Raw genomic sequence first — 144,179 nt, 5'->3', positions numbered from 1 at the left:
AACCCATAACCCCAGTCGAATCATAAGAAAAATCTCAGACAAATCGTAACCGAGGGCATTCTACAAAATACCTGGCTAGTACTCCTCACAACTGTCCAAAAACCAAGGAAAGTCTGATACATTTTCACAGCCAAGAGGAACCTACAGAGCCGTGATGACTATGTGGTATTCCAGATGGGCTCCTGGGGCAGGAAAGAGACATTTAGGTAAAAATTAAGGAAATCTGGCCGGGCACAGTGGCTCACGCCTATAATCCCAGCACTTTGGGAGGCCAAGGTTCCCTGAGGTCAGGAGTTTGAGACCAGCCTTGCCAACATAGCAAAACCCTGTCTCTAGGAAAATACAAAAATTAGCCAGACATGTTGGTAAGCGCCTGTAATCCCAGCTATGTGGGTGGCTGAGGCAGGAGAATCACTTGATCCCAGGAAGTGGAGGCTGCAGTGGGCCGAGATTGAGTCACTGTGCTCTAACCTGGGTGACAGAGCAAGACTCTGTCTCAAACAAACAAAAACAAAACAGCAACAAAAAAACTAAGGAAATCTGAGTAAAGTATGGGATTTAGTTAATAACATTATAATTAATAATACTGGTTCATGAATTGTGACAAACATACCTTGCTAATGTCATATGTTAACTACAAGAATCTGGGTGTGGAGTATATGGAAACGACACCAGCTTCACAACTTTTCTGTAAATCTCAAACTATTCTAAAGTTAAAAGGTTGGTTTTTTTTTTTTTTTTTAAGTACATTTCATTTTAGGAAAAGAAAAAAGGAATGGCATTTAACACTCAGCTTGGAAAAGCCTTGAGCAGAAGCAGTAAAATGAGGCTCATCTCCCCAGCTATTTCCCTCCAGGCGCATTTCTGGCATTCCCCTCGTTGGAAAAGAGAGTGAGAAAGTGGGGCTTGAGGCCAGGGTGTGTGAGTGGGAACAGCACAGGGAAAACGAAGCTCTCTGAGTTTCATTTCATCATCTGCAAAATGGAAACAATGAGGGTATCTAGGATTCAATGTGGTCACGTAAGTACACCACATAGCACACTTCCTGGCACATGAGTGACAGCTTGTAGCTAACATTCCCCTCTCCCAGAAGGCCAGGAGATTGGGCAGGTTCAGGACCTCGGCAGCAATAATGAAGTTGCCATGTTGTGGTCCTGCTCAGGGCATGTGGATGCCACGGGGCCAGTAGAGCCAGGAGAGCTTCAAGGGAGAGCTCTTAAAGTTTGGTCACCCCTATGGAGCAGGCTTCCAGTCCTCTCTGCCACCTCCTCATTGTGGGACAGTCCCACTGCCTTGCCTCTCTAGAGCATGATTTTCTTCTCTGTAGAAGTGAGACATTTGGACTATGGAGGAGGTGGTAAGGGGAGGGCAGGGTTTGGGGACAGACAGAGCTGAACTCCAATCCCCGCTCTTCCACCAGCAGTGGGACCCTGAACAAGCCTGTTTCCTCCTTAGTGAAAAGAGGATGTTAATACCAAGTTCGCAGAGTTTCTCAGGAGAATTCAAGCAGACGGTGTTGCAGTGCCTTGCCCAGAGTAGGTCCTCAAAAACTGTCAGTAACCTTCCCTCTTAAGGATTTCCTAGCTCTCGAGTCCTCAAATACTGAACAGTAAGTTTCCTACCCACCAGACTGGCCAAAAGTTACACATTTTGGCAACACTAAATGTCTGGTAAGCAGGCAGGGCCACAGGAACTGTTCCACAACACTAGTGAGAGTTTATGTTGGTATTGATCACTGTGGAGTCCAGTTTGGCAACATATAGTAAGGCTGGATATTTGCAGATCCCTTGACCTAGGAATTCCACTCCTAGATACACCGTCTAGACACATTATAGCAAGAAGACAAGCAAACTGGTAGGAAAGTGTTAATTGAAGTAACAGCACAAACTTGCAACATCCTAAATGCCCACAGCATAAAAATGAATACATAACTGGTGGTGTATTAACCTGGTGGAAGACTCTAGACTTCAGACTTGAACTGACTGAACTGCAGCTCTCTGTATGAAAACAGGCAAATCCCCAAAGCATAACGTTGAACAACAAAAAGGGTAAGTTGGCCAGGCATGGTGGCTCACACCTGTAATCCCAGCACTTTGGGAGGCCAAGGTGGGCAGATCACCTGAGATTGAGTTTGAGACCAGCCTGGCCAACATGGTGAAACCCTGTCTCTACTAAAAATACAAAAACAAATTATGTATGGCATGGTGGCAGGTGCCTGTAATCCCAGCTACCTGGGAGGCTGAGGCAGGAGAATCGCTTCAACCTGGGAGGCGGAGGTTGCAGTGAGCTGAGACCAGGCCACTGCACTCCAGCCTGGGCAACAAGAATGAAACTCCATCCCAAAAAAAAAAAAGAAAGGGTTAGTTGCAGAAGGCTGTCTGTATAAGGACATAATCATTTGTAATTTATATGTATACATATTATATATTATTGTATAATAACAGCTTTATATTATACATTAGGCATGAACTTTAAGAATACATACAGTAATATAACTATTTATGGAGAGAATATTTGTAGTAATAAAATAAAAACATGCCTGGAAATAATAGCCAAGTTCAGAGGGAGGGAAGAAAGAGAAAGAATTGGGGAGGGATACACAGGGGACTTCGATTGTGTCTATAACAGTTTCTACTTTTAGAAAATAAAATCTGAAGAAAATATGGCAAAGTGCTAAAATGTCCTAAACCTAGGTATCAGGTACATGGTGCTCACTACATTACTGGCTGAGCTTTTCTGCTTGCTAAAGTCATGCACCAATTTTCAAGGTCTCTAATATTTGATGAATTTCATTCCGGGACCCTTGGGCGCAATATTTTAAACCACCCTTTAATTAACGAACTTGGCTTGCTTGGCTGTAAACACTTTCCACCTACTCTCAAATCCTGCCCTGCGCATCTGTAGGAAACACTCTTGGGGCTCTCACCCCACTTCCCTGAAATCTTGGAGAGTCCCCTCGGTCCTCGCCCCACTTTTCTGGAATGTTGGAGAGTCCACTGTGGTTCCATTGAGTGTCTGTTTTCGTTTGTTTTAGGAGTCATCTGACACCCAGCCCACCCCAGGAACATTTTGCATACTTCTCCCTCACCCCTGGAGAGGTTTTGAGTGGTGTCACTGGACCAGAGAAAACATTGTTTTTCTCACCAGGTGACTCTTCTCAGTCACAGGTACCAGGAAGCCTGAGGACACTTGCCAGAATCAAAGGCTTTCCAGAAAGGTCATTGTTACCAGGCCACGCCCAAAAGGGGAGACACTGTGTCCATCAGCTGGGGGTCTGCTGGGGCCCCTGCCTCATCTGCACCCTCAGGAGGTTTCTGGGGGCTGCTGCCTGCCTTTTTCAATAGCAAAAACCAACTCCAGCATTTTAAGAACTGTACAAGTGGGGGCAGAGAGCAATCATCCCTCCAAGTTATTTCTCCAAATCCACACTAAAAAAGCACTTAAGGAAATATCTAATAGCTTGATCTTTGGTCCTGATCAGAAAAAACAAAATCATCTTTCATTTTTCTATATCAGAGGTCCCCCCCGCCAATGCCCACACGCATGCAGTTCTCCTCTGCCTCCTCCAACTCTTTCTAAACATGAAATGAGAACTCATTATCTCCATGTGGAATTCTGGGAAGAATCAATGGAAAGGTAGGATGGCAGGCAGGTGGCTGAGTCTGTCTTGGTCTTGCCACCTCTCAACACTGGACTCCACTCACCATTCCAGAGGGCACCTTTGCAAGGGTGTTCCCCCTCCTAGATTTCCACACTGAACACCAACAGGGGCTACTCTAAGTGCTGGCCCCATGGCAGCAAGTCAGGCAAAGAACTCTTTGCCCTGACAGTGCTTACCCTCTAGTGAGGAGAGAGATGATTTAATAAGCAAACAAATAATCACATCATATAATTGCAGGGAGAGACGCGTGCTAGGCAGAAAAGCAAAGTGGGAGAATGAGAGAAAGAGGGCTTGGGCAAGGAGGCTAATACCTCGTCTGTAGGATGAGGAGGCCTCTCTAATGAGGCAGTTTTGAGCACAGGGGACATCTCAGCACAGGGAGGTTAGGCATGTCTTAAGAAGAGGGACCTAAGAGGAGGCTATGGGAGGTGCAGGTGGCAATTCAGCCAGCGGCAGACTATGTCACACACTGTGCTGTGAGAGCGAGGCCATGGCTGCCATTTACAGAAGAAGAAACAGATGGTCTAGGTGGTTATCGGGTTCACCAAGACCACACTGCCAGTTTGTGCTAGCTGAGCCGGGTCATCTGACTCTGAGAGCTATGCTTTGAGTTACTCCCTGCCATCTCTCGCTCCAGGACACATGCAGGTCCATGTCCCTTACGCACAACCCAGCGCTGGCCGTGGGCTGGAATCCAGGATACTCACATTTCAGAAGGTTCATAGAGTGCAGGCACAGCGTCATCTTCGACACTCCTGGGAGATCTGGGATACAGAGCACACCACAATTAAACATATTCATATTTATGCGGCAAACATAACGATCTTTACACTCAGTATGCTAAATAAATAATAGCTCAGGACAGGTGGGCTTTTGCCACCAAATGCAGGGCACATGCCAAATTAGTTACTAAAACAAAATAACAACTTTTGGTTTCCAGAGCCTCCTGGATTTCCACTAGAAGCACTGGGGACACCATTTTAAATTCTGAAAATGACGGCTCTGTGAAGACAGAAGATGGCAGAGCCAACTGGAAACCAGATCACGCACATTTATATCTTGGCACGGCCCAGACTATGGGAAAAGCCACCAAGGGGATGGAACGCTGAGATGCAAACTTCCTCCTTGGCAAAGGAGACAACAGCAGCTCCAGAGCTGTTGGCAACACGCAATCAAAAGATGACATGGAAGTCCAAGTCCAACAGCCAAGTTAGAAGGGCAACTAGTTAGAAAGGTGGAAGCCCAGCTCTCAAATGAAGCTACCACATTTCATTTCAGCTCTTTGTCTTGTACTCTTGCTAGACCTGGGTTGGGTTTGAAAACATGGCCGGAGGCAGAGAAGTTATAGGTGGGAGAGATAGAAAAGCATCTTAATTTAAACTAAAAAAAAAAAAAAAATCACCTTGGCCAGGCATGGTGGTTTACGCCTGTAATCCCAACACTTTGGGAGGCCGAGGTGGGCAAATCACTTGAGGTCAGGAATTCGAGACCAGCCTGGCCAAGAAGGTGAAACCCCGTCTCTACTAAAAATACAAACATTAGCCGGGCATGGTGGCGCGTGCCTGTAATCCCAGGTACTCGGGAGGCTGAGGCAGGAGAATCGCTTGAACCTGGGAGGTGGAGTTTGCAGTGAACCGAGATTGCACCATTGCACTCCAGCCTGGGTGACAGAGTGAGTCTCCAAAAAAAAAAAAAAAACCACCTCAGCATCCGAGTAGTGTTGCGCTGCCCCTCCTTGGAGTCTGAGTTAATTTGCATTTTTCAGAAGTGCTGCATTTCTCCAACGCTTCTGAGAAACGCAAACCAATTCGGAGACTCCTGCCTGGGCTCCCCTTCTTCACTCTGCCTTACCCCTTTCTCCTGTGCCTCTTGGAAGAGCCAGAAACTGAGGGCAATTCTGGCCCGATGGTGGCACTGCAGATGGGGAGTGGGACATGAAATCTAGGAAATATTTCAAAAGTATAATCCAGACTGGATACAGTGGATAAGCAAGAGAAAGGAGAAAGTGAGCCTTAAGCTTAAAACCTGGGCATCTGAACTGCAGTCTATCTTAACCAAATGCCAGAAAATTAACACATCAGCATTAACCCTCTTCAGCTGACCCCCTGGAACCTCGTGCCGATGGTCACTTCCACCTGTTACACACTGCGATGTTCAGGGCCTGGGCCTGCTGTGCCTGTGTTTCAATTCTGTCTCACTGATGGAACTGTGTGGGGTTTCTTGGTGGTGTTGTGTTTTTTCTCTTTAACATTTTTTTTAAAATTTGGGTCACATCTATTATATAAACTTGCCGTTTTAGGCATTTTTAAGTATGCTATTCAGTGGCATTAATTACATTCACAATGTTGTACACGTCATGTTCCTTATTTAACTTCAGAAAGCCTAGTCCTCTCATCTGTTATGTGAGGGTAACAATAGCACCCACTTTTGAGAGAAACTGCAGGATTATCCGGGATAATCCAAGTGAAATGGCACAGTGCCGGCGTATAATTGACCCTCAACAAATATTAGCTATTTTGTTGTTTTTGTTTTTGTTTGAGACGGAGTCTCACTCTGTCACCCAGGCTGGAGTGCAGTGGCACAATCTCGGCTCACTGCAACCTCCGTTTCCCGGGTACAAGCAAGTCTCATGCCTCAGCCTCCTGAGTAGCTGGAATTACAGGCATGCACCACCACGCCTGGCTAGTTTTTGTATTTTTGGTAGAGATTGGGTTTCACCATGTTGGTCAGGCTGGTCTCGAACTCCTGACCTCAAGTGATCCACCCGCCTCGGCCTCCCAAAGTGCTGGGATTACAGGCGTGAGCCACCACACCCAGCCAATATTTGCTGTTTTATGCTTTATTCCACTTCCTCCTCTGTGTGCTCCCAGTTACACTGGCCATCTTGGTGCCCTCATCACCTCCTGCTGATGAACACCTCCCCCGCCCCCTCCACAGTGACCCCAGGCTCACCCTCCTAATGGGTAAATCAGATCCAGTCTAGTTTCTGGCTCACAATCCCTCCCGCCTACTCATCATCCTCAGTGGACGTAGCCCTCTCACTTGAACGTACACCCACATCACCTGAAGGGTAGAATCACCTGGAGAGCATGCTTACCACACACGGCTTGCTGAGCAGGGCCCTACGCCTCTGGTCTCTGATTCAACAGGTGTGGGTGAGCCTGAGATTTTGCATTCCTAACCCCTTCTCAGGTAAGGCTGATGCCGCTGTCCAGTGACCCCACTTTGAGAGCCACTGAGCTGGAGAATGAGGTATGCAGAACCTGATTCCGTACCTCATTACTCCGTGGCCACCACCCCTCCCCATCGGGAGGCAGCTCCTGCTGGGTTATTGCAATAGGCTCCTCACCAGCTTCCCTTGTTCAGCGCTTTCTTCCCTACAGTCGATTCTTAACACAGCTGTGAGTGATTCTTTTACCACAGAACTAGGATCCTGTTCTTCCTCTCCTTAAAATGCTCCAGTGGTGGGCCAGACATGGTGGCTCATGCCTGTAATCCCAGCTCTTTGGGAGGCTGAGGTGGGAGGCTGGCTTGAGCCCAGGAGTTCAAGACCAGCCTGGGCAACAAAGCAAGACTCCATCTGTACAAAAAATAAAATAAATATAATTAGCCTGGTGTGGTGGCGTACACCAGCTACTCAGGAGGCTGAGATGGGAGAATCACTTGTGTCCAGGAGGTAGAGGCTGCAGTGAGCCATGATTGTGCCACTGCACTCCAGCCTGGGAGGCAGAGCAAGACCCTGTCTCAAACACAAAAATCCTCCAGCGATGTCTCATCTCATTTAGGATAAAACCTGCTGGCCTTACCATTTCCTCTGAGGTTTATTGATCTGGCCCCTGCACCTCTGCGCACCTTAGGGCCTTTGCTATTGCTGTCCTCTGGCTCCCCCATCCCACCACCACCCCACCCCCCACAATCCCAGATATTCACCCAGCCTCTTCTCTTACCTCACTCAGATCTCTTCTCAAATGCCCTAACCTAGATAGCAACTTCTTCCCTCTTCCTTCCTTTCTCTCTAGCTCCTTAAGCTGCCTCACCTTTTTTTGTAAGCTGTGCTGTATGTGAAATTACCTTGCTCATGTATTTGTGTACTTGATTATTGTCTATCCTTCCCTCGCCATTAGAATGTAAGACCATAAGGGCAAGGCTTGGATGTTGATCAGCGCCCACAATGATGATGGCATATCGGAGGCACACAGTCAGTGTTTGTTGAATGAATAAATGACACCCTAACTTCCTAATATGGCACATCATCTCTCCATGATCTCTGCCCACCTCTCTAGCCAGACTTCTTGTTCCTCTCCAGAGAACACCCCAACCACACTCAACCTGACTTACAAGTTGGAGGAGGTGACCCAATCATTGACACCTCCAAGCTTTTGCACACGCTGTGCTTTTGTCTGAAATGCCCTTTCCTACTTTGTCAGTCTAGGGAATGACTTACCCATATTTTCAGTTGAACTTGAGCGCCACCTCCTGATGAAGCCTGCCCAGGTTCCCACAGGCAGAGCTAAGCCTAACCCCTACACCTCTCATCTCATCTAGGTGCTTGTCCATCTGTGTCCTCTCCATCCACTCAAGGGCAAGGGCAAGGTCTTCATCTTGCATCTGCGGGAGCTGGCCCAGAGCCTGGTTCATGGTACATGCCCCAGGAATATTGGCTGAATAAAAGAAACAATGAGCAGAAATCAGCCAAACCCCCTGAGTTTTATTTCTCTTAATATTACCCTTAAAGTGACAGAAATGATAATGCTAATTATCTTTAAAGCAATGCCTGAATATATGAAAGAAAAGTGAAATTTTCTTTTTCTTTCTTTTTTATTTTTATTTTTTGAGGCAAAGTCTCACTGACTCTGTCACCCAGGCTGGAGTGCAGTGGCATGATCTTGGTTCACTGCAACCTCCGCCTCCTGGATTCAAGTGATTCTCCTGCCCCAACCTCTGAGTAGCTGGGATTACAGGCACCTGCCACCACGCCCAGCTAATTTTTATATTTTTAATAGAATTGGGGTTTCATCATGTTGGCCGGGCTGATCTTGAACTCCTGACCCCAGGTGATCCTCCCAATGTGCTGGGATTACAGGCGTGAGCCACTGTGCCCGGCCTGAAAAGTGAAATTTTCTAAACTTTCCAGGATGCTCTTGAGGCTCCTGACCCCCAAGTACTCCCTCATAGCTTGTGGGGGGCCAGGAAGTCCAGGGAGTGGAGCAGGCACCAGGACCCCACCAGCTTCCTAGCAGAGCTCCACCTGAGTGTCAGGCAGAGGTGGGAGTGAACCCCACGGGATGGGAGGTTTCAGGCTGACCCAGCTGACTCTAGGATTGAGCTTTTTCCTCTAGGAGAAACACGCAACATCCTCTGCCGTGCCCTCCTCCAGGAATTGAGAAAATGTGTGGGGACACTGCTTTCTTATCACCGCGGAGTTGTCTAAGTTGAATTTTCCCAGAGAAGTTAGCAGCATTAGTATCAGTAAAATGAATGTGCTGAATGTTCAACTTTTTCTTTTTTTCTGTCGGTTTTTGGTCTTATCGGAAACTCCAAAAATAAACATTCTTTCTCAGGCTTGACCCTCACATGGCCTTGGTGTTCCCCTTCTGAAGAAATCAAACGCAACAATGGAAGGGCTTTGCACAGCCCTGGCCACATGGCTCCCCTCCAAGGCAGGCCTGTCCTCTGATGGACGTAGGCGGCCAGCCAACTTGTGATTTAAAAGTTGGCACTTCATGTAATTGCACTAAAGAGAAAAGAGATCCTGGTGGGTAGACACAGGCTCTGGATTGTTAGAAAATTACGTTTCTCATTATAAATTGTGATTTTAAAGGCAATTGTTTCACTCCTAAAAGAGGGCAAAGAGATAACAAGACTAATGGACAGATGGGCAAAGACTAGGATGATGATGGTAGTGGTGGTTATGTTGAGGAAGAAGATAATTTTTTAAAATCAAGAGAAGTAGTGTCAAGCTTAGTGCTTTTTTCAGACCTACAGATGTGAAATCAAAGTGGCAGGCACCATGGGGATCTTTGCTAAAGATAATAGAGGCCCATCTGATGCCCAACCTAAGGTATGGCTCCCTCTAGTGGTCAGAGGAATTTCTGCATTGGCTCCTTCACTTGTAACAGACGCTCAGGCTCCAGCTTTTGATGCAAGCCAGCCAGGAGTTGAGACTTGGTCACTGGGTTTCCAGGGTGTAATTTTTCCCACTTTCACCTCCTTCCCTATCTTCCATGGCCTCTGGCTCCCAGCCCTACAATTTTCCAAGATCTCCTTCTATAGGTCCCAAACTAACATAAATAATAATATTGATTTGTCCAGTAACCTAAGGTTTACAGTTTGCTTTTGCATCAATTATCTGAATCCTATCCTTGTAAGGTAGATGTACCCATTTTATAGGCAAGCAGATTAAGTCTCAAAAAGGTAAAGTGACTTGCTCAAAATCACACAACTAGTTAAATTTAGCACTGGGAGTTAAACTGGTATAGTCTGAGCCCAAATCATGAGCTTTTCCATTTACATTGCAGCAGGCTTCAAAAGGGGGAAATTATGTGGTTGATCTGAAATACAGAGAAGTAGAAAAATGCTATGAATTTCATCATTTTCATAAACATCACACGGGGAGAAAATGTACTTAAATGAGACTTGCCTCTAATCAAATATGTGAACTTGGCCCTCAGGGGCTGACTCATATAGGTTCAATAGTACTATAATCTACAACTTGATTGCAAGGTTAAGGTCTACTAAAACTGGTGGTGGGAGTTAGGAACTCAAACGGCCTAGGAAAAGCAATAACCTTTCTGTGAGCCAGGCTGGGACACACTCCCTAACATATTCCTTACTTGTTCCAGCATACCTGAGCAATAGAGAGCCTCCCTGCAGGCATCTTGTCATACAAAGGGATTTTTCAGCTATGGACATCCCAGAATAACATCACAGTGACTCCAGAATCATTGCTTGCAGGTACCAAAAGTTTTCAGTAAAATGGTGAATCCCAAAGTTCTCCCTGGTTTACCTTTGCCTATCTCTAGCCTTCATCCTCTTCCTACTTCCCCAGGCAAGACCCTTAAATAGGCTCTTCACAAAAAAGGATTTACAAATGGCCAATAAACGTATGAAAACATGCTCAACTTCATAAGTCATACGCAAATGCAAGTAAAACCACAATGTCAACCCACTGCACACCAAAGAGAATGGCTAACATGAAACAGACAGGTAATACCAAGTCTTGGCAAATAGACAGTGCAACTAAAACACTCAGACACTGCTGGTGGGAGTGTAAATGGCGCAATCATTTTGAAAAAAACTGTTGTCATACACCTTATGACCCACTCCTAGGTATATACTCAACAGAAACACTTACACATATGAACCAAAATAAAGGTAGAAGAATGTCATAGCAGTTTATTCCTAATAACCTAATAATGAAAACAACCCAATACCCATCAACAGAATAGATAAGTAAATTGTGGCATATTCAGACAATGGAATATGATAAGGGAATTAGAATAAACAGATTGTTGTTACACACAACACAGATGGATCTTACAAAGATAATGTTGAGAAAGTAAACACATAAACACAAAAATACATGTACAGTGCGGATAAGTCTACTTATAGGAAGTTCAAAGCCAGATGAAAGTAAGATATGGTCAGCATAGCAGTTATCTTTTGAGTGGGGGGCATAAAGTGGGCTTCTGGGATCCTGATAATATTCTGTTTCTTGACCTGAGCATTGATCACCTGGGTGTTTTCACTTTATGATCATTTATCAAACTATATTGTGACAATTTGCTTCCTTTTCTTAATGTATGTAATCCTTCGATAAAAAGATTTTAAAACTCTATGATTTTAATAGAAATACAGGATGAGTATTTTTAAAATCATGGTGGATTGGAAATGTATGGACAATCTGGCATATTTTCAGGTTGGCTGAGTAGCCTGGCTGATGACTAGAGTCATTGGTAGCTGGAAACAGCTATGGTACTGCAAATAGGAGTTGAAATAGGAGTCAAAACACAGTGCAGATGGCAAATAGCAGGAACAGCATGTGGCTGGCTGTTGTTGGTCCAGACCATGCCTGCACCTGCAGATATCAATCACTGTTATGAGCCTCATCCAACATAAAGGAAGACTTTCATAGACCCAAAGAAGTCTCTGCCAACGCAGGTGCCTGCTGCCCATATTTATTCATTTGGTATCCATCTAGCAACCTATCCAATGCACTGTTTCTCAAACTGGGGCCTGAGGATGTTCCAAATGTTCACTGATGGAAGATTCTTGGGGGCCTATGAACTGTTTCCTGTAAAGGAGGCCATAAATAACTTAAGTTTGACAGTATGGAGATTCCTCAAAGAACTAAAAATAGAACAACCCAGCAATGCCACCACTGAGTATCTACCTAAAGGAAAAGAAATCATTATACCAAAAGATACCTGCACTTGTATGTTTATGCACTATTCACAATAGCAAAATCATGGAACCAACCTACATGTCCATCAGTGATTGACTGGATAAAGAAAATGTGACATATATATATACACACACACACACACACACACACACACACACACAGAATACTACACAGCCATAAAAAATGAAATCATGGCTGGGCGTGGTGGCTCATGCCTGTAATCCCAGCACTTTGGGAGGCCAAGGCAGGCGGATCACGAGGTCAGGAGATCAAGACCATCCTGGCTAACACGGTGAAACCCCGTCTCTACTAAAAATACAAAAAATTAGCCGGTGCGGTGGTGGGCACCTGTAGTCCCAGCTACTCAGGAGGCTGAGGGAGGAGAATGGCATGAACCCGGGAGGCAGAGTTTGCAGTGAGCCGAGATTGCACCACTGCACTCCAGCTTGGGCGATAGAGCCAGACTCCGTCTCAAAAAAAAAAAAAAATGAAATCATGTCCTTTGCAGCAACTTGGCTGGGGCTGAAGGCCATTATTCTAAGTGAAATAACTCAGAAACAGAAAATCAAATACCACACATTCTCACTTATAAGTGGGACCTAAACAATAGGTATGCATGGACACAAGGGTGGAAATAATAGACGCTGGGGTCTTCAAAAGAGAGGAGTGGAAGGGAGTGAGGTTTGAAAAGTTCAAGGGTACAATGTTCGCTATTTGATTGATGGGTACACTAGGAGTCCAATCCCCACCATCACACAATATACCCAGGTAACAATCCTTCACAGTTTCCTCCCGAAGCTAAAATAAAATAACTTTTATTTGAAAAAGAAGTTTAACAGTAAAAACATTATAATAATAACTTCAGATTGAGAAACCTTGAGCAAGAGGGCAAAACTTTGCTCTAAAAACAAGAGGTACAGAGATATCTAAGAGTCCCCTGAAAATCACATCACAATATACTGGGTTTTTGCTTGTTTGTTTTGTTTTATGGGTTTATTTGGTTTTTTTTTGGTTTTGTTTTGTTTTGTTTTGAGATGGAGTCTCACTCTGTCGCCCAGGCTGGAGTGCAGTGGTGCTATCCTGGCTCACTGCAACCTCCATCTCCTGGGTTCAAGTGATTCTCCAGCCTCTGCCTCCTGAGTAGCTGGGACTACAGGCACCTGCTACCACACCTGGCTAATTTTTGTATTTTTAGTAGAGACAAGGTTTCACCATTTTGGCCAGGCTGGTCTCAAACTCCTGACCTCAAGTGATCCTCCCACCTCGGCCTCCCAAAGTGCTGGGATTACAGGCGTGAGCCACCACTCCCAGCCTTCAATATACTGTTAAGTAGAAGAGCAACTTACAAAATAATATGTACTATATAATCTCAATGTTGCTAAAATATTTATAAGTACATGACAAAAACTGGACAGATACACAGCCAAATGTGTTCTCTCGAACTAATGGGATTGTGAGTGATTTTGTTCTTTGCTTTTCTGTATTTTTCACATTTTCTACCACAAATATTTATCACTTTGAAAATTAGGAAAAAATTAAATGTTAATTATGAAAGGAAGAAGACCCAGTTCTAGCTTGGAGGTGTATAAATATCACACAGCTCCTGGCTAAATGTACTTATGCCCTCACAGAAGTAATAAAAAAAGACTTAGCCATGTGCCTTCATTTCATCTCTATCACAGCTTTCCTATCTTGATCTGATCTTAGCTGCTCAGTTTTGGGGAGAGGGAAGGTAAGGGCCACTAATTCTGTACAGCACTCAGAGGAGTGCTACCTACAGGAAAGCCCTGTGCACAGAATAACCATGTCATTGCCATAGAAGCAACAGCGAACGCAGGGGTGTCTTGCAAATGCCAGCACTGTCACAAGCACATCACATCTCTTAACTCATTCAATATTCACAACAAACTTCTGCAGCAGGTAGCATTATAATCCTTAGTGTACATACGGGGAAACTGAGGCATGGAAAAATCAAGTAACTTGCTCTAGGCCCCAGGCATTGTGTGATAGAGGAGAATCGACCCCTGGCAGTCTAGAGCCAGGGTTCTCAGCCCATTCTCTTGCCCAAAGTGGGAGCAGTGGCTGTTGACACTGCCAAGCGCTTTCTCTGTGAATGCCAGGAGCCTTCATCTGTTATGTAAAGCTTTTACATCCACTATGTCATGTAATTCTCCAAAAACCCATGAGATTCCATCCATTGGTCTTCCCCGTTCACGGTTGAAGCAGCAGAGGCTTCGCGATATACCCAAAATCTCACAGGAAGTAGGAGAGGCCAGGCCTCACATCTGAGCAGCTGGGGTCCGCAGCAGCCCTGGCACCACAGCCTCACAGGTGGTGGGATTTCAAAAGCAAGCCTGAGGCCTACTGTGTGTGTTTGTTTGTTTGGAGACAGAGTCTTGCTGTGTCCCCCAGGCTGGAGTGCAGTGACGCGAGCTGGGCTCACTGCAACCTCCGCCTCCCAGGTTCAAGTGATTCTTGTGGCTTATCCTCCCAAGTAGCTAGAACTACAGACACCTGCCACCACACCCAGCTAATTTTTGTATTTTTAGTAGAGATGGGGTTTCAGCATGTTGGCCAGGCTGGTCTTGAACTCCTGACCTCAGGTGATCCACTCACTTTGGCCTCCCAAAGTGCTGGGATTACAGGAATGAGCCACTGCACCCGGCCCTGAGGCCTACTGTTTTTATTCAGCTTTTTTGGGGGGTGGGAGGGGAATGTACAATGAGAATCTTGTGACTATAGCTGGGAAAGGAAGTGGAAGGAAAGGGAGAGTCAAAGGTTCTCTTTAGCTCAGCCTCAAAACCCAAAGACCCATGACTGCTTAGCCTTGTGACAAACCCCTGCAGAGTTTCAGCAGGCCTGAGAATGCAAAGCATGAGACATTTCCTCTAAAAGCTGGACAGAAAATATTAGGCACTGCGATCAATGCAGCAATACTGAGATACTCCGCTGGAGTGAGACTCCATTGTCATCACTAATGGCAATGTGGTATTAAAAAGGACACTCAGGTTGTTCGGATGTCTAGGGATCCCGCAGAACCTCTCACCAGTCGTGTGACGTTGGGCAAGTCAGTTTTCCACTCAGCCTCAGTTTACTCAGCTGTGAAATGGTGATCACAGTATTGAAGCAAGGCATCAAGACGGTGTTCACAAAGTGCCTGGCACTGTGACTGTCACAGGAGACACAGTCCCAAAATAGTGTCAGCAGCAGCACAATGATGGCATAATGAAGGCTGCAGTGTCTGCACGCAGTTGGTGCTGGTAAGTCTTAATGACCCAGAAGAGCCTGAGGCACATGAAAGCAAGGTGCAGGCTGACATAGAAATACTGCGACTTGGGAGGGTGAGCTTGACAGTCATATCATGGCTAGAGGCAGAGACTTGGGTTTAAATGATGAGCCACAACCAGCCCGATGGGATTACCCACTGGGGAGTTTTCTCTCCCATCTTGCTGGGCCTCTCAGGGTCTTGTTGAAAACCCTGTGTCCGGCTTCTCTGACACCCATGCTCCAGGCTTCCTCCTCCCTCCCCAGCTGCCCCTTCTGGGTTTTCTCTCCAGGGCTCATTCCTTTTCCAGAGTCCTGCACCTGGGAGGCCCATGGTCAGTTCTACAAAGGCCCTGTGTTCTCTTACTACTCTCTGCTCTCTCGTCAGGAGACCTCATCACATTCAGGCTGATTTCCAAATTTAGATTCCAATTTAGATCCGTCTTATTGTGCCCCCATAGAGCAGACGCCTACCCTTGGATATATCAAAGCCACCTCCAATTCAATGTGTCCACATTCAAGCTGGATATTTTTCTGTCCCCATCCCCATTACTAAACAAAACAAATCTCTGTCCACTATCCTGCCAACCTCTCCCAACCTGTGAGCCATAGAAATCTCTCTCCCCCAACCTCCTTACCCAATCCCCTGTTCAATTCTGCTCCCTCCTTCACCTGAGACCAAGCCACCATCTGTTGGCTAGACTCTTACAATAGCTTCTAACGGGTGTCTCCATATCTACTCATGACTCTCCCAGTTTAGTCTTCACAGCAGGCCCAGAGGTCTCTAGAGAATGCTGATCTGATCATCTCTCTGCTCCTCATAAACTGCTTCAATAGCTTTCTAATGCCCTTAAAGGAAACTACAGGCCAGGCATGGTGGCTCACACTGGTAATCCCACCACTTTGGGAGGCCGAGGCGGGTGGATCAACTGAGGTCGGGAGTTTAAGACCAGCCTGGCCAAAATGGCAAAACCCCACCTTTACTAAAAATGCAAAAATTAGCCAGGCACGGTGGTGTGTGCCTGTAATCCCAGCTACTCGGGAGGCTGAGGCAGGAGAATAGCTTGAGCCCAGGAGGCAGAGGTTGCGGTGAGCCGAGATCGTGCCACTGCACTCCAGCTGGGTGACAGAGCAAGACTCTGTCTCAAAAAAAAAAAAGGAAAATACAAAATCCTCTACCTGGCTGCAAAGTGCTGCATGATCTACCCCTTGCCTACCTCATCACATACCACTCTCCTCCCACACTTCTGCCTCCAACCACACAGTTCTCCTTTTAATTTCTTCAACCAGCCAGTTCCTCCCTGCTTGTTGTAATAAGAAAAAAAAAAAAGTAATTGCAAGACTTCTAGTTAATTGTAATGGCAGATTAGGCATACGTATTTACCTCTACCTTGTGTAAAATCTCACTAAAATGAGGGTATGAGGATTTTTTTAAAGTACATAAATCCACAAGGCCAAATAGAACAAAGCCAAGATGTCCTAGGCAAGGCCATCCTAGAACACCCAGGCCCCAGCTAGCCGGCACCTGATAGCCAACACATGAATGAGCCAAGCTGAAATTAGACATGTGTGGGCCAGGTCACAAGCCACCCAACCTACCTACAGACTTAAGAAATAATAAGCAGTTCTTGTTTGGACCCACTAAGGCTTGGAGCTGTTTGTTACACAGCAATAGCTAACTGATAAAGGACTTTCCCAACAATAATGGTCCAGCCAGATTATGCTACAGTGAGGCCCAAAGACAACAAGCCTCTTTGCATGCAAAGAATATCCCAGTCAGATTCGTTGTACTTGCCTCTTAAAAATGAGCAAATATCACTAGATATCTGAAGTAAATTTCTTACATGAAAAGCAAAACAACTTGGAGGAACCTGGCGATGAATGAAAATAAAAACTAAACACAGCACACACACAAACCAATCCCCCATATTTTTAGGAATATGAGACAAGATATTGTATCCATGAAACAAGAACAAGATCTACAAGAAGAGGAAAATAGTAATGGTAATCAAGGAACAAGGAAAAGCTAGAAAATTAAAATATGCTAGAACAAATGAAAATTAAAGGGTTAGAAGACAAAAGGTGAGGAAATCTTTCAGAAAATATAATGAAAAGGCAAATAGAGCAAAAATAGGAGAGAAAAGATTATTTAAAAAGACAATCAGTTCACACAAATTCCAAAGAGCAGAGAAAACAAAGAAGAAAATAATAATAATAAAAAAAAATCTCCAGAACTGAAGGGCTTAAGTTCCAGTAGGAAAGTGAAGCTGTCCTGTTTTGGCTCCTAGAGTCACTTTTTTCTTTTTGTTTTTGATATTGAGTTTTGCTCTTGTTGCCCAGGCTGGAGTACAATGGTGCAATCTTTACTCACTGCAACCTCTGCCTCGATTTCAAGCGATTCTCCTGCCTCAGCCTCTCAGTAGCTGGGATTACAGGCACCCACCACCATGCCCAGCTAATTTTTTGTATTTTTCGTAGAGATGGTGTTTCACCATGTTGGCCAGGCTGGTCTCGAACTTTTGGCCTCATATGATCCACCTGCCTCAGCCTCCCAAACTGCTGGGATGACAGGCGTGAGCCACCGTGCCCAGCCTCCTAGAGTCACTTTTTAAATTTTCAGATATTTTGCAACTCAGTCATTAAATACAGCTACTATTAAAAAATTACATTCCAGGGCAAGGTGCAGTGGCTTATGCCAGGCAAAAGCATTTAGTGAGCACTTATTGTTTTTTCTCTGGCCACTGTCAACCAAGGTGAGCACCAAGTGTTTGCCAAAGTGGTGTAACCGCATTGTCCCATGCATCACCCATATGGGTGCCAGCCAGGTGCAAGGGTCTTCAAACTGATGGCAGCATGACGCTTCCCGGCAGGAAAGACACCAGGGGGCAGAGAGAGGTGCAGTGCACATGGCTGCTGGTTAGTGCTTGGCACCATCTATTGTGCCCATGGCCATTCCCCAACACTCTGCCTTACAGCTGCCACTAGACAGCAAAGGGACTTCATCCAAAACACTCCTTCAGAACTGTGCCTGCCAGTGAGCCCTTCCCCTTGCAAACAGCCACCTTGGGAGGCCACACACTTACACCAGCCAATATTACTGTTTTTCCAAAAGTTGGGGAAAGACATCCTTGGCAGCTGCCAATGACCCCTGGGGAATATTCTCTTGAATACACTCCAGGGAGAAAATTGTTCATCCTTTGAGAGTTTGGAGGGGATGCAAAGCGAGAGCTGATGGCAGAGATGATAGTTCAAGACGGAAACTTGCTTTGACCAGAAAAACTTAACCAAAGCAATGGGATGTGAGGATGCCTATGTGGAGCTAACTAGGTAAGCGAGTGAGAGCATCAGCTGAGTTCCTGAATGTGAATCTGGGCCAGCACATATTACACAAACATGATCTCGTTATCTCATTATCATCTCATTTCACTCTCACCTGGATGCTACACAGGGTAGGATCACTGTCGCCATCTCACAGATGAGGAAAATCAGACTCAGAGACATTAAGCAGCCTGGTTAAGGTCTCACAGCTGCTAAGTGGCCCCAGAACCTGCTGCGTCTGTCTCCAGAGCTTTTGGTTGGGGCTGGGGTGTGGGGTAGAGCAGTAGCCTTAGAGCGGGGAGGTGGCATGCACTGGCCAAGGGACTGGCCCAGAGGAGGGAAGGGAGGGAGCAAGTGCTGCAGGGAAGGCTGGGCACCCACACGTGCTAGATTGACTTGGGAAGCCTAGGGAAGCAACGAGAAAAACAGAAGCACTTCAGTCTGAGGGCTGCAAAAGCTCTGCTGCTTTTTGCAGGGACCCCAATTAGCAAATCACCATAGAAGGATTTGGTTTTCTTGCTTTTGAGTATTTCGGGGTGCCTTGACCAGGCTAAGTTTCCAAGTAGAGGGCTGAAGAGCCACTTCATTAACAGCAAAGAATGCACTGAAATTAGATTTTTATACTTAAGAGGTGAGGTTTGTGTCACACGGTGCTCTGCAGGTCCTGGAAAGTTTTGCTCTTGACATTAAATATTGCTCGTCCCTGAAAACTTTTCGCACAGTACATCTGATTAGCAAATCCTTTTTTACTTTTTCAAAAATAAGTCAAAACTTCCCTATGTAAAATGAATCAGATCTGAATTAGTGCGATTTGGCCCAAGATAGATGTTGGCTTCAACCTGCACTCTCTGAGTCCCCACACTGCCCAGAAGGCCCTGGCCATGCCCAGATGGAGGAAATACAGCCCCTGTCTGCCCTGGAGGTGCATCTGGGTGCAGCTAGGAGGCCCTCGGTACTTGGTGACAAATAATCTCCCATTCTAAGTAAAAGCTTGAGAACTGCAGGCGGATCAGGCGTCTGCCCAAAGCCACAGTGTCAGGGAAGTTTCCTTGTTTATCAGTGCCAAGGTCAGCCCAGGAATGGCTGTCATTCACAGGGCCCAGCTTAAAATGAAAATGCAGGGCCTCTTGTTTAGAATTTCAAGACGGTGACAGCAGAGTGATACTGAGTATACACTGAGTATACAAATGGACAATGGTCAGATCTTATGTAAAAACAGAGGTTTGATTCACAACTTGCCCAGGAAACCAATGCTTTATCTACAGTAATCAGCCCAGGAAGCCAGCCTGCTATATGTCATTCTTTAGGAAGTCAGACTGTTACCTCTAGTAACACCCTAGGAAGCTAAACGGCTTCTGTAATGATCAACCCATAACATCCATGACTTTAACAACTGAGAGCTTCGTCAGGCGCGGTGGCTCACGTCTGTAATCACAGCACTTTGGGAGGCCGAGGCGGGCGGAATACCTGAGGTCAGGAGTTCAAGACCAGCCTGGCCAACATAGCAAAACCCCATCTCTACTAAAAATACAAAAATTAGCCAGTCGTGGTGGCAGGCACCTGTAATCCCAACTACTTGGGAGGCTGAGGCAGGAGAATCGCTTGAACCCGGGAGGCGGAGGTTGCAGTGAGGCGAGATCCCACCATTGCACTCCAGCCTGTGGGACAAGAGCGAAACTCTTGTCTCAAAAAAACAAAAACAAAAAACCAAAAACTGACAGCTTCCTTTATTTTATTTTACACAAAGTCTCTCTCTGTCGCCCAGGCTAGAGTGCAGGTTGTGTGATCACTGAGTACCTGGGACTATTGGCACGTGCCACCACACTCAGCTAATGTTTTCAACTTTTTGTAGAGATACAGTCTATGTTGACTAGGCTGGTCACGAACTGCTGGCCTCAAATGATCCTCCTGCCTCAGCCTCTCAAAGTATTGGGATTACAAGCATGAGTCACGGCACCCAGCCTTCCCTAAATTTTGTCCCTGCTTTCAACTTAAGACCAACTTGAAAAAAAGCCAATTACACACCCTGAAACAATTATATAAGAGGCCCCACTTCTAGTTAGAAGCCTCCAGCTTCCCCAGGCAAACAGCCTCCCATCAGGGCACATCCGAAGCCTTTCCCCTTCCCCTGTAAAGCTTCCCCACTCCTCTGCTTGCCTTTGAGTCTCTGCCAAATGCAAATGGTGGTGGCTGTCTCTTGCTATACAGCAAGCCCTGAATAAAGAGCCCTGGCCTATTCTCACTTGGTCTTCATTTATTTCCAAAGAGCATTTAACCAAGCATAGGCCCTGCTATGGTTTGGCTCTGTGTCCCTACCCAAATCTCATCTTGTGGCTCCCATAATTCCCATGTGTTGTGGGAGGGACCCGGGGGAAGATGACTGAATCATGGAGGCGGGTCTTCCCTGTGCTGTTCTCATGATAGTGAATGGGTCTCATGAGAATCTGATGGTTTTAAAAAGCGAGAGTTTCTCTGCACAATCTCTTTTTTTTTTTTTTTTGCCTTCCACCACCCATGTAAGATGTGACTTGCTCCTCCTGCCTTCTGCCATGATTGTGAGATCTCCCCAACCATGTGGAACTGTAAGTCCAATTAAACCTCTTTCTTTTGTAAATTGCCCAGTCTCGGGTATGTAGGGACTAATACAGGCCCTCAGACATGGGCCCTCAAAGCCCGGGGCCCTGCATGACTGTACAGATCTGCCATCCAAGAAGCTGGCCCTACAATGAACAGCACAAACAAGCAAAATGCTGCCCTCTGCAGAAGGTTCCAACCACCCTCCAACTTTGCAAGCCAAGACCTCTGGAATCCCAGTCTCCTGATGGGGAGCCTCCCAGACTGCCTCCCTTTGGGATGTACACCTTCCTAGATCCATGCCCAGACCCATACCACTGGGTCTGGCGGAGTAATGCCCGGCAACCCCCAGACTCAGCCATGAAGTCTGTGCTTTGCCTGGGCTTCCTGGATTGAGGCATTCTCCACTTCCACCACTTTGAAACCTGCCACCAGCTTCTCCCACAAAGTACCCTCAGAATCCCATGTGGTCAAAGCTGTGGGGAGCAGTTCTCTCCTACCTTGGGTGGCTCAGCTCTGCTGACCTGACGCTAAGGGCTGGGGAGGCTGTGGCATTAGCCGGCTGGGGGATAAAGGTAGATTTCTTAGGCAGCAGGGGGCACTAGAGCCTCCAAACAGGATGCAGGGTATACACACCTCATCAATTTCAGGAGCAGGGCTGCCCATAGGGCAGAGATATTAGCGAGGATCCATAACCAGGCACCTCGGGGTGCCTGCCCTCAACTTAAGGAGTTCACCTGCCAAAAGGGAAATGTGCATTATCTATAATTAAAGGGAGCAGGTGGTAGATGTCAGAAATGTACAGCATATGACTGAGAATTTGGACCCCACTCCTCCCTAGCTGTGTGACCTTGGGCAAGATACCTAACTTCTCTGTGCCTCCTTGTCCTCCTCTGCACAAAAGGATCAATAATGCTTTCTTCCTTATGGGTGGTGGGGTGGGAGCAGCTAAACAAGTAGTAAACCTGGAGTGTATTCAGTCAAGGACCTCACCATGGTCAGGACTCAGTGAACACGTGGGTTACATGAGAACTCCATTGAGGCACAGATGACAGCTAGTCAGGGGCTGAAGTCGGGAGGTGGTTGGAGGAGTGAAGGGAGGCTGTGGAAAAGCATTTGAATTGGACTCTAGGGCAGACAGAAGGAAGGCAATGACAAATCTTTATTCTAGTTTAGGTGGACACATTTCATACACTTCTGTCTTGTTTCAACCCAGAGAACGTGAATCTTTTCTTTTGTAAAGATTTGCATAATGTCATCTACTCAACCACTTTCTGGCAGTAAGCCATCAGCCATCCCTCGGCTTCTGGAAATGCAATGGACTAGGTAGTCTGTATCACTTGCCAATTGCCTAGACCAGAGCAAATCTAGTTGTAGATTAGCATTACATTTAATTAAACATAAATGGGCCCTTGCAATAACTTTGACACTTTATAGGGAGTGAAAAGTACTGGACTAGAAACTTGAAAGATCTAAGGCTCATGTTTTAACTTCATTGCTAAGTTGACTTGCAAATTTGCTCCTTCAATTTCCATCTCCCAAATGGAAACTAAATTATTACATTTCCTATTCCATCCCAAGACTGTCTCACCCCATCAAGTCCCTTTTATATCTTGGATGGATAAATAGGATATTTGGCTTGTGATGCTCTATTTGGTATAAAAACACTTATTTTCTTGACACTGCATTATCATAGTTCCTAGATCCCAATTAATGGACCAAATGTGTGCTTTGCTGGTATTTCAGAGAGTCATACAGTATTCCTCAAAGTGTTCAGGACTTAGCATTCTCTGATTTTTTAATAGTTTCTCTATTGCAAAAGACAAATTTGCCATCTGTTTCACCCATGTATTCATTCTTGAGATAATTTCTCTCCCTCTCCCCAAGCACACCATCTCCCCTGAACGCTTTACCCAATGGAAGTCTGTAGACCAACAAAATGCAAAATAATCCCAAAAAATTGGGAAAGGGGACAGAAAACATGGCAAAAATACAGTAGGAGGCTGGGTGTGGTGGCTCTCACTTGTAATCCCAGCACTTTGGGAGGCCAAGGTGGGAGGATTGCTTGAGTCCATGAGTTCAAGACCATCCTAGGTAACAAGCAAGACCCTATCTCTACAAATTTTTTTTTTTAAATTAGCCGGACATAGTGACACACACCTGTAGTCCCAGCTACTCAGGAGGCTGAGGTGGATGCTGCAGTGAGCTGTGATCATGCCTGGGTAACAGAGTAAGACCCTAATACATATATAAATACACACACACACACACACACACACACACACACACACACACACACAGTGGGAAATCTCCCTTCTTTTAGCCTGGTAAGCTGGTAGCCTCTCTGGGGAGAGTACAGCTCTGTCTCCGCGAAGCCTGAAGACACACAAGAGATCTCTTAAGGTGTCCAGCCTGGCCAACACAGTGAAACCCCATCTCTAACAAAAACAAAAATTAGCTGGGTGTGGTCGCGGGCACCTGTAATCCCAGCTACTTGGGAGACTGAGGCACAAGAATCCCTTGAACCCAGGAGGCAGATGTTGTAGTGAGCTGAGATTGTGCCACTGCACTCCAGCCTGGGTGACAAAGTGAGACTCTGTCTTAAAAAAAAAAACTCTCTTAAGGTGACAAAGGATGCATAAGTAACACTGGCTTTGTACAAGCACTGTCTTGGAGGAAAGCACACTAAACTACGGGGTCAGAAGCCCAGGTTCTGGTCCAAGGTCTACCAGACATCATTCCTCACAGCCTGTTTCTGCAGAGCTGATGGTGGCTATGAATGAAGGACCTCTGAGAAAAACAAAGCTCATCACGAATGCAAGCCTGGCCATCCTTGCTGGCCTGTGCCACACAGACACTCAAGTAGTTGTGCCACTGCAGGAAGACCGAGCTCTGTGAGTGCAGCCATGGGCAAGGCAGGAGGGGCCAAAGGATCCAGGCCCCAGAAAGGAAACATGTGCAGTGGCTGAAGGAATGGGTCCTGTGGCCAGACTGCCTGGTTTCCCATCCCAGTCCCACCCTGCTGCCCGTGTAATTCCTGTGGACAACTTAATAAACATCTCTTGGCCTCAAGTTCTTCATCTGTGAAATGATGCTAATAATAATAGCACTTACCTTGTAGGACTGTGATGATGTTTAGGTAAGTATCCATGGAATGTTCTTGGCATGATTTCTGACTCTTACTAAATAATCATGTTAGCAATTATTCTTATCTGGAGTCAGACCACCTGTTTTGCATCCAGGCCGTTCCGCCTACTAGCTGCGTGATTTGGGACACGTCAAACCAAATCTCTCTCAACTTTTCTGTAAAATAAGATGAGCAATCCCTTTATTGCAGAGTTAGTTGTTTAGAGAATTCTGTGAGAATGTATATAAAAAGCACCTTGCAATCTCTCCCATGCTATTTCTCTTCCACAACCAATTCTGCATAGGAGAACCTTAAAAAGCCAAATGCAGACAGGAAGAATTTGGGGGAGGGGCGGAGGCAGGTGCAGGTAGTAACCCTTCGATCATGAACCTCTTGTCCGGCCAAGCACACAGGAATTTCATGTACAATTTGGCAACTCCAGAGGCTCCCAGGTCCAGCTGGGTCTAGGCCCTACTGGGCCTGCTAAGTAGCGAGCTGAAGCCCAGTGCCAATTCCTAGGGGCCTGGGAACTGAGGCCAAGCCGAGACTTGCCTGCCTCATTCCCCAAATGGCCAGAGGTGCCTGGACTGGGCAGTTAGTTCCCCTTAAGAAAATCTTCAGACCACCCAGGAAAGGTTTGGCGATATGGACCACATTGGCCCAGAGGTAGGAAGGCCCTGGACTGCACCTTCACAGAGCAGGAAACTGACTGTTCAGTTCATCCCGCCTCACCCAGCCTCCTGACCTGGACTTTGAGCAGGGGCTTGCTCAGGCCCACTCTCCACGCAGTCATCTTGGGCTCTCTCCTCCCTGTGCCACACACATAATTGTGTCTGTAACCAACAGTGCACTAAAGACAAAATTAGGCAGGACAGCAACCACAAAGACCCCCTTCCTAAAACACCTGGGGATTGCTACTGGTTCCAGATTTAAAATAATCGGAAATGACCACTTCTCCCTGCCTTGGGGTTAAAAAGAAAAGAAGAAAGAAGGCCAGGTGAGGTGGCTCACACCTGTAGTCCAAGCACTTTGGGAGGCTAAGGTGGGAGGACTGCTTGAGCCCAGGGTTTCAAAACCAATCTGGGTAACATGGCAAGACCCCGTCATTACAAAAAAAAAAATTAGCCAGGCATGGTGGCATGTGCTGTTAATCTGAGCTACTCGGGAGGATTGCTTGAGCCCAGGAGGTCAAGTCTGCAGTGAGCCGTGTTTATGCCACTACACTTCAGCCTGAAGCCTGGGTAACAGAGCAAGATCGTGTCTAAAATAAAATAAAATTAAATTAAATTAAATTAAAAAGTCCACCACCATTAGAGCCCTTAATCTTACCTCCCAGGTGTGAGGAGCACTAACCTACAATAGACAGGGATTCAAAGGCAGTGGCCATGCTTGCAGGTTGGCTTAGTCTTTTTATCCTGTTCTCATGTCCTTTCTAACCACAGGTGTCTGTTAGGAGCTCCTCCAGGGCAGTCCAGTCCCCCTGGGCTTAGATCCCAGCCTTGCTACTAACTGACTAGGTAGGTGCCTGACCCTCCTCTGGGTCTTCCAAGGTAGCAAGAGTCTCAGAAGCACAGTTTTTCCTTCCGCTCTCAATCCCCCACTGATACCTCCTCATTCACGGGTGACCTCAGGACCCAACTCACTGTTACCATCTCCATCTGCTTTTGCAACTTTACCAGCCACACAGATGAGCCATCCAAAACCCCAGCCACTCAGCTCTGGAATCTACTTGGCTCCAGTGACTTTCTCCTTCACACCAATAGCAGCTGCCAACTGCCATGGTTATGCCTGTCATCAGAGACTTCACCACCTCCCTAAGACTGCCAATGTCTCTTCTCTGGTCATAGCCTCTTTCTTTCTATCCCTCTGATTCTAAAACTCCATAATTCTCTCACTTTCCAATCTGAGACACCTATTTTCTACCTCTCCTCTCCTCATCACTCTCCATAAAGACCTGAACACTTCTCTCCGAGGGAAAAATGCTACACCTGCCACGCGGTGCTGCACCCACCAGCACCTGTCCCCACAGACTCCCATTAGGGTGGAAGAAAGTCATGTTCCACCCTACGCTCGATCCCTGCAATGGTCACTGGACCCTAGCCCTTTTAGCCTTCTCAAGGATTTCTTCCAGCGCATCTCCTTTTACTCTAGAATGGTCAATTTCTCCTTCTTTGGTGGATCACTCATATTGACGAATAAAGATGCCTAGTATCATCCATCTTTCTAAAAAAAGTTCTCTGGTGCCATTTCCCTCCCCTGCCACCACTCCATCTCTGTGCCCCTCACAGCAAAATCCTCCAGAGTTGCCTCCACTTGGCCTCCACTGACTCACCTCACATCCATTCTACACCCATTTCAATAGGGCTCCTGTCCTCAACACGCCTCCAAGTTTCTATCAGGGTCACAACTGACATGCAGCTTTTCAGAGGTAATGGGCAATTTTCCATCTCGCTGTTTCTCCGCAGCATCTGATATGCCTGACTACACCAGCCTGAAAGGTGTCCATTGAACTGGTCACTTGGGTGTCCTGCCACCTGGGCCATGTAGTCTCCTCCTTCTCCAGTGGAGAAAATGGGCCCTACACCTTGCAGGGCCCCAGAACAATGGTCTCAGCCAGCCCCTTTGCTATCCACACTCTGCCGCTAGATATTAACCTTCCATCCCAAGAGAACAAGGAGATATATATATATGTATACATATATATATATACACACACACACACACACACATATATATATCATACATATAATTTATTTGAGACAAGGTCTCTGTCACCCAGGCTGGAGTGCAGTGACACAATCAGAGCTCACCACAGCCTCCACCTCCCAGGCTCAATCCCTTGCACCTCTGCCTCCTGAGTAGCTGGGACTATAGGCATGCACCACCACGCCCAGCTAATTTTTGTATTTTATAGACATGGGGTTTGCCATGTTGCCGAAACTCCTGAGCTCAAGCAATCCACTCACCTCGGCTTCCCAAAGTGTTGGGATTATAGGCATGAGCTACCTGCCAGGCCCATAAATATTTTTAATCCTTGAATCTCTCTTCCTGCAACAATTTGGCAGGACAAAGTAAGCGGTGGAAAGGAAAAAGGGAAGTAACATATTCTCAAGGTTAGAAAGTTTTGCAGTATCATGAAAATGCTGACAATCACGAGGATCATTTATAGCAAGCTGGCCACTCCTCCAGTTTGGGCTCCACCCAGTTTTACTATCTGAACAGTGGACAGAAATATCACTTGAAAGAATAATATTCACTCTGTAACAGGAATCAGGAATGCAGAAATGAAGAAAAACAGTCCCTAAAGTTTTCAGTCATAAATCTGATGGCAGGAAGCACAAACAACAAACTTGTCTTGTTTTACTGCTTAAAACATAATAAGCCAGTAAACGTAAGTTTCACTTATAGTCATGTTGTGGGACAGATTTATCATCTGTACCGTGATAACTACACATTACACCTCATATCCTGAGCAGTGAGTTCAGTCTGACTGCACACACCAGAGGAAAGGTGACATTTATGAACTAGAATGGCTGATTACCAGCAAAGCCCATACATACCCAACTATCTCCCACTTGGCTGAACATAATCTTGTTAGGGCTGAAATGTGGCCCTAAGGGATCCATTGCTACAATGCTGCAGTGCAGAGAGGGAGTTGGGGTACAATTATGCTCACCATCATTTAAACAGATTTATTGAAGTGTGAGCAACTTGCATGTGTAATTAACCACCAGTTAGGGTCATTTTTAAAGAAAAAAAATACACCAATTTTCATTGCATCCAAGGGAACAGCTTATGAACCTACAACTAAGAAATTATAACCATCTAATTTCTAAAACACAGCTTTCATAGAAAAATAATGGTTCTCAACCTCAGTGGGTTTAAGAATGATCAAGTGAGTTGGTTAAAAATGTAGTCTTGGCCTCACCCTCAGCTTCTGATTGAGTAGGCTTAGGGTAAAATCCATACATTTTTAATCACTGGCCTTGGCACTTCTGATGTACTACTGTGTGCTTCATGAGAAATCCTGTTCTAGAAATTTTCATTTCCTCAGAACAAGAAAAAAAGTGGAAAGTAAACACTGGCTATCAACCATATTAACAAATCATTTCCCAGACCCATTTAATAATCGAGTTTCTGAACTGAATATTCCTCATAAGAGATCATTTCTATGCTAATATGTTATTTGCTCTCATATTATAAGGTTTTAGTGACCTTAAATTCATAAAATCCTAAGTACTATCTCCTTGGGCTCAGTGAAGACTAAAAATATTATGCTGGATAGTCAACTGTAGCTTCTAGCAAATGTAAACAGTCTGTAGATAATCACCACAACATTGCAACTTAAAGAGGTGTCAAAGAAACTGATTTGCTCCTGGTGAAATGCAACCCATGATTTCAATTATAGCATCCTTTAGAAAGAAGTGTTTAGCGCATGTCTGCTTGCTGGACTTCCCTCAAGAATGGGAAAATATTTAGATCAACTTCGATATATATAAATTCCCCTAGTTATGGCATCATAAACTCAAGGCTATATCATAATAGTTTTCTTCACATTTACATTCAAATGTTCCAAATTAAGAAGACAGAATATTTTAGCATTTTGCTAAGTGTACAATTTTTACATTGGAAAAAAATCAAGAACACAACAACAACAAAAAACCCTACTAAGCCAGAGAATTAGAAAGACTACTATTATAGTTCTATCAAGTCTGGCCAAAAAAAAAAAAAAAAAAAGGCTAGTTAAGTTTCTAAAAAAATCAACACAATTTATGTCAGCAAAAAGCAGAATAGAATATTGTAAATAGAAGTGCTAGTCTTTATTGGGTATCTCACATGCGCTAACCACAGTGTTCTATAAGTAACCCTCATTAGTCCTCAAACCCTGAGAGAGGCACTCAATTACCCCACTTTATGGAGACAAGGTGCCACGGTCCACAAGAGCCAGGACCTGGAGGCTCCTCTTCCCAGGGTCCTCACATTCCCACCCTTCACTTGCTCCTCACTAAATTCAAAGCTCAAATTCAGCATCTGCAGCTAAACATACTAAAAGTAGCCAGTGTATAATGACCAAATTGCTCTACATATTAAAAGCAAAGTGTCTATATTGTATGCTCTACCAAAATCTCATGTACCCCATAAATACATATACCTACTATGTACCCACAAAAATTAAAAATTAAATTTTTCTTTTAAAAAAGCAAAATGTCTAGTGGTGTCAAGAATTATAGCATATATCTAAAAATACAATAAAATTCTCTGCTCTATGCATCTTATTAAAACTTAAAAAGAGATTCAGATGTCAATTTAAACTTTTTCACTTTAATACAATTCTAGTTCCTACTTGCTATACATATTAAAACCATTACTGAAAAACCAATTCTCCCATATTTTATGTCTACACTGGAACCATAGAAAGCAAATGTGTATGTATCAAAAAATCTTTATAAATCTAACAGTGAGGTCACAAAGGACAAATTACTAACTAATAAAGAACTGGTGAAACTGTCGTTCTTTCTAAGAACAGGCTATTAATTATTGGTTCCTAAAATCCAATAAAGCTCTTTAAATGTTATATGGTAAATCTGCACAATGCATTCTTTCTAAAAATGCTCTATATACCCACAACCTATAATTTTTCAGTAATGTCATCTCACAGTTCACCTTTCTTGCTCACAAAAGCTAATTCAAGACATTCTGCACTACCCCAGGAACAATGCCCAACTGTCAGTAAACATTTACGTAAATTTGTTAATAGAGTTTAAGGCCTATCATATGCAAGGCTACAGATCAGTATAGTCAGCCTCCTGATCACAGTCCTAAATGCTATGTCACCCAACAGTGGCTTCCATTCACAGAGGTACCCTGGAGTACCTAGAGAGACAGCTACCTATTAAATAGACAAATGACACAGCAACCCTGCAGTTACCCATTCACCTGGTTATAGTATATCCTCCTGCCTAAAGATATTTAAGCTTTAAAAAGTGATTATCGATGAAGTGATAGTGGAATTCATATATTAAATTAATTTCTTTGAAAGTCACACGAGAATACTATTGTACTTTAGGAATGAATGAGCATTAGGAAATCAACAGTAGCTTATCTGCACTAATGCCAGATAACATTTAGTTGACCCATATTTCTCACACTCTCAAGGAGTCAACCAAACAGACAGCTACTATATGTCCTTAACCAAGTCTGAAAAGGCAAAAGGGCACATCTAAGCACTGCTGATTCAAATAACTCAGAGCTCAAATGCAGGGACAGAATGAGAAAAGATAACCATGTAGGTATCAAGCAGTGTTTATGTTATTTAAACCATAAAAGACAGGATCCATCCTTTGGCTTAGCATTTCAGTAAATCAGTATAATATATTCTGAAAACATAATTTTAAAATCATTCTGGCGACCCAAAATGAACTAGAAGGGGAGATGGAAAAATAGGAATGTTGTCTATAGTTTTAAAATACTAAATGCATTAAAATTTCCAGTGATGAGCGACTATTTCAATGATACAGGAACAATTCCTGATACCTACCCTTCTGACAGAAAAGATTAGACTTTTTCTTCATATTCAATTTGTTCACCTTCTTTCTTTCTTTTTTGAGACAGAGTCTCACTCCATCACGCAGGCTGGATGGAGTGCAATGGCGCAATCTCAGCCCACTGAAACCTCTGGCTCCCAGGTTTAAGCGATTCTCATGCCTCAGCCTCCCAAGTGGCTGGAATTATAGGGGCATGCACCACGCCCAGCTCATTTTTGTATTTTTAGTAGAGACGGGGTTTTGCCATGTTGGCCAGGCTGGTCTTGAACTCCTGACTTCAGGTGAGCCACCCACCTCAGACTCCCAAAGTGCTGAGATTACCAGCATGAGCCACCATGCCTGGCCCTGTTTTCTTTAAACACTAGTTCTGCACATAGCATTAAAGAGAAAGCTTAGAAAAAATAAAGTCTATCATAGTGACTATATCACTAAGAGAAGATGAAGCAGAATATGAAAAAATAAAATTTACTGTTTATTTCTTTGTTACACAAAGAAAATTAAAGGTGGTCCAAGACATCTTAGTCCATCTCCTATGTCCTTTTGGCCATAATTACACACACAATAATGGCAAGCTAGATTAGGAGTCTAGCTCAGGGTCAAGTTTTTCCACTTTAATGACTATCTCTGGAGCTAAAGCGGCAGCACCAGCTTGTTGGTTCTCTGCCTCTGACTCCGACAACACTTCTTCCTTTATTTTTACAGGCTTATTACTGGCCTCCTCCTCTTCATCTGAAGACTCATCGAGCTCCCATTCATCATCTATGTCCATTTCAAATACTCTCACATGACGAAGATTTGAGCTTAACTAAAAAAGAAAAGGCCATAAAAGCATTTTTAAATTAATGGCTTATCATATATAAAGAATTAGAAATCAGAAGTCTGAATCAAAGAATGGTTTTATAGGAAAGTTATATTCCCATCAATTTACAACAAAATCAATAAATTCAGCCTTCATTTTGTATAAAAAGATCTCCACATAACAACAGTGGCAATTTTGTGAGATTAAAATCTAGTATTATTATTAACTACTTAGTAAGCTTTATCAGAACGAGAACTAAATAGCTAAGGCCACCACATGATCATAATCAATACAAGCTATAAATCACAGTAAAAATATTTGCACAAAAGGACCTTATATATCATGTATTTGATGAAGGTTCCAAAGAAGCAACGTTACTTCTTGTAATTTCTTAGTTGCTGAACGATCTCTAAACACTTACCACACAGGACACTTTTCGAAAACCATTCCCAGCAACATACTGTGCTTTCATACTTTCCAGTAATCTCCAGTGCTTCTCAAAATGCATGGTACGGGTGGGAATAGCACTACACTGTTCATCTAGCCTAAAGAGGGAAAAAAACCAACTCAGGAATGAAAAGGGGATCTTCTCCTCCCTAGTTTACTACAGGTGGTATTAGGGTCAATTATGGTTTTGACTTCTACTCATACTTCTATTTCCAATATAATTTTAGCAACTGTTGTGTTAGAAAAAAAGCTGTGATATAATATTCTATAAAAATTCCATATTCTATATTCTGGCTAGGCACAGTGGCTCATGCCTGGAATCTCAGCACTTTGCGAGGCCAAGGTGGGAGGATTGCTTGAGTCCAGGAGTTCAAGGCCAGCCTAGGCAACATAGTAAGACTCTATCTCTGTAAAAAAATAAAATTAGTCAGGCAAGGTGGCACATGCCTGTAGTCCCAGCTATGAGAGGCTGAGGCAGGAGGGTCACTTGAGCCCATGAGTTGGAGGCTGCAGTGAGCTATGATTGCATCACTGCACTCCAACCTGGGTGACAGAGAGAGGCCCTGTTTCAAAAAAAAAAAGGAAAAGAAATACTGTAATTCCAAATAGGCAGAATATCATCTTAGCAAGGTTTCTGACTCCCTTTCAAAGAAAGCAAATGGATACATTTTTAAATTAGAGATCTGCTTACTTAAGTCTCAGTCAATTAAAGCCATCTCTTGGAATTGACAGTATACTTCCTACATGGGTACTGAGGTCTTAATTCTGGAAGGAAAATACTGAAGGCAAATCAAAAATAACTAATTCCAACCACCCAGGGTTAATGCTATCCTTAAAAATGTAACTAAAAGAAGTCCCATTCTCCACTCCAAATAATTCCCCACCTTGATTCCAGCAAATACTTCCTGATTTACTAGTAAAGCAAAGGGACAAAAAAAGCTATTAAGGCCAGCATATTTTGAATGAAAGATTGGAGCATTTCTGCTCAGCTACCTCTGTGGTTATCTCTAGTAACGAAATAACCATTATCTAGCATACCTAAAAGGTTGAAATTTATAATGTGCATTAAAAAAACATTTAACTGAAATATCAGAAAGACAATGTTACTAGTTACCTTGTAGAATAAGTCCCAGTGAACTGATATTCTGCAGAATCTTCACTGTTATATACTAAAGACAAAGGCAGCTGGACCAAGAGTCTATCTCTTCCTTCACGTCCTACAGTGTCTTTAAGAACTACTGTTACAGTTTCATCATCATAAAACTGTGCATCTAAACAACTGTAGATGCTAGAATTAAAATAAGTTTTGTTATATCAAAGATGATCGTGACTACTGAGAAAATACTGTATGCATGTTATACTGGCAGCAAGCAGAAAAAAATTTAAAAGTTAAGTGACATTCTGTACAATAACATTTAAAATATATCATTGGTTTGTATTAAAATCAGTTACTTTTTGTACTGATTATTCACATATATAACCAAATCTTAAAAATGGGTAATCATGACCCCCAAAAATCTGTGAAGTTGTTTCAGTTCTAGAAAGCCCCTGGCCATCAATGGTTAGGCCTTAAGCCTGTGGAAATTCTATGAATGACACCTTATATACACATTCAGCAGAGTTGACTAGGCTGAGAAATAAAAATAAGATACTACACATGAAAAATAGGCACAGCAACTCCAAAGACTTTATCATAAAAAAACTTATTTTATGTGAGGAAAAAAGTGAGAAAAAGATCAGCCTATGATTAGTCACTTCTTTTCCTTGCGAAGCCTCAGGGATGGCTTAGGTACTGTTACCATTTTGAATCCTAAGAAAATCTCCCATCACTAAGAATGGCATCACCTCATAATTTTTTTTGGTCATAACAAGAACTTCAGCCCTGCAGGCCATCTGCCCATGGGAACCACATTACTTTCTTTGTCAACAGGGAGCTCAGGAGTATTAATTATAGGAAACCATATGACATAAACTGCAGGGCAGTAAGGTTCTATTCAATCACAAGTCAAATCATTCTCTATGTATAAATACACAAAGAATCCTGCCCTTGATGTGGGAAGTGGCAAAGCCCTTTTACCTATATTACCACCGTAACTGAGTCTGATCCTATTCCTAAACATATACACATATCACATGTATCTACATTTCATCCAAACAAGATTCAAGACTTACCTTCTTCTGACTTTTTCTGTTGTGGCATATGTAAAGCTCCCAAATTTAATAGCAATTAGTCCATTACTCACAGATCTTCAAGAAAGAAGGGGGAAAAAAAGAGACTCTGTGGAACAACCTGGTATTGATAGTCAATAATCTAAAGGCTTAAAAGAACATGATTGTCAGGGTCAGTACATGTACTTCTTTAGAACACTGAGAACTGGTTTAAACGCCTAGATAGATAAACCAATTTGGTTTAAAATCACACAGTCACCAAAGACATTTGGAATAGAAATAACCCAATTATTTCTTTTTGGTTACATCGTGGTCTCAACATTTTCTTCAAATTCAGGTTTAAAACCATTTTTAAGCTACCAATGGCGTTCTAAATATGATTTATTTTTCAGACCTTCTACTTTCAATTTCAAAGTAAGTCTCTGTTAGGCAAGGCCTCTTGTTTAATGAAAAGCATACTTAACCCTAGGCAAAAATCATTTCTATAAGGCAGCCACTTTTAGAAGTTTTTAACTTCTAAAAAGTTAAAACTTCTTTAACTTTTAGTTTTTCGGAAGTTTTTAACTTCTAAAAAATGAAGTATAATATCCTGAGCTGTCATATTTTTCCTAACTCTAAAAAAAGTCCTACAATGATTATATGCCAATAAAAATTAAATAATCTAAAACAAGATCATATAACTTCCTAATTCAGTGTTACCCTTTTAATGACATGAAAACTAACAATTAAATGACACATCTAAAAGTCACAAAGTAGTTTAAAATCTGAAATGCTGGAAGGCTGTATGCTTCATTCTTACAAATAATAAAATCTTATCTCTTTGATTCAAACTTCAGATTAATACTTACTGAGAAATATCAGTATGTCTCCTTAAGATGCACATTTTATAAAGTGAATCTTCTAGAATAGTAAAAAGAAGATAATGTAGATTTGAAGTTTTATTATTCCACCTAAGAAAAAAAATTGTCATAATATTTTTTAACTATTGATGGATAAAACAAAACTGTATTGTTCACTCAAGATAGGGAAGAAATATATACTTACAGAAAAGGAAATTTGAACAATCTACGTGTAGAATCCTCACTAAAATAAAAGGGAAAAAGAAATGAGAAAAATTTAAATTGGCTGCGGAATTACACCACCCAATAGGTAAACAGAATTACCTTCTGGTATCTCTATACAATGGAATACAGATTGCTTGATTCATCGATTTTCCAATTACATCCTATATAAAATAAGATTTTAAAATATAATTAGAGCATTAATATGCACACAGATACTCTACAGAAAGTGACTGACCATCACTGTTCGAATGTAGTAAAAAAATCGCCTACATCACCAAACCTTGTACATAAGAAACTTTAATGACAATTGTAACAGTAAGGAAAAAGAGAAAATTCTGAGCTGAAAAGGACCTTGGTGCTAAGCACATGGCAGGTTTAAGACCACCTCCCTCTGGTCTCATAACAACCATTCATTCACATCCTTCAGTAGTAAACAGAGACACATCAGCTCTGTAACTAAGACTGTTTACAATGAATTTCTTCTGGGAACAAATAAAATACTCAAGATGCCAACACCTTTAGTAATCTTTATACACACACACACACACACACGTGTGTAAGAAACTTAAGTTGGAGTATTAGGTTGAACCATATGAAATTGTTACTTTTGTTAATCAAAAACAGTTGAATATCAACATTTTCATAGTTCATTCTAAAAATTAAGATCATTTACATAAGTGAGCCACATACTGTAGACACTATTGCTCCTACACAAAGACATGCATTTCTTTCAAACTTACTGCTGGCTTTTGCAAACACTGATCAATAATATTCTCCATCCGCCTTTTCACAAAATGCAATGATTTTCGAGGATAATAAGGAAACAGCAAAGGACTTTCTGGTTTCAAACAAAAACAGAAACAAAAATAAAAGAAGCTATAGCAAACTTATAATTAGAAGAAAATAATCTACTGTTAGAGCCAGTCTGCACAGTTTATCTCGAGGTAGAATTTTCACTGACCACTTCATTGGATTTTCACACAAACTCATTATAAACGACCATGGTCTTCTGCCTTTCATCAACCCCCACTGACAGCTCACTAAAAACAATCTCACTTACTACAAACTTAGACTCACCAAAATCCAACTGTAGGTTTCTGCTGGCTATAAGAAGCAAGGAATGATTTGGGAACCATCAAATATATGATGAAATAAAGTTCATTCTTCTATTCTTTGCCACAGTGAAACAACAACAGCAGTCCAGTACTGTTTTTTAAGTCTCTAAAACAAGAGACTGGAAACTAGCTCTATATAAATAAGCTCTTTACTTTTTAAAAGGTTACTTTATCAGGAGAAAGTAATATATAATTTAGCACTAACACCTGCTATGCTAGGTGTTTAAAATACCTTTTTTTTTTATTGCTTACAATAGCCATATGAAGTAAACACCATATTCTCCAATTTACAGATGAAAAAAAAAATGAAGCTTACTAGTTTCACTGGTATTTCCTCACTAGAATTCATTATGGAACTCAATAGTGAGTTCCATTAGGTCTGTAGCTAAGATCAGGCCTTTCTTATTCAAACACGTAAGATGTGGGGCAAATAAAAGAGGATAGGACCTATTTTTAGCCTGGCAAAGTTCCCTGGATCAATAATAGCCAAAATAGCAACAGGGTCCAGGTGCCACTACTCTTGACGCACTGCCACTGACCCTCTCCAGACATCCTGCCTTATTCCCTGGGCATCCTGATTAAATACAGTAAATAAGTAGCGTCTCCTGTACCTTTATCCTCCCTCCATTCAATAGCCAACTTGCACCAATGCATCTCCTTACTGACCTCAAGACTCTCTGGCAATACATAATAGGTTCTGCCTTGAAAAAGAATTTGGACTATATGCAAAGTTCTTGGCATCAAAGAATTCTCTCCCTCATTCATTCATTCATAGAAGCAGCAACCAAATAGAAGTGGCAGAAATTGCTACAGGTTGAGTTTCACTTACCCAAAATGCTTGGGTCTGTAAGTGTTTGGGATTTTTTTGGAATGTGCATATACATAATGGGATATCTTGGGGATGGAACTCAAGTCTAAACACGAAATTCATTTATGCTTCATGTACATCTTATACAATATATTTAATAATTTTGTGCTTGAAACAAAGTCTTGACTGCATTTTGACTGGGACCCATCATATGAGGTCAGGTATGGAATTTTCCACTAGTGGTGTCATGTCGGTGCTCAAAAAGTTTTAGATTTTGGAGCATTTTCAGATTTCAGATTTTTGGATTAAGATGCTCAACCTGTACTGCCAGTCTAGTTAAAACCTCAGGCTTTCACATTAACAGAATCCTAGCTCCATCACTAACCAGCTTGTGTGATCCTGGGTTTCTCTAACCTTCTGTTTCCTCATTAGTAAATGGGGATACCAAGTACCTACCCATAGAATCTTGTGAGGATTAAAGCAGGTATTGTGTGTATATGGCAGACTAAGCACCCCATAAATGTTTAGTTAGACTAAGCACCCACTACCTTAAAGATCTAAGCAATTGCTAAATCTGGTCAGATTATTCTTTCAGACATCAAAGAAATACGAGCTTTAAAATATTTTCATCTAAAATGGTAAGATGTGCTGGCATATTTAATGGTTGTTATTATGTGCTGCATCCCTAATAATGCTGGATAGCTTTACTGTATTAACATTCTGACATTCTAGAAAATGAAAGGTGTAACAAGTACACATGCACACACACAAAACTACAACCCGAGGAGAATACAGTTGAGCAACCCTGTGCTTTTAGAAGATAATAAATTGGAATTGGCAAAAAAGACTTTTCTCACTATTTGGCTCTATAGTTTCCCCTCAAAATCCTATTTTTTACAGGGTGCAAAACACTTATATAAGAACACTTAGGAATAAGCAATCTTCCTACAGCGTAGTTAACTTCAGAGTGTCTTCTATCTATCATGGTGATGTCATACACTATTGGTTATTTTGCTGTTCCTATAATCAAATAAATATAAGTCTAATAAACTTAGGTAAGTGTTCAGCAAGTTTTCAGCACAACTGTTAGCAGAACTATTCAAGACCTAGTCCTAAATAAAAACAAAAATGGCCAAAATCTGGTTGGTTCATGAAATACCTTTAAGGTGGCTGCTATTTTGAAGAAAGTCATACCACTGATTTCCTTCTGTGTTAGGGGGTGACACAAGATCATCATCTTCATCTTTCAAGTACTAGAAATACAGAATTAGAAATTTAAGTTTATTCATACCTGGAAGGGAAAATGGAAAAAGAAAAAAAGTAAAAGACAAAAAAAAGTTAAGTTTAGTAAATCAAAGACTTAGGGCCTAAAATCTGTTTATTTTTAACACTTTTTTAACTTAATAAGTTACTTTGTTTTATTGCCAAGTCCTCTGAAAGTGCATTACTATCATTCTAAGTGAGGTAGCCAAAATCTGCTATGTGTATGTGGCAGAATTAAGCCCTCCATAAATGTTAGCTAGCTACTATCTTAAAAGTTAAAGAAACTGCCGAACAGTTGGTAGTTTGTTTAGTCAAGCAACTAAACAAACTGCAAAGTATTAAAAGATTATTATGTTGTAGATGTAGAGACCACAAATCGAACTTAAATTGTGTTTCTTTTTCATGAGCATATTTTAATTTTACATATGCAAGTTATAAATTAGTTTCATAAGTATCCATTGTCAATGTACTGTCAATATACTCTATGGCAATTGTTCTTCAAGTGAGGTCCACGAGCCCCTGGGAACCCCCAAGACGCTTTTGGGGATCCACAAAGTCAATACTAGTTTTATAATAATGTAGCTGTCACCTCCCCTTTACACTATGCTAACATTTGTACTGATGGTGGGGAAAGCTGTAAGTGTCTCAGCCAAGAGTCAAGGTAGTGGTCCCAAATCATACCAGCAGTCACTGTATTCTTTTTCTGCCACATACTCATAGTTTCATTTATCTTTAACAAAGTCATTAAATTATTAACTTTATTTTCAACCCTTGAGTACAAATCTTTAATATTCTGTGTGACAGAATTGAGAGTTATACATAGGCACTTTTGCTACACAAAGTATGATGGTTATCTTGAGGAAAAGCACTTATGTTAAAAGCAAAAATAGGCTGGGCACGGTGGTTCATGCCTGTAATCCCCGCACTTTAGGAGGCCATGGCAGGTGTATCACTTGAGCCCAGGAGCTCAAGACCAGCCTGGGCAACATGGCGGGTCTCCACAAAATAAAGACAAAAATTAGCCAGGCATGGTGGTGTGTGCTTGTAGCCCCAGCTACAAGAGGCGAGTCCGAGGGGTGGAGGCTGCAGTGAGCTGTGATTGCACCACTGTACTACTCAGAGGAAATATCCTGTCTCAAAAAAAAAAAAAAAATTTTTTTTGGAAAACCTGCATCTGCCCCTGTGTGCTTCACAACACGAAGACTTTTCTGATTAAATTGGTGGTGCTATTAATGAAATCTAACTTATAGTTTGATAAAAGGTGGCAGCATTTAGAACAGCTGGATGACTCAGGGAACCAATACTTCCCAAATGACCAAAGCAGGATGTTACAAAATTATGCGTGGACAAAAGATCCGTTCAAAGTGCAAGGAAGATGAATGAATTTTAATGTAAAAAACGTTCACTGATGCAATTTTAGATTCCACACTGAAACAAACCTTTAAGATATTATCACTTGTCCACATTTGATATAATAAAGCAAAGTCACAATTATCTGAAAAAGCTAATAGAATACTTCTCCCTTTTCATATACACACCTGTGTGAGGCCAGACTTTTTTCATATACGCTGATACTACAGAAACAACATATCGTAACAGACTGAATGTAGCAGCAGATATGAGAATCCAGCTGTTTTCTATTAGGCTGGACATCAAAGAGGTTTGCAATATGAAACGTTACCACTCTTAACTAAATTATTTTGTAAAATTTCATTATTTTTCACTAAAAATATTTATATTAACATGTAATAGTAATGGGTATATTCTTTTTTTTTTTCTTCTTTTTCTTTTGAGACTGAGTCTCCCTCTGTCACCCAGGCTGGAGTGCAGTGATGCAATCTTGGCTCACTGCAACCTCCGCCTCCTGGGTTCAAGCAATTCTCATGCCTCAGCCTCTCGAGTAGCTGGGATTATAGGCGTGAGCCACAATGCCTGGCTGGTATATTCTATTTTTGAGTGAATTAAGGAATAATTTTTTATTATGTTTAATTTTTAATACCTAATAATGCCTATCAGCAATAAATAACAACTCACATAAACAAAAGCTCTTTTCTAGTCCTCAGTAATTTTTTTTTTTCTTTTTTGAGACAGAGTCTTGTTCTGTCGCCCTGGGTGAAGTGCAGTGGCTTGATCTTGGCTCACTGAAACCTCTGTCTCCTGGGTTCAAGTGATTTTCCTGCCTCAGCCTCCCAAGTAGCTGGGATTACAGGTGCCCACCACCACACCCAGCTAATTTTTGTATTTTTAGTCCTCAATAATTTTTAAGAATGTAAAAGGGTTCTCAGATCAAAATGTTTAAAAACTGCTGCTCTTTGTTAATTTTACTAAAAGGGCAGAGCTCCTGTATTACTTGGTATTGTAATTCTTTCCAGAGACTTTGGATAACAAAGATGAATACTGCTAAGGTTTTAAAATGAGTTCAAAGCCCATACCTGACCAACTCTTTCAACGTTAAAGTATTTTCCTTTTCGATTATAAAGGTCTGGAGCCTGGAAAAAAATAAACATAGTTTAATTCTTAAGTCAACTCACGAAGAAAAATATCTTAAATTTAAACCCAAAACCTTCCTTTTCAAGAGAGCTGTGAGTGGCAGTTATTATTTTCTTTTATAGATTATAAGACACACAAACAAAAGTCTGGTTTATTGACTATGTTTATAAACATAATTAATTCAACAGTTTTAAAAAAGTAATTGCTATGGACTTCAATTAAATTGGGTTAAATTTAATTATGTCTTGTCATTATCCAGGTTTACTGTAATTTTTTTTAAACTGCATTACAGAAATATCAACTTCTTACCTCATTGAAATGTTCAGTAAGAAATTCAGCAACAAATGTGATATCTTTCTGAGTCATCTATCAACAAAAGGAACAAAAAGAAAAATCAAGATAAAAGAAAGCTGCTCAATAAAAGAAATGGTACATAATTATAAATGTGACATTTTTACTGTCTACTAAAAGCCATGGGAAAACTGGCAAAGTTCTTTCAAACAAATATAGATTATGTGACTGTGAAAATATGAACGCCTGGGGTTCCGAGAATATAATTAAACATGTGAACTCATCTTCCAATCAGTTAATCCAATAGCTACAGAACTCTTTATGGCCTAAGGTTGTTTATTATTTCAGGCCTGTGCTAAGACCACATGTGCTGAGGTCCCTCCCTTGGGAATGGGAACTGGACCCCAGATAAGATGTGTCACCCTTAGTTAAGGGCTGCAGGCAAACAGTGCTGTCTGCTTCAGCGTAGGCTCCTGCTTCTTGCAGTGACCTGAATTTATCCCAATTTAGTTCTTCAGCCCTCAGAAAATTATACCTTAGGATCCCTTCCAACAACTGACATATTTTACTCCCAAAATAAAGCTAACAGTGATGTCAGAAAAACAACTATTGTGAAACTTTCCTGGTTTGCAAGGCCAGTCACCCACAGCGCAAAAGATCGACTTAGCAAACGAGTTGTAGAGAGTGGAGGAGCCCTTTCTCATCTAGTTCATGAGGCTAATTTTAATGCTGTCCATTTTTTCAGGCTCAAAACTACCTAACCTATCAACAGTTTTAGCAGGGGTGAAGAAGAGTGAGCTGCAGGAATCAAGTGGAAATTCTGCCCTATTCCCTAAGACTTCCCTGGAAGGAGATTCCATCACTGCTTGTCACAGTCCTTACAGGAATCCTTCTTTTCTTTCTTTAGAAAGAAACTGTTGCTTACCAGACATCAACACAGGGACTAATATCTAAGCACGTGATTTCCAAGGAAAATAAGAAGCATTTAAAATTTAAGGAAGTCAAAGTAAGGAATACAAGGATGCTGTCTTACATGGATTATAAAACCTTATCCAAACATGAAAACTATAAATTTAGATAGTCATAATAAAGGTATTCTATGAGATGAAACAATACACAAAACATGCAAATTTCTTTTTTAAAAAGGTGGTGCTTAAGGGATCTAATGTCTACATCCTGACATCCTGTTAACTAATAACTGAATAAGAGTACCAAAATGACCAGCACAGCTGAGTTCAAGCAGGACAATGTGAACACTGTGAAAATGCACTAGTACATACTACCTTATTCAGCTCGGGAAGCACATGGTCTTCTGTCATTCTCAACATTGCTGGAAATACAAAGTTAAAAAACTATCTTTAAAAGCAAACTACAAACATAATTTTAATTATAAATACATTTCAAAGACAAGGTGTCTGACTGAACTAAATCTTCAATTTGACACAGCTTTTCACCAACAAAAACATTTTTCTTCCAAAAACTAAGGGGTGCCAGAACTTAAATTTGATTCATATTTTCAGGTTCAAAATTGTTGGTCTAACCATTCTAAACTATTCTTTTTCCTCTTCAATTCAACCTGTTGCCACGCCAGACAAATCTAACTGCTGTCTGTGCAAAGACTACGTGTGTAAGGATCCCTCCTTTTAACCTGGTGATGTTTCTGCTCTTAAAATCTGCAAGCCATTCTTTCCTCCAAAGCCTTATGATACCAAAGAAATCTGTTTATTTCCCTTGGTCTTTTCTGTTACGCGCTTACAGTATATTTATGTACTTTTCTTTGATCTAGTATCTGTGGTTGACTCTCTCTGTCCTTTCACAGGATTGTCCTCATCAGTACTATGTGTTTTGTATTACGTTCCACCTAAGTCAAGACAAAGTATGTTTTATATGCCTCTGCATGGTATTTGAACATGGTTCTTAATTGCATTTGGTCAGTAACAAGCAAGTCAGAAGTACTTTTGCAAATACATAACTGTTTTTTAATTAATTTAAACATCTAAGTTATCTGAAAGGGGAGCTAAAATCTAGTTCCACTCATTCTTATCCATCCAAAAAAACTACTTATTGAGCATACCCTAGGTGCTAGCGATATATCAGTATAAAAGATATCCCTGCCTTCATGGAGATTACATTTTACAAAGAAGAAAACCAAGGTTATACAGGTATCTATTGGGGACAGAGCCAGGATTACAAGTAGATCTCCACTTCTCCAATCCAGTGTGCTTTCTACAATGTCCTGCCCTAATGAGAAGGACCGAGCGGTAAGCCATTTCTCTCCTAATCCTGAATAAGAGTACCACAGTGCTACAGTTCTGATTCTTACTACAGTTAGAATATGTAGTAAGGATTCTTACTACAGTTAGGATATGTAGTAAGGATTCTTACTACAGTTAGATTCTTACTACAGTTAGAATGTGTAGTAAGGACAATCCTGATTCTTACTACAGTTAGAATGTGTAGTAAGGATAGACACTGCCTAAATTACCTCCAATAATTATAAGTAAAACCAAACTACCTCTGCAAAAAAAAAGTCTTCTAAGGTCTCATTCAGTTTTAATATTGTAATTTATTCCAATTAACAACATGGATCTTAAACAGGCCAGCCTGATAAGCTCTCTGGTTCCTCATTCTGGTTAGTATTGGTACAGTTTTCAGAAATATCAAAAAATTTCAAGTATCAACATAGGCAGATCACATTCAGTTTTTAAACAAAAGCAATTATGTTAGGTTGAAAAATATAGTCTGTTTTTACAATATTAGAATTGAAGATCTGGACATTTGTTTAAAGGATATCAGCACATTACAGGTAATTTTCATTCTATTTTACTCTTTAGAGTTTCAACAAGTGTGAGATAAATTACATTAACACTAAATTTTGCATTTGTTGGAGGGAAATAGATGCTGGATTATTTTAAGGATATTGAGAGTTCACAAAAATAGCAATATAAATGGACCTAAATAAAATATGCATATACTGCAGAGTGAATACAAAACATTTAATATCAAGCCAGCAAATACTTACTAACTACCTGCCCAAATGCAAAGACATTGTGAAGACACAAAGACAGGCTGTAAGTGGTCTGCATTCTATTTAGCTGGAGCATCAATACACAATAGAAGTGGTAATGGAAATGTTCTACTTCTGTGAGGCCACTAACCATTTGTGGCTGCTGAGAACCTCAAATGTGGACAGTATGGCTAAGGAACCAAATATACAGTTTTATAGGATTTCAATCCACTTAAATAGCCACATGTTGCTAGTGGCTACCACAGTGGACAGCAGAGATCTAAAGACAGAAGACGAAATAATCACACAGAAGATAAGCTACCCAAGGACAGAGACTCTTATTTTTTTTTCTTTTTTACTTTTAAAATCTAGCACCTAACAGTGCCTGATACTTACAAAATTTTTTTTAAATGTTATTTTAACCTAAGGAGACATTATAAAGTAAAAAAATGTGAACTATCAGTGAGCGACAGGGATAACAGACTACAAGTTAGCTTTAACAGTTCTGTGAGGAATGTTTCTAGCACAAGGAAAAATGTTTAAGGTGATACATATCCCAATTATACTGATTTGATCTTTACAAATTATATGAATGTATTAGATTATCATGAGTACTCCAAAAATATGTATATTTATTAAATACTAATAAAAAATTCATAAATATTTCTGTGGTGAGCTGGGTGTATGAATAAAGTAAGACTGCCCATGTGTTGATAACTGCTGAAGCTAGGTGAAAGGTACAACAGGGATCATTATATAGTTCTCTCCAAGTATTTGAAATTGTACTAGATTTATTGAAACAGTCTAAGATAATACTCCTATAATTTTTTTAAAGTGTTAAAATAAAAATGCTTCAATCAATTAACTTACCCACATAAAGCCACCGAAAAAATGCTTTGAAGTTTTTCATACTACTATCTATAACTCTAAAGAGATAAAAACAAAAAAATCAGAAATAAGATTAGTATGTGGGGGATTCATACATCCTGCTCAACTGTCAGGAAATATCATAATCCTTACTGTTCTATTTTATCCTATCTGGGTGACATTTAAGTCTTTAGAACAGCAGATATTACAAATCAAAAGCCTACCTAAAAATAAAATTTCAAAAAAGAAAATACTGATTATAAAAATAAAGCAAATAACTTAGATTCCAACTGGTTACAACAGCCTTGCCACAAACTGTGTAATAGTCTTTCTTATGACTCAGTAAAGCATGAACTCCTTTTCTAACTTTGCAAATAAAAGAAATCAGAAAAAACAGTTTTCAGCATTATTCTCATTTTAAAAGAAAATACTCATTGGTCAGTAAGAAGAAAAAACATCAACTTCAACAGAAAACCATTATTACAAATTTGTGCTATGTCATTACCTCTGATATCAATGGACCATTATTTTTGGAAGCTGATTTTTTATCCTAACAATTGAGATCTCAAAAGTTGAATTTCCCTTGGCTTTACACAAATGTACCCCACCAAAATTAAGTGTTATAAATGGAAGTCATCTTCATTTTGATAAAACTGTTTCTGAATACAGACATGGGTTATCACTTTTTAAACAATCTCTTTAAGCTCACATGTATACGATAATTACTCTAGGCAAAAACCTGTGCTTTTCATTCCCAGATCTCAAAGCCCTTTCCAAGCATTAAGTTTCATAATACCAGTGAAGAGGTAGGTCAGTATCATTAACCTTTTGGTACAAAGTAAAACGCTTGGAATAAAAGACTGAAACATCTCTTATGTTACTAAGCAATGTAATCAAAACCCTCTTGCAGCAATGATAAGAGAAAGAAAAAAAGTTCCTTTGTGCAGTCAATATGTTCAACCCTACCCCAGGCCACCAGACCAACATCAAAATGCTCAATGCCTCAGTTTCTCCATCTGGAACCTGTAATAATTCTACTTACCTGAAAGAACAATAAGTTAAACTACCTTTCATTCATACTGAGAAGTGATCATAGAAAGCATAGTATTTTATATCTGCTCTCTGCAAATACGGTGAACCAAAAAATACTTCGAAATACAGGAAAAGCAATGCCATTTCTCTTCGTGTTTTTTTTTGTCTTCTGAGCACACACATCTACAGCCTCTACCTTCTAAAATACCATTAAAATGGCTGTGGATGGAGAGGGGTACATGTGTTAGAAACTCACAAAAACAAAAAGAACAATAGAAAAGAAATTAAATTTCAGAAATGTCAAAAGTGACAGAAGACTGATGCAGCTCAACAGCAAAAGTGACTGATGCGGCTTAAGAGCGTAGGCCCTGTGCCAGGCAGTGCACGGAGAGGGCAGCTGGGAAGGAGCCTCCGCCTTGGAGAAGCCCAGGGATGCTCAGACCTTAGCAATGTCAGGTCTAACAGAAGACCTCAGGGTGATGTGTGGGGCTGGACACAGGGGGACAAACTGAAAATATAACACAGAGTGGTCAATACGTTCTTTCCTCCAAAACATGAAGAATGCCTAGGGGGCTACTCTCCAGTCAAAAACAAACAGAGGATTCCTCAGAGAAACTGAGTAAAGTGGGAAGAGCTAAGGCACTTTCACGTGGGCACCAGTAGCCTGAAGCAAAGCTCCACACACTCTGGCACCTGCTCCCTGCTGCCCCAACCTACACAGATTCCAAGCAACTTTAAATTGCCTCCTGAATAAACATGAGTAAGCAACCAAGCATCTGGTATTTAAAGAAACCTTGCAAGGAGAGACTAAGATAAACAGAAAAGTGACCCATCAAGGGAAGATAATTCAGGGAACAGCAATCTAATTAATATCCTCAGAAAGATGTGAGATGTCACATCCACAAAACGAAAGCAAAGTTTTGAACGAGGATTAAAGAAACAGGAGAACACTTTGAGAAATTAAAAGAAAGAACTGCTATAATAAGAAATTGAAGAGAATGGTTCAGTTTAATGATCCTGTCCTCCAACCCGACCTTAGACATTTACTCCAAAGTTCACACCCCAGAGCCTGTCATCACCAGCTGCAACCCTTCTAAGTCTCAATTTCAAGCATCCCACTGACCAAACACCCCCTCCTATCTGTCCAGCCTCTCTCCAGGGCCCCCACCTTCCTCCCACCAGGACGCATCATCTACTAGTTCTACTACCTTTCACCATCTCTCAGCCCCTACATGTCCTCACTTCCTTCCTAAAGTAGTTCAGATTCAACGGCCATCATTTTAACCTGGTCCTTGCTTCAATTCCCTTGCTCCTCTTGCTTCATTTTACTCATGAAGTCTGGTAAATCTAACTGCTCCCCTGCTCTGTGCCCCACTCCTGCAGCAGACCTGCAGCCATGCTGGCTGGCCTCACTTTCCCACTCCCAGAGCCCTCCTGTTCCATTAGTGCACTCGATCTCCTGCTGGACTAGACAGCTGCTTCACAGCTCTCCTTGTATTCTTAAACCTCCAACACCGCCTCCCCATCCTTACTCTCAGCTGATGACAGATGTCTTGTTAAGATAATAAAAGCACCTTGAAGGGAACGTCCCCTATCTCCCACCTGCTCATACACTGGCCTCTGTGACCCTCCTCTCTCAGCCTTTCCTCCTACAACTGATGAGCTCCTACCTCTGCTTTTCCAACCCTTTCCCTTCTGCACTAGGTCCCACCTCTCTCACACTCTTTACAGCCTCTCCTCTCTCATCTCAATTTTTTACCTTCTAGATCATTCCATCCATACATAAACATGCTCCAGTTCTTCCCAAGATAAAAAGAAGAAAAAAACCCAACAATTCTGCTTCCATCTACTGGCCATTCCCTTTACAGCAAAACTCCTCAAGAGGCTATACTTGCTGTCTTCTCTGCATCTGCTCTTATTCTGTATCGTACCAGCTCCCATCACTCCCTAAGGTGGCTCTTATCAAGGTCACTATCCTAATAATATTCTAAGACTCTATTCTATTCTTGGTGTTTCCCTTGCTTGACTTAGCATCTGTCAACCAATCCCTCATTCCTTCTTGTAATGCCTTCTTCGCTCAGCCTGCAGGACGCCTACTCCTCTGGTTGTTCTGTCTCTCCCATTTCCTTTGCTAGTTCTTCATCGTCCCCATTCTTAAATCAGGTCACTCCTGTTCTCTGTGCACACTCATTACCTCATCCAGTCCCATGGCTTTAAATAACACCAATGTGCTGATGGCTCCCAAATGCACATTTCCAGCCTGGACCCCTCCCTTGAACGCTAGTCTCACATAACTAACACTGTGCTGGACAGCTCCACCTGCAGATCTAATGGGCATTTCAAATTCCATACATCTAACACACTGACAGGGTGGCCGAAATTAACATCACTGAGAGGGGTGGATGACGGACACTGTGTGTGCTGCTGGATGTGACAACTTGAGAAGGACATACCAATTATGTAGTATTTCTGGCCAGGGATGCATAACCTAAATATAATCATTAAAAAAAAATCAGATAACCCTAAAATGAGAAACATAAAAAAAGATACACAGACATACATATACATACATACATGATGTGCTTCTTAAAGAAATGTCAACTTTTATAAAAGACCAAGAAAATTTAAGAAACTGCTCAAAATTAAAGAGATACAGCAACTAAAACAAATACGTGATCCTGAACTGCATCTTATCATACTGGACATATTGGGATAATTGCTAAAGGGGAATTGAACTGTAGGTTAATATACTGTATTAATGTTAAAATTCCTAAATTTGTTAACTGTACTGTGGTTATGTAAGAAAATAATTTTATTCTTAGAAAATACGCACTAAAGTATTCCAGGTAAAAGGCACCTGATATAAACAACATACTCTCACATGTTTCAGAAAAGATAAATTATATGATAAATACAGTATAATATTTTTAAATGATGAATCAAGTAAAGGAGTACTAGCAGAGTTGTCTCTATTATTCTTGTAATTTTTATGTAAAATTACTTCAAAATAGTAAGTCTAAAGAACAATCTAGTATGTCCAAACCAAACTCTTGATCTTACTCTACACTCCCCCTCCCTAAACCTGCCCTCACATTTGTTCCCCCTTTCAGTAAATATCAATTCTACTCTTTCAAGTACCAAGGCCCTAAACTCATAATTATCTATGACTCCCTTATTATCACCATCTACAGATAAGCATTGAGAAAATCTTGTTAATTACATTCTCAAAATATATCCCAATCCTGACCACTTCAGATTCTGACCACCATTTCTCTTTTGGCTTCTGTCCTTGCCTATCTATGAGCTATTCTCAACTCTGAGCAGCAAGAGGGATCTTTCTGAAGCCTAAATCATATCCTCTCCACTACTCCCAAATCCCCAAGGGCTTCTCTTTACATCCAGAGTAAAGGCCAAAGTCCTAACAACTGCCCACAGGCTCTATGCAACCTGGCCATCCTCTATCACCTGTCAATCCACCTCCTACCTTACTCTCATTCAATCTGCTTCAGCTATAGTGCCCTTGTCCCTGCAACATGCCAGGCATGCTCCAAACTCAGGGCCTTCACACTTGCTGCCCCTTCCACCCCCAAATATCAACAGGGCTTGCTCCCTTCCGTCTCCTTCCAACTTCACCTTCTCAGTGAGGCCTCCCTGACCACCTATATAAAGTTGAATCCCCTACCTTATCATGCCCTAGGTCCTTGTTTCTTGCTTGGTTTTTCTCAACATTACTTATCACTGTATTTAAAACATAGTTAAGTGCTCAACAAATGTTTACTGACATTTGACAATAATCAAAAAACTCTCAGAAAATCAAAAAGACAAAGATATGAAAAATGTAAGAGAAAAAGAAAAGACACAGAAATCAATCCACCACAAATTCTAATATCTGACCAAACAGATTTCTAGAACAAAAATCTAGTTTAAAACAAAGAGAAAGCTTGGCGTAATGGCATACTCCTTTAGTCCCAGCTCCTCAGGAGGCTGAGGCAAGAGGATCACTTGAGCCCAGGAGCTCAAGTCCAGCCTGGGCAACATAGAGAGACCCCATCGCAAAAATAAATAAATAATAATAAAGTAAATAAAAGAGGGAGGAGTAAATTATTAAAAGAATAATACAAGAGAATTCAGGTTAAAATGGCTTATTATAGCACAATGAATTAAAAGGCCCACACCCAAAAACACTGTTATGAAATTTCAACATATCAAGAATAAAGAGTAATGCTTTTACAGCTTTTTCAAAACAAAACAAAAAAAAACTATAAAGGGCTAAGAATTAGAAGCACCAGACCTTCCATCAGCAACAAAAAGCACAGAATCCTATGGAACTCTGCTTTTGAAGTTCTATGTGAAAACCAATAACCCTCAGGGAATCCTAAAGCCAGCTGTCAATTAAGTGTGAGGGTAGGAGAAAAAACACAAAAGGAGATAAAGTTTACCTTCTATGTCTGCTTTTTGAGAAAGTTACTAGAGGATGTTTTCCAGCAAAATGATTAAATAAGCCAAGAAACAAAGGCAATCCTGGCAGTTCTGGGTCTAACCCAGGAGAGTAATGAAGAAAATGCCCGGGTGGTAGCCATGCAGGAGAACTGGACCACAGCTGCAGGCTGAAGCAGAGGGGTGGGAGGCTAAGGAAGGCATCTGGAACAGGGGACTCCAGAGGTACTACACCACCCTTCAGAAGGGAAAGGACAGAAGGATGCAGAAAAAACAGACAATGCAAGAAAACAAGCAAGCCTAACAGTCTAAGAAAAACAAAACAAAGAGAATAACTTCTAAAAATTGACAAAAGAAATGTGGCATAGTCATACAATTTAGAAATATGGAGGTAACCCATAGAAGAACTAAAAATAGAAGTAGTTAAAGAGTTAAAATGATTCCCTCTGGCGAGAAGACCTGAGGTAAGGATGACCAGGACAGGAAAATACAGCTTTACTTTATAAAATCTCTGTGCTGTTGGCTTTTCGGAACCATATAAAGGCATAATTGTGATAAAAATTTAAAAACTGATTTTAAGAGAATCATAACAGCTTGCTAGGTTCTTATTTAGGTCAAAAGTGACATATTCTTAGGTCAGTGATTCCAGGTACTCCCAATACTTACTGAAGAAGTTCATTTGCCTTGAGTATAAAAGAACCCACAGCAGTTATAGCTTCTAAAGGGAAAAAATAAATAAACGTCATTTGTCAAATAAGTAAACTGTGTTTAATGTATTTCACTGAGAAATTAAATCACTACCTTCGATTCCTGCAGCATCTAGTCCAAGAGGTTCATATTTTTGCTTCCATGAAGCCATTCCTTTCAATTCACTCAAATGGTATAATAAAGACTCCGAGCCACTATCCAAACAGAGCAGAAATAAATTAGTATCATGACGATCATCAAGTGACTAACTTGCCTGAATATTTCTAAATTTTCAGAAATAAAAACTGAAGGTAACTTTCATTTTGTTTCCATGAGAAATAATTATTTCTCAAAACTGTTCCTAAAAACTGCAGCAGAACCATCTGGTCAATGTGACTACAGAGATAAACAAATGACAAGATCAAATTTTGTAAGATGATCAAATTGTGTTCCACAGTTAGTCCTGACCCTTTTAAGACAGTCGTATAGCCATCTTGTTCACCCAACTACTACACAGTCAATGTTCAATAAATATTTCTTAAGTTCCCATTTTGGGTCAGGTACCGTGCTATATACTGGGGACATAACGGTGAACACAATCAAAGGGTCTCATGGCATTGACAGTATAACAGGGAAGACAGTCATGATCGCATAGTCATACAGTGCACCATTCCAACTACTATAAATGCCTTGAAGGAAACACACGGGGTGCAGGTATAACAGAAGAACCTGAGCTAATCTGGGATTCAGAAAGGCTTTTCTGAAGGAATGAATGAGCTGAGAGCTGAAGAATGCATGTGAAGAACAAGCTGGGACAAGAGGAATATACAAAAGCCCTAGGCAGGAGACAAAATGTCAAGGTGGAGAAACTAAATGGCCATCAGTGTGGGCGAGGCAGAGAGGCAGGTATGCTAAAGGCCACACAAAGGTCTCCATTCTAAGGGAAGGCATTAGAAGTTTTTAAGAAAGAAATATGTTTAGCTCTACTGGGGAAAATACATTCAAAGGACAGTGTGTACTGAAAGAGCCCAACTAGTCCAGAGGGTGCTACAGTGGTCCAAGGGAGGGGTGATGTAGTTAGGGCCAGGGACTCAGCATAAAGGAATATACCAAAATTTAAACCAAACACCACCAGGTGTGGTGGCTCATGCCTGTAATCCCAGCACTTTGGGAGGCCGAGGCAGGTGGATCACTTGCGGTCAGGAGCTTGAGGCCAGTCTGGCCAACACGGTGAAACCCCGTCTCTACTAAAAATACAAAAATTAGCCAGGCGTAGTGGTTCGCGCCTGTAATCCCAGCTACTTGAGAGGCTGAGGCAGGAGAATCGCTTGAACCCGGGAGGCGGAGGTTGCAGTGAGCCGAGATCACATCACTGCACTCCAGCCTCGGCAAGACTCCATCTCGAAAAAACAAAAAACCAAAAATCAAACAAAATAAATCAAATGCTCAGCATCCACTTGTAAACTGCTTCAATGAAGTAGCTATGGATAGAAAAAGCATGAGATTTGAAAATCTAGGATGAAGTCTTGGCTCCGACACTTAGTAACTTTGGGCCAGCCATATAACCGATTCTGAACTTCTGTATCCTCTTGTGTAAAATCACCAACACCTTGCCAAGATATTAAATAAATAAATATACAATATTCTTGGTAAACTGTAAAATGTTCATCTCACTGCTCAAAAAAAAAGATATATGCCTTATTTCAAAATATACTTCATGTTTAGCTGATTAAGAAAAAAACCCAGATAGAGTCTAGCCTGGTGAAAAGATGTTGGAAAATTACTTCATAAAGCAGAATTATTATTGACTCTTTCAATCTTGGGTATAGGAAGATTCTTCTCAAATGCCATGCAACAATTTTAGCTAGAAAAGGCTTAAAAAGAGAATGCCAGATGAAGAAAAGGCGGCGGAAAGAAGGCCAACGCCAGGTATGTGTGGATACAATACCAAAAAATTCTACGTCACCTTCATACCTCTGTAAATGACTTATGACCAATTTTTGTATACTGGAGTATGATGACTCTATAGACTGGCCAAGCTTTTTCAAGCCCTAATTAAAAAAGGAAAATATATTTAGCATACAATCAGGATATTATATGCCACTCGAAAAAAAAATTAAGAATGTGTTCATAGCCATTTGAATACATAGATACATTAACTGCACCTTTACTGTTAACTGATTCATCAAGAGAGTCTGAAGTTCAGCACTACAATGAAAAACAAAGTATTTTTAGTCAGTTCTCTATTGGAAATCTGAATGCATCACTTACAACTTTTAAATTTCGAAGCACAAACAATAAACAAAATAAAGAAATAGCCCCACAAAAAATTCTACGCATGTAACATCACATATACCCCATAAATATGTAACACATTATGTATCAATTAAAATATTATGTATCAATTAAAAAATCACATACTATGACTATAAGCTACTTTTCAAATAAATAATTACTGTTAAAAAAGAAGCAAAAACAGGAGCACCTAATCTGAGTTTATTACCTTGCTTTCCCCCATAATAGCAAGTGCATGAACTCATCTTGCACTGATGTGGTTGTGTTCTTTTCCTGGAAAAAAGTGAAAAAAAAAATTGTGATATATGTATTTCTTAAATTATAAGCATATTTATTCAAAATTATAGGAGCATGACTCCCTTTCCTTGCCTTAGACTTCCATCAAATACATAAAGTGATCATCTGAACATCAGTGACTAGAAGATAGCCAATCACCTGTTCTAACACCTGCCCTTATTGCCAAAGCCCCACCAGCTCCACTTCACAATCCTGTCCCCACTTAAGTTGTATCAATGGGAAAAGAGCCCTTTTTGCAAATCTGAGGAAGCAGTTTGAAGTTAGACGAAGCCATTTGAAAGAAATTATGATCTTAGCCTTTTATGAATCAAACTGATTTTTCTCATGTACCTCAAGGTAAAGACATACATCATGCATTCTTTAACTCTCTCCATGGGAAACTTCAGCTGCTTTACCTGCACAAACTTGGTGAGACGAGAATCCATCTGCATTAGTATTTCTTCCCATGCTTCACACATACATGTTAGTGACAAATTTATATACTATTAGCAAAAAAGAAAAATTGAAATGGTAAAAAATATTTAAACCAACTTGCTATCTAAATAATATGTGCTTATGATCAAGTGTCTCAAAGAAATCTAGAATTTACTTTCAATCACTGTTTTATTTTTATTATTTATTTATCGAGACAGAGTCTTGCTCTGTCGTCCAGGCTGGAGTGCAGTGACGCCATCTTGGCTCACTGCAACCTCTGCCTCCCAGGTTCAAGCGATTCTCCTGCCTCAGCCTCCCAAGTAGCTGGGATTATATGCGTGCGTCACCATGCCCAGCTAATTTTTGTATTTTTAGTAGAGACGGGGCTTTACCATGTTGGCCAGGCTGGTCTCGAACTCCAGGCCTCAAGTGATCCACCTGCCTCAGCCTCCCAAAGTGCTGGGATTATAGGTGTGCGCCACTGTGCCCAGCCTCAATCACTCTTTTAACTCAGTTAAGATGGAGAAAAAGACAACAGCTTGGTCATCACTTAACTACGAAACATTCCATTGATTCTTAGAATTTCATAATAAAACATTCTTAAATTTTTATCTGGTGAAACAAATATCTCCAAGCTTTTTATATAAGATATGTCTTATCTACACTAACTGTCAAAATACTGGTTTGGTCAATTATTCAATTTTAAAAAGATACTGATCTCTAGAAACCTTTAATATCAAATAAATTAATGACTGTGGTAGAATGAAAAACATGGCCACAATCTTTTGTAGCCCCTCCAGTCAGAGGCAGAGTCCATTTCTTCAGCCCTTGAGTCTCGCTTTGACTAACGGAATGCAGCAGAAATAACACTGTTGACTCCAGGGCCTCAAAAGTCTTTGTACACTTCCACTTTCACCCTCGATGCCCCGTTACCACCACCATGTGGACAAGCCTGTGCTGGCTTGCTGGAGTATGAAGGATGTGGAGTAGAGACAAAGAATCAGAGCCAAGGGACACATATCAGCTGGCATGACCAAGTCTAGTCAAGATCAGCTGAACCTTCTCCAGGTCACCCAAACATCTTGGCTAAGCTCAGCCTAAATCACCAACCTACAGAATTGGGAGGTAATTTGGGGTGGGTTTATTATGAACAAATGTAAACTCATGTGAAGACTGTTTTTCCCACAATACTTTATAATGTAAATGGTATTTTATTTATGGGAGTATTTTAAAAGATTTAAACTCTTTTGGAGGTGGAAAATAGGGTGCGGTGGAAGTAGGTTCTCAATTAAATGTCCTTTTCCTGCTTTAATGGACCTTATAAGATCATCTATCAGACTAGATACCTCTACTTCAGATAGCTTTACAAAACAAAATTTTGAAGCTTTTTATTTACAGAACTTTAGAAGCCGATAATAAATATTCACATAAAACAAGCTCTAAATAAATACCTGTAACAGAGCTGAAATATGAGTAAACTTTCTGGCCATCCGAGTTACTTCAGGTAAGAAAGAGTACAACAGATTAGTTTCAAGCTGTAAAATCAAAAGAGTAAAGTGAGTCATCATCAGATGCACTTGCTGCAAAGTCTGTAATTTAGACTGTAGGTCAAACTACGTATCAGAAAGACTATGTCAGAATTGTGCCCTCTTTGAGCAGAACGGTTTGGAAACAGCACATAGCCTTAGGATCTCCTAATCTACACATAACCATACACAACTCACTCTCTCTGGGTTATCAACCCCTTCTGTGTAGATAGAATAAATGTAATATAACCTATTTTGAAACAGTATTACAAAGAAATGTTTAAATCACAAATCTATGTAAAAACTTAAAGGAAGTATAAGGAATTAAAGGCTACTGATAAATATTGGGAAAATATCTATCAATGGTATATGAATTGTATCTTAATAAATTTGTCATTAAAATGATCTGTTACCAACTTCACAGTAGTAGTGAATCATTTTATTATAATCCAAATGCAATCCTGGTGATCATAGTTTCACATAACCTTAAGATGATGAGCAAATATGAACAACCATTACCATAGTGAACAGTAAACCAAGAGTTCTCTGCTGCTCTGAATACAAAGAGAATGTTGGAAGACATCACACACATTGCATCTTGCATCTTTTTTGTTCTACTTTTGTTTGAGAGTTCACACATACTTAAGTGGCTGGGATATTTAAGATGAAAATTTTCGATTTCTTGACAAGGCTATGATCTAAATACTCTATGGGAGCCCAGTTAGCTTCCTTAATCTACAATGCAGACAGCACGCAATAAAGCATTTTCCCAATATTAAGTGATCATTTTACACAAGATGCAATGTGCTAGTTAAGAGCACAGATTATGCAGCCAGATTGTCTAGCATCACTTTCCCATCCTGTGACATCAAGCAAGTTCTGAAGTATTTGTGTGTCCATGTACTTACCTATAAAATGGGGATAATAACAGTATCTGCCTATTATGATGCTGTGAAGATTCAAATCAACTGTTCTGAAGCATTCAGTATATGGCACATATTAAACAATCAATAAATATTAACCTTTGTTATTATCAGGGACAGAGTCCTAAGCAAACACTTGGTACAAAGTCAAACTGGAATAGCAACAAATTAATATGGTCATTAATAGACCACCAAAACACTTTTTATGAAAACTGTATTGGAGCATGGGAAGAATAATATGGTATTCACTATAATAACACTCAGTATATTAGGATGTAGAAATTCCAAGTCGATTTTTTTGCATTATTTTAATGATCATTACAATACAGTGAGATGTGGATAAAAACCTATATAAAACCTGTTAAATACATATTTACTCTCTACCGTTATCAAGTTCCAATACTCACCTGAAAGTATGAAACTTCTGAAGCACCACTGGTAGAGACTTCTGTGACCACTGATAATGATTTCAAATCACTTGATAAACATAATGCAAGACAAGTACCAGCAATCTGTAAAAGAGTCAAACCCCTTAGTATATTTAGTATCACTGCTAGGTTGAAGCTGATTATCATGCAGAAAGCAAAAACTCAGAGCTTTAAAAAGCAGAAACATAAATTCCCAGCTCCAGCCACACACATGTAGCAGATGAAGGTAGGTGTCTGCCTGCATGGACCTTTCTAGTTACAAGGCCACAAAAATAACCTGGTTCCCTCACCCCTACCCAAGTCTCAAATCAAGTGCTGCAGAACCAACATATTCCACAGAGCCTACAATATTTTCTACCCCTTTTGCGAGTGTAAGAGTCGGATGAAAAAGCTATGGAGAAGACTGAGACGTAGCAACTATAGTACAGTCAGTACTGGACTTAAGAATGCTTCTGAAGATTTACATTCCAATCACAAATTGAAGCTCTTTCACATCTCACACTAGAAAAACATCAAATCATAATCAAGTGTATCATACTAATCTTTCTGTTAAAGAAAAAGAAAAAAAAACTTGACTAATTCCACAAATAGCTCCCAATCTTTATAGACATATCACAATTATGTTATCTTAGTAAGAAAATTAGTCTCTGAACATTTAAGAATAATTCCAAAAATCAAAACTGAAAAAAAACCTAGTGTTTTATTCTTTTTCCATAAGTACCTAGTATATTCTAAGAGAAATAATTTAGGAAGAGAAAATGTTAAAGAAATCTTACCCCTGTGACTCGAGCAATTTTAAACATTCCATAAGCATAAAGCTCAATAAATCCAGAGCTTCCTCCAAGGACAAGAATATTAAGCCTAATTAAAAACAATGCAACAAGCTGAGAACCAATCAACAACACAGATGATTGCATTGTTAAAGCGAGATATAAATTATTACTGCTTTCATATAATCTACATGCTAAAGCTCCCCTGCAGAGGGAAGTGAGACATCAAATCCACTAACACTCAATATTCAGTCACATCAGGCTTATTCCTTTTTTCAAAGAACACAAATTTCCTCTAGCCTAAAAAAAAATCAGCTTACAGTAAAATAAGAATACATTATTTTAATAACAACTATATTTATACACTCTCAATAACAAAACAATCCTTTTACCAACTAATACAAAGTGCCATCAGTTTTATCATGGTTATGATGCTAAATATATTAAATGGGCTTAAAAAACATGAATACTTAAAATTTTAGAAACTCTAGTACTTACATCCTTTAACTTATTAAAATAAACATATGTACATCATATTATTATTAAAACTTCATAAAACGAAAGGCCACACAATAAAAACAATAATAGATATTAAGGTCTATATATTGTTTGAAGGTATTAATGTCAACGATAAGGCCAGGTGCGGTGGCTCATGCCTGTAATCCCAACACTTTGGGAGGCCAAGGCGGGTGGATCATCTGAGGTTGGGAGTCTGAGACCAGCCTGGCCAACATGGTGAAACCCCGTCTCTACTAAAAATACAAAAATTAGGCCAGGTGCGGTGGCTCACGCCTGTAATCCCAGCGCTATCGGAGGCCAAGGCTGGTGGATCACGAAGTCAAGAGATCGAGACCATCCTGGCCAACATGGTGAAACCCCATCCCTACTAAAAATAAAAAAATTAGACAGGCCTGGTGGCGGGTGCCTGTAGTCCCAGCTACTCGGGAGGCTGAGGCAGAAGAATCACTTGAACCAGGAAGGCGGAGGTTGCAGTGAGCCAAGATCACGCCACTGTACTCCAGCCTGGCAACTGAGCGAGACTCCGTCTCAAAAAAAAACAAAAACAAACAAACAAAAAAACAAAAATTAGCTGGGTGTGGTGGCGCGTGCCTGTAGCCCCAGCTACTCGGAGGAGGCTGAGACAGGAGAATCGCTTGTGCCCAGGAAGTAGAGGTTGTAGTGAGCCAATATCACGACACTGCACTCCAGCCTGGGTGACAGAGACTCTATCTCAAAAAGAAAATAAAAACAAAAAACAATGAAATAAAATGGCAAATAAAGGATTTGCTCTTAAAGCTTCTGAAAACTGCCTCAAATATGAAATAACTTTAAGAAATTAGACTTATTTATCTGTAAGATTTACCTGACGTCTCCCAAGAGCTTAATAATTTCATCAGAATTTTCTTCACTAAAATATAGAAGTAAATTGGGTCATCTTTCAATTCTGTCTTCCAAATAATAGCAGATTATCTTACTTGAAAACAAGAAAAGGCGTATCTTACCTAAATATTTTTGAGGTGTTGCTATAGCTAGAAGGAAACAGAGATTAAGGTAAAAAATACTCTTAGTAAAAATACATATTTTAAAACACATGAGAAAATTGTCACAGTGTTAAAAGCAGAAGAAAGAGAAATCTGCAAGATTAATTTCAAAGAAATCAGTGATACATACTTTTTTGGCAGTGTAGGTAGTTTAGGTAAGAGAAGATTTGATTCATCCTCAGCATTGTAAAATGATGTGAGAACACTAAAAAGGAAAAAATAAAAGCATTATAAAAACACCAAAGATTTTACTTCTCTTACCATTAAAAATGCTAATTTTTAAAAAAGATACCCAGTTTTACAACATTATCAAGTAAATAGATGACACAAATACTCTACAGTTGTAGTCAGTTTAACAGTCCCAAATGGGAAATTGAAAAGTAGGAATTTCTTTGTTATTTTAGGGGAAAAAAAACATCAGCCTGCACACGTTACATTTAGAGAAATGATATTAATAAACACTTTTCTTAGCATATGAAATGCATTCATATGTACTCAGATACTGAGAATTTATGATTTCTTAACTCTCATTTAAGAACTCACACCAAACATATGACTACTAAGAGTAGCACTATCTTTTATTTATGAGACAGGGTCTCACCCAGGCCGGAGTGCAGTGGTGTGATCATGGTTCACTGCAGCCTTCACCTTCTGAGCTAAAGCCATCATCCTGCCCCAGCCTCCTGAGTAGCTGGGACTACAGGTGCAAGCCACCACACCCAGCTAATATATACATTTTTTTTTGTAGAGATGGGGGTCTCACTATGTTGCCCAGACTGGTCTGAAACTCCTTCCTCCTGCCTCAGCCTCCCAAAGTGCTAGGATTATAGGCATGAACCACTATGCATGGCCTACTGTGTGATTTAGTTATTGGTTCTATGACTTATACACACTTGTGGATTTGATAATCCAACAGGTATTTGAGACTACACCATGCCTTTTGAAATAGTCTTATTTACCCCCTTTTCCTTCTCAATTCTAACTCCAAATAAGGTTGGAAATAAATGAGTAAGCAAGTAAAAAAGTGGTGACTTAGCAAGTATTTTTTCCTACTTTAATAAAAAGGAGCTGTCTTGAGAGACCCTGCAATCGCCACATAACACTTCTAAACTGTTAGTAGAAAGTATGTTGGGAATACACACAGCAGATAACCAGGCTGGAATAGGAATTACATGATATGCTCTGACCCTCTAACATTCTACATATTCACATAACGATTTGTAATCCTTCATTATCTGATGATGGATTTATCACTCTGGTTTATCTACAGTGAATTTCAAACCCCAGGTCAAACCCTTGTCATCCAATTCTTTCAGGCTTCCCTTAGGAAAGCTGGCAATTAATATTCAGGATTTACAAATTCATTTGATATTACCTTAGTATAACTTAATTAGAAAGGAAAAGTTAATGGAAAGAAAATTAGCATATTTCCCCCAAAAAGAAAAACAATTTTTGTTTTCAGTATTAGCCAAACCCACTGATTCCTCCAGCCTTCTTCACTGCAACCCTGGTGTATTACTTGACTATACACACTAATGCAGAATTATTTTTATGAAACAAGGAAATTATCAGGACCATGGACAAAGAAAAAACCTGTCCAGCATTAGAACAGAATGCTCAACTTAGCATTTTTCATACTCTAAGAATACTTACTGAGACACAAAAAAAAGTTCCAGATGATATAAATCATGAAATGGAAATTAATATATGTATTAATTAATAAAACTTTAAAATTACTGATTGGCAAATTGAGGTTGTTTTCCATTTCACCATTTATCTCGTCTGGAGCTTTGTTTTTTGTGCCTCAGTAACTATTTTTGGAGTATGAAATGACTAGAAAGAGGAGAAAACTCTTAGCTATTCAGGTTTACTGCTTCAACAAGAAAATACAGGCATACCTCCTTCAATTGTGCTTCCCTTCATCCTGCTTCCCAGATACTGCATTTTTCACAAATCAAGTTTGTGGCAACCCTGTGTCAAGCAAGTCTATCAGCCAAGCAAATCTATTGGAGTCCTTTTTCCAGCAGCCATGTGCTCACGTTGTACTTCTGTGTCACATTTTGAAATATTTGCAATACTGCAATTTTTTTCATTATTATATTATTTGTTATGGTGATTTGAGGTCAGTAATCTTTGATGTTACTATTATAATTGTTTAGGGGTGCCACAAACCATGGCCATATAAAATGGTGAGCTTCGGCTGGGTATGGTGGCTCACGTCTACAATCCCAGAGCTTTGGGAGGCCGAGGAGGGCAAATCACTTGAGAGGAGTTTGAGACCAGCCTGGCCAACAGGGTGAAACCCCGTCTCTACTAAAAATATAAAAATTAGCTGGGCATGGTGGCACACACCTGTAATTCCAGTTTCTCGGGAGGCTGAGGCAGGAGAATCACTTGAACCCTGCAGGCAGAGGCTACAGTGAGCTGAGATTGTACCACTGCACTCTGGCCTGGGTGACAGAATCATAACTGTGTCTCAAAAAATAAATAAATAAGGCCAGGCTCTGAGGCTTATGCCTGTAATCCCAGCACTTTGGGAGGCCGAAGCGGGCGGGTTACCTGAGGTCGGGAGTTCAAGACCAGTCTGACCAACATGGAGAAACCCCATCTCTACTAAAAATACAAAATTAGCTGGGCGTGGTGGCGCATGCCTGTAATCCCAGCTACTCTCGAGGCTAAGGCAGGAGAATCAACCTGGGAGGTGAGCCAAGATGGCGCCACTGCACTCCAGCCTGGGCAATAAGAGCGAAACTCCGTCTCAAAAATAAATAATAAATAAATAAAAATAAATTTAAAAAAATGGAGAAATGTGAGTGTTCTAACTGCTCTATTTACTGGCCATTCCCTCTCCCTTCCTTTGCACAGGCCTCCCTATTCCTTGAGACACAACAATATTGAAACCAGACCAGTTAATATCCCTACAATGACCTCTAAGTGTTCAACTGTCTCACTTTAAATCAAAAGCTAGAAATAATTAGGCTTAGAGAGGAAGGCACGTTGAAAACCAAGATTAGGCCAAAAGCTAGGCTTCTTTTGCCAGTCCTCCAAGTTGTGAATTCAAAGGAAAAGTTCTTAAAGGAAATTAAAAGTGCTACTCCAGTAAATACAAAAATAATAAAAATGTGAAACAGCCTTACTGCTGATATGGAGAAGGTTTTAGTGATCTGGACAGATCAAACCAGCCACAACATTCTGTTAAGCCAAAGTCTAATCTAGAGTAAGGCCCCAACTCTCTTCAATTCTATGAAAGTGCTGAGAGGAAGCCGCAACAAGTTATACAGAACTTCCAGCTAAATCACTGAAGAAAGTGGTTACACTCAACAACAGATTTTCAATGGAGAAGAACAGCCTTTTATTGGAAGATGCCATCGAGGATATTCTATTTATTTATTAAAACATATATACATAAAGAGATATATATATATGTATATGTATGTATGTATTTTAAAGCCAGTGAAATATAGCACCATCTAGGACTTTCATAGCTAGAGAGGAGTCAATGCATGGCTTCAAAGCTTCAAAGGATAAGCTGATTCTCTTTTTAGGGGTTAACATAGCTGGTAACTTTAAGTTGAATCCAAAACTCATTTACTGTGCTGAAAATCCTACAGCCCTTAACAATTATGCTAAATCTATCCCATCTGTGTTCTATAAATGGAACAACAAAGCCTAAATGACAGCATATCTGTTTACAGCACGGTTCACTAAATGTTTTAATCCACTGTTGAGGCCTACTGCTCTGAAAAAAGGTTCCTTTCAAAATATTATTGCTCATTCATGACTGGTCACCCAAGAGCTCTGATAGAGATGCATAAGATTAATGTTGTTTTCATGCCTGTTAACACACAAATCCATTCTGCATCATATGGGTCAAATGGTAATTTCAACTGTCAAGTCTTTTTTTTTTTTGAGACAGGTCACTCTGTCACCCAGGTTGGAGTGCAGTGGTCCAGTTACGGCTCACTGCGGCCTCAACCTCCTTAGGGTCAGGTGATCCTCCCACCTCAGCCTCCTGAGCAGCTGGGACTATAGCTACCACGCCTGGCTAATTTTTAAGATAGGGTTTCACCATGTTGCCCAGGCTTGTCTTGAACTCCTGAGCTCCTGCCCACCTTGGCCTCCCAAAGTGCTGGGATTACAGGCATGAGCTGCTGTGCCTGGCCATCTTTCAAGTCTTGTTATTTCAGAAAAACATTTCATAAAGCTAGAGCTGACACAGCGATCGCTCTGATGGATCTGGGCAAAGCAAACTGAAAACCTTCTAGAAAGGATTCACCATTCTGGATGTCATTAAGAACATTCACAATTCATGGGAAGAAGTCAAAATATCAACATTAACAGGAGTTTGGAAGAAGTTGATTCCAACCCTCATGGATGACTTTGAGGGGTTCAACACTTCACTGGAGGAAGTAACTGCAGATCTGGTGGAAATAGCAAGAGAACTAGAATTAGAAGTGGAGCCTGAAGATGGGACTGAACTGCTGCAATCTCATGACGAAACTTGAACAGATAAGGAGTTGCTTCTTAGGGATGAGCAAAGAAAGTGCTTTGTTGAGATGGAATTTAGTCCTGGTAAACATGCTATGAGCAATGTTGACATGACAAAGGATTTAGAATATTCCATAAACTTAGTTGATAAAGCAGCAGTAGAGTTGGAGAGAGCTGACTCTAATTTTGAAAGAAGTTCTACCTTGGGTAAAATGCTATCAAATAGCATCTCATGCTACAAAGAAATCTTTCTTGAAAGAAAGAGTCAACTGATGTGACAAATTCCACTGTTGTTGATGTTAAGAAATTGCCACAGCCACCTTAACCTTCGGCTGCCACCACCCTGATCAGTCAGCAGCTATTCAGCACCGAGGCAAAATCCTCCACTTTCAGTGAGATCACAACTCACTAAAAGCTCAGATGATCGTTAGCATTTTTTAGCAATAAAGTATATTTTAATTAAGTTACATGCTTAATTTTTTTAGACATGATGTCATTGCACATTTAAATGTACTATAGCATAGTATAAACATAACTTTTACATGCACTAAGAAACAAAGAAATTCAAATGACTTGCTTTTATTGCAATGTTCACTTTATTGCAGTGGTCTGGAACCAAGCCCACAATATCTCTGAGGTATGCCTATAGATGTTTATCGGAAGGAAAAAAAAAAATCTAAGAAAGCATTAAAAAATTTCATCTTGATAAACTGAAACCAAAATTTAAATACAACGCACATACACCCAATACTCAGATACTCCTAAGTTTCCATTTCAAAAAATAAAAATCTCATGAATACCCTATGACTACATAAGTTTTTCTAATTACCTGCTTTCTACTGTCACTTCCATCCAATGCATACAGGAAACTGGAGCCTCCACAGAAAAAGAGTGTAAGCTCTCAGGTTTTTCTACATCACACAAAACAATTTTCTTGGTATCAGCAAGAGCAAAGGCCAAAACTAAAACAAGAAAAAACAATCAGAATAAATTAGTGTAACAATTGAGAAAAATAAATGGGTATTTCCCTTATTGCCCAGTTTTACTCTTTTAAGTGCATCTTCATCATGGCAATTTTTGACCTAAACATCCTTCAATATTTTAAAAACTAAAAAAAGAAATATTTGCATATATTGTAGTTACATTAACTAAGCTTATTTTCAAGTGCTCAAACTTTATAGGAGATCTACTACTTTCTCACGTAGCACACTTAACGTCTTACACATCAAAGTTTCCAGACTTGAAACCCTGTTGTCAAGCAGAAAATACAAAAGAGGCTTCAACAAATAAACAATTATATGTTATCACATGTCTAAAAGGTAAGCAATGATTCCATCTGCTTTGTTCTTGGAATGCTTTTTATTCCTCTTCTATGTTTCTAAACCATGGTGGGAAACGAGGCCATTAAACACACATAAATCTTCCTTTGAGTGTGGCTGAATTTTCTAGTATGGTTTCTCCACACAAGTCATTATTTCTTCCTAACGTGCAATTTAAGAATTTAAGAATTTCCAAAGAGAGCAGTGAGTTTCACTGCATATCACCATCACATGCAACTTTGCCAGATGTGAACCAATCCCAGCCTTCTTACTTAAAAACAATTTAAAACTTGAAATGATCATTATCTAACAAAAAACATATTTTACTGTCCAAAAACATGAGACTTTTAAAAAATGAATAATACAACTACTTATAAACATTTTAACGCACACTTGTGATTTATCTTTGAGATTCCATGTTTTTGAATGATTTAGTGCAAGATCTCATAACTTTACTTATAAAAGTCCTCTAATCTTACACATATTCTACATATACTCCAAGCAAAATGACTACAGAATGAGCATAGAATGTTTAAGACATTTCCAGAAATTCCATTTTGGGTGTTAATCTAAGGAGCTACTGGCAAAGTTCTTCCCAGTGTTCAGAATGTTTACACAGCATTGCTTATCAAAGCCAAAAACTGAAAACCATCTAAATATCCACCAAAGGGGAACAGGTTTAGTAAATTACAATATATAAATATAGTGGGTTAGTACGCAATTAACATTAATGTGGTCAATCTATCCACACTGACATGGGAAAAAGTGAGTGGGGGGAAAAAAAAGAAAAAGCTATACAACAAAATGGTATGCACCAAATAACTGTCTTTTGATAAAATTATATATAGATCTCTACATGTATGTATTTTATCGGGAAATATTGGAAAAGATGTTCACCAAAACAGAAACAACTGTCATCTCTAAGTTATCTGCTTTCAGGGATTTTTTTTTGAGATGGAGTCTCACTCTTGTAGCCCACACTGGAGTGCAGTGGTGCGATATTGGCTCACTGCAAACTCCACCTCCCCGGTTCAAGCAATTCTCTGCCTCAGCCTCCTGAGAAGCTGGGATTACAGGTGCCCACCACCACGCCTGGCTAATTTTTGTATTTTTAGTAGAGATGGGGTTTCACCATATTGGCCAGGCTGGTCTTGAACTCCTGACCTCATGATTCACCTACCTCAGCCTCCCAAAGTGCTGGGATTACAGGCGTGAGCCACCATGCCCCACCTAGGGAATTTTTAAGTACTTATTTATATTTATGTAGGGACAAAATTAAGCAATGAAGGCCATGTGCAGTGGTTCACGCCTGTAATCCCCACACTGTAGTAGGCCAAGGTGGGCGAATCACTTGAGGCCAGGCGTTCGAGACCAGCCTGGCCAAAACAGTGAAACCTTTTCTCTACCAAAAAACACAAAAATTAGCCAGGGATGAAGGTGCACGCCTGTAGTCTTAGTTACTCAGGAGGCTGAGGGAGAAGAATTGCTTGAACCCGGGAGGTGAAGGTTTCAGTGAGCCCAAGGTTGCAGTGAGCCGAGATTGCACCACTGCACTGCACTCCAGCCTGGGCGACAGAGTGAGACACTGTCTGGGGGGGGAAAAGAAAAAGCAATGAGGAGCATATATGTTACAAAAACAATTCACTTTTTTTCTTAAAGCACCAATAAAATTTTTAAATACTTTATATTTATCTACAGAAAAATTAAGCAAAGAACAACACATATTTTACAAAAACAATTCACTTTTTTCTTAAAGTACCAATGATACAAATGAACTTTAAGCTGTAGGGTTTACAGCATTTTACTGTGCTGATTGTATGTGTACAACAGTTCCAATACGGACTGTCATTGTAAAAACATTACATGGAAAAGGAGAGTTCAGTCACCAGAGCCATAACAGGCTTTAACGTAAGAGGGTACCAGAAGAAAGATCACACAGAGAAATGGAAGGTATGGGGTCAAAGGTGATAGTCCCCCAGGTGAGGCAAACACACACGCACCAAGGGAATATGAGCCACACATTTCATGCTAAAATATATTGTGAAAGAAAAAGGCCATGATGGCTTTGAACTAACTCACTGGCGAGTGGCAAGTGGTGCTTGGGCCAAATAATACAGGACAAGATGACAGTGGAAAGAACAAAACCAAAACATTTTGTGTATTCCATCAGATTTCACTTCGGAGTTATCTTTGCCGAGAAGCCAGATTTTATTTAAGAGATATCTTTGCCAAGAAACAAGATAGCAGAATTAATCTGAGTTCTATAAAAATATTTTAAGGCATTTTTTTTAAAAAGTTCCCAAACCGATATTTATAATTCTAATGTATACTAAGAACAATAAATCCTTTCTGAAAATGGGCTTTACAGAATACTCTTTGTGAAAATAAAAACATATTTTTTTGTAATATTATCATTACGTTTGCCATCTGGTCTCCATGCCAGACACGTCACCTCCTTTCCTGTATTTTCATTTGGTGGAAAACTCCAAACTCGATGAAAACTTGCCAGTCGATGAAGTAAAACCTAAGACAAAGCAGATATAATGGCAGGAAATTAAAAATTCATTTCCAAAAATAAAATAAACCTAGATCCCTACTAAAAAAATTTTTAAATGACCATCTCTCATATATACTTAGCTATCAGAAGAATAGAAAAAGACAACAGTGTCTGAATGAACACAAGGTATTTTAAAATAAATGGGTGAAACAAGGTCTAATTTAACCCTGTACCTAATCTTTTATGTCAACGGGAGACTTACCTTTTATAAAGAAGGCAGCTGTCCAAGGTGACAACCAAAAAAGAAATAAAAGAACACAAACACCACTAAAAAGGTAGCTAGCTGTAATACAGTCAAATTATACTAAGCTTGGAATTAGTCCACGTGGCACCTAGTTTCAGCTGCGTCACTCACTAGCCATGGATCTTAGACATATCACTTAACCATTCTAAATCTCCATTTCCACATCAGTAAATTCCCACCTTGGAAGGTCAAGATGTTGCCCAAGAGCTCTACGACTGCCCCGTTGCAGCTTCTATACAACCATTGACAGTAAGGAAGAAAAGGCCTCACCACTGCACATGCTCCTCCAAGACCCCTCCCCATTTCCACACTCAGCTAAGCCACCATGACCCTGCCTTATCTCACAGCTCACAGCACCCTTCACTCCTGGTTACAACATCCCCTGGACTTGACCCTCTCTTTTCTGAAACCACTCCTGCCATACCTTACTTCTGAAACCCTTCCTCTGTGCTTTCTGCAGCTCATGGTCAGGTGTCATCATGAAATTAATATCTTCATACTTTTCTCTGAAATGTGCCTCTCACCTGAGGACAATTCTTCCCTGCAGCCTTGCTAGGTGGTGGCCATTTTGTATCCCACAGCCCCTGTACAGGAGATGAAGTAGGTGTCTTCCTTGATGCTTGATGCCATTTCTTCTCTTCTTGTAAATCTCCTAACTTTGAATCACATGCAATCAGACCATACCACTCGCTATCCGTCTTAATTGCAGTCCTCTACAGACCCCTAGGCCATTCCCCTCTTTCCTTAAAGATCTGGATACCTGGCTCGCTCATGCCTTCTAACAACACACTCATCATCATTTTTGGTGATTTCAAGAGCTATGATGTCCTGGCTTTTCAGCTCTCAATTACATCTCCTCTAGTGATCACATCTTCTACTGCACTCAGCCACTCCCAGGGTCACACCTCCGGCCTGGTCATTACCAACAACTGCAGGGCCACCAAAATCTCCATTTTAAACTTCCCACTTTCCATCCACCACCCCTCTTTCCAGGTCATCTCTACAACACTCAACTCCAATTCTTTGACCTCACCAGGATACAGTCTATTGATTCTACCACCTGTTCACTGTCCCTCTCCCCACACATGCCTTCACTTCCCTCCTTCATCAGGTTAGAACCCAAAGTTCAGAAACACAATCACTCCTCTTGCACGTAACTTCAACTCTCTTTCATCTTTGCCTTGCTTTGTCATACTTGCAAAACGACAATCCTGGTTAAACCCAACCATGCCTGCACCCACACAGCCAAACAGAACGGAGAGAGACACATACAACCCTATTCAACCAGTGTCTCTCAAATAATAACACCGATCTCGTGTGGGTCTTAACACTGACTGGCAATCCTATTAGGTTTCCCAAGTCCACCTGCTTTGTTAGCTTTTTCATACCTCTTCTTTCTCCTCAAACTTCCAATATATTCTTCTCCATCTTCACCCATAAACAATGCCCTTGCTTCTTCCTTCACTGAGAAAATGGATGTAACAGTGCCCTCTATCACACCTACCCATCTGATTGCACGGATGTGCCTCCCATCCACCTTCCCTCCTACTTCTGTGATGGTACCACCTGCTGCTCTCTAGAGCCACAACAGAGTTTCAAAGCATCCCGGCAGCGGAGGGAGACTAGCTAGATTTCATGGAGGGCCCTGAAAAATTAGACATCAATACCCTGGCGACTGGATCATGGTAGATAACATGGTGCAGACTACAGTCTGCAGGGTGCTAAGATTTCCTTATCACCTAGTTTCCAAATTTGGCTCTATACAACTCTCACATGGCCAGATAACTCTCAAGCCAGAGGCGGAAAGATGCACAGGTGAAGGTTTCCTTACAAAATGGCTGGCAGGTAATAACTCTCAGCAGAAAGTTGGGTACAACTGGTTTATACTCGATGAAGTTTTATGTGAACAAGAAATGCTGATAACACCCACGCACGTTCTGTCTGGAATCCAATGCATGCCTTCCTTGTCCAATTTAAAGGTATTTTTAGTGGAAGGTGGTTATCCAACCCGTAGTATAAAACGTGGACAAGAGAAGCCAGGTTCTTAAATATATCCTGTGTGGCAGCTACATGCACGCACATTTGCAGCTGAAGTTTGACAATAACTCTTCCTTCTGCTATTAAAACTGTAAGCAAACTTAGGGCAGGGTCCCTGCATCTACCACTATGTCTAGCTCATGAGCGGCACATCGTGGGCTTTTTTAAAAAGTTCATTTAACTAATAAACCAATGAGTGAAGAAGACTTGGGGAAGCAGGATTGCGTGAAGGTGTTAAGCTGTGTGAAAACTGTTACTTTAGCCATAAAAGTACCGAAAATAGCACAGACATCACCTTTCGCATATATACTTAAAGCTTACTGCCGTCCTGGGAGGCAGGGAAGGGGTAGCAGGTGGCCAGCCATGTCTGCAGAAGGGGAAACTGAGGCTCCGGCCGCCTGTGGCCCGAATGAACAGGCTCGGGCTCGGTGTTCTTGGGCCCCCCGGGAGCAGACCCAGCACAGGCGGGCTCCCGCCGGCTCACTCACCTCGCCAGCTGTGTTGGCCAAAGCAATGAGATCCCGCTTGGGCGACCAGACCAGGAAAATAATCTCCTGCGGGAGCTGCTTCTCTCCCACCACCCGGAAGGACGGGAAACAGGTCGGAAAACGCAACATGGGGACGGCCCTGCAACGACACCCCAGTCAGAGGCCGGCAGGAGCCCCCGGCTCTCCACGAGGAGCCCCGACCGCGCCTGTACCTGCAAGAGTCCCCACCGGCAGACTAACACGGCCCCAGTGGCCTCTCCCCTCCCTCTGCCGGCCGCGCGCCACAGCCTCCAGGCCGCCCCGCCCCGCCGCTGTCGCGCGCTCCAGGCACTTCCGGCGTCGGGACTGCCTCGCGAGAGGAGGAGGATGGGCGGGGCGCGCAGCGGTCTTGGGGGTGCTGAGAGCCAGACGGGGCGGACAGGGACGGGGCGCGCTGGGCGGGGCAGGGAGGAGCGAGGGGCGGATCGAGGTGGGGGTAGGATGGGGCCCGTGGGCGGGGCAGGGAGCAGCGATGGGGCAGAGCGAGGAAGGGTGGGGCACGCGGGCGGGGCAGGGAGCCCCGAGGGGCGCGGAGAGGGAGGGAGCCGCGCGCCGGACCCAGGTGCTGGTGGGATCGCTGGGCGCCGAGACCTGAAAGGGCCCGAGAAGGGCGGGGCGGGCCCCTGCGGCCACACGCAGGTATTTTGGGAACCCGTGTGTGCACGTGTGTGGGCATGCTTGCATACCTTTCCCGTTTTCCCGGAAATTCTCTGCTGTGGGCAAAGGGACGGTAGGGGTTTATGGGGTAGGCTTCAGCGACAACGGGGAGATGAAAAAGAATATGAACTTTAGGTCCTGATCAGCTGGAGCCTCCTCTAACAGTTACTAAGCAAGTAGTTCTCATTGTCAGTCCTGGTGGGTCAGTATAGAATTTTAAAAGTCCCCCTGTCCAAGCAGCACCCCAAACCAATTAGAAGAAAATTAACCCTGGATGGGCCCAGTATTTACTAAAACTCTTTGGGTGATTCCAACTTGAAGAGAGAAGAGGCGCCTGCCCTAAAACCTCCCTAACAGGCAAATAATACTGTGACATCTCATCCCATTTAACCCTCACAACTTATTGGTAGTTGCAGCCCCGTCATAACGAATAAAGAGTGTGGGCTCAGGGCCGGGCGCGGTGGCTCACGCCTGTAATCCCAGCACTTTGGGAGGCCGTGGCGGACGGATCACAAGGACAGGAGATAGAGCCCATCCTGGCTAACACGGTGAAACCCCGTCTCTACTAAAAAATACAAAAAAGTAGCCGGGCATGGTGGCGGGCACCTGTAGTCCCATCTACTGGGGAGGCTGAGGCAGGAGAATGGCGTGAACCCGGGAGGCGGAGCTTGCAGGGAAGCGGAGCTTGCAGTGAGCCGGAGCTTGCAGTGAGCCGGAGCTTGCAGTGAGCCGAGATTGCGCCACTGCACTCCAGCCTGGGCAACAGAGCCAGACTCCGTCTCTAAAATATAAAAAAAGCGTGTGGGCTCACACACGATTTCCTCTATAGGTACTTGGGCATTTACTATGTGGAGGAACTGAGGCTACAGCAATGCATGGGACGGGAACTCTGCCCAGAGGCTCACAGGCCAGCCTGGCAGACTTGTAAATCAGAACTCATCTGATGTTGCTTTATGTAGGACATATTTAAATGAGTCAACCTGTTGACAGTTCCCACAGCTATGACCTCCCTAAGAGAATGTGACAGTACCATCCTAGGGTTCTTAAACTTAAAACCTATGGTAGAAAGCCATCTACTTTTTACTACCTTTCACTTGTTCAAAGAAGAAAGAGACGGCAGGTCCTTTAACTTTCAACAGGCCCCATCTTCTTGACCTCTGTCTGGATCTAGCCCCTGGGAAGTAGATGACGGAGGGAGACTAATTCATTCAGCATCAAGTAACTATTTTGTGCCAAGTACTGTTCTTAATCCTTGACTTTATACCTACCCTGCTTCCTGTCACGGGCTTTGCAACCCTTGCCTTTGCCACAAACAACTTACCAAGTGCCCCCCAACTCTTCCAGAATCAACATTTCTAAGGTAAAAATGCATTTGCCTTTGTTTTTCACAAAATGCATTTTCAGGTGTTAGTGTTTTGGGGCAGTTATAATGGATCACCTGGTGGGGGTCTAGTATCTATGCACGTTAACATTCTTACGGAAATTGAATGTCCATTTTCCTGGAACTTACCTGAATACAAACACCCATACAGCACGTGAAAATCACTGTTCCCAGAGGCATAAACACCGTACTGCAAAGGACAGAGTATAACCACCTGCACATTAAGTCTTCACAGAATATAAATTTTCTAAGCCTTACAGCAAAGGAAACAGCATAGGTGTGGAGTTCCAGATGTGGGCAGGAAACAGCAGAGTTTTATGCTGCTATAGACCAGGGGTGTCCAATCTTTTGTTTTCCCACATTAGAATCGTCTTGGGCTACACATTAAATACATTAATAGTAATGACAGCTGATGAGCTAAAAAAAAAAAAAATCACACACAAAAAATCTCACAATGTTTTAAGAAAGTTTATGAATTTGTGTTGGGCTGCATTCAAAGCCCTCCTGGGCCACAGGCTGCGAGTTAGACAAGCTTGCTATAGACCCTCATGTGTGTTGGTAGGCAGTAGGGGGCAGGAATTGTTCTTGGAAATGATCCAAAGTAGCCGTAAGACAAGAAATATTAACACATCGTGTTTCCAGCCTTTTCTTTTTCCCACTGCCCCATAAAGATTTTAGCTTTACCTACTCCGTTTTTTGCCTCCCCCATCCTTAGGAAAATACTGCAGAATAAAGAGAAAAAGGGAAGAAGGCTCAGGGATCGGCTATCAGTGCTTTTTAAGGAGGCAAGGGCAGGAGAAATAAATATTTACTTAAGCATGTTCATTATAAGGTTAATTACAAAAGTGAAAAAATGCAAACAACCTAGATGTCCCATCATAGATTTTTAAAAAATATATCTATCCTGAAGAATATTATGCAGACATAAATCGATGTTCACAATATACTTATGAAAAAGCATGGGCCATAAAACAGTATGTACTTAAAATTCCATTTTCTTGAGGGAAATTTTTGCATGTGTCTGTAAGCCTATTTATGCAAGAACCTATCTTTGGAACAGCAGACAGGGAAGTTATAATAGTGATTATCTCTGGGTGGTAGGGTTAGAGATGCTGTTATTTTTCCTTGATTTACCTGGCTCATGTATTAACTGTACAGTTAACAGGCAGCAACCTTTGTTTTCCTCTGGTTTTTTTGTTTGAGACAGTCTCGCTCTTGTAGCCCAGGCTGGAGTGCAATGGCGTGATCTCGGCTCACTGCAACCTCTGCCTCCCGGGTTCAAGTGATTATCCTGCCCCGAGTAGCTAACTGGGATTACAGGCACCCGCCACCATCCCCGGCTTTGTATTTTTAGAAGAAACGGGGTTTCACCATGTTGGCCAGGCTGGGCTCGAACTCCTGACCTCAGGTGATCCACACCCTTCACACCCACCCCCCACCCTTGGCCTCCCAAAGTGCTGGGATTACAGGTGTGAGCCACCGCACCTGGCCTGTCTTCTTTAAGCATGTGGAATGTTTGGGCTGACTTCCTCTAGTGTTCTTCCACTCCTCCTCTCCACACTTGCAGATGAAGAAACTGACCCATCTCTTCAGGCCTACCATCTTAGAGATTACCGGCTGTTTCACCTCTTCTAGTATCCAGTGGTATCAAGCAGTTAAACCAGGGATCTTGTAACTAACTGTTCCGCCAAAGACAATTGGGATAAAACTCAGCCTCTCAGGGCTCTGAGATCTTGTTGCTCAATGTTGGTGCTATTATAGCCTCATCTTGCTGAGTTAACATTTATACTAAATTGCCTGAAATCAAATAGCAGAGATCTTACCTTTACTTTATTGCAATGACCTTCTTAGTTGACCCTTAATTTCAACCCAGGTCCTCATGGTCCAACTAAAATCACATCAAATAAGTAAAACTGGATTTTCCTTTAGATTTTGTGGAAGCTGTTCTACCTAGAGAGCTCGAAGTGTATCTGCTTCTTACATAGTATAGTTAGGGTGTGAGGCATAAAGCGGTATATTAAATGGCATTTCCATTCACTCAGTTGGTATTTATGAGCACCTACTACCTAGATGGTGAAGAAATGTGTTAGCCTGGCTGCCTGCTTCCCATTAACTGAGGTCACAGGTGATGCGGCTGGTAATCTCTATCACCGTAGAAAAGGCACGTGCCTAGTAAGCAAACACAATGATGTCCACAGGCACTGCCATCAACGAGCTTCTAATCTGTACAGGGCTAAACAAGTATATAAAGTCATTCTTATACAGGGCATGATTTAAGTACCATAAAAGAAGTATAAAAACAACACACAAACACTGACATTTTTATTTCTCTGGCAACAGATGTACTCCTCCAGTGGAGAGACCAACAGGGACATTGTGAAGGCAGTGGCAGCTGACCAGGACCCTTTGTAGGTTGTGATTTTATATTTCAAGATTAGTCAAACTTCTCCCAGATGCCTAGTATTTTGCAGATTACTTTGAAGGGGTCTTGCAGATAAAGCTGAGAGAAGAGAGAAAGAGATCCCCCCGTATTGTTCTATATTGTTTTATGCTCAGTACCTGTTTTAAGAAGAAACAAGGAAGCAAAACCAAAGGCAGGCAGCCAGGTGCCAGGCACTAGACCCAAAACCAGGCCTGGGCCTGCCTGACCTTAGCCTGATAGTTAAAATTCAACCCATGACCTAGCAACCGATGTTATCCGTAGATTCCAGACATTGTATGGACGGACATGTAAAACTTCTCGTTCCATTGTTTCACTCTGATTACCGGTGCATGCAGCCCTTGTCACATACCCCGTAGATTGCTCAATCGATCACGGCCCTGTCATGTAAAATCTTTAGTTTTGTGAGCCCTTAAAAGGGACAGAAATTGTGCACTCAACAAACTCGGATTTTAAGACACTAGACTGCCGATGCTTCCAACTGATTAAAAGCTACTTCCTTCACTATCTTGGTGTCTGTGGGGTTTTGTCCACGGCTCATCCTGCTACAAGGCTACTAATCTTCACGCAGCACATCCCCACATTTAAAACTTCAGTGTTAGGGTGGTCCTCATATTGACTCTAAGTGCCTCCTAATACAAATCTGTTTCCCTTTTCAGTCCCTAGAAGAAACATAATAGAGTGGGTCCAGTCCGTATTTCAGGCATGCCTACCACTTCAAAGCCTCTAGAAAATTCCATGCTTACATCAAATTTTTATTGAGCACCAAAAAGGCACAAGATACACGAGAGCAGACGAAATGGGTGCTGACATTAAGAGACCTAAATCTTTGAGGGAAATAAAATCAGTAAAAATAATCACAGAATAATATGTGAAAGGCCTTAAATGTGGCATCAAACACCAAGGGGCCAAAGAAGGTTTCAGTATCAGGGACTCGTGGAAGATTCCCAAAAGAGAACGGAGTGGCCACATGGAGGGACATATTCCAAGCAGAAAGAACAGTATCGGACGAAAAGAATGGGGCATATGGAGTGATAAACTAGTCTAGGTACTGGACTAATTAGGAAAAAACATGAAATCCAGCCTACAAAAAGACTTTGTTTCTCATTAAATTTCATAATATAAGAATGAAATTTAGCTCTATTTATTTAAAATGTCCTTTTAAAAAGCTTAGAAAATGTTATCTGTCAAATTTCAGGGATTTTCTTCTATTGCTATTTTGAGAAGGTATCTTAATGTTAAGATGTTCAGATTTCTATTAAGAACAAATGACCTCATCCCGCTTCACATTCTACCTCCCAGAGACACATTTTTACAGGCTACCAATTAGTTTATTCTCTGAAAAAGGAATAGAGATTAAGTCCTTAAAATTAGTATTAATTGAATGTAAGTGTAAAATCACCAAATTTCCTATTTTTAACTTTCTAAGACAGTAATAAAGTTTTAAAGTACATTATTCCTGGCTGGGTGTGGTGGCTCACGTCTGTAATCCCAGCACTTTGGGAAGCTGAGGCGGGCAGATCACCTGAGATGAGGAGTTCGAGACTCGCCTGGCCAACGTGGCGAAACCCAGTCTCTACAAAAATACAAAAATTAGCCGGGTGTGGTGGCACACACCCATAATCCCAGCTACTCGGGAGGCTGAGGCACGAGAATCGCTTGAACCCAGGAGGCAGAGGTTGCGGTGAGCGGAGATCCCGCCACTGCATTCCAGCCTGTCCAACAGAGCAAGACTCTGTCTCAAAATAAATAAGTACATTATTCCTGATTATAACTATTTCCTCAATTCTAAGATTTTTTTTTTTTGCATTTCAGTATTTCTGAAATCAGATAATCTAAAAATTAATTAATGAAGTATTATTTCTCTTCTCCCCCTGAAAAGCTATGATAAAATCAATGGTGTATTTTATAATTGACGGTATCTTAAAATTAAGGCAATATAGTGATGAGAACAACTGTTGGCCTTCAGAACTCAATTTTTCAGTAGTCATAGTCCCTCAGGTGTCTTAGTTTCAGAGGAGATTTCAATAGATTTTATCATGGAATGGTGAACACCATAAAGTCAGGCAATGTCCCTATCCTTGCTTGAATCAGAGAGGGGAACTCTCACAACGGTTTTACAAACTTCATATCTCACCCAGTCACCTCCAAATGTGCCCCTCCTATCATAGCCCTCCATGTAACAAAGGGGAGAAGAGCTTTCTGATGCTTATGAAGTCCAGGGGTATAACTCATCTTTTGATGTCAACTGATGTACACCACTGCCACACTGATCTGGGCCACACTTGAGCATTCTACACCAGGAATCAGTCCTAACTTACCTGGAATTTAAATACCAGATAGAGTGCAGTTCCTCCACCCTTACTTACAGGGCTCTACCTAACCCCAAACAAAGATGCCTTCAAATCTGCTCTACAGCAGTTGTTTGGAAACAAGAGAAAAGTCATTATGCAAATATAAGTCATTCAAAACAATTGAGTCTTAAGGAGACAATAACTAGCAGAGAAATGGGGAGATGAACTGTTTGTTCTGGGAGTTCAAATTACTGCCTTCAATGCTTTGTTATCAGGCCAAAAGATAATTACCATTAGACCCAGTAACAATCTTCATTGTTAACCTAACACACCAATGACAGAGGAGAACTGAGAGCCAAGCACTTGGGTCTCATTTAATTTAATCACAAAACAAACCTCAGGTATAGCTGTTATTCTCCCCATTATAATAATGATAATAATGAAGAAACCGGGGCTTTTAGAGAGTGACCTGGCCAAGATCATACAGCCAGGAAATATTAAGGGTAGGAATAAGGAGTTTAGTTTGGGCGTTTAATTACCAAACTATCCTGGCTTCTGCTACAAACTACTTTTACAAAGACAGAATCTTACTCCATAGGTTAAAAGACACTGGAATGACAGAGCAAGTCGTAGTTCTAAACATCTCACTCATTCAACAAGCATTTAAGTGATTCTAGACCGTCAGAGGACAACTGCAAAAAGTACTTGGAGAATAAATATTTAATAATAATGTAATTATAATTACAATCTGTATATCTAAACGGTGCCTTTGTAAAAACCCTTTCCATCATCTTCAAATTCAGTCTAAAAATAATTGTACGCTATACTTTTCTTTTCAAGTGGGGTTTAAACTATTGTTTCATATTTAACATAAAATATTTTCCTATTTAAATTAACATACTTTTATGTTCACGGTAAACAAACTGCATAGGTTTTCACTTTCATTTTCTTCTGACATCTTCTGCAAAAGAATGCTGTCTGCCCATTTTTTGGATAAAAAGGCTAGAATAATGTGACCGGAGCTGGGTGAGGTGGCTCATGCCTGTAATCCCAGCACTTTGGGAGGCCAAGGCAGGCAAATCACTTGAGGCCAGGAGTTCGAGACCAGCCTGGCCAACATGGTGAAACCCCGTCTCTACTAAAAATACAAAAATTAGCCAGTCGTGGTGGCATGTGCCTATAATTCCAGCTACTCAGGAGGCTAAGGCAGGAGAACTGCTTGAACCCGGGAGGCAGAGGTTGCAGTGAGCTGAGGCTGTGCCATTGCACTCTAGCCTGGGAGACAGAGCAAGACTCCGTCTCAAAAAAAATAAAAAAATAAAAATAGAACAATGTGACTGGGAGAGACTTAAAGTGAGGAAAAATGAATGCTGAAAGAACTAGTAAACCGGCTGAAGATGGAACAACTCCCCAAGTCTCCAGAGAGGCAGATAAGGGACTGTAAGCCAGCAAATGCCACCTGCCTGTTATCTAGTTCAGAAAGGTGCACACCTCTGGAAGCAGCTGAATTTAAGTCCAGTGTGGCACTTTCAGAAAATGGCATCAAAGGTTGGACCATAAATCTTGCTTATTCTCCAGTCACTGGACATTTAAGAGCCAAGATATTGATGGGCTCTTTCCCTCCTTTTCTTTCTCCTTGTAGCAGATGTATGATTCATGGATTGTCCTTTCGTGGTCTCCATTTTCATCTTATTACTTTTTCTTTGCTTCTGCTTTCTGACAGCTCTGGAAAACAAGGTGCTAAATTATTTCACAGAATGAGCACAGTGAATTATGTAATTATGTTGAAGTTTAATTAACTAGCTAACCAAATAAGAAAATAGAAGAAGGGAAAGAATCTACTGTATTGCAAGCATAAATCCTCAGTCTCCTAACCATAACAACAAGGGAAGAGTCAGAGGCCTAACCAAGCAAAATGTTTGAGAAAAAAAAATTCTTTAGAAGATGGTTACTATGGATTTAGAACAAGCTGTCCGGGGCAAACACACCACAGAGGTAAATGCAAAGCTAGTGAGATTAGACTTTTTAAAAAAGTTTTTTGTACATCTGTATTGCTCAACTCAGCACTTCAATCTCCAAATCCTTGAATTCCGTTTTTTTTGGAGAGGAGCTGATACATGGGGCAGTCAGCAGAGACAGAAAAATGAAACAGCACAATGGAAAAAACCGAGAAGCCTTGAAAGGGCCTGTTTCCTAAGTCGTACAGATTTTCCTTTCCTCAGCGGATCTAAAAGTCCTGACAAGTGCCACGCAGGGTTATCAGCATTTTGTGGTCCTTATCTTGAAGATTAGCTTCAAAATAAACAAGCTGGAACTCACCCTCTGAAAACACTGAACCACACCAGACAAAACAGATTCTTTGTTTCTGGTGTTCTCCACACTAAGTTACAGGCGACCTGCAGCTGAGAAAATTACTGGCCCATCCATTCACTTCTCCAAGCTAGCAGAATCATGCCATGACACTCAACATATTGAGAACCAAGGAAGGGGCCAGAGCTACAACAATGCCAAACCAGGACTCCTCCCCTGATTACCCAGCAATATCAATTGTTAGGTTCACCTCTCATAAGCTTCTCCATAGGAAAAGCTTATTCTTGATCTTGTCAGGAATAAACCTGGGAAAAGAGCTTCATAAACAATGTATTCCCTAATGGGTTCAATTTATGCCTCACTTTTTGTTTACTCAGCATATGTTACCTGCTGAGAATACAAAAATGAATGGGCATCATCTTTGACTTCAAGGAGCTGGGAGACCGAGATAAGGGGGATTAGTCACCCCCTCTCTATCCCTACTTTTTTAGGTGAAAATGCTATGAAATCAATGAACACCCCATGAGGAACTTGCAGAACCAGCTTGATTCCAGGATCTGTGCTCTACTATATATTCTACTTTAAATTATTTATATATGCAAACTGCTAACCATATAATAATCACTCAATAAGTATTAGCTATTATTAGTTCCACATGACTATTATGCAGAATTTTGCTTGACAACTTTAAATTTTTTCATATTTAGATTTTGCACTATGGACTAGGGATACCTTATCAGTTCAAAACAGAACAGTCTACAGAAGGAGTAGGATTGAAAACTAAAACCAAAAAAGTCATCTTTACAGTATTATACTGATTCATGCATACTATATAAATCTATTTCCCCACTTTTTTTAAAGTAGGATAATTTCTTGATAAGTGATGATTTAGCAAACTTAATGAAATATAGTATAATCTCTAATGGCAAAGTCAATGAAGCCATGTGTGCCTGTACACAAAATTTAAGTTTCTCTTTGGCTCATCCACTTATAAGCAGGACTAAAAATGAATGAACTTTCACTAGGGGATACGGTAAACAAAAACAGGAGGAAAATATTTGAAAATATTCATTTGTAATATGAATATACAAAACTTTCCAGAGATAAAGTTTTTTAATGATGATGAACTGACTATAAGTCAGTTTTATTTTGTCTTAAAATTAAATTGACCTAGTATTTGTCCTTTAAATTGTAGGTATTTATGTAACTAATAAAATGAGCTTTAACCACAAGAGGGAGCCAGCATCATTCCAGTTAGCAACTAAAGAAAAATTAACACCAAGGAAAAACAAATTAATATAAGACAGCTGTAAAAAGCATGAGCTGGAAAGACCTTTTATGTCACGTATGCTAAAAAGGCTGTTATTTTTCACTACTGTAAAGAAAAAAATAATTTTGCTTTGTCAATTTCATTATTTTTTTTTGAAAGCAGTAACTATTAACAGGAGTTTAAGTGTCTTCTCTGAGAAAAAAAGTAATATTATTTAAGAATTATCAGGCATCCACATCTCACAGGATTTGCTCTTGGAATTAAACTTGATAAGATCTAGTCCTGAAAGATACTAGATGATTTCCCCTAATGAAATAGTATATTAGTGCCAAACAGACTAGCTGAGGCTATTTAGGAAGCAATGAAGGGCCTACAATAGAGTATCAAAATGCAAATTCAGTTTCCATGTAAGTTCACAGAATTAAAGGCTGAGCATGTTACTGACTACCACCCAGAATCACACTGACAATGGTACAGCAATCCCAGACTAATATGATTATGAAGTTGTATTCAATTTTTGAAGGTTTATTCTAAGGAAAATATTTTATAAGATTCTTCAGGCTGGGCGCGGTGGCTCACGCCCGTAATCCCAGCACTTTGGGAGGCCGAGGCGGGCGGATCACGAGGTCAGGAGATCAAGACCATCCTGGCTAACACGGTGAAACCCCGTCTCTACTAAAAAATACAAAAAATAAGCCGGGCATGGTGGCGGGCGCCTGTAGTCCCAGCTACTAGGGAGGCTGAGGCAGGAGAACGGCATGAACCCGGGAGGCGGAGCTTACAGTGAGCCGAGATCACGCCACTGCACTCCAGCCTGGGCGACAGAGCGAGACTCCGTCTTAAAAAAAAAAAAAAAAAAAGATTCTTCAATAAGCTTCTTTAAGTTTTTAAAACTCTACTTTATCCTGGATTACTCAGTGGAAATAATTATTTAAAGTAGAGTAAATGTAGGAACGAGGCAGTTGTAATAGCAGCCAGAATTCAAGTGGCTAGACCACAACGGAAAAAACAATTTTCACTGACCACAAATAAATAAAACAAATGGGAAAGAATTCTAATATTATCATAAATAATTATTAAGCTATCAGATACTTCTAATACAAATCAATTTTTTAAAATTACAAGTCATAGTCATATGGTAGCCCAATCTGAATTTTCATATAATTTCATATAATGTCATATAATTTCATATAATGTCAAATTTAGCTATCTGGTAATCTCCAATTAATAACTGTGTAACATTAGTTTTCTTAGCAATAAAGGAAGAGGACTTAATCACTATCATCCCTTTTAGTTAGGAAAAAAGTATAATCATTCAAATTAGCTTGGTTAAAATAGCAATGTTTTTCTCTTTTTGTTTTGTTTTGGGGATAACTATTCCAGAAGCAGTGCCTCTTCTAAATAAGCTATTGTCATTGGTATCCCCATACTCTGAGTTGTAATCCATAGCTCCAATCAAATATTGGTGAGAGATGTGAAAATAATCACAGGAAAAAAAGTAATAAAAATTTCAAATATTTAAGCATTAAGCATGTCTAAATATTTTTCTTAAAATTTGATACAAAGAAATAGCTTTCTCACAATTTTCCTACTGTGGAATTAGTTGCTATTCAATCTGAAATGCCTTCTCCAGCCTTTCCTGCCATCATGTGTCTATATCTGATCTGTCCCTCAAAGCCTGACGTAAATATCATGTCCTTCAATAAAGCATGAACTGTCACCCCCTATAACTTTACACATGAGACGTAAAGCCAAGGAGAGGTAAAATTAACCACTTTCTACCTCATATTTTGGTTATTTTCATCTCTAAGCTGTAGAACTGTAAGCTCTTTGAAAGCAAGCTCTTTGAATCATCTTCCTCTCCTCCCTCCATCCATCTATGCAGCCAGTACTTAATAGTGAAAGTGACAATTAACTTGGCACTTCAAGATCCTCTGAATGTTCCATGCTTTTGTGGATTATCCTGTATAAAACACAGATGGAATACATTTTTCTAGTAAAGTATTCGACTGACTTGTTAGCTCTCTTAGATGTAGCAATGTTAGGACAAGTACTGCGTTTATGATCCAATTCACCACAAATAAAGCAGCCATCTTTGGGGCCCTCGCAAGAATGATCTGGAACAGCACAGTGATTGCAAATGCTACAGTGGATCCAGGCTGTAAAATAAAAATTAAGTTTTAAAAGAAGTTCATGTAACGTAATTTTTCATCTTATTAACTTTTAAGGTAGGATATACGAACAGTGTTTACTTGAAGTATTGTGGCCAGTTTGTACAGCTAGTTTTAGTTTGGCTAAAGAGACCAGGGAGAAGAGGTTGGAATTCCACATAAACTAGCTAACTTCTTTCTGTTACATGCAACAAATTCAGCCCTTCTCCAATGAGTTATGAGCTGACAGCTACTGTCACAATGGAGGCTGGCTGAGTGACACAATGCCTTATTAAAATAAGTCAAACCAAACGCCACACTGAAACAGGTTAGCAATCATCTCTCATGCAAGGCGGAACAAGGCAGAACATACATGCTGATAACTATAAAATTAAAAAGCAAATAAATTACAAGTCTCTACACTGATTATTTTTTTGTTTATAAATCCAATGAAAAATATATTTAGATGGAGAAAAACTCTAAAATGTGTTCATAGGATCTCAAACACTAAGTCTCAATACTTACAAGGCTTTACACACTTTTTACAGAGAAAGCAATGGTTCCATTTCCTGCCATCCTACCAAAAAAAAAGCAATTTTTAAATTATAATTAATTTGTTATTAAAAATCAAGTTCTACAATTAAAAATTAAAATGTCTTATTAAAATCTGTGTAAATTATTCACTCTTTATTTCTGCCTTTTCTGGGCTTCACAATTAGATACTTTGATTTTAATTTATGCATTTCTCCACTCAACTCAAATGCCTCCTTGATGGGCCTCAATTTCCTTAACTGTAAAACTAGGAGATTTATCTAAATGATCTTGAAAATCCACTCCAGTTCAAGCAACCCAATCTGCACAAAGAAGGACTCAAATGAAAATTTCAAGAGAATTAATGATTCATAATTTTGTGTGTCTATACTGCATAATCCTTAATGAAATTCATATTTGAGAACTTTACATAATTTAGAAAGATAGATTACAGGTTACTGTTTGATTAATTTTAAAACTATGAAATAAAAATATCTAGAAAAGTGCATAAAATATATCCAATTTAATGAGTATTGTAAAGCAAACACGGATAAAACCCACCAGGTCAAGAAAAAATACCACCAGCCCTCTGGAAACTGCCCCATGCCCCTACTAAGTCACAGCATCCCTCCCTTCCCCTCCAAATAACACCTCTTTAGTTTGTGTGATTGCCATTTCCTAGCTCTTGCTTCCTTTTACCACCTTTGTGTGCATCTCTAAATAATAAGTCCATTTTCCTCAACTTTAAACTATACAGTCTGGGCATAATTGTTTTAAAATGAAGAATACATATCATGTCTCAACTAATAAAAACTAAATATAAACAATCAGATGTATTAACATTGTTAAAAACAAGTATAACCAGTAATACCATTATATAATCATGAAAAATGTACTTTCTAATGTTTATATAAATGTAGCCTCTTCTTTGGAGAATAATTTGTGTTTATGAGCCAAACTAAACTTCACAGGCCCTTTCTGACCAGATTTAGTTAAAATAAACAAAACAACTTAAGGGTCACCTGCCTTCCTAAAAAATTTGGTGGTTTATTTATAATTGCCAAAACTTGGAAACAACCAAGATGTCCTTTAGTAGGTGAATGAGTAAACAAGTTGTGGTGCATCAAAGGAATATCATTCAGAGCTAACATAAAATGAGCTATCAAACCATGAAAAGACATGAAGGAACCTTTAATGCCTGTTACTAAGTGAAAGAAGCCAATCTGAAAGGCTATATACTATATGATTCCAACTGTGTGATATTCTGGAAAAGGAAAAACTATAGAGACAGTAAAAAGATAGTAGTAGCCAGAGATGCCCTTCAGGAAGAAGGATGAATAGGTGGAACACAAAAGATTTTTAGTGAAAACAGTGAAACCACTCTGTATGACACTGTAATGGTGAAAACATGTCATTATACATTTTTCAAACCCATAGAATGTAAAACACCAAGAGTGAACCTAATGTCAACTATGGGCTCAGGGTGTTAACGATGTGTCAACGCAGGCCCATCAGTTGTAACAAATGCACCCCTCTGGTGGAAGATGCTGCTAGTTGGGGAGAATGTGCATGTGTCGGGGCAGGGGACATAGGGGGAATCTCTGTACCTTCTGCTCGATTTTGCTGTGAACCTAAAACTGCTTTAAAGAACCAAGTCTATTAAGAAAAAATAATACCTAAATACATAAATAAATAGGAGGATGTCCCTTTGCAGTCCTTCATCTGTAAAAAATCAAGGAGTAACTGCACCTAATAAGGCTGTTGTGAGGATTAAATGAGTTAATCCATGTAAAGCTCTTAGGAAAGTGTCTGGCATATTAAACGTGCACAGTATATGTTATTAATTATTTCATCAGAATGATGATGGTACCCAATACGTCAATGCCTTATTTGAAACACCATAATTTTGTCCTCAACATACACATAATTGAGCATTCATTTAATGCCTTATTTGAGACGCTGATAATTTTAGCAGTCACACAGTACCATTTGAAGATGAGTTCGTGATAATGAAGGCAGTTAAGTATTTTTAAAAGCCTGTTGTACTCTATAATTTAAAATATTGTATTATAGCATAATTAATAAATGATAATACATATTAATACAAATCCTATTAACAAAATAACACTGAAAAAGTAATAAAACTAGTAAACTAAAATAAAATGAATATATCTAAATAAAAATACATTCTATAAGAACACCATACCTTGGATGTGCAAGAATTACAGTGCTCACAGTGTTGATTCTCTAGAGAAACATACCGTTGACACAGAGAGCAAAATCTACAAAGTAAAGGACAGAGAAATCAGCTGCATACATTTATTGAGATTTACAGAGTAGATAAAACTTCACAAAGCACTCATTACAAAAACTGGGTGCAATCTGAATTCAATTAAGTATGAAATTATGGACCTAATTTAAAAGTAACAGAAGAATAACATGATTCAATACTGAAAGCATTTGACTGATGGATATATGTAACCTTATTTTCAGTGACTTGTGTACTTCAAAGTTCCACTGTGATCTTACCTGTACCCTTCTTCAGTAGGAAGGATTATTTTGTCTGGCGGAATGTTGGTGAAAATACGCACGGGAGACTGTTTTCGACCTGTCTTTCCGTGTTTATAAAGTGCATGATTATCATAATCTACCTAGAAAGTTAAAAATTAGAGCAGAAAGAAAATTTACTCAAATTAGTCAACATTAAGATTCTTTAACCAATAAATGAACAAACTGATGCCAATATATGAGTTAAAAGTATTTGTCATCCCAAGTGTCAGGTTCCAGTCCAAGCTGAGGACTGAGGGGAGTGGGTGGACCAGTGGTGGGTAGCTGGAATAACACTCAAGGATCATAGACAGTTTCAACATGGCTTTTACTCTCTCTCTGGGCATGAGCGAGACTGGGCGCAAGCTGTGGGTGCAAGCCCACATGGGTGCAGGCCATATGTACAGCGTTAGCAGGTAATTATACCTTTTACAGACAACAATGGCTCCAGGCCAAGCATGAGCTCATGTGGGTGATCACCTAATGAGCCTCACATGGCATGGTTACATAACGTGTGGAGTTGTACGACTGTGCTCCAAACCTGCTAAGTCACGCTGTGCCAGAAAGCCACCTCGGCCTACTCCTGACTAAAGCGCAGCCATCTCTCTTACACTCCACCTCCTTGGCCAAGGGTGTCCTCTGGGCAGGGACACGTGCCCATAGGGTGGAGCCCTGAATTCATAACACACAACAACACAGAAAGCAACAGCTCCAGGTTATGGCAGGCAACCACCTCATGGTGACGTTACCCCAATGTTGCTTTATACATTAAGCCAGGTTTTTGTTCCCTACCTTTAAAGGCATTGGGACAGGCAACAACAGATTACCTTTTGTCCCCATACTTGGTTGGAGGAGGTCATCCTTCCTCCTATAGGGTCTTGCCACATAGCCTGGCCCCACAGCGGCTGGTGACCAACTAGTCACCTTGGTAACTTCTAGGTAGTTAACCACAAGGTTAACCCTTGATAGACCACCCAGGTATCAGTACAGATTACCATAGGGGTCACCTCCTTGGTGATCACCATCCACAATGCTCTAAGTTCAGCCCATTGGCTACTTTGCCCATGCCCGGTTTCAAACCATATGGTATCAGTACTAGGTTGGACTGCAACAGCAGTCTAGGCAGCAGTAGCACCTTGGCTAGACCCATCTGTGTATCATGCCCCCCCATCAGGAATGGGGGGATGCCCTTCCTTAAACAGCAATGGCTCAAGGTGTAGGGTTGCTTCAGGCACCATGGCCTTAGGCACCATGGCCTTATCTTGCATTAGGACTACAGGTCCCAAGACCTCTTGCAACTCTGCTGCTAAGGGACTTGTACTCAGCATACTCTGCTGCTCCAAGTAGGTGCCCCACTTTGCCAAAGTGGATGCCTGCACTGTCCCAGTTTGGGGGATTGTTATCCATGAACACATCCATCACACTATCAGGCAAGTCGTATGCACAATGTCTGTAGCCTGTCCTGCCATGCTCTCATGAATCTGAAGGGCAGCATACGAGTTACGAACTGCTTCTTTATCAACGAACAACGGGGCTCAGCTCCCTTCCACAGCTGGGACCAAAAGCCCACGGGTGTTCTCAAGTGCTCTATGCACTGCTATTGGCCCCAGCCAAAACTATCTGTAGTCACAAGCACATGCAGCTCAAATGGGTGCCCCGGTCAACTACCTATAGGGCTTATGCCCGCTAAATGGCCCACTTGGCTGCAAGGAAGGCGGTCTCAGCCGCACCATCTTAATTCTAGGCAAGGGGAGTGTTGCCACTTCTAAATCTGCAAGAGAATCAGAGGTTAGCATAATATCATTAACAAGACCATGGCTAATGGTGCGGCTATGCAAAAAGCCCTGCGGCAACACCGTGAAAGTCCATTGTCATCCTCCCGTGAAGGCAAACTCTTCCTGGCTCTCTGGAAAAGAATGCATTAGCCAAGTCCACTATACAGTGATATTGTCCCAGTTCCATCAAGTGGTCCATCAAGTCCGTGACAGATGGCACAGCTGCCAAGTCATGTAAAATATCCAACCCCAGAATGTATCTGCGCTGGTGTCTACCAGCACCAGCACTTGCTGTACATTGGTGGGAGACCAGTGGATTGCTAATTTCACATGTGGCCTCCTCGGGAGGGAAACCTCGGCCAGTTCCCTCATCAAACAGAAAAGACTTTACAACCCCACCTGGCTGCAGCACATAGTCTTTAGGCTGAAGTGCCAGGGTGGGACCAGGTCGCGCAGAAACATTCTTCTCCTGCTTGGGTATTTTGTGGAATTGTTGCTCTGGAAACAACTGTCTCCACAAAGTTCACTGGGCTGCTTATCAATTTTCTCCTGGTCGACCCTGGCCAAAATCAAATCTATCCACATCTGTGAGCATGTCACTCATTGGGACCCCCTTTTCTCCCATTGGGGGCACCCCTGCAGGTGGGGCATCTTTCCCTTCTTCGTGGCACGGACCCCTTGATCCCGCCAACAGCCTCCTTGGTATCAGACCAGGTGGCGGTCTCTGGCCAAGACAACAGACCCAGGTCTGCATCCAGAGCAGCCTCTAATTCCTTTTCCAAGCTCTGTAGCCGGGCCTCCAGGTGCCCCGCCTGTGCCTGGAGGTCCCCATTCATGGCAGCTTCTAACTCTTTTTCTGAGCTGTGTAGCCAGGCCTCCAGGTGCCCCATGTGTACCCGGTGGGCCATTATCTGTACTGCATCCCTCAGGGACTGGGTGTGTACTTCTCGTAGCACAGTCAAAAATGCCCATCCAACTCTGCTGGCAAAAGCTCATTCCTTCTCAGTGCTCTGCATTTCTAGCTGCTTCAGTACCTTCTCCATGCTTGTGGGGGACCCATTTACTGCTGCCCAGGTTTCCATTGGAGCCCATCCAAGCAGCACAGCTGATACTGGGCACCACAACCCATGTTGTGGCCACATGGCTGACCCAGAATCACCAGGGAATGAAGGCTCACTCTCCTCAGTATCCTGTTCGTGATGTCAATTGTCACACCAAGTGTCAGGTTTCAGCCCAAACAGAGGACCAAGGGGAGTGGGTAGACCAGTGGCGGGTAACTGGAAAAAGACTCGAGGAATTGTAGACAGTTTCAACATGGCTTTACTCTCTCTCTGGGTGCAAGTGAGCCCGGGCATGAGCCAACCTAGGCACAGGCCATATGTACAGCGTTAGCAGGGTAATTATACCTTTTACAGACAACAGTGGCTCCAAGCCAAGCACGAGCTCACGAGTGATCACCTAATGCACCTGCGGTGTGGTTACATAACGTGCAGAGTTGTGCACATGTGCTCCAAACCCGCTGAGTCATGCTGCGGCTGGAAAGCTGCCGTGGCCTACTCCTGACTAAAGCACAGCCATCTCTCTTAGATAGTATTTAACAAGAAATTCTTAAGAGCAAGAGTTTACTTATTAACCAACAGCTTCTGTAGCAGTAAAACTTCATTATTAAAGAGATTTGTTATGACAAATTCACATTGTCTAGTATTAAAGGAACAACTCTAATCTTTTATCTAATACAACAGACTTTACAAGAAAGTCTATTATGTATTCAAGAACTTAGCTTTTGGCATTAAAAAATTCAGCCTTTGAAGATGTGTGCTCATTTGGTCAGGGTTTCCCATTTTGTGTGTGAAATTTGCTCTGTATCATCTTACGTTTAAGAACAGGGTACCGATACTTAAAGTTGCTGTGAAGGTTAAATGAGATAATGTTTGTAAAACACTATTCAAGGCCTGGCATAAGGTAAAAAATGGAGATGAAGACACAGGTTCACAATTATTGTTGTTCTCCCCACAGTGACTATTTCAAACATGTACCTCTCTCCTCAAGGTCCTTAACTCAACTTTTAGTTTCAGCAGATTATCTTGAAAGCAAACCGAAGTGAACAAGCATGACTTCTATTAGCTTCTTACTTCAGTCTCCTCCTCCAACCTATTATCCACAAGCATTCTCAATTTGGTTTTAAGACTGCTATGAATCCACCTGGCCACTAAATCCACCTTTCTTTACATCAGTAGCTCTCAAAGTGTGGTGTCTGGATCAGCAATATCAGTGTCACCTGGGATCTCATTAGGACTGCAAATTCTCACCTCACCTAGGGCCTAATAAAACAGAAACTCTGGGAGTAGAGCCCAGCAATCTGTGTTTTAACAAGCCCTCCTGGCACATTAAAGTTTGAGAACCACTGCTTTAGATTATCCACGAGAATACCATGAGGTTTTTTATGAGGTCAGTACAGGTAAGCCTGACATTCAAATAAGTTATGTACTGAATTGTTTCTATAATAAACAAGAATACAAAAGAACTTACAACAAAACTGGCTTGTAAGCTAGCTATTTAAAAAGTGAATCACAAAAATGTAAGAAATTGAGGACAAGGGAAAGAGAGGCCTTTAAGGGAAGATTCCTAGGCTTGTTCTCCAGCCCTGTCTAGTTTAAGGCTAAGCTTCAGCAGTGGGAAAAAACTAAGTACACTGTAGCACAGGATGAGGAGACCCAAGGGACACTGTGGAAAAGCCCCTAAGGGTTGCTGGCTGTCGGTATGGTGAGTTTGAAGTCCAGCATAACTGTGTAAAAGCTGGCACGGACTCACAGTTGGCCTATTTGGAAGTACAGTATCACAACAAGGAAACTTTCAGGTTAGATCACATTTGAAGCCCCGTGTTCAGTCACTACATTTCAGGAGAGACGTTGATAAAACTAGTTCATTTCTTTGAAAAATAATGGGAATGAACACAATTTATAGCTTAACAAATTGGGGATGTTTATCCAGAAAAGAGATGACTGGGAGGAGCTGATAGCTATTCTATAACTGAAGGTGTGTCATATGGAATAGCAATTGGACTTATCCTTTATTGCTTCAGAGAATAGAACTAGGACCAATGGTTGGAAGTTAATGGGGAGCATATTTTATCTCCATATGAGAAAATTTTCTAATGATTAGAGCTATTAAATAAATTGCATTGCTTTCTAAGGCTGTAGTCCTCTGCTCACTGGAAGCATTCAAGTGAAGCTGGATGACGGCTGGTCATGAATTTAGTGGAGAGGATTATTATGTTGGGAAGTCAGCCTACGTTACCTGTTTCTGTCTAACTTTGAAAATTCTATGAATATGTTATCTATTAGAGGCTAGGATACAAAAATAGATTTTACTACAAAATCACCTTAAAATAGTACCATAAGTCATTTTCTTTTAAAATCATTTAAATTCATAATGTTTCCCCTAATGCACTCCTCTGCGTACTCAATAAATATATGGTACCTTATTAAACTCAACAAAGATATTTTGAGCATTTATGAGTGTCATAAGAAAAAAATTCTTCCCAAGAGATTCATATGAAGCTTTTCAAATGTTGGAGAATAATATTTTAGAAAGATTTCTAGTACATGGAATATTCTATGCAATATACTAGATAGCAGATGGAAGAGAGGGAAAAAAAAGAACAATTTCTTTATGGTTACCCAAGGAGTCAGCGAATGTATGTGTCAGGAAGGTGGTTGATTGCTTGATTTTGCATAACCTAATTGAGATTATTATTATTTTTAAATGCGGGTTTGTTGTGCTAATTAACTATAAACATATGGTATGTAAAATGCATGCTGCTAGAGTAAATTAATGTACCTCTAACATATATCCATATTTCATAGCTTCAGCCACACAAATAAACCTCCTATGGAAGTGCTGTAAAGCAAACACAATTTTGCAAATTGCCTATCACTAGTAGTAGAGCTGATACACCATTTTCCCATCATTATCCCTGACACTTCACTCACAATGATGATGAGAGGCATTTTCAAATAGAACATTTCTCCCATGGAACTGATTTAATGTGATGAAGTACTGTATAGAAATGAGGGAAAGCACAAAATCTCTGCAATTCCCAATTTTTAATTTTATCTATACGCAAATGTCTTCTGTAACATGAGACTGAGACTAGTTAAATGGAGACCGAGACATCCATGTCAACATTTATTTTGTGTCTTCTATGTTCCAGGTATCAGGCCAGGAAAGAAAGATTAAATAAGACAGAGTACTTGCATTTCTGTAACTCCCTAAGGATTGTGTTCTATTGGATTTCAGCACACACAAAAGTCCCCAGTACCTTCTTCTGCTCCAGCAACCAGCTTCTACCACAGCAGCAAAGTCTATCATAATACCCATATCCCATAAGCTCTCATTTGAAATTAACATGTGGACATCTTATACCCCTTTTTACTTCAAGCCCACTACATGTTTTATGTTTATTACAGATTAAATTTTAAGAATTTTGGTAGCCATCTTTTAATTTGCAATAATTTTCCAGAAATTGCTGCCAAAATATCTTCATTTCTGACTGTGAAACTAATCTTGAAAAACATAGTGTCCTAACAGGCTGATGTTTAAAAAGGATAGCTTTGACAAAAGCAAAGAGCTATATTTTTAACACCCCAAACAAGTGTCCCATATTAAGTACGTACAAGAGAGAGCAGAACGTCTCAGGTGGAAAGGAGGTGAGATCATCTAATTCAGACACAGAAAATTCAGGACATGAACACCACCACTCCCTGACCCCACCCCCATGGTGGACACCACTAATCACATTACTCTTTGCTACCAAGCCTGGTGTTCTCAACAAATTCTCCAGAAAATCACTAGCAATTTATCAGGCTTAGTACCAAAAGAGAAACTTATCTGCCATCTCTTTTCTGGTTCAATCATTTTATTTTATAGGTAAGGAAACAGAACCTGGAGAGATAAAGTGACTTCTCCTAAGATTAAGTGGTCTCTAAAAGGCAGTGCCAGGACTCAGACTTCTGACTCGAAATCAGAGTTTCTTTTCATCATCACATCCTTCCTTTCTAATCTGTTGTTAATAAAACTCTTGGTTTTCTAGGTCTTTGATGACTGTTTTATTCTGTATTCATCAAGTGCTTGATCACTGAAGAGTCTACACAATTTATGTTTTATGAAGATTTGCAGCATTTCTGCCTTCCTCTTACCTGGGAAGTATTTCCAAAGAAGGGATTTAGTGATTTGGGGTTTTTTACTGCATTGTGGTTTGGGGGCTTATAATCATCTCAGGTGATGTCCAAAAAAAAAAGGCCTAATCAAGGTCTATGGGAAAAGATCTGTGAAGGAGGAGAGGGGACTCAAAGTTTTCATTCAATGAAGGCTAATATGCAAGAAAAAAAAGTACCACAAAATGAAGTTAGGCCAGGCATGGTGGCTCACACCTGTAATCCCAGCACTTTGGGAGGCTGAGGTGAGAGGCTCGCTTCAGCCCAGGAGTTCGAGACCAGCCTGGGCAACATAGAGAGATCCCATCACTATTTAAAAAAAATTTTGTAATGAAGTTAAAGTAACAAAAGAAAAAGAGGAAAGCAAAATGCTCAGAAAGGAATAATAGGTCCAGAGAAATTTTCAAAAAATAGAAAAATTGTCCAAGAACGTAATCAAATAATGTTTATAAATACATGAGGAGATATGGCACAGTTTCTCCAACATAAGCATGTAATGGACAGTACTGTTCTTCCCTTTAACAGGAATTAGGAAAAACAAATTTGCTTTTAGACTTTGTTCTCATTTTTTTTCCCAAAGGTTGGCTTTCTCTTTATTGAGAAGACTGCTTTTTAGCCTGTCAGACACATATGACCTAATCAGAACCTTTCTTCATCAATACACTGAAGTGCATAATTATTGTCCACACTTGGACCTTGCAACTATTTCTCAAAACTGTAACCCTAATATTTCCAAAAGTTCTTTCCTAGTAACGCAGACTGCCTAACAAGTGACAGCTGGTTACTCCAAAATTGCCTCTCTCATCTGCTGTATTCTGGATCTGTCTTCTTTTGTCCTCTCACCATTTCAAACTCTTGCCCATAGTGAAAAAAAAAAAAAAACTCCTCTCTAAATATGGATGTAACAGTTTTCTAAGGGCACGAATTATTAGGTTGGTGCAAAAGTAATTGCGGTTTTTGCCATTAAAAGGAATGAATGAATTAAAATGAATGGCAAAAACTGCTATTACTTTTGCCCCAATTTATACAATTATGCAATTTTAATCTCTCAGATGTATCAAAAAAGGACCTGAGGGAGAGTTTTACCCCTACCTTGGGACTATCTGAATGATGACAATGACAGTGATGGTGATGACAATGCCGACAGCAAGAACCTAAACTTAATACTTGCTGTGTGTTAAGGACAGGGCTAAGCCTTTCCAGGTATTATTTCATAAAATCCTTAAAACCTTAAAAGACAGATATATTGCCATATTCATTTAACAGGTAAGATAAGCTTCAGAGGGGTTAAGTAAGTGCCAGCACCAGGATTAAAACTCAGATCCTTTTTGACTCCAGGGTTCATGCTATTTCACTCAGTTATCCATTTGACATATACATGGCACCTACTGTGTGCCAAACATTGCACTAGATGACCATCCATTGCCAAAGGCGGAAGACGCTGCTGAAAACTAGAACCCGTTTACGTAGTTAACATCTTTAGAGTATGTCAGCTATCTCTGTATTGCAAATGTCAATACTAGAAGCATCCCTCAGACAAGAAACAGAAAACTTGATGCCCCAAAAACGAGTTAAATGAGCTTTGAGAAGACTTATGATATAAATTTTGCTCAAAGCAGAGCTCAAGAAGTCAAGTATAAAATGGCTTGTGCTACACACTTTTAGAACAAAACCTGTTAATGCTACTTAACAGCCATAAAAAAGTCCATTATATCTGATAAAGTAATCTCAGTTTTGGAAATCTATTTTAAGCAAGTTATATAAAACATGAAAAAATTATATGCATAAAAGGTGTTTACAGCAGTGTTATTTATATTACCTTAAAAGGTAAAAACAACCTATAGTCCAAAAAGAAGGGAATAGCCTGTAAATGAAATAATTTATTTATTAAAGCATAAAGATTGTGTAGCTATGTTTAAAAATGTATACTTATAAGACATAATGAAGAAAGCAGAATTCAAAATTGTCTTCTATGATTACAAACCTGTAAAAACTACTCTTAAAAAAAGATTAAAAGTGAACACTGAAAGTACAGTGTCTGCTGTTTGGGTGGAATCACAAGTAGAGTCTTTTACTCTCATTTTTGGTAACACTGTTTCTTTCAGAATTTTAAAATAATTTTCATAATGGTATATGCCTTCAGGATTAGAAAGATTAGAACCAAGTGCTAGCTTGCAACAGCTAGTGAAGACATTTACAGCTAAAACTCTGCCTTAATCAGGGGCTAGTCGATTATTCAGAAAACTCAAATAGAAAACTCTTACAAAAAGAGGAAGCAGGCTGGGTGCAATGGCTCACGGCTGTAATGCAGCACTTTGAGAGGCTGAGGCAGGCAGATCACTTGAGGCCATGAGTTCAAGACCAGCCTGGCCAACATGGCAAAACCCTGTCTCCACTAAAAATACAGGGGAAAAAAAATTAGGTGGGCATGGTGGCACATGTTTGTAGTCCCAGCTACTCAGGAGGCTAAGGCAGAAGAATCACTTGAACCTGGGAAGCAGAGGTTGCAGTGAGCCGAGATTGTACCACTGCACTCCAGACTGGGTGACAGAGTGAGACTCTGTCTCAAAAAAAAAAGAGAAGCAGTACCTGCCTGAAGACCATACACAGTGATGGCGACAACAGGGTTAACTTCAAACACAAGGGAAGAAAATACAGGAAAGTGGAGTTTAAAGCAGAATGAACTTAAAAGACCAGGTGGAGCTGCTGTGGACAGCAGCCTCATTCTCATTTCAGGCAGGGGGAAAATTCCATAGTCATTGCTGTGAAGTTACTCACTCCAGTAACTTCCTCCCGGAATCAACACATTCACACAGAGCCATCTCTGCCTTCTCTGACACTCCTGACATCCCAAGAGTGATGCAGTAAAGTGTGCATGGCATTTCACCAACCACAAAGGTGATTTACTTTTCTATATGCCCTGAAAAGAGGAAACCAACGTTCATAATGATGAACCAGGGGTGGGGGGGGCTGCAAAATCTCCTAGTGATGATGAAAGACTAAATCAGCCGCTCTAAACCCTAGCACACTTAGAGTCACCCAAGGAGCTTGGTGAGATATTTTTTCTTGGGGCTTTGTCCTCTAATTCTGATTTAGTGGGTTTATTTTGGTACTCAATCTGTATTTTCAACATGCACTCTAGGGATTACTGATATTTAGGAAACACTGGACTGAGCTATATATGGTATAATATTAGTGTTTAATACAGCTCATTGTATTTTACTAAAATCAATGAATAGTCTTATATCTATTCAAGTAGAATCTCCATTCCCCAACCATGCCAGAAAACAGAATATGTACTCTACCTGGTAATCCAGCATCTGGAAGCTTGGAAAAAACTGACAAATTCGGGATTCAAAAAAATAGGGGAAAATCCAGAAAATGGGTAGTTCTTTGTGACTGTCATCTAATGGATCACAAAAAGGAAAAAATAATAGTAAATTAAAGAAAAAATAGAAGGCTACAGTAGAAAAACTTCCGCTAGCATAAGAAATTGCAATGATTCAACACATTTAACTCTCATACAAAAACAGAAAATATTTACCAGAGTGCCATTTCAAACCTGTCTATTCCCAAAGGTCAGTGGACATATTCCTTTATATCGAAATATAGCTACTAAGAGTATGTAAAAGTAACCCTTATATGTATATTACTATTGTCTAGGTAAGGCAAAGATGTTACCTAAAAAGTTGAAAATAGAAAAGGAGTGCCACTTTTGAGGTACAAAGGTAGTCATGATGCAGTGGAAGGACCTCTGGACTAGAAGGCAGTAGGTCTTCGGTGTGAATCCCAGCTCTGCCACAACTCATTATCTTAGTTTTCAGGGATGAATCAACCTTGTCTGCATCATGGAAGATTCTTCAAAACAGTTTTACCAAAATTAGTGTTTGTGAGAGACAGGGAACACAGCTATTACTTACAAAGCACCTAGTATAGGCTAGTATTCATTATAGCACTATTACAGCTAAAACTCCAACAGGCTGAAAAGCCTTAATCAGAGGCAAGCCTAATCATAGTGCTTACACTAAGCTATAATAAGTACATTCTATGTACTGTCTCCTTACAATAATCCCTAGAATTAGATGTTATCCCATTTTACAGATAGGGAAACTGAAGCCATAAGCTATCAAGTCCAATGCAGCTAATAAGTGGCAGAACAGGAATTCAAGCCCACAAAGCTCTTTATTGCTTCCCCAATGACATTGACTTTATCCACTCTAATTAGTGGACTTAAAAACAGCAAATAAGTGAAATACTTAACAATATGAGTCACGTTTTATATTTCATTTGCATTGTCCCTCAAAGCACTATTAGTGGAGAAGCATGATCACAAAATTCCTGACACTCTTAACAAATTTATCAACTTGCGAGCTAGAAAATGTTTCTAAAAAATGTATGTACCAACTAATTAGATAATTATATAAAATACTTTGAAGTCCTAAGTCACGCCTGTAATCCAGCACTTTGAGAGGCTGAGGGAGGCAGATCACTTGAGGCCATGAGTTCAAGACCAGCCTGGCCAACATGGCAAAACCCTGTCTCTACTAAAAATACAGGGGAAAAAAAATTAGGTGGGCATGGTGGCACATGTTTGTAGTCCCAGCTACTCAGGAGGCTAAGGCAGAAGAATCGCTTGAACCTGGGAAGCAGAGGTTGCAGTGAGCCGAGATTGTACCATTGCACTCCAGACTGGGTGACAGAGTGAGACTCTGTCTCAAAAAAAAAAAAAAAAAAAAAGAAGCAGTACCTGCCTGAAGACCGTACACGGCTAAGTCACTTAAACTGAATAATAACCCCCAGCCACTAGCCTACCTATAGGGCTGGGAATCTGTGTCACTGATAACCACAATCAGCCTATGGGATGTCTAACCTCCAAACTCATATCCTGGCAAAGCGTAGAGCCCTGGACCTCAGGTTGAGTGCCCTCTTAGTGTTCTGGGCCAGGCTTTAGGAACAGGGAATGTATGATCCACAGGGCAGAGGTATGTGTCGGCTTTGTTCAAAAATCTATTCCTAGTACCTAAACAGTGCCTGGCACACAGTGGCCACTCGGTAAATATTTACTGAATAGAATGACAGCAGTTCACTGCTGTTCTGCATAATGTCCCATTATCCCCATCAAAAACATAGTATTTTACCTATAAGCCATTAAAAAAATCCACATGATTAGAATAATACAAAGTATATCATGATAATGAAGTTTGCTGCAACATCAAATAAGCCTGTTTTTAAAAAGAGAACTCAAGACATGTATATTCTATCACTGCTCTGATTCACTGAGCTCAGCTAATATTTGACAGGAAGTAGATACATAGATATGTATTTATTTTGCAGTAATAAATTATACACCTTGGCTTTGACCTTCTTTCCACATAGCAATTAACTTCTTGAATGTAATAGCCAGAGGTTCAACCAAGCCACCAAACGGAGGATCCGTCACCATAATGATTCCTTCGCCTTTATCTTCCTGTAAAAATGCTCTGCATACTTCAAGGGCAGTCTGGAACAAATAAAAATTCATTTCTAAATTAGGACTAGAGAGAGGCACTTCATCCTATTTGGAGGAGAATGCATTAGACTCAGTCTCTCTCTTAACACTGGAAACTTTACCAAGTCATCTTGCCACCGCAGCATCCCTCGGTGACATTCTGAAGCCTCTCTTCGCCCCTATAAGATTTTATCTTTGGGTTCTTTGATAAGCAGGTTTTTAAAATTGCAAATTCAAACACCATCACTATCAGAAGACTACACATTTCAAATGGTTAAATTAAAAGGCTAAATTTAGTGTCCTAAAAGAAACTCATTACCCATGAAAACTATCTAAAATGTTAAATTCAATTTAACAAACAGAAGCCAGGATGGTGCTAAGCACTAGGGACACAAAGACGATGAAAACATTGTTTTCCTATCTGGTTTGTCCAATGCCATGAGTTCAGTTTAATAACAGCTACAAATTAGCAGTTAAACATGCATATGTTTTTGAGTATCGGTCAGACATATTTGAACATGCACTGTAAGTAAATAAAAAATGAAAATTCACAAACGACGAAGCGCATCTGGTCCATGAAACCATGCTATTAACACATTTTCCCAAAGGTTAGTTTAAGCTTTTTTAGTAATTGCAAAGTAAACATTAACAGGGACATTTAATGGTTTTTGCTATAAGTGAAGTTATTAAGAGATACCATATAACAGTATCTCCAGTCAACTGACTTGCAAGTAGCTTTCAAGTACAGTCCCCTCAGTATCCCTGAGGGATTGGTTCCAGGACCCCTGCATATACCAAAATCTGCAGGTGCTAGAGTCCCTGATATAAAATGTTGTAGTATTGCACATAACCTATGCACATCCTCCTATATAGTTTAAATAATCTCTAGGTTACTTATAATACCTAATACAATGTAAATGATACATAAATAGTTCTTAGACTCTATGGTTTAGGGAATAATGACAAGAAAAAAGTGTACATGCTCAGTACAGTCACCACCATCCTTTTTTTCCTAAATATTTTTGATCTCCAGTTGGTTGAATCCACAGATGCAGAACCCACAAGTGGGGAGGGCTGACTGTACTCATCTACAAAAATAAGTCAACACAGTATACAAAATGACATGAGATTTTAAAATTGAATGGCATTTTAAACTTTAACAAGCCTATATGTATTTTATAATAAAATATATTTTGTTCTACCGCTAAATCCATTTAGAAGACCCCACTGATAAGAGGAAAACCTTTCTCCCTAGGAGAGTCTTCATTAATTTCCTACTGGAACTCCTACAGCAGAGGATGACTTGTCAAGAAGGTTAATCATTTTTCAAGTGCTGTCTGGCACTTCCTTAACCTGCTTACAAGAACAAGGACTGAAAGCACAGATGATGATATTGAAATCTTCAAACTCCTTAGAGTTAAAAGTGGAAAAAAGAAATTATACAAGTAAATGATGTCTAACTCCTAACCTAACTTTAAAAACATTTTGAAAGGATTTTTTTTTCCAGGTAAGAATCAATGGCATCATAGCCCAACACAAGCTGCTGATGGTCTTAATGTTGACCTCCTATGGGAAATAGATACTTGCTTACAATGTTGACAGCAATTTGACTCTTTCCTTTATCTCAGTTATCATTTAAAAAGTGCCCGGCAATTTAATTAGCCATCCTCTCTACATACTTTAACTGACTTTGCCATTAAGGCAGATGACATTTTTTAAAGACTATATGATTTGCAATGAGAAATCCTATGCGGGGAACTCCAGCTTTTGAATCTAGTGGACTGTAAAGTGCTGAGGTGCACTAGCAGAGTATTCTATTCTCCTAAGCACCCTGGACAGCCTCAAAGGCACTGAGCCGACACTTAAATACTTAGTGATTGATTAGTGGATGGTAAATCTCTATTGAAAAACTTGACTCTGGGAGTAGGTAGAAAAAGGGCAGATAGTAAAATCATTAAAACAATGGGTTTCTGCAGATCAATCTCTACAGCTGCAGTGCTATTTAGAGGCTGCTGCTGAAATATAGAGTAAGGAAAGCCTGAGCTGGACGACTCTTTTCTTCAGGGAAGATAAAGTGGGGCTCAATCTTGGCAGCTTATTCCAACCATTATTGTAGAAACTTATAAGGTAATGCTGTACACTTTCTATAAGCTACAAAGAGTTTCGAAGAAAAAGGCTAATTACCTGTTACTCTTTAAAAATATAAAAAATTGCTAGCCAACTTTTAGGTATTTAATTTTATCCTTATTTTGTCTTCATTGTTCAAAATAAAAAGCAAAACCATAGTATGGTATTAAAACAGACAAAAAACAAGAAAACCCTAACTCACTAGTGTAGGATCAAGTAGTGATTCAAACTCGATTACTTCCTCATTTACTATGACACAGCCGTGACCCCACCTGACATCAAGGTCCTGTGGTTTCAAGGGGGATACCCCTACATCAATATCCTACCAGCCCCACAAACTCAACCTTTCCAAACTTCACTTCCCTCTGTTTAGAAGAAAAAATACAAATCCAGGCCATTCTACCAAGTCAGCTTGGACTTCTCCCTCAGTACAGTCTTCTCACTGCTTCCGTGAATGCCTAGACAACCCAGTTCTTTTCTCTCCTTTTCTCACTGCCACTGTCCCAGCTGCGAAGTCCCTCATCATCCACTGGCAAGTGACTTTCAACTCCCACTTTCCTTCACATTCACCTCAACAGTTCTCAATTCTTCGTGATTAGCAACCACATAAACGCTTTGGGAAACAGCTGAAATATATCTAATTATAACTGCTGTTTATTTCAATACCTTGTTTTAATGGCTTCACAGCTGAAAAATATTAATATATATCCCAATGCTAAATTGATTCAAATGGAAGGAGTGCTATACTTACTAAATCAGGGGACTCATTTTTCAATCCCAACCAACAATTTAACATTTGTTTTCATTTCCTGAATGCTGACTTTTAAAGTCTTGCTTGGTTTTCATCCTCCTATCATTAGTTAATATCTCAAAGCACAATACATAGTAAGCATGGTTCAGAATTTTTACAAAATTGATATATATGCATATATTTATGGGTATGCTTCAAGGTGTCTTGATAATTTCACAATATTTTTGGCCAGCATGATTACTTGGTTGGTTACAGATTTTATTTTATAATAGGCCTGACAAAGAGCTCAAACTAAATGTTTCAGCTCTACTATGCTGTTATTCTCAGTGACATTATTAACCTCATATTGAAAGAAGCTTTTTTAAACTGCAGTCCTTTTTTTTTTAAAAGAACTTTTATTTTTTAGAGCAGTTTGAGGTTCACAGAAAAAGTGAGAGGAAGGAATAGAGATTTTCCATACACTCCCAGCCCTGACACATGCATTTAATTACAGTGTGGTAAGTCTACAAAGGAAAACTTGACCCTTTGGGGAGTAGGGGTCGGGGGAGGCTGGAAGAAGTGATTTGGAACAAAGTTCTAAAACATGAGTGGAAGTTATCAAGGCAAAAGACAGCAGAAACCAGCAGGAACAGCATGGACCTTCCCTGCGGTGGAAAGGCGTCTGACCAGTTCCAGATGAAAGCCCTGTGCCCTGAGCACAGACAGCAAAGGGGAAACAGGGAGAGGGGAGGCTAGAGTGGAAATCGGGGTCAGATCACACAGAGCCCCATGGGCCTTCTAAGAATGTGGGCCTTCATCCAAAAAGTAGTGAGAAGTCTTAACAAGGGAATAATAAAATCACCTCTAGGTGCTCAATAAAGAGTGAAAGAACAAAAATAAATATCAGTAAATGGTAGAACAGCCACAATTTGACCTTGAGGGAATTTAGAAAAAGAACAAAGGAGGCACTCTGAAATCTGCTATTCCACAAAGAGAGAACAATGAGATAATGGTCACAGCTCTTACCTTTCCATCAAAGAAATGATGGTTAAACATATTATAATGGCAAAAGCTATCTTCCATATAAAACTGTGAATACCTGTAAAATAATTACAGAGTTATTTGCCCAGTCACAGCTATAGAGTAGACAAATATAAACTAAATTTTAAAACAATAAAATCACACCTTTAAAAAATTTCATTTTTTAGTTTTTTGAAATAAAGAATAATTTGCAAAAATTCCAGGGAATCTGTAACAGTGAATAAATAACAAACTTAAGTGATTTTCCCATGTTTAATTAACCAGTAGTAAAACTAAAGAATACTCATATATAAAACACACATGTTCCTATGTACCAGGAGGTTATACATAAACAATCAGGTTACTGACAGATGATTATGCAATTTAAGCTTGCAATGGGTTGGCAATTAAGATACATCCCTCATGGTTAATAATTTTAAGGAGAATACTAAATCATTTCTGCTCGACAGCTGTTCATTTATTTTCTTCTGTAGCTGATTTTTTTTTAAGTATTTAATACAGGCCAGGCACAGTGGCTCACACCTGTAATTGCAGCACTTTGGGAGGCTGAGGCAGGCAGATTGCTTGAGCTAACGAGTTTGAGACCAACCTGGGCAACATGGCAAAATCCCGCCTCTACAAAAAATACAAAAATTAGCCAGGCGTGGTGATGCATGCCTACGGTCCCAGCTACTATGGAGGCTGAGGTGTGAGGATGGCTTGAGCCCAGGAGGCGGAGGATGCAGTGAGCCAAGATCACACCACTATACTCCAGCCAGGACGCTATAGCCAGACCATGTCTCAAAAAAAAAAAAGTAATACAAATTTTTTTTTTGTCTAACGCAGGCTAGCTTAATAAAATATGCTTTTCAATATAATAGAGAAAGTATATGCATTTCATATTTACTAAATCAGTGCCAGGAAAGAGGAATATTAATTTACTGATTGAATTGTTTTGTTTTGCTAACACAGTGTTTTATTTTATTTATTTTATTTTATTTTATTTATTTTATTTTATTATTATTATACTTTAAGTTTTAGGGTACATGTGCACAATGTGCAGGTTAGTTACATATGTATACATGCGCCATGCTGGTGTGCTGTACCCATTAACTCATCATTTAGCATTAGGTATATCTCCTAATGCTATCCCTCCCCCCTCCCCCCACCCCACAACAGTCCCCAGAGTGTGATGTTCCCCTTCCTGTGTCCATGTGTTCTCATTGTTCAATTCCCACCTATGAGTGAGAACATGCGGTGTTTGGTTTTTTGTCCTTGCGATAGTTTACTGAGAATGATGATTTCCAATTTCATCCATGTCCCTACAAAGGACATGAACTCATCATTTTTTATGGCTGCATAGTATTCCATGGTAACACAGTATTTTAAAAAGCCATTGGCAGTGAATGAGAGTACCACCTTTGGGTATTAACATTTTATAAATTCCTGCTAATTTACTAGGAAAAACTCATATCACATTATGACTTAAATCTGCATTTGATTACTTATAAGGTGGAACTTTCTATATTTCTTAACTGTATTTGTACCGTCTGTCCATATGTTTTCCCCATTTATGTATCTGGGTCTTAATGTCTGCGTTGCTGATTTCTCAGTTTTCCATATAATATAGAAACCTCTTTGTTATCTCAATAGGATTTTGAACTTCAACTATTTTATTACACATAATTTACATATGAATCACATCATCCTTAGGAATTTGTAACCTGGTAAAAAGACTGAAAAAAAATCTGAGACACATCCTTACTTATTATGACTTCTTGAACCAAGTCATGATACTGTCAACTTCTTTGCTTGTATTTCTACTCAGTTACCCATTACTGTCTGTAACTGATTGATCATCCATGGTGAATATTTAATGTAAGGGACAGCACTAGTTTATCCTCTTCCCATTAACTGCGGTTAAGAGCACAGGCTCTATAGTCAGATGGTCTGGTTTCAAACTATGTGTCTCTCGCTTACTAGCTGGGTATCCTTAGTAAGTTATTTAACCTTTCTGAGCCTCAGTTTCTTCATCCGTAAAATGGTAAAAGTAATAATTTCTACCACATAGGACTGGATAACAATAAGATGATGTACGTAAAGTACTTAATACAATGCCAGCTACATAGCATATACTAAAATGTTAAGTACTGTTACTGTTATTTTAATAATTAGCAGCTGTAAATATTTATGTCTTAATGCCTCTCATATTAGGGAATTATGTTTATGTTCACCAGAAATAATCTAAGCCTATTTATTCTTGTTCTGTGGAGATGGACAAAGAGCTGCCAACCATTCTCGGGACAATATTGTTTAATGTCATTTAAGACACTGTTAGCACATTTCCTAAAATATAAATTTGCACTGAAGAAATAAAAGGTTTAGATAACTGGAAAATATTTAAACTATATACCGTAACCTAATGAACTTTCCAAAAATTGACTGTAGGCAATGTCAAATGACCATTAAACAAATACGTCTTCCTATTTAACTAAATTTCACATAACTGCCTTTAAAAAAAGTGTATTAGTACTAGTACAGCCATGTGTAAACATGATATCATTTGAGGGTTTTCTTCTCTCTTGCACTGCTTTATAAGTACGACCAAAGGAAAATACAATCCCTTTTTAACATAATCCCTATTGTTGTCATTCCTTCACAAAGATACAACAGTCGTTTTTAAAAATTAGAAAAAGGAAATTTGATTTACATGAAACTCAGCACAGCACACCTGTCCAAAACATTCTGGGCAGCAGTTTGCAGAGGAATAGAGAAAGAAAAGCCAAGATTTCAGTTCTAAGTTTCCATCAAATACATAATTTGAGAGCATAATTATTCATATTTTAAATTATGAAAAATCACTCAACATTGCCCTCTTAAAATGAAATTGGCCACAAAGAATTATTCTCTCCATTGAATAAGGCAAACAAAACCAATCAGAAATGCATGCACTTGAAAAGTGCTCAAAAGGCCATTCATCTGGCCATTCATTCTCTTTAAATGAGAGTCAGTTACCAAGTGTGAAACATGCTCTACACACAGGAAATGTAATCAAGAGCTGAATAAAATTAGTTCATGAAATGAACCTAAGAAATTCATTTTTTGACATAACTTTATTTGGATAATAGTTTGCCAAATAGAGTTTCACATCTTTCATGCTAAAATTAGAGCATATAGAAATCCATCTTAGCAAATGTGAACTTCGTACCTCCTACCCCCTAAAAAATATATTTATAGCACATCTATAGAGAACACTGGAGTTTGAGGCCGTTCTCCAACCTTGGATAAACCTGTTGTAAGGCACCAAGAAACCAAAGTCAAAGTGCCAAAAAACTACTCACTGTCACTCTATACTATGCAGAATTTTTTTTCTGATTTAACTGTGGTCTTTATGAGAAATCTGAACCAACCACACGCTCCGTCATGCTGTAAATACAGGTAACCAGCCTCAGAGCATTCCAGCAACTTATGTGTCTCAATAAACCAGCTCTCTTAAGAACTACTGTTGACCTTCTACAGAACTGACTCAATAACAGACTACATTATCAAAAAAACTGAGCTGTGATATCCCCAATAAAACACCATCAGTTTTTGTTTGCAAGGCACACACAAAAGTTTATAAGCATGAAAAAAAAGTATCAATATATTCCATACATTATAAAATAACTTTATCCACATCCCCTAACCCCTACTCTGACCAGGATATTACAACTACAGGTGCAAGAAGAGGAAAACTAAAAGGCATGGAATTAAAGGTGAAATAGCTAAGGGGCCATATAAATCTTTCAAATTAAATCAGGCAAGATGAAGAGTTCTGGAGATCAGTTACAAACAACGTGAATTTACTTAACACTACTAAGTTGTATATCTAAAGATGGCTACTATGGTAAATGTTATATGTACAGCTGACCTTTGAACAACACAGAGGTTAGGGGCGCAGCAGAAAATCCAAATATAACTTTTACCTTCTGTGTCAGTCCATTTTGCATTGCTATAAAAGAATACCTGAGATTGGGTAATTTATAAAGAAAAGAGGTTTATTTGGATCACAGTTCTGCAGGCTGTACAAGCATACCACCAGCATCTGCTGGGCTTCTGGTGAGGCCTTAGGAAGTTTTTACTTATGGTGGAAAGGAAAGGGGAGCAGGCATGTCATACAGCAAGAGAAGGAGCAAGAAAGAGAGGAGCAGGTGCCAAGCTCTTTAAACAACCAGCTCTTGCATGAACTAATAAAATGAGAACTCACTTATTACCTCTATTATCACAAAGACAGCATCAAGCCATTTACGGGGAATCAACCCCATGATTCAAACACCTCCCACTAGGCCCACCTCCAACACTGGAAATCACACTTCAACATGAGATATCAACTCCAAACCATATCAACTCCCCCAAAACTTAACTACTAATAGCCTATGATGACTGGATGCCTTACAGATAACAGTCAATTAACACATATTTTGTGTATGTTTTATATACAGCATTTTTACTATAAAGTTAGCTAGAGAAAAGAAAATGTTATTAAGAAAGTCATTTGGGAGGTCGAGGTGGGAGGATTGCTTGAGGTCAGGAGTTCAAGACCAACCTGACCAACCAGCAAGTCCCGTTTCTATTAAAAAAAAATCATAAGGAAGAGACAATATTATTTAATATTCATTAAGTGGAAGTGGGTCACCGTAAAGGTCTTCATCTTCATAACGAGCAGGCTTAGGAGGAGGAAGAAGAGGAGCGGTGGCAGAGGCACAAGAAAATCCACTTGTAAGTGAACCCCAGCAGTCCAAAACCATGTTATTCAAGGGTTAACTGTATTTTTGAAAAATTTTTTAAAGTAAATCAGAGTACTGTTAACACCACAAAATAAAATTCAGAAAACCATTTAAATTATAATAGCACCAAAAATAATAAAACATCTAGAGATAAATTTAATAAAAGAAGCACAAAACTTACATACTGAAAACTACAAAATATCATTTAAAGAAATTGAAGATCTAAAGAAATGGAAGGACATCTCATGTTCATGGACTGGACAACTTAATATTAAGATGGCAATATTCCCCAAATTAATCTACAAATTCAATGCAATCCCTTAAAAAATCTCAGCTGGCTTTTTTTGTAGAAATTGATAAGCTGATCCTAACATTCATATGGAAACGCAAGACACCCAGAACAGCCAAAACAATCTTGAAAAAGAACAAAATAGGAAGACTCATACTTCCCATTTTCAAAATTTACCACACAGCAACAGTAATCATGACTGTGTAAGAGTGGCATAGGGATGGGCATAGATCAATGGAACAGAATTTAAAGTCCATAAGTAAACCTATATATTTGTGGTCCTTTTGTTTTCATTATGGTACCAAGACAATTCAATGGGAAAAGAACAGTCTTTTCAATAAACGGTGCTAGAGCAACTAGTCATCCACATGCAAGCAGTTAGACCCCTACCTCATACAATAAATAAAAATTAGCAGGCCAGGCACGGTGGCTCATACCTATAATCTCAGCACTTTGGGAGGCCGAGGCGGGCAGATCACGAGGTCAGGAGATCGAGACCATCCTGGCTAACACGGTGAAAGCTCATCTCTACTAAAAATACAAAAAATTAGCCAGGCGTGGTGGCAGGCGCCTGTAGTTCCAGCTACTCGGGAGGCTGAGACAGGAGAATGGTGCAAAGCTGGGAGGCGGAGGTTGCAGTGAGCCAAGATGTGCCACTGCACTCCAGCCTGGGTGACAGCAAGACTCCGTCTCAAAAAAAAAAAAAAATCTCAAAATAGATTAAAGACCTAAGTGTGAAAGCAAAAATTATAAAACTCTTTGATGGAAACATGGGTATAGATACTCACTGGATTAGGCAAGACTTTCTTAGATATGACACCTAACACACAAGCAACTGAAGAAAAAAGAAAAACTGGACTTCATCACAAGTGAAAAGACAATCCACAAGATGAGAGAAAATATTAGCAAATCATATATCTGATAAGGGTCTAGTATCCAGAATATATTAAGAACTTTCACAATTCAACAAAAATACAAATAACTAATTAAAAACTAGGGAAAGGATTGATATTTCTCCAATAAGATAAACAAATGGCCTATAAGCACATGAAAAGATGCTTAACATTACTAGCCATCATGGAATACAAAACAAAACCTCAAGGAGATACCACTTCAAAAAGACAGATGATAATAAACATTGGCAAGGACATGGAGAAATTAGAAACCTCATATATTCCTGGTGAGAATAAAATATGATGCAGCCACTTTGGAAAATAGTTTGGCTGTTCCCCAAGAAGGTAAACATAGTTACCACATGACCTAGCAATTCCACTTCTAGGTTTAAGGGCTGAACTGTTTCACCCCCAAAATCCTTATGTTGAAGCCCTAATCACCAGTACTTCAGAATGTGGCTATTTGGAGACAGAGCCTTTAAAGAGGTAATTAAGTTACAATGAGGCCATTAGTGTGAGCCTTACTCCAATCTGACTGGTATCCTTAAAAGAAGAGGAAATTTGGACATAGTAAGAAACCAGGGATACGCACACAAAGAGAAGAACTTATGAGGAGACAGTGACCATCTACATGCCAAAGAGAGAGGCCTCAGGAGAAACCAAACCTGCTAAAACCTTGATCTTGGACTTCCAGCCTCCAGAACTGTGAGAGAATAAATTTCTGTTGTTTAAGCCACATAGTCTGTGGTATTTTGTTATGGCAGCCCTAACAAACTAATACCCAAGAGATCTGAAAACCTATGTTCACATGGAATTTGTACACAAATGTTCATAGCAGTATTATTCATAATAGCCAAAAAGTGGAAGCAACTCAAGTGTCCATCAACAGATGAAAAGATAAACAAAATTTGGTATATCCGTATAGTAGAATATTATTCAGCCAAAAAAAGGAATGAAGTACTGATACATGCTACCACATGGGTGAACCTCGAAAACTTTATGCTAAGTGAAAGAAGTCTGACACAAAAGGCCACACAGAGTATTATTCCACTTATATAAAAAATATCTAGAATAGGCAAAGCATATCCATAAAGATAGAAAGTAGATTCATGGTTGTCAAAGGCTGGGGGCATGATAAATGGGGAGGGACTGCTCACAAGGAGAGTGCTTCTTCTGAAGGTGATGAAAATGTTGTGGAATTAGATAGCGGTGATGGCTACGCAACCGTGTGAATATACTGAAAACTACTGTTTTATGTATGTAAAATATATCTCAATTTTAAAAAAAGAAATGGGCTGGGCATGATGGCTCACACCCTGTAATCCCAGCACTTTGGGAGGCTGAGGCAGGCACACTGCATTAGCCCAGGAGTTTAAGACTATCTTGGGCAACAGGGTGAAACCCCGTCTCTACAAGAAATACAAAAATTAACTGGGTGTGGTGGCACACGCCTGTGGTCCCAGCTACTTGGGAGAGACTGAGGTAGGAGGATCGCTTGAACCCAGGAGGTTGAGGCTGCAGTGAGCTGAGATCACACTATTGCATTCCAGCTTAGGTGACAGAGCAAGATGTTGTCTCAAAAAGAAATATACCTAAAATATCGCCAGCAGGAAAAGTTTTCAAGGTTATATACCTACTTTTTAAAATGTTTATATGCATAAAAAAGGTTTAAAAAGCCAAAACCCATGTTTTGGATGGCAGAATTAAAGATCATTTTTCCTTTTTTAAAAACAAAGTAAACCAAGGATTCTTGCAATTTTAACAAGTTCTTTGAGAAGACGCACTATGATATCACCTAGTCTCTGTTTGTAAGTAAGTCCACTAAAACTAGCTTGAAAAAGCTTGTCTTTAATAACTTAGAATCATTATATAACTTTTAATGTAAATTCAAAACCATACTATTAGAAAGATCACATTGTACCATTTTCACTGAAGTAAAAGTGCCAAAGTTAGGAATATGAGTGCTGCTGGCAACTGTATACGTTGTCTTGAATAGTTTAGTTATGGACATCTGGTTTTTTGTCTCTCCCGCACCTACATCCCTACTTTTTAAGTCGAACACCTGTTTCCTGTGGAGAACCAACTCTGTGTGATTGGTCAGAGGCTGGCTGGAGTACCCCATCTGCCAGGTCAAAGTGATGGCTCCGGAATAGGCAAGTGACCCCAGCCAGGCTAATCAGAACACTCTCTGGAGTTTTGCTGCTGGAGTTCTCAGGAAGAACTGCCTCTTTCCACTGGGCAGTTAAGCTGAAAACTAGATAAGCTTAAAGCTGCTGCCACCAACGTCCCTGGCAGTAGGAAGGAAGCTGTCTGCAGAATGAAATCAATACACAGAGAAAGACAGAATGAGAGGTGGAGAGAGAAAGAGGGAGCCCTAGCAACACTGTGTGAGGCTCACTATCTCAACTAGACTAAAGCCTGCTATATCCCAGACCTCAGTAATGTAAATCAATAAATTCTTTTACGTGATTGGATTTCCAGGTCTCCAAAGAAAAAAATCCTGAGTGCCTTATTCTAAAAATATAAATAACCTAGAAACCAGTTTTGATTCATCTGAAAATCTTTGTGGAACAAGGCAGGAGGATACAGGGAGAAAGGGAGAGATGGAAGGATGACAAGAAAGAAACTGACTATATGAGAAAGGCATATAAACAAGTTCAAAAGCAAAGTTATTTCCAAAGGATAGCTTAGTTTTTGGAGCCAGACTGCCTTGGCTTGAATTCTAGCTTGGCCACTTATAAACTGTGATTTTGATCAAGCTATTTAACCTCTTTATGCCTCAGTTTTCTCATCTGGAAAAATGAGGATGATGATAGCATCTATCTTACAGGGCTAATGTGAGGAATGAGTCAGGGCAAGGCCTGAAATATAACAGGCACTCAAAAAACACCAGCTATACCAGGCACAGTGTTTCACACCTATAATTCCAGCAATTTGGGAGGCCGAGGGAAGTAGATCACTTGAGGTCAGGAGTTCCAGATCAGCCTGGCCAACATGGTGAAATCCCCTCTCTACTAAAAATACAAAAATTAGCTGCACATGGCAGCGCACGCCTCTAATCCCAGCTGCTGGGGAGGCTGAGGAAGGAGAATCACTTGAGCCCAGGAGGCGGTGGTTACAGTGAGCTGAGATCGCACCACTGCACTCCAGCCTGGGTGACAGAGCCAGACTCTGTCTCAAACAAACAAATAAAAATATCCCCTATTAATAATACATTATAAGAACCCAAAAGTTAAACTTCTACCTTTAAAATAATGCATTTAGAATAATTTAATACTTTAGGAAAGGAACACAGAATTTAAAAAAAGAAGTTTCTAGCTCCATGCATAGCCATACAATCGAGTATCATACAGCCAGCCATAAGAGGCATGAAGTACTGCTACATGCATGGGTGAGCCTTGAAAACATGATGCTAAGTGAAAGAAGCCAGCCACAAAGGTCACAGATTTTATGATTCTATTTATATAAAATGTGCAGAACAGGCAACTCCAGAAAAGAGAGACAGAAAGTGCTTGTGAGGGGAAGCGAACTCTAGGTTTCTTTTCAGTATGATAGAAATGTTCTAGAAGTACCTAGTGGTGATGATGGCACAACACAGTGATAACAACAAAAACCACTGAAATATATACTTTTAAATGGTGACTATTAAGTGACTTATATCCAGTTAAAAATAAATTGAGTTTATCTTTAAGAAGTCTATATCATCATTTGTCAAGGGTCACTCATGTTAGGCAGATGTTAGTAAAGTGTGCTAGTGCTGTCAACAAGGGATGAGTGGTTACCAGGCCAGACATATTCATAAGGAATAAGACAGTATAGGTAATTTCTGAGTAATGTGCTTGTGTATGTCAGACAACTTAGAGTTGACTCAGATATCTAAAGGCAAATAAATTATTAAAGCTACAACTCCATTTTATTTTTTTGAGACAGGGGTCTCACTCTGTTGCGCAGGCTGGAATGCAGTGGCGCAATCTCGGCTCACTACAACCTCTACCTTCTGGGGTCAAGCAATCCTCTGACCTCAGCCTCCGGAGTAGCTGGGACTATAGGCACGTACCACCACACCCAGCTAATTTTTGTATTTTTAGTAGCAATGGGGTTTCACCATGTTGCCCAGGCTGGTTTTGAACTCCTGACTCAAGTAATCCACCTGCCTCAGCCTCCCAAAGTGCTGGGATTACAGGCATAGGCCACTGTACCCGGCCAGGCTACACTTTTATGATTATTATCTTTTTTGAGACTGAGTCCTGCTCTGTCACCCAGGCTGGAGTGCAGTTACGTGAACTCAGCTCACTGCAACCTCCACCTCCTAGGTTCAAGCGATTCTCCTGCCTCAGCCTCCCTAGTAGCTGGGATTATAGGCATGAGCCACCACGTCCAGCTAATTTTTTTTATTTTTAGTAGGGACGGGGTTCCACCATGTTGGCTAGGCTGGTCTTGCACTCCTGACCTCAAGTGATCTGCCAGCTTTGGCCTCCCAAAGTGCCAGGATTATAAGCATAAGCCACCACACCTGACCCAAACTACATTTTTTAAAGGGACATTTTACACTTTAAAAATCTGTTTGGTGCTTGGTGGCTCACGTCTGTAATCCCAACAATTTGGGAGGCCAAGGCAGGAGGACTGCTTGAGGCCAGGAGTTCCAGACACCAAATCTACAAAACTTTCTTTTTTTAAAATTACCTGGGTGTGGTAGTGCTAAACTGTAGTCCTAGCTACTAGGGAGACTGAGATTAGAGGATCGCCTGACCCCAGGAGTTTGCGGGTACAGCGGGCTATGACCATGCCAATGCACTCCAGCCTGGGTGACAGAGCGAGACCCTGTCTAAGAGGAAAAAAAAAAATCTGTCTGCTTTGTTTTTAGGAAGCAGATCTAAATAAAAGGAAACACAAAGCCTGATTCCTTCAACACCTTCAAGAACACATTAAAAATACTAAGAACATAGTATCTTATAAACTACATGAACTCCTGGTATTAAACAATTACAGAAACTGAGAAGAGTACTTCAAATGTACAGAATTATAGACACAGTGGACAATGTATTTACCATCCATGTTATAAGTTAAAGGTCTGTATCTTCAAAACTACCACCAGAGGGGAGATTCAAGATGTGTTCCTCCCTCTGTGTCATCAACTCAGAAATCATCAGATGCCATTTAATTCTGACCCTCTCACAAAGTCTATCTGTCAGCTACTCCTCTGCTTTGGGACCTGTCTATCCCCTACTTAGCACGCCCTTCACTCCAGGCTATGTTCAGTGAAAGACAATATGTACAACATCCAGTAAAATATACTAAAAGAAATGTCTGAGTTCTCACACTTCAAAGATCTAATGAAACAAAATCCTGGAAGTCTGATTAAGTATGAGGCAGTTTAGAATTATCTTTGAACATAATATATGAGAAGAAACCTCACTCAATAGAGATTCATCTGTAGATTATAAGCCAAAGACGAACTAGACACATTCATAGAGAAAATCTAGGAAGCCCACCAGCAAAAGGAGAAATCAACTGCCTCCCTGTTTGAAATACAGATTACATGTTGAATTTATTCGACTAAAAAGTTTCCTCATAACAAATTACTACTTCTAGATGTAAACTAAAGAGTTGTAACAGAGTATAAACAACTAAAAACAGAAAAACATTAAAAAGAAACAGGAGACAATGAAAGGAAATACTGTATTTTGTAAACCTACCGAAAATCAATATCCAATAAAAGGCTTTTAATGTTAGACTTCTTGTCACCTGATGCTGTCAACTTGATCAGCTCATGCAACCTAAAGCAATTAGTGAAAGCAAATGTAATAAGATATTACAAATGTCATAGACAATAAACAAACAACAAAACCATCAATGTTCTTCTGGTATTTATGATATTTCAATGAAACATTGAAGAGAATTTGGCAGGTATAATCAAGGTTTCGATTTTGCAAATATTTTTTAAGAGCAGAACTTATCTGAAAGAGAGAGGTCTAAAATTATAAACAATTTAGCAGTTAAATCAGAAAGAATCTTCTCTCATGCATCAGAAAGAAATCTATGAAGATTTTTCTCAAATGGAATACAGCTTGCAAACTCCTTAAGAGAGGGACCGTGCTTTACATTTTAAATACTCAAAGCTTCATGCTATACCTTGCACAGAGTAAGTAACTACTTAATAAAATCTTCATACAGTTTCAATAGCGGTGAGAAGATAATTCTTTAAAAAATCATATGACATACCTTGGTGTTCCAACACACAGTACTCTTCTGAATCCGAGGGCAGAAAGTAAGTCTACCAAGAACTGACAGCTCCGATCAGCAAACAGATACTGGGCATTTGTCTTCTTGTTTTCCAGTGGATAAAGGAGTTGACTGGGCCTTCTTAACTGGCTGATAGACACATTACCCAGAACCTGATGCTCACTATGTTGCCCCCAGTCATCTGGTAACAACAACTGCTGACATGTTTGACAAAACTTTCTCTGAGTCAAGGGCAACTCAATAAACTTCAAGTACCTTCAAGACAAAATAAAACACAAAGAAATATATTTTAAGTTTATTGTTGTAAACACAACGTGTTTTGCTATTTTTAGCACCCAAAAAGTATTCTTACTTCCTAAAGAGTACTGCGTAAAGAAGAAAGGTAGGAAGAAATCTGTGGAATGTTGGCTAGAATTTATGTCTGGCTGCATACGTACAAAGAGGAAAAGGATCAGCAATTTCATAAGAATTGAGACGCTCCAATTTAGTCACTGAATGAAGATCAATATCCATTTAAAATGTGAACATAATATATTACTCAAACAACTTAGTAGTAATGACAACTACTATCAAGTTTAAATTTATTGACAAATCCACATGTCTAACTTTTATCTGTTAAACAGTCTGGCTCACTTGAGAGTCATTTTAAAATGAGAAACTAAGATCATTCTTCAAGTTCTTATGATATACTTAGCAAGAAAAATTACCTCCTAAAAGAAAAGATGTTTCTCAAAGCTCCTCTGTTCTTAGCAGTACTGATGGAGTTATAAGCTCACCTCCAAAACAGCAAGACAATATTCAAAGCCTTAAAAAAGACTACACTGAATATCCCATTTGATTTCTTCCAAGTCACTCTTATATCCAATTTCAAAGTCACCATTTCTTTTTTCTTTCTTTTTTAATTTTATTAGAGATTATTGGAGAGAGAAAATAATCATGGTCAGTATGTTTAAAAACTGCTGGTTTTGTACATGTGATGCCAGCTATGATATCAGTAAGAAAACAAAAGAAAAATAATATGATTGAGGAACATGGAGAGTCAGAAATGTCTAAAACTAAGCAAGTTAAAATAAATAGTGCACTAAACAATCCTTATAGTTTGGGAAGAGTCATATCTTTTTTTTTTTTTTTTTTGAGATGGAGTCACCCAGGCTAGAGTGCCATGGCACAATCTTGGCTCACTGCAGCCTCCACCTCTCGGGTTCAAGTGATTCTCCTGCCTGGGCCTCCCAAGTAGCTGGGACTACATGCACGCACCACCACATCCAGCTAATTTTTCTATTTTTAGTAGAGACAGGGTTTCACCATTTTGGCCAGGCTGGTCTCAAACTTCTGACCTCAGGTGATCCGCCCGCCTTGGCTTCCCAAAGTGCTGGGATTACAGGCATGAGCCATCACATGTGGCCTAGTCATACAGTTTTGATGGAACTAAATTCAGGAACTGCAGTGTAAAAACTGTGAACTTAACATGTAATCAAAGTGAGTTTTAAACTTTTTATATCTAAGCACAGTTTCACTTCAAAGCACCCAAGGCAGTGACAAATAGATATTCTGAATGGTTGCAGCAAGAAATAAGCTATCGTGCCGGTAATTTAAATGTTTCTATTTCTATGATAACTGTTCTTTTGACAGCTTTATCTAAAACTAGAAAGAAAAAGGAGATAGAGGGATATTAGAAGAAACTTCTTAGTAATTCAAAGTGAGAATGCCAGTAGAAGAAAGGGCCCTATGAAATGAAATGCAAGTGAAAGAACCAATAAACACTCTTCGGCAACAGAAACACTGAATTTACTACTATTACCTCTCATCACTAAGTACTAACAGTGTTGAACAGGCCAGGAACAGTGGCTCACGCCTGAAATCCCAGTGCTTTGGGAGCCCAAGACAGGAGGATCACTTGAGGCCAGGAGCTCAAGACCAGCCTGGGCAACATAGTTGAGACTCCATCTCTACAAAAAATTTTAAAAATTAGCCAGGTGTGGTGGTACGTGCCTGTAGTCCCACCTACTTAGGAGGCAGAGGCAGGAGGATCACTTGAGCCCAGGAGTTCAAGGCTGCAGTGAGCTATGATTATGCCACCACACTCCAGCCTAGGCAACAGAGTGAGGCTCTGTCTCTAAAAGAAAAAAATGTTGACAGCTTCCGCAGACAGCTATGATGGAGTAACAGAGACCAGATTTACCATGGGCCTTCAAAAGAAGTTTTAAAAAGACAAAATATATGAAAAAGCAGTTTGAAGATATCGGACAACTAGCAGCCCAAAACAGTGAACCCCGAGGGAAGGGAACAGAGGTGAGTGGTACAGCTGCCCAGCTTCCTGCCTGTGGAGAGCTGGCAGCACAGGGATGGAGAACCAAAACACAGCCCAAGGAATTGATGAGACAGAGCTGAGCACTCCAGGAGGCTAGGTGGCCAGAATTCACAGAAAGAGTACTGGCGAATAACCAGGGAGGACAGGAGAGCAGAAAGCTGTACACTGAGAGAGACAGAAAAAACGCTCCAGACTAGCTGACAATTCCCCTCGAGTCTTCAGCTGAGTACTGAGCAGCATATGCACGTGCAGAAACTCCCCAAGGCAAGGGAAAGAACCACTGGCCAGAAGCAGGTGGAATTATCACTGGAAAATACACACAGGTCCAGAATGGTTTGTCTCCCAACAAGCCAGAGTGGAAATGCCTCACAATACACAAGTACTCAAGTACTCAGAAGAGCACTGCCTCAGTAGGGAGGAAAAATTAGCCCTAGAACCACGAAAGGTTGCTCAGTCCTGCCTAAAAAGCTTAAAGACAAGTCTTCAAAAGCAGGGTCAGCAAACTTTCTGTAAAGGATCAGATAATAAATATTTTGAGCTTGGCAGGCCACAAAGTCTCTCAGTCACAACTATTCTGTAGTGATACCACAAAAGCAAACCCAGCCAAGTGAATAGCCATGGCCAGAGTTGGCTACAGGTAGTAGTTTGCTAAATCCTGCTCAAGAACATCAACACTACAACAAGTAACTGTCCCAGAACAAAATCAAAAATACATAAAGGAATTAAAAATATCCAGTATATAACAAGGTAAATCCCATACTACTAGTATCCAATAAAATGTTACCAGGTATGCAAAGAAACAGAACAACATGACTCATGATTAGAAAAAAAAAAAAATTAGCAAGGCATGGTAGCTCACATCTGTAATCCCAGAGCTTTGTGAGGCTGAGGTCAGTGGATCACCTGAGGTCAGGAGTTTGAGACCAGCCTGGCCAACATGGTGAAACCCTGTCTCTACTAAAAATACAAAAATTAGCCAGGCATGGTGGAGCCCACCTGTAATTCCAGCTACTTGGGAGGCCAAGGCAGGAGAATCACTTGAACACAGGGGCGGAGGCTGCTGTAAGCTGAGATCACACCACTGCACTCCAGCCTCAGTGACAGAGTGAAAATTTGTCTCAAAAAAATAAAAAATTAAAAAATCAAAATCAAAAAGTCTAAACAAACCCAGAAATGACATAGGATGATATTGGTATAGACATTAAAGCCACTCATTGTAACTGTATTCCATGTGTTCAAGAGGTGCAGGAAAGCATGAGCCTGTTAAGCAAAGACATAGAAAATATAAAAACATCTGGCCGGGTGCAGTGGCTCACACGTGTAATCCCAGCACTTACAGGAGGCCGAGGTGGGCAGATCATGAGGTCAAGAGATCGAGACCATCCTGGCCAACATGATGAAACCCTGTCTCTACTAAAAATACAAAAATTAGCTGGGCGCGGTGGCATGCGCCTATAGTCCCAGCTACTCGGGAGGCTGAGGCAGGAGAATCACTTGAACCCAGGAGGCAGAGGTTGCAGTGAGCCGAGATCACGCCACTGCACTCCAGCCTGGTGACAGAGCGAGACTCTGTCTCAAAAAAAAAAAAAAAAAAAAATATGAAAAGACGAAATCTACAAAGGTGTGTTAAAATTATTTAAAAAAAAAAACACCTTACATGGGAATAACAGTAGTTCAGGGGCTAAAGCGAAAAGCTTTGTGAACTTGAAGGTACGGTCTCAGAATGATATAAAATGAAAAACTGAGGGGCCTAAATATGTGGAAATGAAGCCCTCAAAATAAAGGGGAGGGTGGATTTTGAAAATATAATAAATGATAATTTTCAAAATTACATCAAAAGATCCAAGAAGCTCAGAGAACCACAGTACAAGAAACATGAAGGAAAATTACAAGACACATCATAATAAAATTATTTATTTATTTTCATTTTTTTGAGACAGAGTCTCATTCTGTCACCCAGGCTGCAGTACACTGGTGTGATCACAGCTCACTGCAGCCTTGACCTCCCAGGCTCAAGCAGTCCTCCCACCTCAGCCTCCTCAGCAGCTACAACTACAGGTGCTTGCCACCACACCTGGTTAATTTTTGTATTTTTTGTAGAGAGACAGGGTTTTGCCATGCTGTCCAGGCTGATCTGAACTCCTGGGCTCAAGTGACCCACTTGCTTTGGCCTCCAAAAGTCTTGAGATTATAGGCAAGAGCCACTGCACCTGGCCAGAATGATTTAAAATCAATGATAGTCCAGATGCAGTGGGTCACACCTGTAATCCTAACACTTTGGGAGGCCAAGGTGAGAGGATCGCTTGAGCCCAGGAGTTCGAGACCAGCATGGGAAACATGGCAAGACCCTGTCTCTACAAAAAAATACAGAAATTACCCAGGTGTGATGGCAAGCGCCTGTAGTTGCAGCTGCTCAGGAGGCTGAGGTGGGGGGACTGCTCGAGCCTGGGAGGTCAAGGCTGCAGTGAGCCGTGATCGCACCACTGCACTCCAGCCTGGGTGACAGAGCAAGATCCTTTCTCTCAACAAACAAACAAGCAATGATAAAGAGAAACCAGAGGAAAAAAGATAGATTGTGGACTGGGCAAGGTGGCTCAAGCCTGTAATCCCAACACTTTGGAAGGCTGAGGTGGGCAGATCACTTGAGGTCAGGAGTTCGAGACCAGCCTGGCCAATATGGCAAAACCCCATCTCTACAAAAAATACAAAAATTAGCTGGGCATGGTGGTGGGTCCCTGTGATCCCAGCTACTCAGGAGGCCAAGGTAGGAGAATTGCTTGAACTTGGGAGGCAGAGGTGGCAGTGAGCAGAGATCGTGCCACTGCACTCCAGCCTGGGAGACAGAGCGAGACTCCGTCTTGGAAAAAAAAAAAGATAGATTCTGTACAGAGGAACAGAGATAAAGATAAAAATGACATCAGGCTTCTCACTGAAAACAATACAAGCAAGATGACATTGGGTCAATACCAATTCTACACAAATTCTTTCAAAAAACTGAAGAGAGAACACTTACCAATTCATTTCATGAGGCCACCATTATCCCAATACCAAAACCAGGAAAAAAAATTACAAGACAACTACAGACAAACATGCCTTATGAACACAAACTCAAAATTTATTAACAAAATTTAAGCAAATCAAAACCAGCAATATATAAAAAGCTATTACATCATGACCAAATATAGTTTATCCTAGCAAAGCAAGGTTGTTTAAAAGTTTGAATTCAATCAATGTAATTCATATTAACAGGCTTTTTTGAAAAAAAAGATAATTTCATTAGGTGCCCCCCAAAAACGCACTTGACAAAATCAAACATCCACTGATGATAAAGATTCTCAGGCTGGGTATGGTGGCTCATGCCTATAATCCCAGCACTCTAGGAAGCCTGAGGCAGGAGGACGGCTTGAGCCCAGGAGTTTGAGACCTGCCTGGGCAACATAGTAAGATCCTCATCTCTTCAAAAAGTAAAAAAATTAGCTGGGTGTGGTAGTACACACCTATAGTCCCAGCTACTGGGGAGGCTGAGGTGGGAGGATCACTTGAACCAAGGAGGTAGAGGCTACAGTGAGCCATGATCGTCCCACTGCACTCCAATCTGGGTGACAGAGCAAGACAGAGAAAAAGAAAGAAAAGAAAGGAAGGAAGGGTTGGGGGGGGGAGGAAGCAAGTAAGGAAGGAACGGAAGGAAGGAGGGAAGGAGCGAGGGAGGAAGGGAGGAAGGGAGGGAGGGAGGGAGATTCTCAAAAAACCAGGAATAGAAGGGAACTTCTACAATCTGATAAAGGGCATCAAAGAAAAACCTATTGCTAACACCATACAGCTGAAAGACTGAATGCATTTCCCCAAGACTGGGACAAAGCAAAGATGTCTGCTCTCAGCCTTCTACTCGACATTGACTAAGGGTTTCTAGCCAGTTTGACAAGACAAGATAAAAAAACAAGACATAAATTGGAAAGGAAACATTAAAACTTCTTTATTCACAGACAACATGATCACACATGTACAAAATCCTAAGGAAATCTTCAAAACGCCTGCTAGAACTAGTAAGTAAGCTTATCAAGATTTCAAAATAAAAGATCAATATATAAAATCAACTGTATTGTTAGAGTCTAGCAATAGACAATTAGAAACTGAAATTTTAAAACAATACAATTTAAAACCACATTAAAATACATGAAATACTTCATGATAAATCTGACAAAAGATGTGTAACTGCAGTGCACTGAAAATTACAAAACATCACCAAGAAAAATTAAAGATGACTTAGTAACTGAAGAGATACACCACAGTCACAGACTAGAAAACTCAATACTATTAAGATGTCAATTCTCCCCAAATGTATCTATAAAATCAACACACTCTCAATCAAAATCCCAGCAGGATTTTTTGTAGAAACTGAAAACCTCATTCAAAAAATTCATATGAAAATAAAAAGGACCTATAATAGCGGAAACAACTTTGAAAATAATGGACAAAGAAGACTTACACTACCCAATTTCAAGAAGACATTATAAAGTCACAGTAATCAAGACAATGTGGTATTTATGTAAAGATATACCTATAGGTCAAGGGAAAAAAATAGTCCAGAAAAAAAAACACATATAAAGTTAACTGACTTTTGAGAAAGGTGCTGCAGTAGGCTGAATGATGCCCTCTCACTCCCCACATCCTACCAAAGAGAATATGGAACCTGTGAATACACATATAGGACCAAAGAGAATTTACAGATGTCATGAAGTGACGGATCTTAAGATGCGGAGGTTATCCTGGGTCATCTGGGTAGACTCAACATAATTACAAGGGTTCTTATAAGCCAGAGGCAGTGGAGTGAGGGAGAAGATTATGTGGTGACAGAAGCAGAGACTGGAGTGATGTGCTATAAAAACGGAGCACGGGCCACAGCCAAAGATGTAGGTGGTCCCAGACGCTGGAAAAAGCAAGAAACAAATTCTCTTCTCAGAGTCTTCAGAAGGAACTAGCCCCACCAACAGCTTAACTTTAACCTGCTTTAGTTGATTTTGGATGTTGGGCCTCCATTACTGGAAGAATAAATCTATGTCATTGTAAACCACTAAGCTTGTGGTAAGTTGTTCCAGCAGCAACAGGAAAACTAATGCAGGTGCCAAATCAATTCAATGAGGAAAGGATAATATTATCAACAAATGGTGCTGGAAAAGTATTTTTTTTCTCTCTAATCCCACAGCAGATAAGGTGCTAGAAAAGTCTGAAAGCCATATGCAAAGCAATGAACCTTGACTCTTACCTCACTTCATATAAAAAAACTAACCCTGAATAGATCATAGACCTAACTCTAGGAACTAAAACTAGAAAACTTTAAAAGAAAACATATTAGAAAATAATAATGACTGGGTTTGGCAAAGATTTCTTAAATAAGACTAAGCACAAAGTGTAAGAATCAATAAAATGAACTTTGTCATGACTTAAAATTTTTTTCTTCAAAAGATACTCTTAAGTGACAAAAAATAAATTGAACTTAATAAAAAATTTTAAACTTTTGCACAGCAAAGGATACCATTAAGAAAGTGAAAAGACAGCACAATGGCTCACACCTATAATCCCAGTACTTTGGGAGGCTGAGGCAGGCAGAGCCCTTGAAGTCAGGAGTTCGAGATCAGCCTGGCCAACATGGTGAAACACCATCTCTACTAAAAAAAAATTAGCCGGGTGTGGTGGCACACGCCTGTAATCCCAGCCACTCAGGAGGGTGAGGCACGAGAATCACTTGAACTCAGGAGGCAGAGGTTGCAGTGAGCCGAGATGGCACCACTGCCAAAAAAAAAAAAAAGAGAGTGAAAAGACGACCCAAGAATGGCAGAAAATATTTCAAATTATATGCCAGGTAAAGGAACTGTATCCACAATGTATAAGGAATAACTCAACAATAAAAAGACAGTTAGCCCAATTCAAAAATAGCAAAGGAACTGAATAGACATTTCTCCAAAGATAATACAAAAACAGTCAATAAGCACATAAAAAGATGCTCCATGTCATAAACACGAATTAAAATCACAAGACAATATCACTTCACAATGGCTATAATTAAAAGGACAGATAATAACAAGTGTTGTAGGAGACAGGAAAAAAATCTGATTCCTCGTACCTTGCTGATAGGAATGTAAAACGGTGCAGCCACTTTGGAAAAGTTTGGCAGTTTTGGAAAAATTAAACGTATATCCACCATATGATCCAGCTACTCTATTCCTAGTATTTACCCAAGAGAAATAAAACCATGAGTCCATACAAGGACATATACATAAATGTTCATAGCAGCTTTTTTCTACAACACAGTAACTGGAGGAAACTTATATGACTACAAACAGGTGAATGGAAATATCCATACAGTGGAACATTATTCGTGAATAAAGGAATGAACTGTTGACAAACACATCAACATGGATAAATATCAAAAATATTTATGCTAAATAAATGAATGCACCTGCCCTTAAAAAACAGTACATACTGGCCAGGCACAGTGGCTCATGCCTGTAATCCCAGCACTTTGGGAGGCCAAGGCAGGCAGATCATGAGGTCAGGAGATAGAGACCATCCTGGCCAACATGGTGAAACCCCGTCTCCACTAAAATACAAAAAAAAAAAAAAAATTAGCCAGGCGTGGTGTGCACCTGTAGTCCCAGCTACTTGGGAGGCTGAGGCAGGAGAATCGCTTGAACCTGGGAGGCGGAGATTGCAGTGAACTGAGATTGCACCATTGCACTCCAGCCTGGCAGCAGAGCGAGACTCTGTCTCAAAAAAAAAAAAAAAAAAAAACACAAAAAACAGTACATACTGTATGATTACCTTTATATAAACTTCTAGAAAATGCCGACTAATCTATAGTGACAGAAAGCAGATCAGTGGATGTCTGGGGACCCTAGGGGTGCAGGGACATAGAATATTGGGGCAGGCAGAAACTTCTGGAGGTAATAGTATGTTCATTATCTTGACTGTGGTGATGATTTCACGGGCAGATGTATATGTCAAAATTCATCAAATGGTACATTTTAAATATGTGCAATTTATGATATGTAAAGTATCATACCTCAATAAAGGTAAAAATGTCAGGGAATTTTCCGCTAATGATCCCCATATCACTAGGGTAACCACACATCCCTGGTTGCCCAGGACAGTCCCAGTTGACATCTTCCATCCTGGAGTTCTGTCTGGTTATTGCCTCCTTCCCCCTACAGTCTCAAGAAGTATCTGGGTCTGGATTTAAATTCTACAGTCACCCTACATACAACCCCCATCATATTGTGAAAATTAAATCAAATTCCAAAAGTGCTATATCATAAAGAGTAATAATCTCAAAGAACTACAAAACACCAAAATTTAAAAATACATGTTTTCATAGTGATATGAAAAAAAAAACACAACAGAACAATGATCCTGATTAATCAACTTTGGAAGTTGCTGCAGTACCAAATCATTTTTCTAAAAACTAGTTAAAAAGGACAGGAGGGGAAGGATGAAACATTTATCTTTTCTTTCCCACATGAACTGTAACAAAGTAAGCTAACAGTTGATGAAACAAAGTTCTTTTTTACAGAAGAATTACAGCTAATGAATGCATAAACAATGACAAGATTCCAAAACCTTTTACAACCTCTGGGCAATGATCATCAGTTACTGCTAAAATCATTAGACAAAGGGCTGATGGGGAGCTTTGTAATGGATGGTTTATTGCTGGCTAACAGCTGAACACATGATTAATCTTAATATCACAAAAAGGAACAACCAAACATTATCTGCCTTTTGATGTGATGCAAAGAATTAGCCTTAAGAGGCGACTATAGTTGCTACTGGGGAAGGAGAAATGCAGAGGTGGAAACAGGAGTGTTGATTATTCTTTGCAAATGCACTGTCATAGAACAACTTGATTCTACTACCACATATAGATTTTTTAAACTGAGATACAATTCAGGTACCATAAAATTCACCCTTTCAAAGTGGACAATTCAGGCCAGGTGCAGCGGTTCATGCCTGTAATCCCAGCACTTCGGGAGGCCAAGGTGGGTGGATCGCTTGAAGCCAGGAGTTCAAGACCAGCCTGACCAATATGGCAAAACCCCATCTCTACTAAAAATACAAAAATTGGCCAGGCATGGTGGCGTGCCCCTGTAATTCCAGCTACTTGGGAGGCTGAGACATGAGAATCTCTTGAACCTGGGAGGCAAAGGTTATGATGAGCCAAGATCACGATGCCACTGCACTCCAGCCTGGGTGACACAGTGGGGCTCTGTCTCAAAAAAATAAAAAAAATAAAGTGTACAATTCAGTGGTTTTTAAACAGAAGTCTTTAACTAAAAAAAGGTTAAATCAAAAATGATATGTGGCTATTGTATGATTCTGTTTATATGAAACATCTAGAATAGGCAAATCCATAGAGACAGAAAGTAGAATAGTGGTTGCTAGAAGCTGGGGTGGGGAGTGGGGAAATGGGAGTAACTGCTGACAGGCACGAGGTTTCCTTTTGAGGTGATGAAAATGTTCTGGAAATAGATTGTAATAGTTGTACATCTTTGTACAGTGAGCCATGATCATGCCACTGAATTCCAACCTGGGTGAGAGAGCAAGACCCTACCTCAAAAACAAACAAACAAATAAATAAAAAGAGAGCCTGTCAGCCTGCATCACAAAGCAAAACCCAACCACTCTATTTCATCATTTCTAAGGTGTATATTTTTTCAAATTTTAGCATCTGCAATATGGAGATATGATTTATAATTGCCGTCAGCCAAACAGAGGCCAAGATGTAGTTCAGACCTCGTGAAAACTTGGTCCTTGCTCTTGAAGCTGTCATGTCTTCAGGCAAGTGTTGTGCATGGCTGGAACTACAGGTGGAGAGTTAATTGCCATCACCCTATGATTCATTACTGAAACATATCATGTACTTTCAGTCAGCCACCAGAACAGAGCAACAGGACATGCATTTGATATCAGAGAAGTAAATATCCCTTGGCCAGGTACTGTGGCTCACACCTGTAATCCCAGCTACCCGGGTGGCTGAAGCAGGAGGATCACTTGATTCCAGGAGTTCCAGATCAGCTTGGGCCATATATTGAGAACCCCCATCTCTAAAAATATTTTAAAACACTAGCCAGCCGGGCGCCGTGGTACACACCTGTAATCCCAGCACTTTGGGAGGCTGAGGCGGGTAGATCACTTGAGGTCAGGAGTTCAAGACCAGCCTGGCCAACATGGTGAAACCCTGTCTCTATTAAAAATACAAAAATTAGCTGGGCGTGGTGGCGGGCGCCTGTAATCCCAGCTACTTGGGAGGCTGAGGCAGGAGAGTCGCTTGAACCCCAGAAGTGGAGGTTGAAGCGAGCCAAGATCACGCCACTGCACTCCAGCCTTGGCAACAGAGGAAGACTCCATCTCAAACAAACAAACAAACAAAATTAGCCAGGAAGACCCCTTAATCCCAAAAGTTGGAGGCTACAATGAGCTATGAATGCACCACTGCACTCCTGCCTGGGCAACAGATGAAACTCTGCCTCCAAAAAAAGAAAGAAAAGAAAGGCAAGAAGAGAAAGAAAGAAAAGGAAAGGAAGAAAGAGCGGCAGCAAGAGTGAAAGAGAGAGAAAGAAAGAGACAGACAGAGAAAAGAAAGAAAAAATATACCTGGTTGAAAGAATAACAACAATAATTAAGGCCTTTTGAGGACCTAAGAAAGGAAAATCCCACAAGTAGAGGAAGTTGTATCGGGTTTTGTTACTCAAATATGGTCAAAAGGACTACCTATCACCCACTGAGTAACACTAGCTGAAGGGAGAAGTTGCAAAATCACTAGGAAGGGAAGAAAGAAAGTTCAAAGCAATGAGGGGCTGATGTGGTGATGATTCACTCACCATAAGGAGCTGAGTTTAATCATTTTTAAAAGAAGGAAAAGAACACTGCAAAATGAACCTCCACTTACATGATACATCTTTGTGCCTTGTCAATTAACTCTTTCCTTTAAATATTTCCAAACTGCCCTTCAGAAAGCTTCACTGCTAGTTTATTAACCTTTTCTTGATAAAAGATAAACTGAGATCTGGTGCATATTTCTATCTATTCAAAATCACAACATAATCAGCAACTATCATGCCTTAAATTTAACATTCAGACACATGGCCTTCTAAAAGGTTGGTAGAGAGAACATGAGAATATGAAGCACTCAAGATTACTCAGCTTTCCCCCCTTATTCGTATTTACAACACATTCCCCAGGGGGAGAGAAATTCATTCTGCTGCATGGCTCAGCATGATTCACAAATTGCAGGCTAGCATTTTGAAATGTCATTTTTATTGATCTCCATTTGATGTTCCATTTGCCTTTCCTGGAGTACACAAATTATGTTTATGGCATTTCTCTAAGAGCAGACCTTGAAAATCTCAGTTTAAATGAGATCTGAAAAAAAAAACCAAATGAAATATCAACGAAACAAAACTATTTGGATGCACATAAATTAATGCTGATTTTAGCATTTAAATATCTTTCCTAAGTCTTCATAGGTCACAATAAGGGTGCAAACATACTATATAATAAACATAATAACACATTTCAGAGCGTAACAGGCAGCTAAAAACTATTAAAAAAAAAGCAAATCTCAGGCACAAGATGTAAATATGTCAACTGAACACATATGAAACATAAAGCATGCTTCAAAGAGTGAGATTAGAAAAATGAAAATCAAATCCTACTCTGTAAACCTAGAAATCTGTGCAGCGCTACCAATCCTATATAATAAAAATCAGCTAACAGGTCAATTTATCTTGCTAGCTACCGTAAGTCCTTACAAATGATTTTAAAAATAAATTAGTCAACGAAAAGCTATTGTAACTGCACAAAAACATGAAAAATTTGCTTTATAGAATATGTATAATTTTAAGAATCAGTATAAAGTTTAAATGCAGTTTAATATTTTCAAATATAATAGTTGTTTAATAAGCTAACTTATAAATGCGTTATACAAAATTAAATTATCCACATTAGAAAATAATTACACTCTCAAGCAATAGTACATCATCCCTAGGTCTACTTACACATGAGAATGAACTGCTAGTCTCAAGCTGAAGACAGACAAAGAAAATAGGTTATTTATTATGCCTTTGATTTTAAAAAGCCAAAATTATAATAGGACTCTTTATCTTAAAGACACTGAATATTTTCAGAATGACTGATTTCAAACCGTTTGCTCCAGAGAAAGCATATAATAAAGCATAGGAACATTGATTACAAAGTGATACAGTGAAATCAATGATATTAAATTTCTACCCATCTTCCAAAACCTGTTCAGATGTCCTCTCCTTACCCTGTATTGATCACCTAAGCCACAAGTTACGCCCTAACGCTTCTGACTTCCAAAGCACTTAGCCTTTTCTTTCTTTTTTTTTTTTTCTTTGAGACGGAGTCTCGCTCTCTCGCCCAGGCTGGAGTGCAGTGGCGCAATCTCGGCTCGCTACAAGCTCCGCCTCCCAGGTTCACGCCATTCTCCTGCCTCAGCCTCCCGAGAAGCCGGGACTACAGGCGCCCGCCACCACGCCCGGCTAATTTTATTTGTATTTTTAGTAGAGACGGGGTTTCACCATGTTAGCCAGGATGGTCTCAATCTCCTGACCTCGTGATCCACCCGCCTCGGCCTCCCAAAGTGCTGGGATTACAGGCGTGAGCCACCGTGCCCGGCCAGCACTTAGCCTTTTCTATGAATACTGTAGATACTTAACACACCTTACTTTATACTAAATTATCTTTATTTCTATATCTCAACCCCATTACTAGCATTTTAAATGCTTTTTGAGCCTTCAATAAATACCTGCTGAATGAATGAATGAGTGAATGAATGACTAGGTGGACAGATGGTTGGATGGAGACTTCTGGCCACACAATCCAAGGTAATGGGTCACAGATGGTTTAAGATATTGAAAAGCATTTTATTGAGACATGCTGGCAAGAATTAGCACTAGATAAAAGATGAAATTATGGCCCCCCCCAAAAAAATAACCTTTTGGAAATTCTTTAATAATTCATATTTTACCCAGCTTTTGTGTTCTAATTAATATAAAATATGAATTTCAAAAAATTTTTCATCAAAAAAAATACTCTGGCACTACAAAGATAAGAACAGTGGTTTAGGCCTGGCATGGTGGCTCACGCCTGTAATCCCAGCACTTTGGGAGGTCAAGATGGGCAGACCACTGGAGGTCAGGAGTTTGACACCAGCCTGGCCAACATGGTGAAACCCCATCTCTACTAAAAACACAAAAATTAGCTGGGCATGGTGGCAGGTGCCTGTAATCCCAGCTACTCAGAGGCTTGATAGGAGAATCACTTGAAACCAGGACGTGGAGGTGGCAGTGAGACGAGATCGCGCCACTGCCCTCTAGCCTGGGCGACAAGAGTGAAACTGTAGCTCAAAAAAAAAAAAAAAAAAAAAAAAAGAGAGTGAAAAAAAAAAAAAAGAACAGTGGTTTAGCTCCAAACTAAAATTTTACTATGCATAGAAATAAGATCACCTAGATTTTCTTACAGAGTTTAATTAAATCACCAATATCCTTCTAACAGAAACATGCTTATCAGATAAAAGTGTTAAGGACAGAATACAAAACTATGTATACATTATGGCTACACACAAACCTGGCATAGGAAAAAAAGCCAGAAGGAAATAATACAAAATGACCAAGGTGATGAGTTCAAAGGAAGAAACCACGGGCCATGTGGTTCTACTTTCTCCGTCTTCAATACTCTATTTTCTCTCAATAATCACTATGATAAATCTCTACATTAAGTCTTTACCTTTTCTCTCCTTACGTATCCTCGAATTAAATCGCTATGCGTCATATATTACTATCTGCTTTTACATTTAAAAGCAATCTTTTAGAATCAGGCATAAGATGAGTCACAGCTTAGTACTTCTCATAATGTGAACATGATAAAGTATAACTCCTATAAGCTTCAGTTTTCTCATTGAAGTAAACCACCTCTGCAGGACTAAATAATATCTCATGTAAAACACCTAGCACAGTGCCTACCTCACAGTAGTGCTCCATTTTCTTTTCTTTCTTTTTTTTTTTTTGTGACAGCATCTCACTCTGTCACCTGGGCTGGAGTGTAGTGGCACGATCTTGGCTCACCTCTGCCTCCCAGGTTCGAGCAATTCTCCTGTGTCAGCCTCCCAAGTAACTGGGATTATAGGTGTTGCCACTACGCCTGGCTAATTTTTGTAATTTTAGTGGAGATGGGATTTCACCATGTTGGCCAGGCTGGTCTCGAACTCCTGACCTCAAGTGATCCACCCACCTCGGCCTCCCAAAGTGCTGGAATTACAGGTATGAGCCACCATGCCTGGCCTCAATTTCCTTTAATTCCCTTTTCAAGATGTTTTGGGTGATGACTGAATTCCCACACAGTAAATACACAGACATCTCTGACTAACCACTGTAGTTAAGGGACAATCAAATTATCCTGAGAAATGCCTCCTGTATCAAATGACTTTAAAATCTACTACTAAACAGCTCAGGAAAAATATTATAAATACACCCCAGTACTCCTCTGTGCTTAGTCTAAATGAGGCCTCACAATCTTTCTGAACACAGCAGCCCAGGTAAAATGAAGGAGCTGCCATAAAAGTGAAAACCTATTTGTCATCAGTAACCTAGACAAGAGGCTTTTTAAGGAGCTTCTCCCAGCACATACTGTATAATGTCAGTGACACAGGTAAGAGATAAATTCTTTTCACAAGCTTGTCAAAAAATTATATCTATGACTCAACTCTAATCCACCCAATAAAACATTTCAACAATGCAGATTTTTAAAAATAGATGTTTAGAGATTTTTCAAGTTTGGTTTAGTATTTCAAAAAAGAAACATCACAGCAAATCTTAACAATGGATTTGATAATGGGTTCTGATCTATACACCAAAAGCACAAGCAACAACAAAAAAAATTGATAAATTGAACTTCATCAAAATTAAAACTCTTGTGCTTCAAAGGACATCAAGAAAGTCAAAAGACAACCTACAGAATAGGAGAAAATATTTGCAAATCATATATTTGGCAAAGTTGTAATATCCAGAACATATAAAGAACTCCTGTGACTCAACAACAAAAAGATAACCCAATTAAAAATAGATAAAGGACTCAAACAGACATTTTTCCAAAGATCATACATAAATAGCCAATAAGCACATGAAATGATGATTCACATCATTAGTTATTTGATAAAAAACAAAAATCAAAGCTGCAATGACATACCACTTCACAATTACTAGGATGGTTGTAATCAGAAAAACAAGAAATAATAAGTGTTGGCAAGGATACGGAGAAATTGGAATGCATATACACTCCTAGTGGGAATGTAAAATGGTGCAGCCACTATGGAAAACAGTTTGGCGGTTCCTCAAAAAACTAAACACAGAATTACTGACAATTCCACGTCTAGGTATATACCCAAAAGAATTGAAGACAGGGTCTCAAACTAATATTTGTATATCAATGTTCACTGTAGCATCATTCACAACAGCAAAAAAGTAGACACAGCCCAAGTGTCCATCAACAGATGAACAGATTTTTAAACTGTGGTATAGACAGACAACGGATATTATTCAGTTGTAAAAAGGAATACAGTTCTGATACATGCTACCACATGCATGAACCTTGAAGACATTACGCTAAGTAAAATAAGCCAGACCCAAAAGGACAAATATTGTATAGTCTCACTTGTATGAGGTACACAGAATTGTCAAATTCATAGCAACAAAAATAGTCGGGCACAATGGCTCATGCCTGTAACCTTCACAGTTTGGGAGGCTGAGGTGGGCGGATCCCTTGAGCCCAGGAGTTCTAGACCAGGAGTTCTGGGCAACATAGCAAGACCTTATCTCTATAAAAAATAATAATAAATTAGCTGGGTGTAGTGGCGTGTGCCTGAAGTCCCAGCTACTCATGAGGCTGAGGTGGAGGACTGGTTGAGCCCAGGAGGTTGAGGCTATAGTGAGTCGTGACAGCACCACTGCACTTCAGCGTGGGCAACACAGAGTGAGACCCTGTCTCAAAAAAAAAAAAAAAAAAACACACACAAAAATAAATCAGAGGTTACTAGGGTTTGGGAGGAGGTAGAATGAGGAGTTACAGCATAATGGTGGCAGTTTCTGTTTGGAGTGATGAAAAAGTTTCGGGAATGGGGCGATGGTTACACAACAACATGAATGTACTTAATGTCACTGAATTGCACACTTGAAAATGATTAAAATGGCAAATTTTATATTATATATGTAACTACAATAAAAATAAATAAATGAAAGTAAACTTAAAGGCATAGAAAAAGGCAATAACAAAAAAACATGACAGCTAAACTAATAAAGAAAAATGACACTGCATCAGTACCTTTCCACACACTGCGTTCGGGACAGGGGAGGCTGACATCTTCGGTTATGAGCTTCTCGGGCAGCAAGTCTAGCTCCTGACAACTGAAAGAGAGTACAAAACCCATTGAATAAACTGTGAAATATCTATCATCCTAGAAGAACTGGCATCACATTCTGACATCAAGAAGTCAGAAATTCAACCAACTCAACAGGCATTCATTTCAGGGGAAAACAAAACAGCGAAAACTGGGAAAATTCTAGAGCAGCTTGAAGCAATATCCAGCATATTAAAGCACTGAGAGATTAACATATGTTCACTGTAGCATCATCCACAATAGCAAAAAGGTGGACACAAACCAAGTGTTCACCTTAATGGGTCTGCAGAAGAGTGGTATATAATACTGTTTTACCATAAACCTAACAAAACTGAAAATTCTCTGGTCAAAGTTTTCAGAAACTTCAACTGGAGCCGAGTTCAAGAGGATACCAAGCTCATGACTATATCTCTAAGTGCCTTCATTGGTCATCTAATAGCTGTATAAGGGATGTTCAATGCAAATGTTCAAAAAAAGTGTTTTTTAACACTTTCTGGAATGATCATGATTTCTCTTTAGTAAGCAATCTGTATCTGCCAACGGTGCTATCGACTGAATGTTTGTGCCCCCTAAAATTCGTATGTTGAAGCCTTAACCCCAATGTGATGGTATTTAAATGAGGGGCCTTTGAGAGGTAATTAGGCCAAGAGGGTAGAGCCCTCAGGAATGAGATTAGTGTCCTTCTAAGACAGACAGTGCTTGCTTCCTCTCTCTGGGAAATGAGGATATAAAGAAAGGATGACCCTCTGCAAATCAGGAAGAGGACAGGACCTACACCAGACACTAGATCTGCCAGCATCTTGATCCTGGACTTCCCAGTCTCCAGAACTGTAAGAAACAGATGTCTGTCGTTTAAGCCACACAGCCTATGGTACTTCTGTTACAGAAGCCCAAGCTAACACACAGAAGATCAGCCCCACCCAATATTACCACCTCAGAGAGTCTTATGGGGAAATAAGACTTTGAGACAGTAGTTTAAGATATCAGTAATCAGAGTAAACATGAACTCATTTTCTGAACCAACAAACATAGTATCTCCATCTCTCTTAAGAGATTTATCTTATATGTTCAGACCGCATATTTTTATTGGTTTACACGTTCTCAACAAAATTGTCACATATACCAAAAATAAAAAATAAATATCCAAAAAGTTGATATACCTTTTCATCTTCCCACTGAAAAAAATTACAGTCTTTTCTATCTCTACAGGCTGAACAGGCATAAAACCTCCGAGTTTCTTCTTTCCCTTGGGTCACCTTTACAAACAGAAGAGTGGGTCCTAGTTCCAGAATAGAAAAAAAAAAAAAAGTGTCAAGTAATGGTCATCTACGTCAAGTTCTTAGTTTTCGCCACCCTTAAATAAAATTTGTTTGAGCTTTATGCACAATTTATCATAATTAAATCCATCTCTTTGGTTGGTTGTTTTTTGTTTTGTTAGGGTTTTTTGTTTTGTTTTCTTGAGACAGGGTCTCCCTCTGTCGCCCAGGCTGGAGCGCAGTGGCACAATCATGGCTCACTGAGATCTCTGCTTCCTAGCCTCAAGCGATTCTCCCGCCTCAGCATCCCGAGTAGCTGGGACTACAGTTGCGTGTCCCCAGCTGTTTTTGTTTTTTTGTAGACGGAGTGTCACCATTTTTGCCCGGGCTAGTTTCAAACTCCTGGGCTCAAGCGATCAGCCGGCCTCGGCCCCCCAAAGTGCTGGAACTACAGGTGCACGCCACCACGCCGGCTTCTCTGTGTTTAATGAATGTTTCTTTTCTCTCTGTTACAACATTCCGGCAGTGACTACTTATAAATAATTTTTGAAAACTGGTCTCTTCAGAAAGAAAATGCTATTGTCGGTACATTTGCTGTCTACGTTGTGAATATTACAAACCTGAGACTAAAACAAGGAAGGGACTCAGAGAATTGAGGACTTCGACATCTCTTGCGCGGTTACCCTTGCAGTGAAAACCTGAGCTTTGAGCTGGACACGCCCACTTTCTGTAAGTTAGAGAAAAACTGAGTCTAGTTCGCAGGCAAGAATTACACTGTTTTTCTCCCTAATTTTTTATTTTTGAAGGGAGAGCAAATCAACAAATGAAATCCCCAAGTACTTGTCAACGAGAACTATTCAATACCATGCATTCTTCTCTTTGCCTACTTTTCTGCCCCTTCCCCCCAAAAAAGAGATGAAATAGTCCTGGAGCCAAAACCACAAGAGTGGAGACTTGCTCTGAATGTTTCTCAAGTAAGTTGAAAAACACCGCGTTCCGAGGAAGGAGTATTTTCTAGGCAGCACACTGGTGAGGGAAAGAGGCGGGTAAAAATACAGGAGCCCCAAAAGCCACTTCCAAGCCAACTCACACCCTCAGCGCCCGGCAGTTAGGCTGAGCCCAGACTCTGACCCACCGTGAGGGCACAGCGGGGCGGGGACGGCAGGATCCAAAGGAAGCACCACTTCCATTCCCGAGCTTCCCCGGCACCCTGCGCTGCCTTCTGCCTCCACGGCTTCAAACCCATTCCTGGAGGCCGCCATCTTCCCGCCGCCGTCCCGAAAGCCTCAGTACGAAACAAGAATGCTGAGAAAGAGCGCCCCCACGACCCAAAGCGACCCACAGCGCCCCCAGGCGCTTAGGAGGAGCTGGGGCGGGGGCTGCCGCGGCGGAGGCCACGCCCCGAAACGCAGTCCCCGCCCACCTGGGGGCTGCACCTAAGCGGCCCCTAGCGGTGGGGCTCGCAGGTCACTTGCGGGACCTGTGCCATGAGCTCAGCGCATGAAGCCCCCTCCTTTCTTAAGAATATAGCCAGGAAGTGAGATGATTCGAACAAAGACTTGGTTGTATTGTAGGTCCAAAAGGCAGCATTACCACCTCTGCCAAATAGCTGAAATGGCTGCAGCAGCTGTGATTTAAGGATCATTCTTTGTTTTTCAAAGTCACAGTCACTGCATCATCCTCTGTAACTTTTGGACAACGCTGAAAGTTGCACATCATAGTTGCATACTCATTGACATTTATACATTAGAAAGAAAGAAAACCGTCCTGATTTGCAGATGACATGATTGTCCACATTTTAAAAATCCGAAAGAATCTATCAGGAAAACACCTCCGGTTTAAACTGAGTTCAGCAAGGTTGCAGGATATGAGATAAACACACAAACATCAACTGGATTTCTAAATACTAGCAATGATCACAAGAACACTAAAAAATAGAATACCACTTACAATCACTCAAATAAATGAAATAGGTGTAAATCTAACGAAATATGTACAGAGCTTTATGTATGCTAAAAACTCCAAAATGCTTGATTAAAAAAAATCAAGGCTGAGTGCAGTGGCTCACACCTGTAATCCCAGCACTTTGGGGGGCCAAGGAGGGAGGATTGCTTGAATCCAGGAGTTCGAAACCAGCCCGGGCAACAAAGCGAGATGACATCTCTAAAATAAATAAGCAATTTTTAAAGGTTTTTAAAAATCAAAGAATAGCCGGGCACGGTGGCTCACGCCTGTAATCCCAGAACTTTGGGAGGCCAAGGCAGGTGGATCACAAGGTCAGGAGATCAAGACCATCCTGGCTAACACCGTGAAACCCCGTCTCTACTAAAAATACTAAAAATACAAAAACAAAAAAATTAGCCAGGCGTGGTGGCGGGCACCTGTAGTCCCAGCTACTCAGGAGGCTGAGGCAGGAGAATGGCGTGAACCCGGAAGGCGGAGCCTGCAGTGAGCCGAGATTGTGCCACTGCACTCCAGCCTGGGTGACAGAGTGAGACTCCGTCTTAAAAAAAAAAAAAAAAAAATCAAAGAATAAACAAATGCAGAAACATACTGCACTCATAAATCAGAAGACTCAACATAGTAAAGATATCAGTTCTCCCCAGGTTTAATGCTTATACAGGTGTAGCACAATTGCTATGAAAATCCCAGCCAGATTCTTTTTGTACATTTAGACAATATTCTGAAATTTATATGGAAAGGCAAGGGAACTAAAATAGCTAAAACAATTTTGGAAAAAGAATAATGAAGCGGGAGGAATCAGCCTACTCAATTTCAAGTCTTATAGTGCAGTAATCAAGACGCAGCCACATGTCTATGGTTGTAGACGAAATAGTCTCTTATGTTATTTAAAGAACCATTGGGGCATGTGCCTAGTTAACTTCACACATTGAGTGCTATGGTTTATTACTGTAAAAACATGGCTGTTTTTCTTTCACATTTCATGTAATGGTTTTACTCAAATTCTCCATCTGCACCAGTAGCATCTGTATCTTTGATGTACCAGTGTCCCCTTTTTCAAGTTGTCCAGCACACTTTTTCAGTGTATATTATCTGCACATGTCTGGTCTTTTGAGATAGGAAACTTTCTACAGCTATGATGATGATACTTTCGGACACTATCTCAAGACCTAACTAGCTGGGCACACATTCTCAGGACCCCTTGAGACAGTGCCCTAGGCAGAATAAAAACTAAAAGACCTAACTACCTACTCACATGAACTCTAGCACTTTTATTTACAAATTTGTTTTAGATGTACAAATTTGTGATCTTAAAAGACTTGTTTATAAAATTTGCAAGTGAATTTGTAACTCGTAAAACCAGAGTTACTGAGTCGTATTTCCTCTTTCTCTTTTAAATAATGCTGATTCTTTGAGGCAACCTCTCTAAGCAGCCAAAACCAGTACAGATGTGCAGCCTTTACAGATAAGCTTCTCCAAACAGTAAAAATACAACAAAGGTTGATCCAAATAAGGTAAATGAGAGGGCACTGCAAAATGTGAGAGCTGCTGAAGGTTTCAAACATCAGGCCATTTTGTTTGCAGAGGGATAATTTTGGGGAGAAAAAAAAACTCACCTTATTTTCAGATATATATGGTAAATAGCCTGTGTTAAATATTTACTGATGGGATTATGAATATGACCAATAAGTTATACATGTTTCATTTAATTTCCTGATAGTGTCTTTAGTCTGCACAGGAAAATGCTTGAGTAGAAACATACTGAGAGATTCAGCAAGGTTCTGAAAGGAAGCCAGAGACAGAACTGAAAATAGGTCCCTCAAGGCCTAAGCACCAGGAGAGACCTAGATTACACTTATTGTCAGGCCTCTGAGCCCAGGCTAAGCCATCATATCCCCTACACCCTGCACGTATACATCCAGATCGCCTGAAGCAACTGAGGATCCACAAAAGTGAAAATAGCCTTAACTGATGACATTCCACCATTGTAATTTGTTTCTGTCCCACCCTAACTGATCAATGTACTTTGTAATCTACCCCACCCTTAAGAAGGTTCTTTGTAATTCTCCCCACCCTTGAGAATGTACTTTGTGAGATCCACCCCCTGCCCACAACACATTGCTCCTAACTCCACCTCCTATCCCAAAACGTATAAGAACTAATAATAATCCACCACCCTTGGCTGACTCTCTTTTCGGACTCAGCCCTCCTGCACCCAGGTGAAACAGCCTTGTTGTTCACATAAAGCCTGTTTGGTGGTCTCTTCACATGGATGCATGAGACACTTATCACACAGAGCATGATCCCAGGCTGCTAAGATTGCTGGAACTCAGCTACTCTCCCAGCCGATTGTCTGGTCAAACTGGTGAGCTTTCTTTCTTTCTTTTTTTAAATTTTTTTTGAAACAGAGTCTCACTCTGTCGCCCAGTCTGGAGTGCAGTGGAGCAGTATTGGCTCACTGCAACCGCCACCTCCCAGGTTTAGGCAGTTCTCCTGCCTCAGCCTCCCAAGTAGCTGGGATTACAGGCACATGCCACCATGCCCAGTTAATTTTTTTTTTTTTTTTTTTAGTGGAGATGGGCTTTTACCATGCTGGCCAGGCTGGTCTCGAACTCCTGACCTTGTGATCCACCCGCCTCGGCCTCCCAAAGTGCTGGGATTACAGGCGTGAGCCACCGCGCCTGGCCCAAACTGGTGAGCTTTCTCAGAGGGCTGGTTTGTCTCCTTCCTTGGCTTCATTAATGGAACAAATCAGTCTCTTTTGAAAACCTTCAATTCCCAAACCTCCTTCAGAGAAAATGGCTGAAGCCAGAGGAGAGTTCTGTAGTGGAGATCTGACCATCTTCTCTATCTTCTGGTAACAGGACCCCAGTTTTCCTTTGGGAAGCCAACCCTCCCGATTTTAGCCCATGTAGTGTGAGAGGTGTAAAAAATGGCAGGGACTGGCTTGGATTTGGGCAGGTGGCTTGCAGCTTCTGCTGGGATGGCTGAGAAAGAAGGTGTCATGGTTACATGTTTTAATCTCAGTGGCATTCAAGATGTTGATTCCTCATGTGTCCGAGGGGTTCAGCTCTCCAGTGTTGCCTGGGCTGAGTCACACGTCTAGTGGTTGGCTCATCCGGGATCATCTTAACCCATTTATGCCTGAAGTTGCAATTTTTTGAATTTTTGCAATCAGACCTTGGCGGTGACCTTGAGCATTAGGATATAAATAACTCCCACATGCTTAGCATTCCAATAATGGAACACTAGGCATAAATGCGTTGGGGCCGGGATAACTCAGCTGTGCTCTGTGTGTCTCTCCTTCTCCTGGAACCACCAGGACAGCCTGGGGATGGCAGATGCACAAGAGAACTAGCAGAAGCAGACAAGTTCCGCGAGGCCTGGGCTTGGAATTACACCACTCTCACTTCCATCTCATTGCTTTGGCTCAAGTAAGTCACATGGACCAAGCATTGCAAAGTTACATGGCAAAGAATGTGATCAGGAAATGGTGAAGAATTGGGGTCCGTGACACAATTGATTGCATAAGTCTTCTTCACCAGGGCAACCAAGGAGCCAGTGGCAATGCTTCCCACCCCTTGAGGAGCACCTGCCTTAGAAGGAACCCAATAAGAAAAAAGCAGAACCGGGAGACAGGAAGGTGTGAGGACACCATGTGAGCACCTAGATTCAGCCATGCCTGAAGTTTTCAGTTACACGAGTCATAAATTCCTCAGTGGCTCTTTAAGCCAGTTTGAGATGGGGTTGGTTCTATCACTCATAATCAAGAATGCTGATTAATGCCCTATGGCTGCAGCCATAATATTGGATGGATGTATCTGTCCTTGAAGTCCTTTCCCAATCAAGATCAGCTCACTCTGACCTTCCTTGTCCCTGCCACACTCCCTGTAGACCTGCCTGCTTTCCTCCCTCCATCTTTCCTCCCTCCATCCTCTCCGGCCTTTGTGGAGGAACCTGGTCTTCTTGCGCTCTTTTGTCTTGCTGCCCCAAAGTAAGCATTCACAACTGTTTTTTGTTGTTGTTGTTGTTCTGTTTTAAGGGGAAAGCAATCAGGGAAGACCAGCAACAAGAATAAAACCTGCAGAGACCCTGCCCCGGCAGCCTCTGCCTTCCAGTTCTGGATCCTGGCACCCCTGCTAAGATGGCCCCCCAACACCCTTGACTTCCTCTCTCTAATTTCCGAGAGTAAAGCTCACCAAACCTTCTCCCAGCCCTGAAAAGTCTCAACTGTGAAAACTTGGCTGGGAAAGGACTTGGATACAAAGGGACTCTGTGTAGCCTTCCTTGGATCTTTGAAAAACAGCGACAACACTGCTGAACCAAACACCCTGAAACTAAGGACGCTTTCTGATAAGCTATTGAGATTCACTGGTCATTTCTGCTGTGCTGGACAGGAGCCCCGATGGAACGGGCCTTTCAGAAGCCAATAATGACCCGTGGCATGGAACTCCTGGGACTTCCTCCATCCACATCTTAAGGAGCTGCCCTGTCCCCTGTCTTCCTGCCTGAATATGATGCCTCTCTGGCGTGAAAGCTGGGAATGAAGTGCAGGAGAGAATGTGTGTGTGTGTGTGTGTGTGTGTGTGTACGTAACTACTTCTTATAAACGCATAGAAATGAAACCTCAAGATAAATACATCTGGCTGGTACGATGGCTCGCGCCTGTAATCCCAGCACTTTGGGAGGCCGAGGCAGGCAGATCACTTGAGGTCAGGAGTCTGAGGCCAGCCTGGCCAACATGATGAAATCTTATCTCTACTAAAAATATAAAACTTAGCTGGGCGTGGTGGCAGGCCCCCTGTAATCCCAGCTACTTGGAGGCTGAGGCAGGAGAATTGCTTGAGCCAGGGAGGCAGAGGTTGCAGTGAGCCAAGATCACACCACTGCACTCCAGCCTGGGCAACAGAGCAAGACTCCGTCTCAAAAAAGAAAAACATATCTGCTGAAAAGTAGAATGCCATGTGTAGTGGGTTGTTCCCTAAACATTCATGTTCACTCAGAACATCATATATGACCTTACTTGGCAGTAGGCTGTTTGCAGAAATAATCAGTTAATGCTCGAGATGAGATCACACTGGATTAGGGTGAATTCTACATCCAATGACTGGTGTCCTTATAAAAAAGAGGAAAGGACACAGAGAGACAAAGTCCACATGAAGACAGAGGTGGGCAGAGATTGGAGTTATCTGCCGCAAGCCAAGGTACGCCTGAGGTCTCCAGAAGCTAAAGGCTTCTAGAAGCTTCTAGAGTTCCTCTAGACACTGAGGCAAGAAAGAGGCAAGAGGTGGTTTTAGCTGAAGGTGTGGCTTCCAGCCTCAGCCTGCTCATACAGGAGGCTCTGGGCACTGCAATATTGCCTTCTTTGAGGCTGGGGCTTTTATACGCCTTTATCAGTCAGTCACAGGCTGTGAGCCTCCCTGTCACAATCCCAGATGTAAGTAGAAGTCCTGCATGGGACTTTAGAGAAGCCCCTTAAAGGAATTGACTAGGTCTATCTCCTTGTTCTTTCCCCTCTCCTCCTCCCTACAGCTTGGATGCAGATCTGAGGACTGAAGCTCTAGCAGCCACCTTGGATCATAAGGTCACCTGGAGATAGAGGCCAAAAAGATAGGAGGACCTGGACTACCTAACTCGGCTTCTTTGACATGAGAATAAACCCTTGTCCAGCCGGGCGTGGTGGCTCACGCCTGTAATCCCAGAACTTTGGGAGGCCAAGGTGGGTGGATCACCTGCCTAGTTAGAAGTTTGAGACCAGCCTAGCCAACATGGTGAAACTCTGTCTCTAATAAAAATACAAAAATTATCTGGGTGTGGTGGCAGGCACCTGTAATCCCAGCTTCTAGGGAGGCTGAGGCAGGAAAATCGCTTGAACCGGGGAGGTGGAGTTTGCAGTGAGCCAAGTTCGCACCGTTGCACTCCAGCCTGGGTGACAAAGCAAGACTCCATCTCAAAAAAAAAAAAAAAAAAAAAAAGGCCAGGCACAGTGGCTCACACCTGTAATCCCAGCACTTTGTGAGGCTGAGGATCACGAGGTCAGGAGATCGAGACCATCCTGGCTAACACCGTGAAACCCCGTCTCTACTAAAAATACAAAAAATTAGCCAGGTGCGGTGGCGGGCGCCTGTAGTCCCAGCTACTTGGGAGGCTGAGGCAGGAGAATGGCGCAAACCCAGGAGGTGGAGCTTGCAGTGAGCTGAGATCATGCCACTGCACTCCAGCCTGGGCGAAAGAGCGAGACTCCGTCTCAAAAAAAAAAGAATAAACCCTTGTCTGTTTAAGTCACTTGTATTTTGTGTTTTCTGTTACGTGCAACCCAGTATATGCTTGGTTTTTTTTTAAGGCCAAAAAAGGTGTGATTTGTAACTAAAATGATATACACTGTATACTCTCCAAATGATTACTTTCCTCCCTTAAAAAGGGAAGAATTATACCACTACACAGTATATCCACGTAACAAAACTGCACTTGTGCCCCCTAAATCTATAAAATTAGAAAAAGAAATATAATATGAAACACATATGTAATTTCAATTTTTTCAGAAGCCACATTTTTAAAAATACAGGTAAACATTTTTTAAGATACCAATAATGGAAGAATTAGAACTTGGATAATAACTATATTATTTTTTGAAAATTCTACCAATGTGTCTGGTGTTTTAAATACAGAAACCACTTCATCCATGTATAAATTCACAGGAGCTGTGACTGCACTCATCTCAGTGAGGCAGTAGGATCAGAGAAGGTTGCCTTGTGGGGTGGTGGTAAAGAATGTTGGCTCTCAAGTCACCTTGTCTTCATTCTTTGTTTGTTTTTTGTGTTTTTTTTTTTGTCTTGGTTCTAATCGCAGCTCCACCACTCCTTAGCTTAGGCAAGTTACTTATTCTTTCTGTGCCTCAGTTTCTTACTCTGTAACATAAGGATGATAACCATAGTAGCTACCCTTTTAAGGTACTGTTGGGAGGATTAAGGGTAATAATTCATATAAAGTACTTCCCACAGAGCCTGGAACATAATAAGCAATTAATAAAGTGTAGTCATTATAATGGCTCAGGATTAGAGTTGAGCCAGAATTTGAACTGAAATCTATCCAAGTCTGAGGCTGCTGCTCCTTTTGCAGTCTCAGTAGATGCATTATGATGACCCTTTCTATATGGGATGGAGTGTGCTGCCTGCTCCGTCTCCTCTGTTCCACCTCTCACCGCTGCTTGCTTGGTTAACACCTACTCGTCTCCCAGGAGAGGGAAGACTTCTCGGAGCCCCAAGATTGGGTTAGATGCTCCTGGGCTGTGCTCCTGCAGCATCCTGAATGTACACTCCTGGTATGAATTATCACTCCACATTATAATTGCCTAATTGCTGGCTTGCGCTCCCCTCTACGCTGTAAGCCCTTTGACAGCAATGTTGTGTATTTTTCTTATATCAACAGTACTGGCTAGTGGCTCACAGTAATCCCAGTACTTTGGGAGGCCGAGGCAGGAAGATTGCTTAAGCCCAGGAGTTCGAGACCAGCCTGGGCAACAAAGTGAGACGTCACTCATCTCTACCAAAAATGAAAAAAAAAAAAATTAGCTGGGTGTGGTGATGTGTGCCTGTGGTCCCAGCTACATGGGAGGCTGAAGTGGCAAGGTCACTTGAGCCTAGGAGGTTGAGGCTACAGTGAGCCGTGTTCATGCCACTCCAGCCTGTGAAACAGAGCAAGATCCTGTCTCAGAAAAAAAAAAATTACTGGCACATAATATTTACTATCTATGTATTGATTAAATTACTACTATAATCGGATTTTTTAAATCTGAGAATACTTGAGCTGGAAGGGACCACTTAGACTTCTAGTGTTTCTACCAAGGTCACCTGGTGGGATTTTGGAAATGTGTGGAGGTGTTTTTGGCTTTCACAAGAATTGCGGGACAGTTCTGGTATTTGGAGGGCAGCTGGGTGCTGAGTGACCTGTAATGGTTAGGACAGTTCCATCTAACGTCCCACATACTTTTATTGTCTGCACAAACATTTACGTAGATCAAAAAGCTGTTATAATTACTTCAGCCTAGACTCTAACTTTGATTTACACTGTACAAAAGCAAATTATTTTTGTACAGTTTTAATATATCTGAATATTTCAGGAATGCAACTACTGTGTATATGAAGGTGAAATGACACTGTGTTTTATCCAGAATGCTCACTATCGTGGAAAAATCACATAGGCAATAGCACCAGGGCCCATGGTATCTGAATTCCCAGTACAATCTGCCTGTATCATCTGCATCTGTAGCCACTACATTCATGATCATTTTGTCTGTCAGCAATTTTTGCATCATAAGCCATTCCA

The 144,179-nt window shown here is 40.6% G+C and overlaps 2 protein-coding genes across 4 annotated transcripts; both read right to left on the bottom strand.

Moving 5' to 3' along the window:
- Nucleotides 1-31,344: 31,344 nt before the first annotated feature.
- On the bottom strand, nt 31,345-71,052 carry ANAPC4 (anaphase promoting complex subunit 4). 2 transcript variants are annotated; one of them, XM_008952194.5, is made up of 29 exons: nt 70,909-71,052; nt 70,697-70,835; nt 67,789-67,894; nt 64,881-65,013; nt 59,694-59,768; nt 59,525-59,551; nt 59,386-59,430; nt 58,029-58,113; nt 57,232-57,336; nt 55,827-55,910; nt 54,357-54,443; nt 53,873-53,937; nt 53,535-53,577; nt 53,344-53,420; nt 51,484-51,584; nt 51,349-51,400; nt 45,217-45,272; nt 42,620-42,669; nt 41,358-41,414; nt 40,991-41,047; nt 38,455-38,548; nt 36,113-36,210; nt 35,472-35,533; nt 35,353-35,391; nt 35,157-35,258; nt 34,312-34,386; nt 33,254-33,427; nt 32,114-32,237; nt 31,345-31,698 (listed from the first exon to the last, which is right to left on the bottom strand). In XM_008952194.5, exons 2-29 carry the CDS (start codon nt 70,823-70,825, stop codon nt 31,471-31,473), a joined length of 2,430 nt encoding a protein of 809 aa, XP_008950442.1. In that variant the 5' UTR covers nt 70,826-70,835; nt 70,909-71,052; the 3' UTR covers nt 31,345-31,470. The 2 variants fall into 2 exon arrangements, with proteins under 2 accessions (XP_008950442.1, XP_003826886.1); XM_003826838.6 differs by having other exon boundaries at nt 42,623-42,669.
- Nucleotides 71,053-78,209: 7,157 nt separating this feature from the next.
- Nucleotides 78,210-135,295, bottom strand: ZCCHC4 (zinc finger CCHC-type containing 4). Of its 2 annotated transcripts, XM_003826837.4 has the most exons (13): nt 135,028-135,277; nt 133,797-133,915; nt 132,561-132,643; nt 114,842-115,117; nt 114,316-114,396; nt 102,678-102,750; nt 98,656-98,806; nt 96,612-96,712; nt 86,298-86,419; nt 85,975-86,050; nt 83,763-83,814; nt 83,102-83,246; nt 78,210-79,232 (listed from the first exon to the last, which is right to left on the bottom strand). In XM_003826837.4, the coding sequence occupies exons 1-13, from the start codon at nt 135,152-135,154 to the stop codon at nt 79,097-79,099; spliced, it is 1,542 nt and encodes a 513-aa protein (XP_003826885.1). In that variant the 5' UTR covers nt 135,155-135,277; the 3' UTR covers nt 78,210-79,096. The 2 variants fall into 2 exon arrangements, with proteins under 2 accessions (XP_003826885.1, XP_034814279.3); XM_034958388.3 differs by lacking the exon at nt 133,797-133,915 and having other exon boundaries at nt 135,028-135,295.
- Between the last annotated feature and the right edge of the window lie 8,884 nt (nt 135,296-144,179).

This window comes from Pan paniscus, chromosome 3, assembly GCF_029289425.2.
Source record: "Pan paniscus chromosome 3, NHGRI_mPanPan1-v2.0_pri, whole genome shotgun sequence".
Lineage (NCBI taxonomy): Eukaryota > Metazoa > Chordata > Mammalia > Primates > Hominidae > Pan > Pan paniscus.
This window is presented reverse-complemented; position numbering and strand designations above follow the sequence as displayed.

Coding starts and splice junctions, on each gene's coding strand:
- ZCCHC4 (XM_003826837.4), bottom strand. CDS start 135,154: ATGGCGGCCTCCAGGAATGGGTTTGAAGCCGTGGAGGCAGAAGGCAGC. Junction 132,644..133,796: donor TTCAGTGGGAAGATGAAAAG/GTATATCAACTT, acceptor ACTCTCTTTCAG/TTGTCAGGAGCTAGACTTGC. Junction 86,420..96,611: donor TCCAGATGCTGGATTACCAG/GTAGAGTACATA, acceptor TTAACTTTCTAG/GTAGATTATGATAATCATGC.
- ANAPC4 (XM_008952194.5), bottom strand. CDS start 70,825: ATGTTGCGTTTTCCGACCTGTTTCCCGTCCTTCCGGGTGGTGGGAGAG. Junction 59,769..64,880: donor GAAGTGACAGTAGAAAGCAG/GTAATTAGAAAA, acceptor TTTCCTTTTTAG/TGTTCTCACATCATTTTACA. Junction 57,337..58,028: donor AAATTGCTCGAGTCACAGGG/GTAAGATTTCTT, acceptor ACTCTTTTACAG/ATTGCTGGTACTTGTCTTGC.